Raw genomic sequence first — 144,179 nt, 5'->3', positions numbered from 1 at the left:
TTGCCCATATCCTCCTTTCTAGAATGTGTCCAATTTAACATCCCAGCTTCTCCCGGGTCTGGGTCTCCTAAGGAGTATGACAGGGGCTGTAGACATGGCACTAGGCTCTCTTTCCATCAGATTTTGATTTTCAAATCCCCTCCCTGCCCTGATCTAAAGTTCCCTACTTTTGTTTCTTTCCATCTGTCTGTATCGCATATTCCTAGCGTTCCGCAGGATTCTGGGCAAATCCAATGTGAAAAAGAGCAACGGAGGAACTTTGTTTTAGAAGTGCCCCCTATAGTTCTTCCTCCACCTCCCCTCTGCCCCCATCCTTCGGGTTCGGGTGACTTCAAGCCCTGAGGCAGGAGGCCATGATGATTTTCCAGAACTCTTTGATGCAACCGATGCTTTAGGCTGCTGGGACTTTCCTGCTGCCCATACTGGTACTCGGCCCACGCAAGGCCCGGCCCCTTCATTCACGCCCCACTCCTTCCACCCCGCCCTCCATGCGCACATGCGCACACAGGCAGGAGCAACAAGCCGCGGGCTGAGGGCAGCCCTAGACTGGGAGCAAGGGCTGTAAGGACCTCCGCCAGTCCTGGCAACGCAGCTCTGCCTAAGCCCAAAAGGATGGAGGTCTCAGCAGCCACCCCCGGACTTGAAGGGGCGATTATGCCAGAGATACATGAGGACAGAGCCCTTTGTGAAATCTCAGGGCTCAGGAGTGTTGGCTCCTCAGCCCTGTCGAGAAAAGCACTCGTGCCAAGTGAACTTGTGTTAATAAAAGCAGCTACCATATATTATTACTTGAACAAATGAACATAATTCCACCGGATCACATTTCCTGGGCCTGACGGGCTTCAAGCCCCAGTGTGACACTGTCTTAAATTCCATGCAGGTCTGACCAGACTCACGTGGAACCGAACTGCACAACGTTCAACTTTCGCTGCGGACAAGGGTGTCCGCAGAGGGGTTCCACAAAGGGCTCTTTCCTCATGTATCTCTGGCAGAATCGCCCCTTCAAGTCCAGGTGTGGCTGCTGAGACCTCCATCCTTTTGTGCTTAGGCAGAGCTGCGTCGCCAGGACTGGCGGAAGTCCTTACAGCGCTGGCTCCCAGCCTAGGGCTGCCCTCGGCCGGCGGCTTGTTGCTTCTGCCTGTGTGCGCATGTGCGCATGGAGGACGGGGTGGAAGGAGGTGGGCAGTGAGGAAAGAAAGAAAACTACTGGTCCTAAGACCCTTTCCTCCTGGGCCCCTGTTTCTTTTTCTGTCCTTAGCTGAAAAGTGAGAAATAACATCTCATGGTTCCACAGAGGCCTGTATATTCTAACCCCCTTGCCTAACACACACTGCATTGCCATTTTAGAAGTGCTTGCGAAGGTGTTCCCGAGGTACACCATTCTCCTCATTCCTGTATAGTCCTTGTAGGAGGCCAGGCACAGGCGGAGCCGTTTGTGAGATTTGTCTGCAGGGCTCTCGGACCCCACCCCCAGCAGTTCTTCGCCAAGTGGGCGATCCTGGAGGGAACCTGTTCTCAGCCAGAAGAGCGGGCAGCTAACAAGCCAGGAGAGCTTAGTCCTGCCCTCCCCTAGTGCAATGCCTATACCCAAGGCCATGAGGGATGAAACAGGTTTTTGCACGTTGTCACACTACTACTGATTAAAAGGATGTAGGCACAGTTATAATTAGTAAAACTAAAATCACTTACAAATATAACTGAACTCTGGCAGCTTTCTGTCACTACGTGTTTTTCTCAGCCAAAGGATTCTAATAGAATGCTGTCAGGTGAAGTTTTAAAAAGTTTTATTTTAAAAAGGGTTGAGAAGATTGGAAGTTGCGAATTTCTGCCTCCATCTACACCTGCAAGAGCAGAGGACCAGACCCAGAGAAGATCAGTGACTTTGGCTCAAGTAAGACTGTAGCTGTAGGGTAGGAACTGTATATGGGCCTTTATACCCAATGCACTTCTGGGCGGGCCTTGTGCACACCTGCTGCAGAGCTCCAAGGCAGGTTTGCATATGGCTGGCACTGTGAGACCCTGGAGACCCAGTGACCCCATCTGTGAAGTGAGGACACAGATCAAATGCACCTCTGAGGCTACTGGGGGCCTAATGCTTGGAAATCACTCCACAGGGTGTCCAACAGTCGGTGTTCAATGAAAGTGGCTGTTTTTGTACTGTCTAGGGAGGGCAGGGCACCTTGCCACGAAGCATCTCACCCTTGGCATCCATATAACCTTGGCAACTTCTTAAAAGTACAGATTTCCAGAGACCTCCCTCAGACATGCCGAGTCAGCAGGGCTGGGGAGGGGCTGGTTTATTTGCTCTGGTTTTTAAAGTTTCTCTGGTGTTCTGAGGCACAGGCAGACTTGGGGACCACCAGGCCACATGGCCTCCCAGAGAAGCCTCTGCCTGAGGCTCACACTGGCCTGGAGAGCTGCAGGGCCTGGGAGATGGAACCTGGCATCAGACTTGGAACTCCTGGACCCCCTGTGATGGCTCTGCAGAGGTGGGGAGATGACAGGAGACAGCCTGGCACCCCCCTAGGTTCTGGTGGGGCAGGCACCCTGTCTGCTGAGGGAGTCATCCCCGAAAGCCCTCTCCTGCCAGCCTGTGTAATTTCCGCAATCCCACTGGCTGGAGAGCCAGGAACTGGGGTTGCTGGCTAGGTGGGACTCTATGCAAACAACCCCTTCACAGGTGAAATCTCCTTCAAGGAAACACAAATTACAGAAATGCTTATCGTTGCCACCTTTATTAATAAGCTATTTAGTATTTCTTTCTCCTTACCCGGAAAGAAATTCAACTCTGAGGCAGGGAAAGGACAAAGATACCGGAAAATTTATCCACTTCCACTTGGAATCTGTGACTCTGGTAGGAGAAGCTGGGAGAAGGGGGAGGCTGGGAATTTGAGCTTTCCCAGTCAGGGACAGCGCTGCAAGGGGTGAGGCATTCCCAGCAGCAAAGGAAGAGGTGCCATCTCTAGAGTGGGCTGACCCCCAGAGCAGGAGAGCCCCCTCCCTCCAGGGCAGGACTTCACACAAGGTCGGGTCAGGTGTGGAGCTGTAGGTTCACGAAATGCTCAGAGCCCAGGACCAAGGGACCTCTTCTGAAGAGAAACCCTGGCCCTCATCACACTCCACCCTCCACCCACCCTGGCACCCAGAGCGCTTGGCCCAAGGACACCTTCTCCGAGGTGGGTGATTCTCTTCCTGGGAGCACAGGACCAGGAGGGCCAAATACCCAGCATGGGGCTGGTGGGGGTGTCTGGCACAGCGCGCCCAGGCTTGGGCAACTGATGCTCAGTGTGGCTGGGCACCAGATTACACGAACCGCCTCTCCCCCTCCCCCTGAGGGGCCGTTATCACAGGCTAAAAAAACAATTGCCAACTGATCCTGGAGCCAGGAAGACTCCTGCTGGGTGAGGATTTCATTCACACTATTTCCCTTTAAGCCCCTAGAACTGCCCTGTCTCCCTGTGGCTCAGCTGCTAGTGCTGCTAACTCGGGTTCTCATGGGGGAGGGCACCAAGCTGTCAGGGGACAGGGGGCGACCCGGGTCAGGGAACAGGAGCCAAGCAGACCCTCCTAGGGCAAGTCTGATCTCTAGAAAACGATGCAGAGCCTCACGGCAGGGTGCTTCACTCTGCTGCGACAATATAAACAGCCACCTGGTATTGAGCACCTACTGTTTGTCCAGCACCCTGCAGAGTTATTTCCAAGCATTATGCCACCAGCAGCCCCAGAGGTGCATTTGATCTGTGTCCTCACTTCACAGATGGGGACACTGGGTCTCCAGGGCCTCACAATGCTGTGTGGAGTCCTGCCTCGGGGCTCTGCAGCAGGTGCACACAAGGCCAGCCCAGAAGTGCACTGGGTATTTGGACTGGGGCCTGCACCACCTACCCTCCAGCTACTGTCTTACTGTGGAGACCCACTCATTTTAATCTGTGCCTGGCATAGTGTTAGCGCTGGAGACCACCGCAGCGGCCCCTGTTCGGGTATTCACGGGGCTTCTCTGCCGGCTGGCCTCCCCAGTCCCGGCACCAACCCCAGACCTGGATGTTCACTCCCCATCCCCAGCGCGCCTCCAAGGAAGGATGAGCAGTGTTCCACACCCTCCCCAGGAATAGCCCCAGTATTCCTTGATGACTGCTCAGAAGCTGTCCTTTTTAGCCTTCTTAGTTCTGTCAAAAGAGCTCAGTTTCTTCAACTTCATAGAAGTCTTTCCCAGCCCACATTTTGGAATAAGTCAAATTGTGGACCGAGAGAACTAGGATCGAAGGGGCCAAGGGAGCAGAGATCCTGGCAGTGGAAGCGGGGTAGGTGCCCCCCAGTGCAGGCATGCACCCCTCCCCGGGACTGGGAAGTCAGGGGGCTGCCACCGGCCCAGGGGGTGTAACCGAGGAGGCCTCCCCAGCTGATAGGACCAGGGATCAGAGGATTTAGAACCTAACGTAAAATTCCAACACGCTGATGAGGTGAGGAAAAGGGCATCCATTCCCCCTACTGCCCGGGCCCCTCAGAGGGCGGCACGAGGGGAACAGCCACACCCACGGGCGGAGACAGGTGAGCTGTCCGGGGAGTAAGGCCAACCCTAAGCCTGGACCATAGCTTTATGCCAGAGTGCAGGTTCCCTCAGACCCAGTAGCAATCTGAGCTATGGTGCTTGTTGAATTACAAAGGCTCTGGCAGGTAGTATCAGGAAAAATATGGTCCAGTGTACGGGCCAATGAACTGCAAAAGGGCATGAAGGGCAAGCCTGCAGGCCCATCAGCTGTGCCAGCCCCTTCCTCAGACACTTTCTGTTCTCATTCCACATATACATTCGCCTCTCTTGAGATGCAGTATTATTTCCTTCAATTGTGTAAGCTGCAGGCCTCAGACAACCTGGAGCTTCCCCCGCCCTGGGGAACTCACCGTGGTGTATAATCTTCCTTTACTGTTCATGGCAACGAAGAGGGCACTTTTCACTCCAAAGAGACTCACCACACCTCGCTCCACTGTGGAGATCTCCAGCAGGCCTGACAAAGAAAAGGGAGGTCACGTTAGCTAAGGCTTGTGCAAATAAATCAGAGTGGGACGTCAACCTGAGGGGACCCTGCAAAGGCATCTGAGCCTGTCTCCTGCTCCTCTGACCCTTCTATCCTGGACCCCACTTCAGCAGATGCGGCTGCTAGACTGGGCACGTCATGCACTGTATCATCAAAAATCCAGTTCTGCAAGGGAGCTTTCTGACCTCAGAGTTAGCGATTGCAGCAGCCACTTAGGTATCTATTGTAAAAAAAATTTCAGTGATTTAATCACATGAGGTCCTTGCCTTGAGTAGAAAAATGAATTATGAGTAATTAAAAAATGTATATATATATATATATATATACACACACTCTACATGTTTTGACAAGTCTCTGCTCATCTAATCTTGCAAACATTGCAGCCGCACAGTGGCTGATGGCTTGCCTGCATCCTGCAGCCCTCATGCCCTCTTGGATGGCAGAGCCTATTTATGCAGCAACCCACCAGCTTGTAGGACAGGGGCCTGGAGACAGAGGGGGCAGGTTGGAATAAAAAGAAGAATGTGCTTCAGCTGGAGATTTTGCAAAGCACTTGCTTCTCCTTCTCTAAAAGGGAAGCTAAATAAAAATAAGTTTGTATCTAATTTGGTACAAGGACCCTCACTTGTTCTCCCCACCCTTGCCTGTGAATTCCCAGGCTAATGGGTCCCACTGGTCTTATATGGCCACAGATGGGCCTGTAATGCTGAAGCAGTTGGTGCCACAAGAGCTCTGCGGTGGCATGGCCAAGGACACCAGGATGCTTGGATCTCGGTGTATTGGGTCTGCACCCAGGCAGGGTCAAAGTGAGCATGGGGGAGGGGGCTTTGCTATGGGCATCCAAGGGGAGCACACCATGTCTTCCCCTTCACAATTTCTGGACCCTATGCACCAGAGCAAGTCCCCTTCATGTTTCAGCCCAAGTGCCCAGCTTCCCAGCTGGCTGCAGCTGCCACTCACTGTAGGGGTTCTCCTCGTGGGTCCCGCTGATCCGGCCGTCGGGAGGCACCTGGAGGTGAAAGCCAATGCCCACGTTGCAGTAGAGCCTCCGCTGCCGCTTGATTCCCACCAGATAGCCACTCTCCCAGCTCACCCCGGCCATCTCTCCAGCGAGCCCAGTGCGTGCCCTGGACAGCAGGGTGCCCCAGCCCCTCGAGTCCAGCAGTGTGCTGTTGGCGCGGCCGCCTGCAGGCGAGGGCACCACCATGCCCAGTAGGACGCCTAGGAAGATGAGGGCCCGCAGTGTGCCCTGAAGACATCCTGCCCCCCGGGACATAGTGATGAACAGCCTCTGTCCCAGGGCCATCCACCTTGCCTCTCAGGCACGTGGTCAGAATTAATGGCCCTAAAAATACCGCCCTTCTTGTTTTCCTCCCCTCGGCATGGCGGCAGGGGCTTATTTTTGGAAGGCAGATGAAGGCTGCTGACATGAAACCAAAGCCTGCTTCGGGTACTCCGGTTGGGAGCAGAGAGACCCAGGCTGAACCGAGGCCGGTAGGGACCATGGCTTGGGGACACCGTCTAGCTGGCCCACTTGCTCAGTCCCGAGTTGATTATATTTAATTTGACCTATCTTTATAGTTCAGTGGCCTGGCCCTCCCATCCAGCCATCATCACCCTGACGTCAGCCGACCCAGCTCACTTATCCCAGCTCACTTATCCCAGGCTGTAACATTAACCTGCTCCTGGGCCTGGCTGCCTCCCCAGACCCCTCATCACCCTCCCCATGCCCCAGGGATTCTGGGAGCCACTGTCATTTCAACTATGAGGCAGGAATGAAGTGAGCGAGGAGCATCTCGAAGGGTGGGAGGGGTTGGCTGGGGGCCCAGGGGAAGAGGGAGGTAAGAGGCCACCCTGGACCCAAATTGGGCAGAAGTTCTTGGCCTGGCAATGCTGGCTTCCTTATTTAGAGGGCAAAGGGTGAAGAGGGAGAGGGGAGGGCTTGGCAGTGCGTGATGACCATGCCTATGAGTTACCCTAGAGACCTTTTCATGGAAAGAGCTCCTGGCTGAAGGCAAGAGAGGCTTGGGGGCACTGAAAGGCCAGACACTTGTGGCAGGAGGGGGCTCAGATCCAGGCAGCTGTTTTGTCCAAGGGGCTTTAGAATTTTGGAAGGAGGAGAGCTAGTGTCCCAGCCATGGCATTCACCTAGCCCGTGGGGTGGGAGTCATTTGGCCCTTGACGTAGCCTACTGGCCATTTTCCTTCCCACGCTCATCCTTGGCAACTGACAGATATTATTCCCATTTTACAGATGAGGAAGCAGAGGTGTGGAGAGCTTAGGTGATTTGCCTGTGTTACCATAGCTAACAAGTGGCAAAGCCAAAGCTTAAGAGTCAGCCAGAGTCCAGAGCCCGTGCTGGTAACCTCTGCATGCCTGCCTGCGGTAGATGTTAGATTTTCAGCCTGGCCTGCACTGATTTCCAGCTCGTATGCCAAGAGTACATCATAGAATTGTTTCAACAGCACAAATGATTCACCCATGAGCGCAGGCTGGGGGCAAAGCTCCTAGGAGTCCCTCTGCTTAGTGGCTCTCCTGAGACACCACTCCCTTTTCTCTGATTCCAAGCCGCCACCTCTGATCTGGGTCCCAGCCTCCAGTCTGTGGCTCCTACATGCCCATCTGCTTTGTCCACTGGGATTGGGGCTCTGGTTAGAATTATGTCAAGCCATGCATTTCAAGCCCTAGGTGCATTTTCTCAGATCCCTTGAAGCCCAGATGTCTGCCATCAGCCTCCTCCGGTAGGATGAGTGGGGAGTCTCACCTCCCCATGGGCCCCAGCTTCCTCATCTTCCTTGAGCTCTCTGCCACCTCCATTGCCTCATGCCCAGCTTTAGTGTCCCCAGCACCACCATCTCCCACAACAAGGAAAACCCACCAGCCTGTGGGTATAGATGGAGTCTTCTGGAAATCTGTTCAAAGAAATAAGGAAATAAACATCTGTCTGCAGACTAGGGGAGTTATAAGTTATCCAAACATAAAACTGCCAAAAATAAAAAACACCCACTTTGGATTTCCAGCTTGATTTCATATATGTAAGCTTTCATGTATGTGAGAAGAGCAGAGACACTTTCTTAATGATGGTTCAGTTTGGAATCGTATATTACTTATGCCTGCTGAACTGACTGAGGGAAGAGGCATGTTGGATAGTAAGAAGTTAGTCTGAAATTAACACTTGCCTTGGATAATTGGAGAAGTGCTCACCAGAGAGGTCAGGAGCTCCGTGCAATTCTCTTGGGGACCCACCCACTTTGGAACCACTTTAGAGGAAAGATTAAACTCTAAGAAGGTCTATGCTATATATAAATAAAAACAGTCAGTCTCTTTAGATTGACCTTATCCCAGATTCTTCTCTGTGCAGAGATTGTTCTTGGTGTATGGGCTTTGGAATGGGGGGAGGGCAGGCATCTGGATTTGATCCCAACTCTGTTACTTATTAGCTGTGTGACCTTGTGAAAAATTTTGAACCTCTCTGAGCCTCAAGTTTCCATCTGCACAATGAGATTGTGACTTCCCAGGGTTGTTATAAGGATCGGCAGTAACACATGCAGAGCCCTGTGCAGAGCAGAGTCTAGCCCTACCACAGTCCCTTCTCTGAAACATGTTGGAAATCTCTTCTCCAATTAAAGGAGGGCAAACCCAAAGGAAGAGGACCCTTTCTCATCTCAAGGGGCGCGAGAGACGCTGGGCTTCCAGTTCTTAGCTGCCGGGCACCAGAGCATATGTAGTGATGGCTGTTAACATATGCAGAAGCAGGCAGCCCAGATTCCTAAAATATTCTGAAAACCAGTAATAGCCTTGGTATCGTCCCCTGTTAAATATAAAACTTAAGTAATTCGTTCTATTAAAAAGCCTAGGTCTTATTTTTATCGGGTGATGCGATGAGGCCCTGTTCTAAATGCGCCTCCGGGGCCTGTCTCTATAGCAACCCCACTGTGTTCATATATCCATATATTTTGCCTGAAGGCTAATTAAGTTGACAACTGCTAGGGCTTCTTGGTTTACCAGATTTGCACTTGACCCTTCTCTTGGGACTTAGGGACCCTATGGATGTGAAGTGATAAAGAAAAGAGTAACAGGTGGAAGAGGCCTCTTTGTGGACCCTTCTTTCAAATAGTTGCTCAGCAGCCTTTGGGCTTGTCAATCACTCTCTGTGAATGAGCTTAGAGTTAGCAGAGGTGAGTGGGCAAAATGTTAATGTCCAGCTCCTTTCATGCCAGGGTCCTTGTTTCTGAGACGAGCACCCTGCAGTATATATACATTGGCCAAATTTGGCATGTCACCTGCACAGGGGAGCCGCCTCTGTAGGTTGCCTTCTCTGACTCCTGTTTATTGCGTAATAAAGTGCAAGCAGCACAGGAGTGACCATTAGCAGAAACACATAAAGCTCATGCAGATAGTGAAAAGCAGTACTTAGACTTTTTCACACTTGCTTTTGAGAAAGTAACATTTGCCATTTTCTATAAGTAATTTGGAAAATGTAGAAAGGCATAAGATAGGAAATAAAATAACTGAGTTTAGCATCTTTATAGCTTTTGTCTCAGCCTTTCTTTGAGCCTTCTTGGCAGGGGTCTGGCCACCTCTCCCACCTCGTTGTTCACACAGGCACCTGCTCACCAGGCTGCCTGTGCCTGGGGTTTTGGGGTGGAGGCGGCCCAGGACACATGATGGTTGTGAGGTGGGCTTGTGCAGAGGGAAGAGACTAGGAAGAACCCCCACCCCAAACTGAGTAAACGGGCATGTAAGGCTCCTGAAACTTGCTACAAGTTGGGGGATTCAAGAGGAGAAGTTCCAACCCGAATAATAATCTCCAGGCTCTGCAGGGAGGAGTCAGATACTATCCTGTGAGCTAGTCTGTGGGGGAATCCATACTTGTACTTTCTTAGTGGAGCTCAACTTTCCCCAGGCCTCACCATGTAAGTGGGACCTCATCCTCATCAGCAGTCAACAGTCCACGTTCCCTATTTCTTGCCTCTACCAGCTCATGTGGAACTTCACGCCACTACAAACTGCCCCTGAGTTATTTCTGGAGTTCCAGAGCATGTCTCACTTGTGTTGGTGGACATGTGGCCACTCAGCCTGGGCCCAGTGCAGGGCATCCATGTGGACGAACCTGCCCACCAACCTCCCACGTCCTGCTGGGCAGCTGATGGGTGTGGCATTGCCCACATAGCTCAGGACCCGAAGCTCTCAAGGAGCGGAAGCTGCATTGTTCCTTTTCAAAGCAAGATGAGCATCTCGGGCCCTTCCCTCACAGTTACACCCATTAAAGGAACATCTGACCAGCGCTGCTTGTGCCCTGGTGATCTGCTCACTCGGATTTCATTTCCAGACTCCCAGTTTGCAGAGGGCTCAATCTTTGTTATGGGTCAAGCTCATCAGGTCGGGTTCCTTTTCCTTCAGGATGGACTCTTTCTCAGGAGGCTCCTCAACCCCCAGGCGAACAGACTTCTGGGGCTCCAGGCCCCTAGCTGTCTAGATGTGTCTGAATCCTGACCTAAGTTCACACTGGAGTCCGTGCTCCCCTCCCTGAAGTCCCTGGAGACTGGGGACTTCTCCAGGCCACTCAGATTGTGGCCTGCTTGTCCAAGGATTTGCAGAGTCAGCTGGGAGGGGGCACGTCCCCATCTCCACCCCAGAACCAATCCTTTTGGGCTAAAGTGCTACATACCCCTCCTTTGCTCCGAACCCTCATCTCAGTGTGTCTCTCCCTGAGCCTTCCTAGCTGGCTCTCTGTCTTTCTTTGTGTCACTTACTCCTTCCCCCCTGCTTTCTCCCCTCCCCCCATTACTATTCCCCAGCTGCATGTACAAGCCTAGAGGGCTAGCCAACTGCCAAGGAGAAAACACCTCAGCCTTGGCAATTACCACTGCCGCGCATCTCAGGGGAATCTGCAAAGAGGCAGAGGAGTCAGATAACTTTCTGGACACTCAGAGCATAAGGGAGTTTGGCTCTGCTCAGAGATTTGTGGTTTCTCAGATTTGCCTTCCATGATCATCATCTAATAATACCTACTGCGTGCTGAGGAGGGCATGCGCACTGCCAGCCACCACGCAGAGTTATGTAAAAGACCCAGCCCTTAGTGGCAGGCTCCCCAGTGTGGCACCGCAGGCCCTTGCCGTCCTGACCTCTGCCTGCTCTCCAGCCGCATCCCTTGCCCCTCATTTTCTGGGAATTTTCGCTATAGCAACCCCATGGCCTGTTATTCTCAGCATACTTTCTGCTGCTTCTGCCCCCAGTCTTTGCTCTGTCCTCTCTTTGTCTGGTGCATTGCTTCCCATCTTTAAAGACTCAGCTTAAATGTCACCTCTGGAAGAAATCTCTGACGACCTTCCACGTGTCTCTCTGTTGAACTTGGTGCCTCCGGCTCTCCTGCCCGCCCCCGTTGTTGTCTCATTAATGTTTTGCATGTATCTCTATCACTTCACTGTCTGATAGTGAAATCTTTCAGGAAACAATGGTGTCTTATTCATCTCTGTGTATTCAGAACATAGCACAGTGTTTACCACATAGCAAGGTTTATGAAGTGTCTGAATAAATGTTGAGTTAAAGGCTTTGAATCTATGGGTGTCACTAGACAAGTCAAGGTCAGACAAGGGCTCAGCCCTCTGAAGAGGGGAGATCAGAATTTTGGTGGGAGTGGGGCATATTATTTTGAAAAATGAAAAGCCCACTTTTGATGTTATGATTTGCATTTTGTCATTAAAAAGTTAAGCACTGGAGACTTCTGCTTCCCCAAGGATGGAGAAACTTGTACTGAACTTGTATTCCCTTACTAGACAGCAAGAAAACTGTACAGTGAAATGAAAAAGTTTTCAGACATTGGGTAATGGGCAGCACCAGACCATGATCCCTGAAAGGAAGGGAACACGTGGGATGGGCCCTGGGGTCACATTTCCCTCCTGTATGGAGGTACTTTCTAGACTGCAGGGCAGGGGAGGAGAACCCTAGTGGAGCCCAGAGGTCACAGTGAGTTGAGGATACAAAGATCAGAGTTCAGGGAGGCTGAGGCAGCTGTAACTTGCAGGGCAGAGTACCAAAGAGGGAGTATGTGGAAAAGGAGCTCCAGAAATCTGTATACATTTTCCCTTAGGTTTGTTGCTGAATGAAACCACACAAACGTCAGATGAAACTCCATGAGAATAGGAAAAGCACTATACTAGGCAGTTGTAAGTGGAACAATTTCCAGAGCTCCCACAGATCAGCCAGAGTGGAGAGAGCTAGATTTTCTCATAGAGGCCCCAGGAGAGTCACACCTCAGTCGTAGGGTCAATGGGCCCTAGAGTAAGGCTCTGGAGCTTCTACCATTTCTGGCCAAAATGCAATAACAAGTACTGGATTTACCTTCCTGCTTAAAAAAGCAAAAAAACAAAAAACAAAAAAAAACTAGAAAGTAGATCCAGTTTTCCAAACATCACACATCAGGCAACAAAGTGCAGTGATCCCTGAGAAACAGAAAATGAATAAGGTGAATCCTAATCCTACAATTGCCCCAGCTTACTGTCTTAACAGAGCTTTCAGTCATGGCTGAGGGACAAGAAACCTAGGAACCTGGAAAAGACCTTGCATTCATGGGAAGAAGCTGACTGAGGGAGACAAAGGCAAGGAGAGCTTTCTGGGCAGACGGCCAGAGAAGAGAGAGAACTCAAGAGGTGTAAAGAGGGGCACCCCCCTCAAGTGGCCGGCAGAGCACCGATCAGCACATGTGTAAGCTACCTAAGGCTGGGGCAAAAGCTACCCAAAAGGATTAGAGAGAATAGTGCCTGGAAGTCACATGGGATCAGGGACAGTGACCGTCTCCACCAGAGAGAGGGAAACATATTATAACAACTCATCAGACGTGGATTTCAGTATTCACAAGGGTTTTACCTTACTACTGGGGAATAATTATTCTCACATGAAATGCTGCTCTGTTCCCACCTAACAAACATTAAAAGGAAAACCCCAAAGGATCAATCTGTTTTCAAGTAATTTAAATTCATTCTTGGAAAAATCTCAAGAATCTTTGTAAAAATACAAAATCATCCAGACCCCAGCAAGGAAAAATTCAAATGTCTGGCAAATAATAAATTACCAGTCATAAAAAGAAGCAGAATAACATGAGTCATAATAAGGAGGAAAAGTTAAAAGATAGGAACCAACATGGAACAGACACAAATGTTGGCATTATCACACAAGGACGTTAAAACAGTAATTATAATTGTTTTTCATATGTTCAGAAAGAGGAAAGATCAAACACATTTAGAGACACAGATAATGTAAAAATGATCCACTAAACTTCTAGACATGAACACCACAATGCCTGAGATGAAAAATATACTGGGATGGAATTAATGACAGATTAGATATTACAGAAAAAAGACCAGTAAAATCAAAGGCATAACAATTCAAACTATGTGAAAAAATAATTTAAAAATGAACAGAACATCATTCCAAAAACTTAATATATGTGTAACTGGAGTCTCTAATGGGCAGGAAGGGACAGAAAAACATATTTGAGGAAATAATGGCTGAAAAGTTTCCAAATTTGAGGAAAACCATATTTGCACAGATCCAAGAATCTCAGTAAACCCCAAGCACAAAAAACATAAAGAAAACTATCAGGCAATCAAAATCAATTACTGAAAAACAGTGACAAATAGAAAATCTTAAAAGCAGCCAAAGAAAAAAGACATATGTACAGAGAAACAAAGGCAAGGATGACAGCATATTTTCTGTAGGAAATATTGTAAATGAGAAGACAGTGAACCAACATCTTCAAAATATGGAAAGAAAACACAATCAATCTAGAATTCTACAGTCATCAAAATACGTTTTTTTTTTTAAAAAAGCCAAAATAAACATCATTTTCAGCCAATAAAAGCTGGAAGAATTTATCTCTAGCAGATCCACACTACAAGAAATGTTAAAGGAAGTCCTTTGAGGAGAATAAAAATAATGCTATATGGAATTATAGATGTATATAAAGGAATGATGAGAGTCAGAAATGGTACATATGTTTGTAGATATACAAGACTTTTAAACTTACTTAAATATCATTAAGATATAATCAATGGGCTAAACACAAATAAAAACAATGTAATGAAGAGTTTATAATATATGTAGAAGTAAAATGTATCAAATAGTGATTCAAGATGGCGGCATGAGAGGTGAGATGGAGAATTCCTCCCAAAACCACAAATAGTATGAAAATATAGTTAATTAATACAACTAACCCTAAAACAGCAACAAGAAAGAAGGCTGAACCAGACTGCATACAGACCTCATGAACAGAGCAGACCTCACGAAACAGGGTAACAGGGAAAGCGTTGATCAATGGGACCCAAACCCTTCCCCCACCCCAGCTCACCAGTGGGAGGAAGAGAAACAGAGGGGGGAGGGGGGTGGAAACTTGGAACTGCTGAACACCTATCCCTGGAGGTCTGCTTTGTGAGAAGAAACCTATATTGCATGGTGCTCTGGACGTTGGGGAGCTGGGACAGGCAGAGTGCTTGAGAGACTGAGATTCCAGCTGTTTGTGGAGGAGGGGATCCACATCCAACTGCTCTGTGTCAGAGGAAAGGCAAACAGTCTGAGAGGCTTCCTAGCACCGACAGGGCTGCTGAAGGGGTGGGGTTTGTACGGGGCTTGCTGCACAGGAGAAGGGAGAGTTGGACAAGGTTGTCTGGGTGTGCTTGGCCCAACTGGTTGGGAACTTTGAGGAGCTCCAGGTGCTCCATCCACCTGGCTGCCTACTCAGCTCTGAGGCCCCACACTGTAATACACAGCCTGCTGTGCCTTCCTTCTAGCCTGCCAGCACTGGTTCACAACCGGCAGTCACTGCGCTAGTGTCAGGCCAACTACAGGGAGGCCCCGCCTACAACAGCTAGAGATGCAAAGCACTGAGGCTGACACCTGTGTGCTCGGCCCACTGGCTCTGACACTGGAGACAGGTCCTGCAGATGGGAATCAGGAAATAGATCCTTCCTCCCCCCAGGCACCAGCTCCACTTCCCTATGACACCCAACCTCACTCTAGGGGTTGAGCAGCTCCAGAGACTGGAGCTTCTGGGCACTAGTGCGCACCACACAGAAATATGAAATGTCAAAAGAACATGGTTCAGACAAAAATCTCACAAACCCCAGAAAAAGGGCCAAATGAAGCAGAACTCACCAATCTTCCTGAAAGAGAGTTCAAAATAAAAATTATAAACATGCTTATGGAGGTACAGAACTCAGGAATGAATTTAAGTTGGAGATTCAATAAATAAGAAATTCCACATCTGAAATGAAACATACAATGGAGGGATTTAAAGGCAGATTAGATGTAGTAGAAGAGATGGTAAATGGAATAGAAACTAGAGAAGAGGAATACAAAGAGGCTGAGGCACAGAGAGAAAAAGAATCTCTAAGAATGAAAGAATATTGAGAGAACTGTGTGATCAATCCAAATGGAACAATATTCGCATTATAGGGGTACCAGAAGAAGAAGAGAGTGAAAAAGGGATAGAAAGTGTTATTGAGGAGGTAATTGCTGAAAACTTCCCCAATCTGGGGAAGGAGATAGTCTCTCAAGCCATGGAGGTGCACAGATCTCTCAACACAAGGAACCCAAGGAAGACAACAACAAGACATATAATAATTAAAATGGCAAAGATCAAAGATAAAGACAGACTTTAAAAGCAGCTAGAGAGAGAAAAAATATCACATACAAAGGAAAACGCATCAGGCTATCATCAAATTTCTCAACAGAAAACTTACAGGCCAGAAGGGAGTGGCATGATATATTTAACATAATGAAGCAGAAGGCCTTGAACCAAGAATACTCTACCTGGCAAGGTTATTATTTAAATTTGAAGGAGGGATTAAACAATTTTTAGATAAGCAAAAGCTGAGGGAATTTACCTCCCACAAACCACTCTACAGTGCATTTTGGAGGAACTCCTATAGATGGAAGTATTCCTAAGGCTAAATAGATGTCACCCAAGGGATAGACAAAGAGTGCAGAATATGACTCATAACAAACAAAGAATGGAGGAAGAATAAAAAGGAGAGAAAAAAAAGAACCTTTAGGTTGTGTTTGTAATAGCATATGAAGTGAGTTAAATTAGACTGTTAGATAGTAGGGAATTACCCTGAACCTTTGGTAACAACAAATATAAAGCCTGCAATGGCAATAAGTACATACCTATCGATAATCACCCTAAATGTAAATAGTCTAAATGCACCAATCAAAAGACATAGAGTCATTGAATGGACAAAAAAATAAGACCCATCTATATGCTGCCTATAAGAGACTCACTTCAAACCCAAAGACACATACAGACTGAAAGTAAAAGGATGGAAAAAGATATTTCATGCAACTAATAGTGATAAAAAAGCAGGAGTTGCAGTACTTGTATTGGACAAAATAGACTTCAAAACAAAGAAAGTCACAAGAGACAAATAAAGACATTACATAATGATAAAAGGGTCAGTCCAACAAGAGGATATAACTATTATAAATATCTATGCACCCAACACAGGATCACCTACAAATGTGAAACAAATACTAAAAGAATTAAAGGGGGAAATAGAATGCAATGCATTCATTTTTAGGAGACTTCAACACACCACTCACTCCAAAGGACAGATCAACCACACAGAAAATAAGTAAAGAGACAGAGGCACTGAAAAAACATATTAGAACAGATGGACCTAACGGACATATACAGAACACTCCATCCAAAAGCAAGAAGATACACATTCTTCTCAAGTGCACATGGAACATTTTCAAGAGTAGATCATATACTAGGCCACAAAAAGAACCTCGGTAAATTAAAAAAGATTGAAATTATACAACTAGCTTCTCAGATCACAGAGGTATGAAACTAGAAATAAATTACACAAAGAAAATGAAAAAGCCCACAAACACATGGAGTCTTAATAACATGCTCCTAAATAATGAGTGGATCAATGACCAAATAAAAACAGAGAACCAGCAATATATGGAGACAAATGACAACAATAATTCAACACCACAAAAATATGTAGGATGCAGAGAAGGCTGTGCTAAGAGGTAAATAAATTTAATACAGGCCTACCTCAGGAAAGAAGCACAATCCCAAATGAACAGTCTAAACTCACAATTAATGAAACTGTAAAAGGAAGAACAAATAAGGCCCAAAGTCAGTAGAAGGAGGGACATAATCAAGATTAAAGCAGAAATAAATAAAATTGAGAAGAATAAAACAATAGAAAGGATCAATGAAAGCAGGAGCTGGTTCTTCAAGAAAATAAACAAAATAGGTAAACCCCTAGCCAGACTTATCAAGAAAATAAGAGAGTCTACTCACATAAACAGAATCAGAAATGAGAAAGGAAAAATCACTACAGACACCACAGAAATACAAAGAATTATGAGAGAATACTATGAAAAATTATATGTTAACAAACTGGATAACCTAGAAGAAAGGGACAACTTTCTAGAAATATACAACCTTCCAAGGCTGACCTAGAAGAAAAAGAAAATCTGAATAGACCAATTACCAGCAAAGAAATTGAATTGGTAATCAAAAAACTACCTAAGAACAAAACTCCTGGACCAGACAGTTTCACTGCTGAATTTTATCAAACATTTAGTGAAGACCTAATACCCATCCTTCTTAAAGTTTTCCAAAAAGTAGGAGAGGAGGGAAAACACCCAAACTCATTCTATGAGGCCAACATCAGTGTAATACCAAAACCAGGTAAAGACACCACAAAAAAAGAAAATTACAGACCAATATCCCTGATGAAAATAGATGCAAAAATACTCAACAAAATATTAGCAAACCAAATTCAAAAATACATCAAAAAGATCACCCACCATGATCAAGTGGGATTCATCCCAGGGATGCAAGGATAGTACAATAGTCGAAAATCCATCAACATCATCCACCACATAAACAAAAAGAAGGACAAAAACCACATGATCATCTCCATAGATGCTGAAAAAGCATTTGACAAAATTCAACTTCCATTCATGATAAAAACTCTTAACAAAATGGTTATGGAGGGCAAGTACTTCAACATAATAAAGGCCATATATGACAAAACCACAGCCAACATTATATGTAACAGCGAGAAGCTGAAAGCTTTCCTTTAAGATCGGGAACAAGACAAGGATGCCTACCTACTCTCCCCACTTTTATTCAACATAAATCTGGAGGTCTTAGCCACAGAAATCAGACAATACAAAGAAATAAAAGGCATCCAGATTGGCAAGGAAGAAGTCAAACTGTCCCTGTTTGCAGATGATATGATACTGTACATAAAAAAACCCTAAAGAATCCACTCCAAAACTACTAGATCTAATATCTGAATTCAGCAAAGAGCAGGATACAAAATTAATACACAGAAATCTGTTGCATTCCTATACACTAACAATTAACTAACAGAAAGAGAAATCAGGAAAACAATTCCATTCGCAATTCCATCAAAAAGAATAAAATACTTAGGAATAAACCTAACCAAGGAAGTGAAAGACCTATATCCTGAAAACTGCAAGACACTCTTAAGAAAAATTAAAGAGGACACTAATAAATGGAAACTCATCCCATGCTCTTGGCTAGGAAGAATTAATACTGTCAAAATGACCATCCTGCCTAAAGCAATCTATAGATTCAATGCAATCCCTATCAAAATAACAACAGCATTCTTCAATTACCTAGAGCAAATAGTTCTAAAATTCATATGGAATGACAAAAGACCCCGAATAGCCAAAGCAATCCTGAGAAGGAAGAATAAAGCAGGGGGAATTATGCTCCCTGACTTAAAGCTCTGCTACAAAGCCACCATAATCAAGACAATTTGGTACTGACACAAGAACAGACCCATAGACCAGTGGGACAGAATAGAGAGCCCACATATAAACCCAAGCATATATGGTCAATTAATATATGCTAAAGGAGCCATGGATATACAATAGGGAAATGACAGCCTCTTCAACACCTGATGTTGGCAAAACTGAACAGCTACATGTAAGAGAATAAAACTGGATTATTGTCTAACCCCATATACAAAAGTAAACTCAAAATGGATCAAAGACTTGAATGTAAGTCATGAAACCATAAAATCCTTGGAGAAAAATATAGGCAAAAATCTCTTGGGTATAAACATGAGCAACTTCTTCATGAACCTATCTCGCCGGGCAAGGGAAACAAAAGCAAAAATGAACAAGTGGGACTATATCAAACTAAAAAGCTTCTGCACAGCAAAGGACACCATCAATAGAACAAAAAGACCTCATATAGTATGGGAGAATATATTCATAAATGACATATCTGATAAGGGGTTGACATCCAAATTATATAAAGAGCTCCTGCACCTCAACAAATGAAAAGCAAATAAGCCAATTAAAAAATGGGCAGAGGAGCTGAACAGACACTTCTCCAAAGAAGAAATTCAGATGGCCAACAGACACATGAAAAGATGCTCCACATCACTAATCACCAGAGAAATGCAAATTAAAACCACAATGAGATATCGCCTCACACCAGTAAGGATGTCCAACATCCAAAAGGCAAACAACAACAAATGTTGGTGAGGTTGTAGAGAAAGAGGAACCCTCCTACACTGCTGGTGGGAATGTAAATTAGTTCAACCATTGTGGAAAGCAGTATGGAGGTTCTTCAAAAAGCTCAAAATAGACATACCATTTGACCCAGGAATTCCACTTCTAGGAATTTACCCTAAGAATGCAGCAGCCCAGTTTGAAAAAGACATATGCACCCCTATGTTTATTGCAGCACTGTTTACAATAGCCAAGAAATGGAAGCAACCTACGTGTCCATCAGTAGATGAATGGATAAAGAAGATGTGGTACATATACACAATGGAATATTATTCAACCATAAGAAGAAAACAAATCCTACCATTTGCAACAACATGGATGGAACTAGAGGGTATTATGCTCAGTGGAATAAGCCAGGCAGAGAAAGACAAGTATCAAATGATTTCACTCATCTGTGGAGTATAAGAACAAAGAAAAACTGATGGAACAAAACAGCAGCAGACTCGTAGAACCCAAGAATGGACTAACAGTTACCAAAGGGAAAGGGACTGGGGAGGATGGGTGGGAAGGGAGGGATAAGGGGGAAAAGGGGGCATTACAATTAGCACACATAATGTAGCGGGGGGAGGTGAACAGGAAAGGCAGTATTTACAGAGAAGACAAGTAATGATTCTTTAGCATCTTACTACACTGATGGACAGTGACTGTAATGGAGTATGTAGGGGGGACCTGATAATAGGGGGAGTCTAGTAACAATAATGTTGTTCAAGTAATTGTACATTAACAATATCAAAAAAAGTATCAAACAATAGAAAAACCCTGGAAGAGAACAATATAAGGTTCTTATGCTATACATGAAATAGCATAGCATCATTTAAAGGTAGAGTGTGTTAAGTCAAGAATGTACCCTGTAAGCCCTAAAGCAATGACCAAATAAAAACAAAGAATTACAGCTAATAAGCTAACAAATGAGTTAAACTGAAATCCTAAAAAATACTTAGTTAACCCAAAGGAAAGCAGAAAAATAAATAACTGGGCTAAGCAAACAAATAACAACAAGCTATATTAAAGTCTAACTGTATCAATAACCATATTAAATGCAAACAGTCTTAGTATGTCAATTAGTAGGTAGAGATTGTCATGTTGGGAAAAAAAAGCCTGACTCAGTCCATGTTGCTTAGAAAGAAACCACTGTAAATACAGCCACAAATATATTGAAAAGAATCAAAATGAAGATGGAATGTCTATATTAATATCAGTTAAAATAGATTGCATATCAAAGAATATCATAAAATAAAATCATTTCATAATGGAAAAGGCAATTATGCACTTGCTATTAGAATTTCAGAAAATGTGAAGCAAAATTGATACAACTACAAAAAGAAATGGACAAATTCATAACTACAGTCAGAGATTTCAATGCCCTCTTTCAACAATTCATAGATCAAGAACACTGAAAATAAGTAAGGATAGACAAGACACAAAAAAACACTATCAACCAGCTTGACCTACTTGACATTTATAAGACTCTCCATCCAAAAATAGCAGAATGCTCACTATTTTCATAATACATTTACCAAGATATATTATATTATGGGCCAGAAAACAAATGCTGATAGGATTCAAGTTATATAAGGTATGTTCTCTCAGAACAATAGAATTAGAAGTGAATAACAGAAAATATCTGGAAAATCACCAAATGTTCGAAAACTAAATAATACACTTCTAAATAATCCATGGGTAAAAAAGGAAACCTAAAGGGGAGTTAAAAATGTTTAGAACTGAATTAAAATGATAATACAAGTTGCCAGAATTTGTGGAATGGAATGCCACTAGCAGTATTTAGAGGAAAATTTATAGCACTGCCTGCCTGTATTAGAAAAGAACAATCTCAAATTCATGTCCTCAGCTTTGATTTTAAGAAACTAGAAAAAGAAGAGTAAATCAAACCCATAATAAGCAGAAGAAAGGAAATAATAAATATCAGAGGGATCAATAACATAGAAAATGGGGAAAAATTACTGAAACCAGAAGTGGATTTTTCTTAAGAAGATCAGTAAAATTAATGACCTCTAGTCAGACTGATCAGGAAAAAATAGAGAAGATGTCAATGCCCAATATCAGGAATGAGAGAGGTGATATCACTACAGATTCTATAGATATTAAAAAGATAATGAAGGAATATTATGAACAACTGTATCACAATAAATTTGGCAATTTCATTGAAATGAAGCTTCATAGTTCTTCAAAGATACAAACTACAAAGCCCACTCAAGTAGAGATAGATAACCTGAATAATCTTATATCTACTTAAAAAATTTTAGTGAAACACGCCCAAAAAGAAAACTTCAGGCTGAAAAGACTTCACTGGTAAATTCATCAAGCATTTAAGAAAGCACTCATTCTGCACAAACTCATGCAGAAAATTGTTGAAGGGGAAAACTTCCCAACTCACTTGGTGAGGCCAGCATTACTGCTTATCAAAACCGGAGAGAGATACTACAACAGAAAAGAAAGCAGTATAAACCAAATCCCTCATGAATGTAGAAGCAAACATCCTTAAGGAAATGTTAGCAAATCAATAATAATAATAATATATATATATAAACAATAATTCATCATGACACTGTGGGGTTTATCCCAAGAATACAATTTCAACTTAACATTCAAAATCAGTCAGTGTAGGGGGATCATGGGAAGATGGTGGCATGAGTAGTTCAGTGGAAATCTCCTCCCCAAAACATATATATTTATGAAAATACAATAAATACAACTATTCCTAAAAGAGACACCAGTGGATGCAGTACAACAGCCAGGATACATCTACATCTGCGAGAACTCAACATCACATGAAGGGGGTAAGATACAAGCCACGGCCAGGTGGGACCCGAACACTCCCCAACCCCAGAACCCGGCGGGAAGAAAGGAGTCAAAACGGGGAGGGAGTGAAAGCCCAGGATGGCTAAACAACCAGCTCTAGAAATCTGCACCCAAAGCAAAGACACAAGGTGCATAGGGTGCTGGATATTAGAGAAATGGAAAAGCAAAACCTGTGGGCAGGTCCCCGCAACTGGCGCCCCGAGACAAAAGAAAAGCAAGTGCTTTCTGCAAGTCTTAAAGAGACAGGGACCCCACAGCTGGATGAAGTCGTCCTGGCACACTTAGCCAGCAGCTGGGAATCCCAGGGAACTTTAGGAGTCCTAAACCCCGGGGTGGCAGTGCAGCTCTGAAGCCCCTCACAGCACTAAGCAGCCTGCCAGTCGTTCCTCCAACTGGCCCGGACCCTGACACACTGACCCAGTAGTGGGAGAGTGGCAGGATGTGCCGGGGGCAGCGGCACCGGAGGGGACCGGGAGCAGATCATGTGCGCCGGCGGTGCCAGAGGGAACTGGGAGCTGCTCGTGCGAGCCCACAGCAGCAGCAACTGAACAGCCCAGGTGCGGCCTGCGCGCGCCGGCGGCAGTAGTGCCAGAGGAACCTGTGAGAAGTCTGCGTCAGAGAGGCCCGTGCACACCTGCAGAGGTGCCAGAGGGAGCAGCCATGCTCCCAGCAGCTGACCGGAATGCCAGCCCAACACACAGCTGCCTGGGCCAGACCTAAAGGCTGCTGCTGGCACACAGCTGCCTAGCAGGGGCACTGCTATCACGGAGGAGCGCACCTGGCATGCCTGTCACTCCCCGCAGGGCTCCACACTGCTCTGATGGAGACCCCGCCCACAGCACCTTAGGGGATTAACCCTGTGGCTGCTCCAGGAGTGCAGGTAACCGTCACAGGCAGCGGAGAAGGGCAAGGCATCCAGCAAGCAGGAAAGGACTTTCTTCTCCCAGTTGACACACCCACAACCTGCCTACAGGCATGGCTTTCACTATGAAAAGGCAAAAAAATTTAGTCCAGTCCAAGATAATTCAGACAACACCTGAGAGAGGATCTGCAGAGACAGATCTAACCAATCTCTCTGAATAAGAATTCAAAATAAAAATCATAAACATGCTGACAGAGCTGCAGAGAAATATACAAGTGCGAAGGGATGATGTCTGAAGGGAGATTACAGAAGTGAAACAATCTCTGGAAGGATTTATAAGCAGAATGGATAAGTGCAAGAGGCCATTGATGGAATAGAAACCAGAGAACAGAACGCAGAGAAGCTGACGCAGAGAGAGACAAAAGGATCTCCAGGAATGAAACAATATTAAGAGAACTGTGTGACCAATCCAAAAGGAACAATATCTGCATTATAGGGGCACCAGAAGAGGAAGAGAGAGAAAAAGGTATAGAAAGTGTCTTTGAAGAAATAATTGCTGAGAACTTCCCCAAACTGGGGGAGGAAATAATTGCTCAAACAAGGGAAGCACACAGAACTCCCAACAGGAGAGACCCAAAGAGGACAACATCAAGACACATAATAATTAAAATGGCAAAGATCAAGGACAAGGACAGAGTATTAAACGCAGCCAGAGAGAGAAAAAAGGTCACCTACAAAGGAAAACCCATCAGGCTATCATCAGACTTCTCAACAGAAATCTTACAGGCCAGAAGAGAATGGCATGATATATTTAATGCAATGAAACAGAAGGGCCTTGAACCAAGGATACTGTATCCAGCACGATTATCATTTAAATATGAAGGAGAGATTAAACAATTCCCAGACAAGCAAAAGTTGAGGGAATTTGCCTCCCACACACCACCTCTACAGGGTATCATAGAGGGACTGCTCTAGATGGGAACACTCCTAAAAAGAGCACAGAACAAAACACCCAACATATGAAGAATGGAGGAGGAGGAATAAGAAAGGAGAGAAATAATCATCAGACTGTGTTTATAATAGCTCAATAAGCGAGTTAAGTAAGACAGTAAGGTAGTAAAGAAGCCAACCTTGAACCTTTGGTAACCACGAATCTAAAGCCTGTAATGGCAATAAATACATATCTTTCAATAATCACCCTAAATGTAAATGGACTGAATGCACCAATCAAAAGACACAGAGTAATAGAATGGATAAAAAAGCAAGACCCATCTATATGCTGCTTACAAGAGACTCACCTCAAACCCAAAGACATGCACAGATTAAAAGTCAAGGGATGGAAAAAGATATTTCATGCAAACAACAGGGAGAGAAAAGCAGGTGTTGCAATACTAGTATCAGACAAAATAGACTTCAAAATAAAGAAAGTAAAAATAGATAAAGGACATTACATAATGATAAAGGGCTCCATTCAACAAGAGGATATAACCATTATAAACATATTTGCACCCAATACAGGAGCACCAATATATGTGAAACAAATACTAACAGAATTAAAGGAGGAAATAGAATGCAGTGCATTCATTTTGGGAGACTTTAACACACAGCTCACTCCAAAGGACAGATACACCAGATAGAAAATAAGGAAGGACACAGAGGCACTGAACAACACACTAGAACAGATGGATCTAATAGACATCTATAGAACTCTACATCCAAAAGCAACAGGATACACATTTCTTCTCAAGTGCACATGGAACATTCTCCAGAATAGAACACATACTAGGCCACAAAAAGAGCCTCAGTAAATTCTAAAACATTGAAATCCTACCAACCAACTTTTTAGACCACAAAGGTATAAAACTAGAAATAAATTGTGCAAAGAAAGCAAAAAGGCTCACAAACACATAGAGGCTTAACAACATGCTCCTAAATAGTCAATGGATCAACGACCAAATTAAAGTGGAGATCTGGCAATATATGGAAACAAATGACAACAACAGCATAAAGCCCCAACTTCTATGGGACGCAGCGAAAGCAGTCTTAAGAGGAAAGTATATAGCAATCCAGGCATATTTAAAGAATCCCAAATGAATAGTTTAATGTCACAATTATTGAAATTGGAAAAAGAAGAACAAATGAGGCCTAAGGTCAGCAGATGGAGGGACATAATAAAGATCAGAGAAGAAATAAATAAAATTGAGAAGAATAAAACAATAGAAAAAAATCAATGAAACCAAGAGCTGATTCTTCAAGAAAATAAACAAAATAGATAAGCTTCTAGCCTGACTTATTAAGAGAAAAAGAGAGTCAACACATATCAACAGTATCAGAAACGAGAAAGGAAAAATCACAACGGACCCCACAGAAATACAAAGAATTATTAGTGAATACTATGAAAACCTATATGCTAACAAGCTGGAAAACCTAGGAGAAATGGACAACTTCCTAGAAAAATACAACCTTCCAAGACTGACCCAGAAAGAAACAGAAAATCTAAACAGACCAATTACCAGCAATGAAATTGAATCAGTAATCAAAAAACTACCCAGGAACAAAACCCCCGGGCCAGATGGATTTACCTCAGAATTTTATCAGACATACAGAGAAGACATAATACCCATTCCACTTTAAGTTTTCCAAAAAATAGAAGAGGAGGGAATACTCCCAAACTCATTCTATGAAGCCAACTTCACCCTAATACCAAAACCAGGCAAAGACCCCACCAAAAAAGAAAACTACAAACCAATATCCCTGATGAAAATAGATGCAAAAATACTCAACAAAATATTAGCAAACCGAATTCAAAAATACATAAAAAAGATTATCCATCATGACCAAGGGGGATTCATCCCAGGGATGCAAAGATGGTACAACATTCGAAAATCCATCAACAGCATCCACCACATCAACAGAAAGAAAGACAAAAACCACATGATCATCTCCATAGGTGCTGAAAAAGCATTCGACAAAATTCAACATCCATTCATGATAAAAACTCTCAACAAAATGGGCATAGAGGACAAGTACCTCGACATAATAAAGGCCATATATGATAAACCCACAGCTAACATCATACTGAACAGCGAGAGGCTGAAAGCTTTTCCTCTGAGATCGGGAACAAGACAGGGATGCCCACTCTCCCCACTGTTATTCAATGTAGTACTGGAGGTCCTATCCATGGCAATTAGACAAAACAAAGAAATACAAGGAATCCAGACTGGGAAAGAAGAAGTCAAACTGTCACTATTTGCAGATGACATGATATTGTACATAAAAAACCCTAAAGACTCCACTGCAAAACTACTAGAACTAATATCAGAATTCAGCAAAGTTGCAGGATACAAAATCAACACACAGAAATCTGTGGCTTTCCTATACACTAACAAAGAAGCAATAGAAAGAGAAATCAGGAAAACAATTCCATTCACAATAGCATCAAAAAGAATAAAATACCTAGGAATGAACCTAACCAAAGAAGTGAAAGACCTATACCCTGAAAACTACAAGACACTCTTAAGAGAAATTAAAGAGGACACTAACAAATGGAAACTCGTCCCATACTCCTGGCTAGGAACAATTAATATTGTCAAAATGGCCATCCTACCCAAAGCAATATACAGATTCGATGCAATCCCTATCAAATTACCAACAGCATTCTTCAATGAACTGGAACAAATAGTTCAAAAATTCATATGGAAACACCAAAGACCCTGAATAGCCAAAGCATTCCTGGGAAGGAAAAATAAAGTGGGGGATCTCACTCCCCAACTTCAAGCTCTACTACAAAGCCACAGTAATCAAGACGGTTTGGTACTGGCAGAAGAACAGAGCCACAGCCCAGTGGAACAGAATAGAGACTCCAAACATTAACCCAAAAATATATGGCCAATTAATATACGATAAAGGAGCCATGGACATACAATGGGGAAATGACAGTCTCTTTAACAGATGATACTGGCAGAACTGGACAGCTACATGTAAGAGAATGAAACTGGATCACTGTCTAACTCCATACACAAAAGTAAATTTGAAATGGATCAAAGACCTGAATGTAAGTCATGAAACCATAAAACTCTTAAATAAAAACATACGCAAAAATCTCATGGACATAAACATGAGTTGCTTCTTCATGAACATATCTCCCCGGGCAAGGGAAACAAAAGCAAAAATGAACAAGTGGGACTATATCAAGCCGAAAAGCTTCTTTACAGCAAAGGACACCATGATAGAACAAAAAGGTATCCTACAATATGGAAGAATATATTCATAAATGACAGATCCAATAAAGGATTGACATCCAAAATATATAATGAGCTCACACACCCCAACAAACAAAAAGCAAATAATCCAATTGAAAAATGGGCAGAGGAGCTGAATAGACAGTTCTCTAAAGAAGAAATTCAGATGGCCAACAGACACATGAAAAGATGCTCCACATCGGTTGTCATCAGAGAAATGCAAAGTAAAACCACAATGAGATATCACGTTGCACCAGTAAGCATCGCCATCATCAAAAAGAGAAACAACAACAAATGTTGGCGAGGTTGTGGAGAAAGGGGAACTCTCCTACACTGCTGGTGGGAATGTAAATTAGTTCAACCATTGTGGAAAGCAGTATGGAGGTTCCTCAAAAAGCTCAAAATAGAAATACCATTTGATCTAGGAATTGCACTTCTAGGAATTTACCCTAAGAATGCAGCACTCCAGTTTGAAAAAGACAGATGCACCCCTGTGCTTATCGCTGCACTATTTACAGTAGCCAAGATATAGAAGCAACCTAAATGTCCATCAGGAGATGAATGGATAAAGAAGATGTGGTACATATACACAATGGAATATTACTCAGCCATAAGAAGAAAACAAATCCTACCATTTGCAACAACATGGATGGAGCTAGAGGGTATTATGCTCAGTGAAATAAGCCAGGCAGAGAAGGAAAAGTAGCAAATGATTTCACTCATATGTGGAGTATAAGAACAAAGGAAAAGTGAAGGAACAAAACAGCAGCAGACTCACAGAACCCAGGAATGGACTAACAGTTACCAAAGGGAAAGTGACTGGGGAGGATGGGTGGGAAGGGAGGGATAAGGGCAGGGAAAAAGAAAGGGGCATTACGATTAGCTTGTATAGTGTGGGGGTGGGGCATAGGGAGGGATGTGCAACACAGAGAAGACAGGTAGTAATTTTACAGCACTGCAGATGGACAGTGACTGTGAAGGGTTATGTGGGGGGGAGGACTTGGTGAAGGGAGGATCCTAGTAAACATAATGTTCTTCATGTAATTGTAGATTAATGATACCAAAAAAAATCATTTTTTTGTGTAATCATTTAACAAACCAAAAAATATTATGTCTATCTCAGTAAAAGCAGAAAAATATTTATCAAAATCAAATCCATTCCTGATAAAAACTCAGAAAATCAAGGATAAAGTGGAACTTCCCCAGCTTGATAAGGGGCATGTATGAAAACCTATGCCAATCTTATATTTAATGGTGAAAGACTGAATACTTCCCCCTAGTATCAGGAACGAGGCAAGTGTGTTTCCTCTCTCACTCTATTCAATATTGTAATGGAGGGTCTAACCAATGTAATTAAGCAAGAAAAAGTAAAAGGCAACCAGACTAGAAATGAAGAAGCAAAGCCATCTTTATTTATAGATGACATGATATTGTAGATAGAAAATCCTAAGAAGTCAATAAAAAAGCTACTGAAACTAATGAATTCAATAGGGCCATAGGCTACAATAACAATATACCAAAATCAATTATATTTCTACATAGTAACCCTACGAGCTTGAAAATGTAATTAAGAAAATAGTTGCATTCCCAATAGCACCGAAAAGGATATAGTACCAAGGAATAAATTTAACTAAAGCTGTTCAAGACTCATACACTGAAAATTACAAAACATTGCTGAAATAAATGAAACATCTAAATAAATAGATAGATACTCTGAGTTCATTGATTGCAAGACAGCATTATTAAATGGCAATTATTCCCAAATTGATAGAGTCAATGTAATCTCTACAAAAAAATTCTGCTGTTATTTTTTCCCCAGAAATGGGCAAAATGAACCCAAATGGCCAAAAAAATTTTTGAGAAATAATGAAATTGGAGGACTTCTTGATTTTAAAACTTAGGATCTTGATCACAAGATTATTTTTCTAATAAGTTTTTAATAAATATTTTGCATAAGGATAGAAATACAAATCTGTATTAAGAATTGAGTGTCCAGAAATAAATTGGTACATTTTTGATTAGTTGATCTTAGACAAAGCAAACAAGGAAATTCAATATGGGGGGAGTGGATCATCTCAACAGATGGTTCGAAGATGGGTGTCCATATATAAGAGCATGGATTTAGACTTTTACCTAATGCCATACACAAAAATTAACTTTAAAAATTGATATATTGAACTTCATAAAAATTAAATGTGCTTCATTTTATTTTCATTAAGAAAGTAAAAGGAGCTACAGATTGGGAACAAATATTTGTCATCTCTAAGTGTGGTAGGTAGAATAATATTCCCACCCATGAAAATGTCCATGTTCTAATCCCCAAGAACCTGGATATGTTACCTTACATGTCAAAAGGGACTTTGCATGTGTGATTAAATTACAGACCTTACTATTATTGTTTATCTTAATGATAAACAACCTGGTTGAATGAAAGATTTGGGGAGACAAGGAGATTATCCTAGATTATCCAGGTAGGCTCAGTATAATTACAAGGGTCCTCAAACATGGAAGAGAAAGGCAGAGGACAGAGGGTGATATAACTATGGAAGGAAGACACAGAGAAATGCAGCACCTCTGGCTGTAAGGATGCAGAGAATTGGCCATAAGCCAAGGACTCTGGCAGCCTTTAGAAGCTAGGAAGGCAAGGAAATAGATTCTCTGGTAGGCCCTCCAGAAAAGAATGCAGACCTGCTGACATCTTAGTCAGAATTATAAGAAATGTAAAAAGCTGTGGCCAAGTTATTTGGGGGACCATCCCTGATCACTGAGAGTACCAGGAACTTTGGAATCATTGGTGAAATCTTTTATTAGGTACTGTCTCAGCACTCTAACCTGTCCACTGAGGTTTTAGTCCAGTGAGACCCATGTTGGACTTGTAACCTACAGAAATATAAGATAGTAAGTTTGTGTTGTTAAACTACTTAATGTGTAGTAATTCGTTATTGCAGTTACTTTGATCTACCCTTTATATCACATATAAGAACTACCTTAAAATAAATCTAAATGTAAAACCCAACACTATAAAACTTCCACAAGAAAACATAGAAGAATATATTTGTGACCTCTGTTAGGAAATAATTCCTTAGGTATAATACCAAAAGCTGGATCCATAAAAGAAGAGAATTTTATATTGGACTTCATCTAAATTTTTAAAAACTTCTTTTCAAAAACGATGTTAATAAAATGAAAAGCCAAGCACCTTGCATGGGAGAAAATACTTGCAATATGTACATCTGAGAAAGAACTGATAGTCAGAATATATAAAGAATACAAAGTTCAGTAATAAGAGAAACAACCTGACTGAGTGAAAATTTGTACAGACCCTTCATAAAAGAAATACACAAATGGTCAATCAGCTTTGTACCATTATTTGTCAGGGAAGGGCAAATTAAAACTACAGTGAGGTACCACTTTGTATCTGCTATAATGGCTAAAATTTGAAAAGTGTAATAATGTTACACTTTTTATAATGATAATGATAGTGAGGTTGTGAAGCAACTTGGAACTCTCAAACACTGCTGGTGGGAATGTGAAATGGTACAACCACATGGTAGTTCTTATAAAGTTAAACATATACTTACTACTCAACTCAGTGATTTCACTCATAGGCGTGTACTTATGAGGAATGAAAATATATTCCATACAAAAACTGTAAACTTGTACATGGAAATTCATAGCAGGTTTATACATAATTACCCAAACTGGAAGCAACTCAAATGTATATCAACAAGGGTATGATGAACAAACTGTGGTATAGCCACACACAGTGGAAAACTGCTGAAAAATAAATAGGAAGGGACCATTGTTATATGCAGTAACCTGGATGAAAGTAAAAAAACAGTTTGCTAATTTACACAAAAGAGTTCATACTTCACGATTCCACACTTTGAATGAAATGCCAGAATAGACAAAAATAATCTATAATGAGAAAAGGCAGATTTGTGGTGCCTAAGCCAGGAGTGATGGGGCTGAACAGCAAAGGGGCATAAAGGACATTTTTGGGGTGATGGAAATGTTCTGTATCTTGACTGTGATGGTGAAGGTTGCACATTTTCCAAAACTTATTGAATAGTACACTTATAATGACTATATTTTATTCTATGTGAGTTATAGTTTAAGAAAATTGATTAAAATATGACTGAAATTTCAAACAATAAAAGAAAGGTAATAAAATACTGATTCTAAATGAATAGGAGCACTGAATCAAGTTATTTGAGAAATTAAGGGATACACAGTCTCTCAGGTTGCATCAGCTCAGATATCCTATGACTTCATGAAATAGATTGAAAGCTCAACAAAACAGGCTTAGGCTTGACACCATCAGGAAGAAATTCCCAGCAGTAAATATAGAAAAATAGTTGATTTTGGAGTTAGAAGAGAAATTGGTAGTCATCTTATACAATTTTTCATCTTATAGGAATCCCCATTATAGAATCTTTTAAAAGTTTATCACAGAGCCTCTGCTTATAGATAACACCCTGCAAGGTAAGTCCATTGTTGGACTATCCTAGTTGTTAAAAAACTAAAAACAAAAAACTCTTCTAGTCTTGAACTGAAATCTCTCTCCTGGTGACCCTTATTTTTGGGTCTTATTTATCCAATTTGGTGTTTTACTATTACAAGCAAAAGTCATTTAGGGAAATGTGCCTCTCCTGAAACTCATTCAAGGGCAGGAGAAATACCCACCTACTTGCCTCAGGTTAGAGTGCTGAGACAGTCCCTAATAAAAGATTTCACCAATGATTCCAAAGTTCCTGCTACAATTAGTGCTGAGGGATGGTCCCCCAAATAGCTTGGCCCCAGCTTTTTTTACATTTCTTATAATTCCACACTTGGACCAAAAGTCTCTGAAATATTTCCAGTGCCCGAGCTATCTGACTACAGTGAGGGGAAACCTTGCATATAGCTGTGTACCTTGGCTTTGATAGAAGGGACGCGAACATCAGATGGGAGCTGTACTTACACTACCACCAAGATTCTGGTTCTAGGGAAGTGACAAGCACGCTTCTCATACTCGGCACCTCAGAGCATCACGCGCACAGAGAGCAGGATTCTGTGGCAAGCAGTGAGAGCTGGCCAGGCAGCACTCTCCTTCCTTCCTGCTGCCACATGCCTCTGTGTGAGCATGTGACGTGGGCTGTGGCAACCAGCTTGTGACCATGAAGGAAAAGCCAAGAAAAGTGCAGAAAGGTTGAACAAGAGCTGATATCACAGAGCCACTGAATTAACCAACTCTGAAACACCTTACCTCTAGCGTCTTTCATAAGTGAAATAAATCCTATTGTTTAAGCAACTTGAAGTCGGATGTTTTGTTTTGTTCTCCTTCTTGACAGATGCATTCTAACACAGACAATCCCAAGCCATCCTACTATTTTGATGTTATACTGAGACCAGAGATGTGGGTTTGAGCTCTCTTTGCTACTAGGTAGTAAATGGCCAGCCTCTAAGATGGGCCCCTCTGACCCTTGTCCCCTGGTATTTACACCCTTGGCTAGCCTCCCCTGCTTGGATCAGGGCTGGCCACTGTGGCTGATGGAGAGTGGTAGGTGTCATGAAAAGACTGTATCTTCTGTCTTGGCCTCTTGGTTTGCTCCCTCTGGAGGAAGCCATGCAGTGAGGCCACTCAAGGCCCTGTGGGGGGCCCACGTGTAGAAGAACCGAGGCCTCTCACCAAAAGCCAGCACCAACTTGTCCTGCACGTGAGTAAAGAGGCCCTCCGGTCCTAGGGAAGCCTTCAGAGGGCTGCAGGTCTGGCTGACCTGACTTCACCTTCTGAGAAACCATGAGCCGGAACACCTGGCCAAGCATCTCTCACTTTCTGACCCACAGAATGGTAGGTGTCAGGAAAAGGCTGTGTCTTCTGTCTTGGCCCCAGAAACTGTGAGAGATGAGAAACTGTATTTTAATTTTCAGTCACTAAACTTTGGGATATTTGTTGCACAGAAAGAGGTAACTAATGCAGGGAGAAAATCCTTCTATGTCAGGACCCGGATTCTCCTCCTTGGGAGCTGGTCACAAGTGCTTTCCTTGCAGATGCTGAAAGCCCTGCATGATGATTTCCGAAATTCCACCCACAAATGAGTCAAACTGAGATCTTTTTCTTCCTCTGTACTCAGTCCATAGGTCTGGATGCTCCAGATTATCCCTGTTCTAAAAACCACTATTACCCATTTTTTGCCTCTTCTATTCCTTCTTTTTCTTCTCCATCTTCCTGTCTTTCAGTTTTTATTCTAAAAGGATTGAGATTTTTCAAAAACAGGTCCTCATAGTATTAAATTGCTCAGGGCAGGAATCAGCAAACTACACTCTCCTCCGGCCAAATCCAACCATCTGCCTGTTTTTGTGAATGAAGTTTTATTGGAACATAACCAAACCCACTTGTTTACACATTGTCTGTGTCTACTTTTGCACTACTGAGCTGAGTAGCTGTGACAGAAACCACTTGGTTCACAAAGCCTAAAATATGTGCTATTTGGTCCTTTACAGAAAAAGTTTGCAACCCCAGACTTAGGGTTTCTAATGTTTGATATTGTGTACCACTCTCTCCAGGGCTTCTGTTTGGCAAAACTCCAGGAGAGAAGCAGTCACAACACACCTGCATGAGGCAGCATCCACCATTACAACCTAGGGAGTCTGTTAACCTCTGGTTCTCATCTCCTGACCTGTCAATCATCATCAGGACGTCACTGCCCAATCCACTTCAGGGTTTTGCTTTGTTGATAGATTTTCCCTCCCTTCCTCCTTCCTTCTCTCCAGTAAGGATGGGTGAAAAGGCAAACACATTTTAATTCATTACATATGAACTGAAAAACCATGCAAGGAGATGTGAAAATTTTGTTCTGGAAGCAGACGTGCGCGCGCACACACACACACACACACACACACACACACACATACACACACACGGTGCACCAAAGGCAAGTTTGGCATGGAGATGTCATACCCTGACTCATAATCACAGAGGACTTCTCAGCTCTGGTCCTTCAAAGAGGAAGAGGAACAAGGGTAATTCCAGCTATTACAGGCTCCTGGGCACCAAATGAAACACTCTGCTGTAAATTGTATATAATCAGTGAGGAAGACTTTTATTTCTCCGTGGTTAGGAATGGACTTTTCCTTCCTCTTGTCTCGGAGGAAAGGAACGGGTTTAGGTCAGTCTGGGGGAGTTTCATTTGGCCAGGACGACCAGAACTCACTCTCGGTCCTCACAGGGCCCCGAGCCTATACACAGGACCTATGTAAATAGATTCTTAGTCTCTTTTCTTATACCAAGATCTCCCTTCTCCTTCCTATGCAGTTCTGTCCTTAGGACCAAGCACATCAACAAGGTGGTAGACATTTTCAGATGCTTGGAAGTGACGGATTCAGGAGATAAGTTCCTTATCATTCTATGACATTTTTACAACTTAGTCCACATAGTCTCTGCTCCCTGGGAGTTCATGATTTTGTAGGGCAGACCATTTATTTATAGGGAAATACTAAGTTAGCGGAGGGAGGGATCATCAGACACTGCACACAGTTTTTCTTTGCCAGGCTGGGCTGGACACATTCCCTCTAGGGTGTTTAAGAGACAAAACTTCCAGGGTGGTTGGTGATGTCCTCACAGCAGTGATAACTGGTAGTTGTAGACTGGAATGCCCTTCCACTCCCACTTCTATATCGGGCTGTCCTTCAACACATTTCCTCTCAGCCCCCCACAGATGGGGTGCCAAGAAAGCAGAGAGAGTGGTGGACCCGCTCCCAGGGAGGACACTGTCTTTTGGAATGGAGACAAGACTTGCATACACAAACCACTTACTAACCAGACAGAAGAAAATAACTTCTGGACTAAGGAACAGAGAGCAGGGAGCTCCCAAGTGGAGGAACACGGTCTGGAAGTCAAAGATCCCAGTTCTAAAAATTTAAGACTGCACTCTGTGGAGTGGGCTGCGTGGACAGGAGGCAGCAGGGAGAGGCAGGGGGCCTTCCATGCCAAAGACTGGGAGCCATTCGGCCCTTCCTGACCTGGTCCTCACCACCACCCTCCCTTCATCTTCTCTGTATGCTTTCTTTTTTCCCACTTAGCATCATCTGATGGCTATTTTCTATATTTTATTCTGACTTTATCATCTGTCTATATTTGTTGATCTTTCTCACTGATTGTATCAGTTATTTTGCTACCATTTTCTGCTTCCATGTTTTCATTATGTACTCTATTTCTCAGTCTCTTTATTTCATCTCTTTCCCTCCTATTAAATAATCTATTTCTCTATCCCTACTTATCGTCGCCTGTCTCTTTATTTTACTGTTCTTTCTCCTTGTCTGAATGGTTATTTACCTTAAGTTGTTCATCCTTAATATTCTTTTGTTCCCCCTCATTCCCTTTACCCTTTATTCCAACCTTATTTATACCCAATAGTTCTCTTCCTTTCAGAGCAACACTTCTCCCTCCCCTCAAATCTTTGTTTCCATCTCATTAATGAAAAATAACAAGCAAACACCCACACAGCATTTCTTGTGGGCCAGGCAGTATTAATAAGTGCTCTGTTCATTCATTTAATCCTCACAGCAGCACTGTGAGATCATTGATTCTCTTACCCCCATTTTCAGGAAACGTAGGTGCAGATAGGATAAGTAAATGCTCCAGTTCTACAGCTAATGAACAGTGGGGCCAAACCTCAGTCTCAGATGGCCGCTGTCTAGAACTGGTGCGATGTAGTAACCATCATGTTTACTGCCTCTCAAGAAGGCCCATAGTACTTTGGCTTCTCTAAATGAGACTCTGGGCCTACCAAGCTCATGGTTCATGCAGTCTCCTTCATTATTGGTGCTTCCCATCCTCCAGGACAGGGCAAAATCCCAAGAGTTGTATGCTGAATTCTTAGGACAGAGGTTCTTCCAGTCTTCAGTCCACGTAGAGTTGTGATGCTCACTGTACCTTGCTTGGATGCAGGAGTCCTTTTAGGGGATTAGAGCCTTGAGCTCTGGGATCCGGAGTCAAGCTTCAAGACGTAGCATGCTGCTACTCCCTCCAAGGCCCTACTATTCTCAAACCAGACACTCCTGGCTCTCCAAAGTTTGAGGAAATCTCCCTCTCTGCTCTGCTCTTTCTTCCTCTCTTGGCTTCAGCTCCTACTGTCCACAAAGGGTTTATTTTCTTTCCTCCACCAACACTGTTCCAACATCAAGTTCATAATTCCTAACACAGAAGTCAGGGAAGAAGTTCACAGCCAACTTGCTTTTAGCCCAGTTCCCCAAACTGCATAGGCCAGAGAACACATATGTCTGCCACCTTCTTGGATAGAAGGAGGGAAAATACAAGAAGATATAATAATACTGACTATTATTTCAATAAATTATCCTGTCATAAATCCTACTGTCATGGATGGAGTGAAAAGGCCATTGACAGGAGGTGGCACAATGCCCTGTGCAGGGCCAGGTCTCCCAGTCTCTGAGCCTCTGAACCTCCCTTGGGTCCAGTTTCTTCCTGTGCAGTCATTCCTGCTTTTGTAGTGTGGGTAATCTGTTTGAAATGCAATTTTATCTAGTGAGTTCTCTGTTCAGAAATATTCAGATGGTGATGGTTACATAACTTGGTCAATATACTAAAAACCACTGTAGTTTACACTTTAAAAGGGTAAATTTTATGGTATGTGAATTGTAACTCAATTTAAAATGAGAAGAAGGGTATTATCCTCTTCTTCTTGGAGTTACATGCCCAGTCTTCAAGATCTTCCAATGTGACCCTTCATTCTCTCTCCAGCCTGATCTCCCACTACTCACCTCTCTTTCCCACTCTCCACACTAAGTTTCCCCCAAAACCTACAGTCATCCCATTTCATCTACCTGAAATCCCTTTCTTTGCATAAGTCTCTATCTCATGCTCTCCTCAAGACCAGCTCAAGTTCCACCTTCCTGACAGAACTTTCTCTGACAACCTTAGCCTTTTTCATTTCATTGACTCTAAATCCCTTTTGCATTACATTTTCTTACTTTGGCATAAATTTTAGTTGACTAACAGTTCTTTGAATGAACTTCTCATTTTTGTGGCCCAGCATCCCACACAGTGCCTGGCATCAAGTAGGCACTTTAAAAAGTGAATGAATGAATAAATAAGTGGGTTTTAATAATCTCTAAATGGTTAATATGTGCCTGTCTGGTTTTTTCAGCTAGTTTGAAAGGTCCTGCAGGAAGAGCATAGGTCTTTACCTGAGGTTTAGTACTAGTTCAGAACAGGACACACAGGTGACCTTTCAGCTACTTAATTAACTAATGGCTTGGCAGAGAAAGTTGCCCTCTTCCCACTTTATTGGTGATGGGCTGGAAAGGGAGGACACTGAACAGGCAGGGAGAGTCCCCAGGATGCCTGGTTGAGTGGTGGTTGCTCCACCCTTAACCACAATGGTTCATTGTCCTCCGCCTTTGGCATCTACAACAGCCTTTGGAAAGATATGTAGCAATTTCCCCCTCGGGGCTTATTTTTAAGATCAGTGGCTGAGCATGCTTGCCAGAAGTGGGGCCAGATAGCTCTAAGATGCCTGGTGGATGGCATGGGTGCTGCCTGAGAGGAGATAGAGTGTCTGGTCCTTAATTTGGGACTTCTACTGCCCTGAAAGGAGAAGCCAGGCCAAAGGAAAGGGATGGCTTGCCCAAAACAGATCACAGCTTACATGAGGGTACAATCATATAGTCAGGCACTGTTATCCCAGTTCTAAAAATTTAAGACTGCACTAGGCTAGCCAGAGGTGTACTGGACTTCCATTCACTCAATGGGAACAAAATAAAAGTTTTGCTGAGTGATTATAAATACCAAGTATTCTGCTAGGCATTAGTTATTAAGGTGTGGACATGACATAGTTCTGCCCTCCACAAGCTTATAGACAAGTGAGAGCAGACAAATAAATTGGTAAATATATTAGTGTGGTAAGTGCAATGGTGGAGGTTGAGGGATAGTGTGTCCAAGGAAAGAGTCTTTGAAGAAGCTAAGACCTGGTAATGAACCAAAGATAGCCAGACCAGGGAGAGGGGCATTCCAAACAGATAGCACATTGTGCAGTAGTCAAGAGATGGAAGAAAATGCCATGTTCCCAGACTTGTAGGTAGTTCAGTTGTCTAAGGCAGGAGTCACCAGCTAATGCCTCATGGTCCAAATCCAGCCAGCTACTTGTTTTTGAAATCAAAGTTTTATTTACAGACAGCTTCACCTACTTGTGTACAAATTGTCTATGGCTGCCTTTGCATTACAGCTATAGAGTAGAGTAGATGCAACAGAGAACATATGTCTCTCAAAGCCTATAATATTGGTTATGCTTGTCTAGAGAATATAGTTCAGGGGTAAGTATTGGAGAATGGCAAGAAATGAGGCTAGAGAGGTGACCAAGAAGCAAACTATAAAGGGCTTTGTAACCATGTTACAGAGCTCACTATTTTAAAGGCAACAAGGGAGCATCTGATGTATTTTAAGCAGGAATACAAAATAACAATATTTGAATTTTCAATAATTGGAGTGGGAGGAAGAAAGGGAAGAGGCAAGACTGGAGTTAGGAACACTACTTGGGGGGATGGTATATAGATAAGAAGTGATGCCCTGGATATGAAAGTACCAATGGATGGACAGAAATGGAGATATGTGAAAGAAATAGCAGGATGTGATGATTGTTTAGATACAGAAATGTGTGAGAAGGATTGGCCATGAGGCAGTTTCCATTTGGAATTTTTCCAAAATGAGGAAGGAAGCAGTTGTGACCTAATAGCCCTTTGCTACAATTTGATTTCTTATTTATTTGAATTCATGAGACAGATTCCTTGTCTCAGGATTTTTCTTGGCTTGCTTGCTTGTGTTCATAGTCTATTTAGATTCAGTATTACCACTGCAATGGAATATAGAAACCTTATTACCATACAGGCCCTCTTATCCCCCTTCATGTGGTAGTTTTTATGCATTCCATCTGAAAACCTCATTAGACAATGCTTAAGTTTTGCTTTCCACTGTCAAATATACTTTAAAGAGATCAAGAAGAGAATATTATATTTATTCAGACATTTACCATTTCTATTGTTCTTTTTTCATTCTTAGTATTCCAAGATTCCTCCTGAAAGTACTTTTCCTAATTTCTGAAGAAATTCCTTTATGAATACTTTTACAGCAGATCTGCTGGTAATAAATTCTCTTAGTCTTCCTTTATCAAAGAATGTCTTTATTTCCTTTCATTCATGAACATGTTTTCACTACATATAGAATTCTGGGTTGAGAGTATTTTCTTTTAGCACTTTAAAAATGTTGTTCCACTTCCTTCTGGCTTCCACCATTTCTGACAAGAAATCTGCTGTCATTCAAATTGGTATTCCCTTACAGATAATGCATTGGTTCTCTCTGATTGCTTTCAAAATGTCTTTGTCTTTAGTTTTCAGCAATTTTATTATGATGATTTATTAAATAAATTAATTTAATTTAATTTATCCTGTTTGGGATTTGCTGAACTTCTTGCATACTTAAGTTGATGTCACTCTCTAAATTAGGGAAGTTTCTGGCCAATAATTCTTCAAATATTGTCTCAGCACTACATTCTTTATCCTCTTGAGACCTCAATGACATGAATGTCAGACCTTTTTGTATTATTCTCCTGAGGATCAGCCCAATTCTTTTTCAATCTGGAGTATTTCCATTGATCTTTCTTCAAGTTCACTTACTCTTCTCTTGTCATCTCCCTTCAGCTTCTAAGCCTATCCAGTGACTTTTTTTTATTTTGAAAATTGCATTTGTTTAGCTCTAAAATTTCCATGTGGTTCTTCTTTTTATCTATTTCTTTGCCAATAATTTAATCTTTTTATTCATTTCAAGAGTTTATACTTATTTCATGAATCATTTTTATGATAGCTGTTTTAAAGTTTTTGTTATGTAACCCCAACATCTCTTAGGCTCTTAAAAAGATAAACAAAGTGGACAAATCTAGTTAGACTTGCCAAGAAAAAAAGAGAGATGACTCAAATAAAATTAGAAATCAAAGACGAGACCACACAAAAATACATAGGATCTTGAGAGACTAGTATATGGCAAAATTACATGCCAAATATCAGATATATAAGAAGTGGATAAATTTCTAGAGACACAGCCTATCAAGACTGAATCATGAAGAAATAGAAATCTAAACAGATCAATTATTAGTAAGAAGATTGAATTAATAATAAAAAATGTAACAAAGTCAGGACCAGATGGCTTTACTGGTGAATTCTACCAAACATTTAAAGAAGAAATAATGCCAATCCATCTCAGATTATTCGAAAAAATACATAGGAGGGAACACTTCCAAACTCATTTTATGAGGTCTGCATTGTCCTGATACCAAACCAGACAAGGACAATACAAGAAAAGAAAATTACAGGCCAACATCCTTGATGAATACAATGCAAAAATCCTTAAAGTATTATCAAACAGACTTACTTCAACTATATATTAAAAAGGTCATATACCATGATCACATGGGATTTACTTCAGGAATGAAATAATAATTCAACATCCACAGATCAACCAATGTGACACACTACCTTAAACAAAAAGGAGAATAAAAATCATGATAATCTCTGTAGATGCAGAAAATGTTGACAAAATTCAACATCCATTCATGATAAAAACTTACAACAAAGTGGGTATACAGGGAATGTCTCTCAACATAATAAAGGCTATACATGACAAGCCCACAGCTAACATCATACTCAATGGTGAAAAGATGAAAACTTTTCCTCTAATATCAAGAGGAAGACAAGGATGGCTACTCTTGACACTTTAATTCAATGTAGTACCAGAAGTCCTAGCCAGAGCAACTAGGCAAGAAAAAAAGTCATCCAAATCAGGAAGGAAGAAGTAAAATTATCTCTATTTGCAGATGACATGGTATTACATGTAGAAAACCCTGGAGACTCCACCAGAAAACTGTTAGAACTCATAAACAAATTCAGTAAAGTTTTGATATAAAATCAATAAACAAAAATCAGTGATTCTTGTGATTCTATCTAACAACAAATTATCAGAAAGAGAAATTAATATAATCCCAATTACAATTGCATGAAAAAGAATTTTAAAAACCTAGGAATAAATTTAACTAAGGAGGGGACAGATCTGTGCACTGAAAATTATAACACACTGATGAAAGAAACTGAAGACACAAATAAATGGAATGATATTCCATGCTCATGGACTGGAAGAATAAATATTATTAAAATGTCCATACTACCCAAAGCAATCTACAGATTCAATGCAACCCCTATCAAAATTTCAATGGCATTTTTCATGAAAATAGAAATAATAATACTAAAATCTGCATGGAATCACAGAAGTCTTTGAATGGCAAAAGCAATTGTGCAAAAGAGCAGAGTTGTTAGCATCATGCTTCCTGGTTTCAAACTATATTACAAAGACATAGTAATCAAAACAATATGTTATTGTCACAAATACAGACACATAGATCAATGGAACAGAATAGAGAGCTCAGTAATAAACCCATGCATATATGATATATTAATTAATGATAAAGGAACCAAGAATATACAATGGGGAAATGATAACCTCTTGAGTAATTGGTGTTGGGAAAACTGGACAGCCACAGACAAAATATACTGGACCACTATATTATACATGCACACAAAAAGAAATGGCTCAAATGGATTAAGACTTGAATGTGAGACCAAAAGCCATAAAACTCCTAGAAGAAAACATATGGGATAAGTTCCTTGACTTTAGTCTTGGTGATGTGTTTTTGGATTTGACACTAAAAGGCAGGCAACAAGAGCAAATATTAAAACATGGGACTACACCAAATTAAAAGGTGTCTGCTCAGCAAAGGAAACCATCAAAAAAATGAAAAAGCGATCTTTGGAATGGGAGTAAATATTTGCAAACCATGTATCTTATAAGGGGTTAATATCCAAAATATATAAAGACCACTACAACTTAAGAGAAAAAAGCAAACAAACCAATTAAAAAGAAGAGGACTGAATAGACCTTTTCCTAAAAGAGACAAATGGCGAATAGATAAATGAAAAGGTGCTCAACATCACTAATCATCAGGAAAATGCAAATCAAAACCACAGTGAGATACCACTTCAGACATCTGAATGGCTATTATTAATAAAAGACAAGAAATAACAAGTGTTTGTGAGGAAATCAAGAAAAGGGAACCCTTCTGCACTGTTGGTGGGAATGTAAATTGGTGCAGCCATTATGGAAAACAATAGGGAGGTTCTTCAAAAAATTAAAACACAACTACCACATGATCCAGCAATCCTACTTCTGGGTATATATGCAAAGGAAATGGAAACAAGAGATAGAAGAGGTATTTTTACTGTCATATTTATTGCAGCATTATTCACAGTAGTCAAGATATGGAAACAACCTAGGTGTCCATCAGCAGATGAATGGATTAAAAAGTGTGGTGTGTATACATATATATGCATACACAATGAAATATTATTCAACCATGAAAAAGAAGGAAGTCCTTCTCTTTGCAACAACATGGATAGACCTAGAGGGTATAATCCTAAGTGAAATAAGCTAGGTAGAGAAAGACAAATAGGGCATGGTAACAGTTATATGTGGGAGAGGTTGGCAAAAGAATACAAACTTTCATTTATAAGATGAATAAGGTCTATGGGTCTAATGTAAAACATAGTAACTACAGTTGATAACATAGTATTATATCATTGAAATTTGCTGAGAGTAGAACTTAGATGCTCTCACCAAAAGAAAAGACAATTGGTCTTGTAGACATGTGTAATAAATGTATCTTAAGTGATTAAAGTTATAGAATATAAAACATGAAAAAAGAACAAGACATTATGGAGATAGAGCAAGCAGATTTAAAAGGAATTTCTAAAAATGAAAATAATGTAGAATTTCTACAATAGAATTTCTAGATAAAATTATTATGGTCCTTGCTATTGAAGTTAAATGGAATATGAATAAGTAGCAAATTAGATACAAGAGAAATAGTGATTAGAAGACAGATAAAAGGCACTGATTTATAATGTAGCATAGATGGAAATATGAAATAAAAATTTATAGATTAAGAAATTATGATGAGGGAAATGATATAATCTTACTTCAAGTAAGGTGGATGTTCCAACAGAAGGACACTAGCAGACTACCTAGAGGAGACAGTCTGCCATGTGGGCTCCATGGCTAAACTCTCCAGTTATTTCAGAAAAATCCATAAATAACTTAGTATTTTTATTGATAACCTGGTTAACTCTCTTCTGGCCTTTTTCTGTTTCACATGAATAAACTACATGTTCTCACATTTGAGAGATTTTCCCTTCTTTCAAGGTTAAGTCCCCTACTTTCTGAAGTAAATTCATGAGAAGATCTTTTAAAGAGTGCTGTTAGTTGAAAACCCCCTTAACTTAAATGTGTATGTGTAGATGGATGGCTTGAATAATAGTTTAGTTGGGTATAAAATTTTAAGTTGACAGTCATTTTCTCTTACACATTGATAATTTTCTGGCATCTGTTATTGCTATTGAGAAGTTTTCCATCTTTGAAATTGTCATACTAATCTCTCTTTACTTGATTTTTAAAACCTTTATGAGACTTTCAAGATTTTTATCTTTGTTTTTAGTGTTTTGAAGTTTTACTGTGAAGATACTAGATTAGTAGATGTGGATTTAAGTTTGCTTTTCTGCTGAGATTTCAGAGCGATATTATACTACATTAAAATGTAAAACCTCTGTTAAATAAAACAGTAAAAAAGTGAATAGAAAACTATAAACTGGAAAAAGAGATGTGCAAGAATCAGTTTTAAGATTGAATGTTCAGAATACAGAAAGAATATCTAAAATCAATATGAAAAAAAGCCAACAGAAAAAAGGGACAAAGTATTCAAACAGGCAATTTTATGAAAAGAGAAATAAAAATGACCAAGAAACATATGCTGTGCTACTCAGTATCACCAGTAGCCATAGAAATGCAAAAAAATCAAAACCAAAAACAAACAAAAATACCAAAACCTGAGCATGAGAAACTATTTCAAACTTATCAGAATAGAAAAAAATCATATTTCTGAAAATTCTTACCTAGTTTATATGAGGACATGGAGGAAAAAGGAGTGTTCATATACTGCCAGTAGAAAGGGAATTTGGTTCAACCACATTGGAGTAAAATTTGGCACTGTCAAATTTGAAGGTGTCAGTATACTATAATCCAGCATTTGTACTCTACATACTGATATATGTGTAAGAATTTGGTTACTATAGTACAGTACAAAGTGACACATGTGAAAGTAACCTCTTTGTCCATTAATAGGAGAATAAATCAATCCATAAATAAATAAATATAAGCACATAATTCAGAGTGTTCAAAATAATACACAGCAGCTAAAATGAATGAACTAGCTCTATCTGCATCAACATAGTTAAATCTCAAAAGCATGATACTGGATTTAAAAAAAGTAAAATTGTTAAATGATATGTAGAAGATAAAACTTCAATATCATTCTTTTGGCATATCAATATGACACAGTTAATGACTATACTGTATAGATATGGCTATACTATATAGACATACATGGGAACTATAAATAAACATGAGCATCGAGTACAAAATTAATACTGTGGTTATTGCTGAGGAAAGAGTGATATATTGATAGAAAAAACGTTCCCAATTCTTCTCCTCATCCCATGTCCATGCTCTTTCCAATGTGACTTTTGTAGCACTTCTCATCAAAATGTGGGGTCTATTGCCTCACTCCTTGAATATGCGATGGCTTTGTCACTTGCTTTAACCAAGCGAATGTGGTGGCAGTGATTGTGCATAAATTCTGAGTCTAGGCCTCAAGAGGCATTGCATGATTCCACTCTTTTCCAGCTCTGCTACCATGTGTGAACAATTCTGGGCTAGCCTTCTGGAGGATGAGACCCAGTGAAGGAAAGTCTAGTTTTCCCAACTATTCCAGCCTATACCCAGCCAATCCCCCAAACATGTGAGAGAGCCTACCCAGGATCATCACAGTGTCTTACTTGACCTACGAAAGTAGGTCTGAAGACTGAAGACTCACAAATGAGCCCAGGTAAGACCAGGACTGCAGAGGTGACCCTTAGAGTCATGAGTAATAAATGCTTAATGTTTCAACCACTTAGTTTTGGAGTGATTTGACACTCAGAAATAGCTGATATGAGGGGGTGTAGAAATGGAGAGAGGCAAAAGGGACAAGGGTTCAACTGTACTTTTGATGTCTAGGTGTTAAAAAGAGAGAGACCTGAAGCAAATACAGCAAAATGCTAAGATTTAACAAAGACAGGTACTTAATATATGAGTATTTGTTTAGTTCTAACTTTTCTGTATGTTGAAAATAAAATTTCACAAAAGAACATTTAGATAGAAGAGTATGCAAATGTGCTACACCAGACAAGAGAGCCAAGATGAGTTTTATCACTTCCCCCTCCCCCCACACACAGACAAAGAGGGCTATATAGACTAGTAATGTCTTGAGTTCTAACCCTCTTCTTTCATTCTCTGGACACCTTCCCTGTACCTTCCTAGTGTTTAACCCCTTTGCCAGCATTTCATCCTCTGGCCTCAGTTTATCATCTGTAAGACGGGAAACATCTGATCAGCTCACTGATGGCGGAGTCACGAGATGAACCAGAGAAGCATTTTAGGGGTAGATTCTATACAGGGGCTATGGGGCTAGGAGACTTTAAATGTCAGAACTCCTTCATGCCATTGTTATGTACAAAATCCAGATTCACCTGGTGAAAATGTGAGTCCTTCCTGCTCCACTGAAATACAGGGTTAGTCATGTACCCTGTGACTTCCTGACACTCTATAACCTTCCTGTCCTTTGTATCTGAAGTTGCCCCTGCTGGCACAGCTGGCATTGTCTGTCTGCTCAGAGGACCTGTGCTTGACCTACTGAGAGTGACAAGGTTCTCAGAGGATACCTACTCAGTGCCCAAGAAAGGCAGACTAAGTGGGCTGCTCTCAAGGGCTCAACATCCCTCTTGGCCAAATGCATTGCTCATGTTTCTATTTTAACTTCTCCAGCACTCAATGTACACTTTATTTTGCACTGACTGTATTCCCTCACTATATGCTGCCTGGTACGGAGAGTCACGGTGTGTTCTCTTCCCAGCTCAATTAAGCTGTAAGCCCCTTGAGGACACGGTATTAGGATTCCTACTACCTAATGAAAAGAAGGAAGGAAAGGAGAAAGGTCAAACAGGAAGGAAGGTGAGACAGAAAGGAAGGAGGGAAGGAAGGATTATAGCAAATATTACTAGAATGACTATGTGCCAGGCAGTGTGCACTTTCTTATTTAATCCAACCACTCAATGAGGTGGATACTATTATTAATTTTTCCTAGCTTACAGATGAGAAACATGCTTAGGAGGGTTAGCTCATATGCCAAACGTGACAAGCCATAGCAACTAAATCAGGGAGGCAGCACTTGAACTGAGTTTAACACTAGGGACTGTGCTCCCCATTTCTGATGCTATACTGTTGCTCTGAGAGCTTTGAGCGCAGATTTTCTGGTAACAACTAGGAATTCATTATAAGGAAAGAAAAAGAGCATAGAAAGCGGGAAAATGAAAAAGGGAGAGCCTCCAGCACCTTCCCCTCCTGCAGATGTCATAGCTAGCCTGCGGCAGCAGATTCTGTTTAATTGCTAAACATCTCCAGAAAGGATCTGTTTGCTTCTTTGATATGTTTCAAGTTCCATTCTCCATGTGCCAAAGACATCCACAGATAGCTCTGTATACTCTCTCACCTGTGAGAGCAGAGAGACACACTGCTATGAACACTGAATTAGCAAATAGTGAACCACTGCTCCCAGGGCAACTACAGGGCTAGGTTCCTACAAGTCTCTCCTCACGTTTTTGTCAACAAACACGTAATCTTTTTTTTTTAAATGTGTGTTTCTGTTGAAAGATACCTTATTTAATATAAATCATTAATTCATTAACACTCATGACAGCTCTAAAATTCATGCCTGGACAAAGATTAACATACGTATTTTCTCCACTAGGCAAATCACAACGTTCTTGTGCTTAGGAACACCGGACAGCAGTTCAGTGGCACACTTGGTGGCCATTTAAACAAAGTCAACACAAAACACAGAAATAGGAAAAATGTGACTCTAAACAGACCGCGAGAACACTAGTTGACACTGTAAGAGCGGAAACCAGAAGGCAGATGTCACCTTGCTCTTCCCAGCTGGGAATGTGTATTTTGGTGACTCCAATTTTTATTGCTGAATGATGCCCAAGGGCGTCCATTTCATTCTCTGGCCGGTTACAGCAGTCACACAACTTGGATTTAATAAAAACTAGTGCTTTTGTAAATGCCTTCATTAACTTTCATTTACAAATGAATTTTACCAAGTAGGTGAATTCACAAGTATAAAATCCATGGTTTATGAGGACTGGTTATGTATGTTGTGAAATTCAGCCAAGTCTTAGGTTTGGATCCATCAGGAAAAGAGCACGGGAGACGTGGAGTGGGCGGTAACGACTGCCGCTGTTCCCGCGGGTAATCTCGCCAGGCGATCCATCCCTTCCTCTGCTTTCGTTGGGATCTTGGTCATTACGGCGGAGACTGTCAGGATTGCAAATCACAGGAAAGCTTGCCAAGTCTTCTCATTTAATCAAACAGTTCAAGTCCCATTGCCTTTGTATAGTCTTCTAGAGGCCGACACTTGCTCAGGATTGTGATTTCGTGTATGGAAGAAACTCAGTAACATTTGCCCTTCATTGAATGAGATTCTCAGATCAATCTGCCACTTAGGATGCCCTTGTTCCCACCCTCCCTTTGCAAAGTACTCTCATGTAAATATTTCTGTCTAAAGGTGTGGGTCCCAGCTTGGAGTTCTTGGAATTAGTGGTTCTGTAAGATGTCACTGCGCTGTTCAAACAACTTTCCCCAAAATATATTTCACTAGAATGAGACCTTACAGGTTAAATAAAATGGCAGGATTTTACTTTTACTTTCATAAATTTACCCAGAATTATACATGATTATTCTATGTGTTCTATGCAATAAAACTACAAAACTATGTATGGGAATTATGCAGTGATACTTCTATGTGCTAATACTATTGCTTGTTAATACTATTGCTCAGCTCCTCAGACATGACTTCAACAAAAAAAGATTTCAGATTACTGCTCAAATGATCACAATTGTTTGCAAGCATGTTTCACAGCATTTCAGAGCAGTATGGGGAAGGTAATGGAAAGGTTCTTGGATGGTTAAAAGATGGAAACCCACTGATAAATGGTTCTGAATACATGGTACTTTTAAAAGAAAGCGTTAAGTATTTTTTGGTATCTTGTAGTTGTGATTCTTACACTGCCATAACTTTCTGAGCAAAGCAGTCCAGTTTTATCTAAAGGTGAAACGAAATAATGGAAAAGCAACCATTTTTACCAAAACCTGAAAAATAGCCCTGAGGCTTCTGTTCTTTCAACACAGCTCTGCTGTTCTCCTTAGGGCTTCTAGAGCAGGAAAGTTCCTGTGAATTCATCTCTTTCTTGTGGAACTTATTGTTTTGAGAAGTAGCCAGGACCCAATTGAGGTGACAGACATGGTAGTGTGTGTACTATGCCAGTAAGACACCTGCCAACCGCTGGGCAAGCAATGTGTTTCTGTTCAAATTCTTTTTCGTGCATTTCTTCCATTCTGGTCAGTGTCATCCTGAGAACAGCTGGTGCCACACTTCATGATCAGTGGCATGGGAATAGCCCTGCTTAGTTCTGTGCTTTTAAAACAGAGAGGGAAGGGAGGGAAGCAGTCCAGGATGGAGACCTCAGGCTCAGTGTGCCTGCCTGACTTCCAGAACAGGTTTTTAAGGCCTTGAGGAGGAAGACTTGACTTTTACACAAACAGTACTTCACACTCACTGGAATCTTCCCCACCCATGTCCGTGCTAAGGCACGTGGGGCCAGCTTCTCACAGCTTCCTGGTCATTGGTCAGTGCCTCCCTGCACTTTTCTGCTCCTATGTGTACCTTATGCTTCTAGTCTCAGCCTGCTAAGGCACCTTCTTCACATGGCTCATGAGGGGCCTCAAACCATGTCCCTCTAGAACACTCAGAAGGTCCTCACCTCATCCATCTGGTCCAAATACAACACTCCAGACTTCCTCACCCCTGCTTCATTGAACACCCCACCACTGCATCACATACAATCAGTACTTTAAATTTCGTTTTTGTTATTAGCTTTTATGTATTTGGTGTTTTCCTATCAGTGGTATGTAACATTACAAACATGTTTCCTGTCTTACCACTTCTGTATACCTCCTAACACAGTACCATGTGAAGAATGGATACTTAATAAACTTATCTGACTTTATAGGCGAATAGTACCTTTACATTGTCCTGGAGTGAAAGCCACTTTACAGACCACTTGGTAAGACATCCTTGAGGTGATGGTGGTGGGCAGGAGAGTCCAACAGGCTTCCGTGATGGAGCCCTTCCTCCTCTGCCTGACCCCGGCCGCACCCTTGTGCTGTCCGCTGTATTTAGCTGAGTTCCACATATTGTGTTGGCAGGTTCTCCATTCCTGTTTTTGAATGCCTTATTGATCCCTCTACACTGCCTCCCACTCCCCTTTCACATTATGAACTAAAAGTCTGATGGTGCTTTACATGTTTTCTACCTCCATCTACCCTGCTTTGCATGAGAATCCGTCTCAATAACAATGATGCTTTGAAGGCCATTTCTCACTTTAGAGGCAGAATACCTACCTTCTTTTTGGTGGGATCACCAGGTTCCCTGGAAAATGATTTGAAAAAGTGTTAGTGTGTAGTGGACAGTCTGGAGTGGGTGCTCTCCTTAGTGTTGTTACCAGGATAATACTTAAGTAGTTTCCTTGAGTAAAAATCATGACACATTCTGTTATCAGAAAGCATTTTTTATGTCAACAGAGTTTCTCTAAGTTAGTAAATATAGGCATACTAATACAGCGCTTTTTATTTCCTGGAATCAAGATATACCATCTCAGCATGTCAGAGGTCCACCATTTCACCCACGGCCAATTATACAACATACAACTTCAGTTTCATGAAACTGTAGCTTTTGTAAATGCCTTTGTTCAACATAGTCACTACTCTAGCCAGTGTTACAGATGGGATAAAGAGGTGACATGCCGCATCTAAGAAAGTTCTGCAACAGAAGACAATGGAAAAGGAGATGAAACAGAACAGAGACAGAAATGGCGACATAGTTTATCAATGAAGAAATGCCAGAAGAAGAAAGAAGCTGAGAATACAGGAAGCAGGATGGAGGATTAACCTCACTGGGTGATTGTCCCAGTGTTGATGAGCAATCAAATACTGCCAGATGCTGGTCTAGACTAACCTTCCACTGGGCTTGCAAATAGGCACACGATCTTCCCAGCTCATGAAATGCAGTTAAGGACACGGGCAAAGCCAAATAGGGAAGATGAGACAGAGGCAAATAATCCAATCTTTTTCTAACTCTTAGCTTATAAAACCTTAGAAAAAATACATTAAAAGCAAGCTTCTGAAACAGGAGAATTTAAAAGATTAAGCACATTTGTCTCACATATTTGTATCTCTACAAAAAGATTTTCTCAAGAAATTCATACTTGCCATGTAAATTTCAGTGTTTTAAATTTTCACTTGGCAAATTAGGTAGAGGGAGATTTTGTGTGTGCGCTGATGATATATGATTGAAGCCTCCTGGAAAAGTCGAGTGTCTCCACGTGAACCACCTCTTATATCAAGTGTCTATGTATGACATATAGGAAGTTTTAACTAATATTATAAAAGTAACAGAAGTAACAACTAATATTCACAGATAGGACCTAACAGTAAAAAAACACAGTTCCATAAAGAAGCTTTATGAATAAAGGTACAAGGGGCTGATCACTAGTCTGTGTAGTACACAACCTTTGGGAAAGCCTGACAGATGTCTATCAGGATCTGGTCTGTGGCCTGGGTTGCAAGTTCTCTTTCTGGGCCTCTTTTGCCTGACAGAAATCCTGGCACACAAGTCCCTGGGGAAGCCGGCAATACCCCTTCTGCCAGTGTTGTCCATCCGGGAAGGGTTTAGTGCTTGGACGTCAGAGTAAGTGTTGATGATACCCGGAAGATCTGGGGAAGCATGTTACTGAGTTGATAAAACATTTCTTCAGAAATACTCTGTAAGAAGTAAAAAAAAAAGTGCAATTTGTTAACTTTTTAACTAAAAATCATCACTGATTTTTAAAATTTTGAAGTAATTTAAAATACGAACTAGTTCTAGATATGGAGTGTAATGTGTGAAAACTATCTTTTATAATAAGTATATATAAATATATTTAAAAATGAATAATTATATATACCATAGATAAATATACATAATTAATAACTTTCATACTGAGTTAATTGCATGGCTATGGGCAATCTTTTTTGACTCTATCCTCTGAGACCCTATATTCTTTCTGTCAAATAATAAATTTGATTACCAGGAAAACCCCTAGGTAACCCTACCATAATTAAGTAATAAAAGTACCACTAATTTTGCTAAGTTCTCTATAAAATACAGAATCATTCTCTGCCAATGCCCTTCTTTATGAACTCTTAAAAAAAAAAAAGTAACATAAATGTGGAAAAAAACCCAAAGGACACATGAGTCAAGTTTGGTTTTGGGGTTAAGCAAATAAAAGATCTCTTAAGTGGTGGACATCTTTGACAATAAATTGAATACCTTAATAGCATCCAAACACTTTTCTCCTTAAAAAATAGGAAGCTATTAGCATCTGTTATTTTGTACTGAGTTTATTCAGCATGCCTAGCTGTATCTGTAAGGATATCATAAGAGATTAATTGGAGTGAGATGTATTCAGGCAACATACCTGTGGAACCAGAAATTGCACTGTCCTAGAAATTCCCCCATCCCACGAAGCCATTTCCATCATGAAACCTAAAACAGAACACACTTTGCTGAATTATGAGTTTTGTTTTTAGACCTACCTGTCCCTTACTAAGATAAACTGAATTTTCATTGTGGGGCCTCATGTCTTGACTTTTGAGGTAGCCACTTGCCTGCAGGAGGGCAGCTAAGCCTAAAGGGCAGATGGGCTTCCGCAACCCTTAATCCTCCATGCCAAAGAGGTTTAACATGAGTTTGTCAACACATTCTTACTTAGAATTCCTCAAGCCTATTTAGTCTCTATACAATGCAGCTAAAGCAGGTTATTAAAGGTTAATTAAACATGTGGCTCTATTATTTTTCTTTTTAAGAAAATAAAAAGCAGAAAAAAGTTATCAGGGCACAAAATATAAGTAACATTAAAATATTCTTGTATTTAAAGTGTGCTGGAGATTTTGTTCTGTTTTGTTTTTTTGACTGGAAAAAATAAGTAAAGCCCATCATAAAATATTTGCTTGTTAAACTGAGGCACCAGATGACAGAGGTAACTTCCCCATTCTGCCGGGTTGCTCTACTTTCAATATTTGGGAGCGAGGAAATACAGGTTGTGTTGTTACATGTAAGATTATGTTCACCTTTGACACACTTAAATACAAGTTCTGCTCTCCTTAAGCACCACGGTATAGTCATTTCCTAAAAACAGAAGCAAACAAAGTCATGCATTTTTAAAAGAACTTTGTAGAAAAATTTACATTCAGATCTTAATCCATCTATAATGTTGACCATCCACTATGCAAACTGATTCAGGCAACTACTTGATAACTTCAGCTGGGTTTCATCTGGTTTTTAGATATATAACTTCTAGCTGTTTGACTATACTTGTGGAAATGCAAACTAACTGAATTGGCCTAGTAAATATAATTTTAAAAATAAACATACCTTTAAAACTTTCAAAGATAATTAATTCTAAAGACAAATGTGATATATAAACTCTATCTACTACACCCAATGTTAGCATGAATAACTCTATTAAACTATGTATTATTTGAATAAGTAATACATTAAAATGTTTTTACTGTATAACATGTTGTTACAAAAGTAACAGAAATAAACACCCCATCCCAGCCATCCAACAAACTACATGCATTCATTTTTCTATGTAGCTTTCTAATAATTTGTCACATATTAACATGAATGCCAGTGTTAGACAATGATCAACCCATTGATAATTTTCAACAGTTATGGTCAGTAACTATATTAGTTTAAATTCTACTTATCTTCACTATCATCAGAATTACTTCCCCACGTTACAAGTTTTCATAATAACAAAATGTTTATTATTTCATTATAGTAATTATCAATCTTTTTTGGTTTTGGGATCTTTTATACTCATAAAAATCACTGAGGAGGACTCCAATGACCTTATGTTTATTGGGTTATATCTCTTGATATTTATTGCATTAGAAATTAAAACAGAAAAACTTGAAAATATTAATTCCATTTAAAAACAATGATGGTAAATGCATTACATGTTTACATATTTTTTTATGTAAACTATATTTTCCAAAAAAGAAAAATTTTTAGTTAGAGAGTGGTGATGTTTTACATATCTGCAAATCTCAATTCCTGGTTTAACAGAAAAGATCTGGATTCTCCTATCTGCTTCTGCATTTAATCTGTGTGTTATATCATGCAGTATATAGCCTTTGAAAAAACTCACTGATGCTCATGAGAAATAAGAATGGAAAAGGCAAATAATGCCACTGATCATGAAAATATTTTAAATCTTCTGGACCCCCTTAGAAGGGGCTAGGATCCTGGGAGGAATCTTCAGAACACAATTTAAAAACTGTTCTATTCAGTTACTGTATCATAATTTATTGAAACAGCCCCTTATAGTTCGATTTCCACTTGTTTCTGATAACATTGCAGTGGACATATTTATGTACATGTATGTATGTGTATGTGTGCATATACATTACTGTTTTTTAATAATTTCTTGTGATATTTATATAGCTTAATGAAATGAAATTAGGTTCTTCCCCAAAAGGTTATATTAATTTACACTAGCCATTAGCAATGTATGCATCATCAATGGCACTGTATGTTCACCAGTAATTGGACATTTAAATATTAATATATTATTTAAAATTTTTATTAGTTTAGTAGATCCAAAATGGTATCCCTCTGATGGCTTTTTAAAAATAGAGTATTTTTTGAAACAACTTTAGGTTTACAGAAAAGTTGTGGAAATGGTACAGTGCCCAAATTCTCCCTCTGTCACTCAATTTCCCCTAATACTAACATCTTACATTAACTACACAGTACTAAAATGAAGTGTCTATGCACCTGTCAAAAATAAAGACAATGGACTGTATCAAACAGCAGGGAAAATTCTTAGCAATTTCAATGCACTTTGGGTTTTCAGTGATACATATATATTTCAAGCAATAGCAGACAAAAACTGAATTATTTTCTACACTGTAAAATCACAACTGTAGAAGCACAGGAATTTTGATGACACTAAGGTGAAATAACCAAAACACACGGCACACGTCCAGAAGGCCCCTTTTTAACAACTGATAGGAGCTTTTAATGAAAGAAGCTGTAACTTAGTTTTGAAAATGTTTCCCACCAAAGAAGGGCTTTCTCCCCTAGCATTAAGGAGCTGGACCAATTAGAAACTGTAGAAAGGCGGCAGCTGTAGAATTTGATCTTTCAAGTACCCCATATACCTGTTGAACTTAATCACAATACAACCAAATTGCCACGACCTCACTAATTTCTATTTGCTGTCAGTTAAAAATTAAACCCCTGAATAAATTTTTGTTCTCTCTCCTGGGTGCATTATGTTTTCTAACTGCAGTGCAATAAACAAATTAAATGCATTTAATAACAGGCCCCCCCCACCGCTACTGACACATTGATCAAAATCCAGTTTATGCAGATTTCCTTAGTTTTTAACCTAATAACATTTACTGTTCCAGGATCATATCGAGGATACACTATATTGAGTCATTACGTCCCCTTAGACTTGTGACTTTCTCAGACTTTCCTTTTTTTGATGACTGAGAGTTTCAGGGAGCCCTGGTCAATGCCTTCTATTGGAGCTTGTCTGATGTTCCTCTCATTAGCCTGGAGCCTATGGGTTTTGGGGAGGAAGACTGCAGAGGTCAAGTGCCATTCTCATCACCTCTTATCAAGGGTATGTATTATCAGTGTGACTTGCACCTTAATATTGACCGGGATCAGCTGGCTGAGGCAGTTTTTCTGGCTTCTCCACTGTGAAGTTATCCACCAGCCTTTCCACACTGTACTCTGTTAAGAAGTCACTCACGAGGAGCAGCACACACTTAGGAGGTGGAGACTTGCTCTCCTAGAGGATGAAGTATCTACATAAATTATTTAGCATTCGTCTGCATTGTTTCTTCTGCCCTATTTATTCAATACTGTTTACATCAGCATAGACTCATGGATTTTTGCTTTACATGCTGGGTTACAATTCAGTGATTATTTCCTCAGTCTCATTCTAACTGACCTTAACGGCATACTTCCCATTGGTGACTTCCCTTGTCTCACGAACCTGCCCGCCTGCCTAGGGGGTGGTGCGTCACCGGAGTCTGTTCGCTCCACACCTGACTCTGAGCGCATTGTGGCCTCGTGCCTGGAACTGCTGGACTCCGGTTTCCTTGGCTCCAATATCGGCCCTTCACACCATATTTGGCTAATTTATCGTAAGTCCATTTCTGATGATACACTCCTGTTTAATAACTTACCACTGCTTCCTATTGTCTCATGAATAATCTAAGACTTTCTTTTACTAGTTAGGGATATTTACATTAGGGCCAAAACTACCTCAGCTTCCATGACTTTAAGTTAAAAAAACGAAGGTTTCACTTAAGTGTATCTGCCCACCTTTGCCTGCCCAGATCTGCAGTGCCTGTCCCCCACCTCCTGTTCTTCCTCAAGCCGTGTCTTCTGCCCATCAACACCCTCTCCACTATTTCCATCTATCGAAACCCCATCTTCATTCTTCAGTGTCCAGTTTAATTGCCATCTCCTTCACACAGCAGTCTCTGCTTCCCCATCTACAAATGATGTCTCTATGCTCTCAGCTCCCAAAGTACTTCTTTTATCTCAGTGATCACACTGTACTCTCTTCTTTATTTTTGAGTGGCATTTAAGGGGTAAAGGAATAGGCAGGGAGGTGGGATTATAGGTTTTTTTCCTTCATTGTGTGTTCTCTGAGGGCAAGAACCACTTTTTATTCACCTTTATTACTTTTACAATGACTTCTACAATACTGAGCATACAGATGCTCAAAAATATAAGTTGAGTGATAATTTTTAATCCATGGAAATTTAAAAGAAAATGATTTTCTCCTTTGCCAAAAATGGGCTTAGACAGTAAACCACTTTTTTTGTCCAAGACATTTTAAGATTGGTAATTAATTAAAAGGAGTCTAGTTGCTAAGAGAGTTAAGAAGTAAAGAACTCTCTTTCTAACGCTCTGGAAGCTTATAAAAATGACCAGAATTTTCTGATGTTTAACTTTAAATTATATTTATAACACTTCTCAGCTTCAAAGTTCACAGAAAGGAAGGGCATTTCCTTTTAACTGGGAAGAGCCACAGTGCCTTATGTGAGGTACAGACACGCATGGTGTGAAAAATTTTTGTCTTTCGGTTTGTTTCTCCCTAGTTAAAAACATTATGTACAGAGGGAGCATGGTGACTAACAAAAATCAACAGCTAAGAGGAAATGCTGATAGCTCAGAAAGCTACGATAATAATGTTTTACGTTTACATGAAACTTTACAATCTACATAATTTGATCACAAAAACCACATTTATAAATTCAAAAAGGACACTGAGAAAGCTACAGTGACTCACTCAAAGCCTTGTGGCTGTCTGAGACTTGCATTTTCATTCTCTGAACAGTACCTTTTGATTAGCAAAGGTTTAAAATGTTAATCAAGTACAATTAAGTTTTTTCTTTTATGACTTATGTCTTTTGTGTCCTAACAAATCTTTGCTTAACCTGATATCATCAAGATTTTCTTTTGTTTTCCTCTAGAAGTTTTATCATATTAGCCTTTTTGGTTTAGGTCTATGATCTATTTTAATTTTTATGTATGTGAGGTAAAAGTCAAGGTTATTTTTGCTATAGGAATATCCAGTTCTTACACCACCACTGGTTCAAAACACTACCTTCCTCCCATTGACTTGCCCTGGCATCTTTGCTGGAAATCAAAATGACCACATATGCATGGACTTATTTCTGGATTCTCTATTCTGTTCATTTGAGTCATAGTCTATTATTTGCCAGTAACACATTGTATTGGGTACCGTGGCTTTACAGTTAAGTCTTAAGATCAGTTGGTGTAAGTCACTCAACTTTGTTCTTGGTCAAAATTGTTTTGGCTGTTTCAGGTCCTGTGCATTTCATATAAATTTTAAAGTGAGCTCTTCAGCATCTTCAGAATTGCCTTGTAAGGATTTTGATTGGGATTTAAACCCATAGGTTGCCATGAGAACTGATAAGGGCGAGTCTTCCAACCCATGAACATAGTGTATCTATCCATTTATTTCGGTCTTTTAAAATTTCTTTTGTCAACTAAAAACTCAGTTTTGTAGTTGTCACATAATTTTTCATAGCATTTTTTACTTGAAGGCATTTTAGGCTTGTTTTCAAGTTCTTTAAACACAGTAACCAACTATACTACAGATGGTGTCTCATAAGCCCACACTGCCTCATGTCTTTGTGCGTCTGTTTTTATCTTTTGGTTGTTCCTGCTGGTTCACTTTCGTGGAGCGTTTCATTTCCTCAAAGGACTACTTACACTTCACTCATGTTACACATTTTATTGAAGGATTGACTACATGTAGGGGTAAATGCTAAAGTGTAACTGAATATTTGTATCACCTTAAAATATTGACTCTGAAACATGACATTCTTCAAAATACTATGGAAATAATCAGCATCAAGGAATTATTACTATTTATACTGCTATAATAGAGCACTCATTTTTATGTATAAAAAAGCATTATCTGACAGTAGCTTGTCTTATAACCTATAATTTATTGACATCTATGATTAGCCTTTGAATTATCTCAGGCTGGTAAGGTCAAGCCTCACAGCTACTCACATGAGGACAACCAATGTGAATTGTAAGCACAGAGGCACTGAATAGCTAGCCTCAAACACCAGCATACAGAATATATATTGCCCCAGTGTATTAAAATCAGGATAATAATAATAATGAAAGACTGAAGCATAGGTTACAGTAGGGATGGCTCTAACGGTTTGGCCAAAAGTAGATGGGAAAAGTTGATAAAGTCCTTTCAGTGCCCCACTTCATCACCTTTTACCCACTAATACCATGTGTTCTTGCGTTTTGTACATGTGCGGTTAATAGCATGGTCTACAGAAAATGTCTATGAGACAAATTAAGAACTTCATGCTCCTCAGAATGACATGAATTCATGACAAAGTGTCACTGGTGCTATGTAGAGAACACACCAGAACACCGATTCATGCCAGGATCCCAGGAAAACTTTAACATGATAGACAACTTAATTTTCAGATGACATAAACCCTTATATTCTATTTACTTTATTTACTTCTTGCTGCTTAGCAGCATATGAATCTGAAAGGAAATGCTAGACAGTTGCACACACGTGTGCACAAACACATCCAAGCTGTTTCTAATCTCCCATTTGCCTACATGGGGACTCTGTCCCAGGCATCCCTGTCATTTTTTTCTCTGATTAAAACCAGCTCCTAAAAAGAATGGCTTTGCGTTACTGGAAAAGGTAAACTATAGCTTAGAAACTGATAAAGTCAGGAGAAGACATAACATATGGGATGTGGCCTGCAGTCTCACAAGGAGCTCTCTTCTGGAAAGAAATCTCAGTATATGTTATACAGTGAATGGGGTCAGTATATGTTATACAGTGAATAGTAAATACAGCATAATGGGTCAGGCCACAGTACAGAAAGGCACTGGCTGTTGAGTTCTAAGTAATGGCAAAGCGAGTGTATCTTACTGTCACGCCAGTGAGAACACGCTGTGAAAGAAATCCACTGAAGAAACTGAATGGATCACATGAAACACTTCAGACTTTGCACATGAAGCAGAAAACTGGGCCCTATGGCTATACTTTAGATGGTCAGAGGGCACAGCACAGAGAGTAACTTCTAAACCTGTGAAACTGAGATGAAAATGTCCGGCTGAGTCTAACTGCAGACCACACCCTCTATCTAAAGTAAATGCCATACTTTAACCATGCAACTTGAATTTTTGATTAGGGTAAGCTTGCACTGCAGAGGTGATTAAGATTTAGTTGGTATATACTTTTAGGTCTTCACTGTATGTCTTAAAAGTTACATATCAGACTTATTTTCTTAGTTTATATACCCATGTGGGAAACTGACTATTCTTTACTTTCAGGTATGTGCCTCTGAAGTACCTGAATTCTTGTATTATTCAGTTTCACAGCTATTATCAGAAGGTGAGGAATAGCCTGGCTTTCTTTTTTTTCACATTCAAAAACAAGGGGTTAGGTGCAACCACTTTGGGGAAATAATCCAGCTGTATCTACCAAAGCTAAACATATGCATGCATACATATCAAACACCTAACACTTCCATCCCTAACTAGACACCCAACAGAAGTGTCAAGATACATGTGCTAATATGTTCACAGCAACATTAGTCATTACCAAAACCTGAAAACTACCCAAATGTCCTTAAATAGTATAATGGTTAAATGTGGCCTAGTCACAATGGAGTAATACCTAACAATGAGAATGCACGACCAATATATAACCACAGCAATAATGTGGATAAATTTCACAAATATAATATTGAGTGAAAGAAGCCAGATATAGGAGCATATTCTATATGATTCCACTTACATAAACTACAAAAACAAACAACTAACTAATTTATGATTTTCAGAGTGATAATCGTGGCTACCCTTGTGGAGGAGGTAAGGTTTAAGTGACTGGAAGGGATTGTGAGGGTGGTGGCTTTCTGGGGCGTTGGCAATGCTATGATTTGTTCTGTCTACTGGTTACATGGGTGCTCAGGTTCCAAAAATTTGAGCTACATACTTATGATATGTATGCTTTTCTACATGTGTATTATATTCTAAAAAAATTTAAAAATAAAATTTAACATCCTCATCAGCCACAACAATTACAATAACTAAACCCCCTTAGACCCAAATTATTCATCAAGTTAATAGTAAAAATAAAAGGAAGTCAAGAACTGATTCTTGACTTGCAGGTTTATTCTACATCCATCAGGTTAGATGACCCCAATATGACAGTATCTTCAGATCATAAAGACTATAGAGATAAAACTGGTAATATCAGTCTTTCTTCAGCTCTTTTTATCTACCATAGGATACAGGCTGTTTCAGACATTATCATCATTACACCTTGAACATACTAAAATGTGGTAACTGAGTGTCTAGCAATTCTGTTTGTAACCGGAAGAAAACAACACCTGAAAATGCTTGGGATCTCTGCATCAGAGTTAAACAAATATTACCTCTATATCCTGTGTAGAGTTGTCTGAGTTTGGAGAATAAACTTCTTGACCTGAATGGATGTTTAAATACAACAAATGGGAGGATCACCACTCAATATACTTTCGTGAATTGAAATGAACACTTAGAAAAAAACTTAATGTCCTGCAGCTGGCTGTCCCAATTTAAAACATGTAACTTTTGTAACATTGTGGGAGAGGGAATGCTAGTAGTATCAGATGTCTAGAAATAAATCCAAACTTAGTGACTTTCGGAAACACTGTTTTTGAGGTTGTTTCCCACCTACATATAACCATTTTTATAAACTGGTTAACCAGGAGTCCAGCTGCAGGAATGTTTGGATGTTTCCTTGTGGCTGGAATTCATCAAAAACTTTTCTTCATTACTCCCCAAAGACTCTTTTATAGAGGGACTAGTTAGTGATAAGTTAACAATGGGTAACATTCCTGATGGAACTAAAACTTTATAAAGCTATGGTGAAGAAAGAAAAACATGTTTGCCAATCTCTTCTGATACCATAATAGGTATGACTGAGGGCACTGCAGTGAATGAAATGAGATTATCAGGGAGTCTGACGCAGCTTTCAGAAGATGGAGCCAGAATTCTTCTACAAAACAATGAATGTGTCTGGTGGAAATAAAATAGGTAACTGGGAAATCATTTAAAATAAACTTGTCTTATGTAAAACTAATTTTCTGTGTATATATTGTACTTAAAATGAGACCTCATCATATAATGAGTCTAAGTGAGACTCAGGCACACTAAAGAGTAAAGTGTGACAATTTTTACACTGCAACGAATACAGATGGTCCCCATCTTAGGATGGTTCAACTTTCTGGACTTTATGAAGGTACAAAAGTACTACTCATTTAGTATGAACCGCACCCTGAATTCCGAATTCTGATCTTTTCTGAGCTAGCAATCGGCCATATGGTGCTCGCTAGTGATGCTGGGTGGGGCAGTGAGCCTCCCCTCTCAGTCAGCCACACGATGATGAGGGTAAACAGCCTCATGGACAACAGTTCTTACCCACTCACCCACTCTGTTGTTCACCTTCCAAACAGTATTGAATACATCACATGAGATATTCAGACTTTATTATACCATAGGCATTGTGTTAGGTGATTTTGCCCAACTGTAGGGTAATGTAAGTGTCCTGAGCATGTTTAAGGTAGGCTAGGCTAAGCTATGGTGTTGGGTAGGATAGGTATATACCACTAAATTCATTTTTGACTCACAATATTTCCACTTAACAATGAGTTTTTCAGGACGTAATCCCATTGTTAAGTCAAAGAAGATCTGTTTAGCATTTACACACATCTTTTATTTTGTTAAATAACTTTTGGTAATCAGTGATCAAAATTCCTTCCTGACACTCACAGTCTGCACTTAACCAGTTAGCCATTTTGCATTCTAAAAAATGCCACCTCAAAGTAAGCAGACACTAAATTGCTGATACAGATTCCCCATCACCAGGTTGACCACTGGCTCTCCCAGAAGAATTTATCTGTACCCCTTTGTTTTGAGATTGTTTTGCTCCCAATAAAAAGAATGTTTATACCACACTTTAACTGTAGAAGCTAATACCTGTATTATCCAAGGAGAAGACTTGAGAAAATGTTAAAAAGAGGCTGGTTTCTATCTGTAATCTAGCATCCCTTTCCATTGCCTATTCATACATACTCAGAGAATACAAACAAATTTTAATGTTAGCCTAAGCCAAATATAAATGTGGAGGTAAATCTTACACTACTTAAGACAAAAATGTAGGAAGATGAGGAGGAAGGAGGGGAGGGTGAGAAGGGAAACATGCCTTATCCCAAACTAAAGATAATCATGATTTCTAATTCACCAACTATAAATTCTCTGAACATAAATGGTTAAGGATTATTCACTGTTTTCTGTTACATATCACTCAATTCTGTAAACCAGATAAAAGATGCAAAGGTCCATTAGTTAAAAATAAAGTGCTTTTAAAGTGTAAAGTGGATTGTAATTATTATACAGTATTGAAGGTTAACATTTTCATACAATTTTGGTACTTTTCTATCTGCTTACCTCTGACATATCATGCACCAGCAAGAGAGGAAGGCTTATTGTTGTGATGTCATGGGTACAGCAAACCTTGAGTATATTTCGGAGCCCCATAATGGCAGGATCACGAGCAGTGATGTTTCCTGACTTCACATTGTCATCCACACAAAGATGGAAAGCAACATGTATTTCTGAGAGATTAGAATGCCGTGTGATGTAAAATTCTCCTGTGAACAACAAACGCAATCCTGAATTCCAAATGCATAAATCACTCATCAATGGACTTTAGTGAATGTAAATGGCAGTCAATGTGTTGAACTAGTAGTGGTATACCAGGAACGTATGCCGGGCTCAAGAAGCAAATGTGATTATTGTGCCTCAATGCTTGGAAAGAAGGTAATGAAAAAGAGACAACAGTCAATTTTGCATTAGGTTTGTAAACTGGTATGAAGTGACTACCAAATAGTAAGTAAATCGAATGAGGACTCATCATCTCTATTTTGTTTCCCTAATGTTTAAAAAAATTTTGTTGTATACTGAGGTACACACAATAAAATGCACAAATCTTAGTGTAGACAGTGATGAATTTTGATATGTGTATACACTTATGTATCCACTGCCCAGATCTACTTTGATGTAAATGCTCAAAATGTCCTACTTTTCATTCAAACTTAACAAATAAGGCTATTTGATTACCTGTCATTCTCACACCCTAAATCTGCCTTCATCTCAATTTCTGTGTTCAGACTCCTTCCAGTTCATCATCCAGGACAGAAACATAGAAATTGCCCTTAGTTTCTTTCTCTCAATGCTTCTTCCCAGGCTACAATCTGATTCACCACCAACTATTTTCAGTAATAGCTCCAATATCTCCACTTTGAGCATTCTACTTTTACTGCATCCCCTTATTTCATGCTATTGTCATCTCTCATCTAGGTTTTTGTAACAGCCTCTTCATTATTCTCTCTGTTCCCATTCTTGCCCACCTACAAGCTATTCCCACATTTGCAGCCAAAATGATTTGAATATAAATCAGATTATATCACTCCCCTACTTAAATTGTTCAACAGGCTTATGTTACATTCAGAAAAAAAATCCAAACTCTTTACTATGGTCCTGCAAGGCCTATTATACCTGGACAGTGCCCATCTGTCTGATATCCTCTTGTCTCACCCTCTCTCCTTCTTCTGCTAAGTTCTTCAAACATGCAGAGCCTGTTTCCAATTCAGGGCTACTTCATGGAAGGTTTTCCCCAATATTCTCATCTAGCTGACTTCTTGTCATTAATCATGTCTCACATCAAAGGTCACCTCCTCAGACTGCCCCATCTGACATAAGACTCCCTCACCCCTCACTTAATTCTCATGCTCATTTTTCTGCTTTCTTTTCAGCACTGAAATTCTTATATTTATGAGATTATTATAAAGTGTTTATATTTCATGACTATAGGCATTTTGTCTATCTTGCTTAAAGTTCTCTTTAGCACATAGAATAGTACCTGGTAGAGAGAACGTACTCAGTCAATATTTGCTGAATGAGTGGATGAACAAATGTTTTAGACTGAGTGCAGCAGCATCAGTCTAATTTATCAGATCTTAAAATCCATGCTTGCTATAATCACTCCATTTTCTATGTAGGCACACTAGCTATCAGCTGGTACATTCTGCAGTTTCTGTTGATATAATTAAATACAATATAAAATACGTAAAGAATATATTTTTACAAATACACCTGCCTCGCTGGAAATTCTGCTCTGTCCTTCTAACTACTCAGCACTAACACCTGCCCTCACAAATTCTGCTCTTCCTTTCTTCAAAGTCATTATCTTAGGATTTTACTTATATTTACTTATAAATATACAGTATATTTAAAAGTACTTAATATCCTTTAGCACAATGTTCAATCATTTCTAGTAACCAGTGTACATAGGTTGCACCCATGGATGTCACTGACAAGCCCCAGGCGAAGGTCTTTTTTTTAACTTAAAAGAATTAGATAAGCAGAAAAAAAAAAACACTAAAGGACAGTTACAGATATTAAAATAAACTCGACAAAGAAAAAGTAAGAAGGAAATTGGTGAGGAATAGTAGTTACAACTTCCCTAGAAGGCAATAAAAGACACAGGCTGTTTATCAGAAACCTGGTAGACTAAATGAGACAGTATCTTCTGGGCCCAGTGAAGTGTAGTACATTCCATACTCCTACTGATAATTTAGATGATGGCAGCCCCAGCATTATATATGGGCAATGGTCCAGCAGGGAGACAGATGACTTAGTGAACAAGTCAGGTGATCCTAATCCCTAAGCTGGCACTGCTTTGTTTGACCTTAGATGACTTGTCTCCTGGCCTCATTTTACCCATTAGTAAAATGGGGGTCATGTATCTGGCTGTAGCAATCAAAGTAATGTGATAAAATAGTAAAAGGACTAGATTGGGTGTTAAGAAAATCTGGTCTCTATAATTTATTGGCTGAGTGATCCTGCACAAAAAAATCAACTTTTAGGTCCTCTGTACTTCATTTCATGTACATGTTGGGAAAAATAATGCCACCTTACAAAGTTCTGTGAGAATTAGATGACAGAGCCTGTAAATACTTAAATAACGACAAGAAATTTAAATAAAACTATTTTTCTTTGCAACTAAAGAATTTTTAAAAATTTGTGATTTGGATCTTTTTTCATCTCCTGTAAAGTTCCTGGCTGTGTAGGTGCCCGTTAAGTGGAAATTCATATGCTAACTGAATAGTTTAATACTCCTTTTCAAATGCAGACACATGATACTGTCTTATTTGGTGTTAGTAATGCAACACTAACCTATAGGATTTTTCAAAAAAGGAGTGAGGAAGGAAATAAATATAGCAATAAAAGGTTCAGCTTAAAAAAATAATCAGACATTGCTACCTCTAGAATAGATAATAAGATTGGCACATTTTAAGAAAGCCACAAAATATGGATGATTGTATTATGGATCTATGAAGAGAAATGTAATAAATCCTGTCTCAAAGGAGGTATTTTTAGATGGAGAGGAGGACAGCTTCCTGTTCCACAAAGTGGAGGAAGCAGCATGTGGTGATGCAATCCTGCCTCTAACATTATCCACGAAGGTGGGCTCTCCGAAGGTGGCAGGAAGTTCGAAGCTGATGACCACAGGCTAACTGGCTGGGCCTGGCAAGATGAGCACCAGACACGGGCATGCGGGGCGCCTGGATACATGGAAAGTGACCTACATGTAGTAAATCTGGGGAAGGAAATGTGAGGCAACAACCTAGGTTATTTAAGGAACTGCATAATTTACCATTTAGTTTAAAAAACTTTACCTTTACCAACAAATAAGACTTCCTTGTTATGCTCTTGTCATACAAACACTCCTAAGGAACATCAGAATGATTAACTCTGGAAGTGAACCAAAGGGACTGAATTTCCAGTTGGTAAACAGTATATCCAAGAGTAAAAAAGAAAATTAAAGAAATGGAAAACAGGAAGATGTATGGGGAAATGAAAATAAGAGAGATACTCAATTAGATGATCCATGTTCTTTCTACAAGTTCATTTATATCTCTATACACTACTGTTTATATTTCAGAGTGAAAAATATTTCTTGGTTCATTTGAAAAACTAAGAAACAACATATAAAGGAGGAAATTTGAAACAGCAAATAGCGATAACAGTTATGCAACTGCTTGAGCAATTTTAATGTTTGGATCTTGAAAAAAGTCAGTACTAGTATGAGCATGATTTAAATGGCAGAACATGTGTGAAAGTGTATTAGGTTGTTTCAAAGTGAGACACTGACACACTTCTTATAATGTGCACTGTAAGAACTTGTTTCCAATTTGTTTTCAATGTATGTGATTCTAAGAAAATTGCCATTTAAAATAATACTTACCAGGTAAAATATTTAAATAGTTTCTATCAGCATTTTTAGTCTTGTCATCACTTCCTCCGTTTTGGTTTCCGAAATCTATTGATAAGATAATGCAACATGAAAGAATACAACAACATATGATAACACATTGCTACTACTGCCACTCCTCCCCAACAATCACAACAGCAAAAATGTACTAAGACTCTCTAGGTGCCTTGTATGCTGATATATATTTTACATGGATGGTCTCATTTAATTCTTATAAAACCCCTATAACCACAACCTGAGGAGGTAAGTATCATTACTATTTTCATTTTATACATGAGGAAATAGAGGCTTACCTGGGTTAGTGAACCTAACTAAGGATGTACAGTAAGTGGTAGAACGAGGTCTTGAACCCACACACTCAGATCCCGAATCCTATGGCCTTAACCACACAACACTTGCCAATACCCTATTTTTCATCTGGGAGGTCCAGGGCATTAAGTTAACTACATATAAAATAACTTCAGATACTGGTAGTGTGACCATCTTTATTTTTAGAACCTGAGTCACTGTTGTTGATATAACTTGTTCAGGACTACAAGCAAATAGTTAGCAGCACAAGGAATCACTTGATATTCAGTCCATTCCTGAAATGTATTACTTCTTAATATGACACTATATACAATTCATTTCAAACAGATATGTGAGGCCTGGTATCAAATGCAACATTTTTTTTTCAGATATTCAAATGTTTTTCTTTTTTTCTTTTTAGAAGGATACCTATTCAGAAGGATGAATATTGGTAAAGTAAGATACATCACAATTTTCCATATATTATTATAGTTACATTATTTTTCACACATATATACATTTTTAATGGAAGATACAACTTAATTTTATAATAATTCTGTCATAAATGCAGAATAAGTATTAGCACTCAAAGCAGCTATCTTTAAGAGGCTGCATATTTACTCCAACTACATACAAAACTATTTTGGAATGGTCTTTAGCATCAAAAAATCACTTGAAAACAGCCAGAACTTCAAATGAGTTAGCTGAGAATACTAACAGAATATCATGGTTTCAAAAATGTTCTGAATAAAAGTAACTTGATATTTTTACTGAATGACTACTTTGAATAAATGATTCCTAAACATTGTACTTTGTAAACACATATTTTATAGACAGGAAGAGACAGACACACAGAGAAGGTTCTGCATTGCTAGAATCTATATTCAATAATACTCTGTTTCTGATACAGAGCCATGTAACTGATAGGCTTTGAATAAATGTCTGATCATGGCACAGACAACAAAAAACAATAAATAATGACTCTAATTTTGTTCACATGGAATATGAACAAACAGAATCCCTATTAAGTAAACAAGAGAGAGCAGTTCATAGTCCATTCCCCTTTCCATTTTTTAATGATAATACTTTGTAATAGTAAGAAGATGGCTGTTTTTCATTTCCAAAAAATGTATATAGTGTGCCCCCAAATCTAAGTTGCTTTTGGCTTGCTATCATGGACTGCAGAAATATAATAACAGTATAATAAACACAGGAAGGAAAACAATGAAATGTTACAGAATAAGCAGGTACTTGTGTATCAGGATGTAAACGCGTAGAACAAATGCACGCACAGAAAAGGAAAAGAGGGAGGAACTATTTTCACAAAACTCTCCTGTAACAACATGTGGGCTCCTTTATGAAAGTTGTCTTTTAGAAACCTGCTTGTTTCACTGACTCACTTAAACCACAAAATAGTTGCTTGAACAAGAACAAAATAATAGCATGATGTACACACACTGCCTTAACCGTGTGTGGTTTAAAAACTTCCTGTCATTTGCTGCACACTTTCTATCTCTCATAAATATACTTAGAATCCTCCTCCTTTTCCCACACCTGTCATGATCTCAATCTTCATGCATTTAGTCACTACTAAGAATAATATTAAAATGTCTCTGATCATATCATTGGTAGTTTGAGATGGAGAAAGAAGATGGTAGAAGAATTGACAGGATATGCTAGAATTTCCTGAAAGGTCCTTTGTTAGGATATAGTTTCATACTAATTTCCTAACAGTTACCAGGTCTCTACCATGTATAACCCGAATTGCCACAGCAAAGCCACGTTACCTGTGGTGGGAATACAAACTGGTAGAGCCGCTGTGGAGAGCAGTTGTTAATGCTATTAAAATTATAAATGTATGTGCTCTTTAACCCCAGGAATTTCTTCAAGGAATGCAATCTATAGATATGCTTACACATGCGCAGTGATACATGTGCAAGGTTACTCATTCAGTATTACCTACAATAACAAAAACGTGGGAACAGATTAAATGCCTATCAATAGGGAACTGACTAATAATGGGATATCCTGCAGTGTTCTATGCAGCAGTAAAAAGGTATGACACTGCCCCTTATGCACTGATATAAAATGATGTCCAAGATAAATTATTCAGTGAAAAAAGTGGGCAGAAATCATTCAGAAAAGTAGGCAGAGAAAGCTGCCATCTTTGTAAAACAGGAAAATAAATAAATACACCCCTACACATGCTCACTTTTGTGTATAAATGGGAGGTACGAGTGAGATAGCACTGGCTGCCTCTGGAGTGGGAAACTGGATGGCTGGTGGGCAAAGTGAGGAAGGCTGCCCTCTATGCTCCTTTGCACAGTTTGAATTGTGAATCCTGAGATGGTTTCACCTATTTAAAAAATGATTAAAAAAATAAATAACACAGTCTTAAAAAATCTATTGAATAAATATGGGAATTATAGTGAATGCTAATTAAGTAAAGTTTAGATAGCTATATTCTAACATCAGGAGAAAAGGGAGAATCCCATGACTTACAAGGGAGGGAGGAAAGACAGCAAGCAAAGAGCTAATAATATCTCTTTGTTTACTACAAAATACAAAACACAGGAACCAAAAATACTATAATTGTTTCTTTTAAATACTGCAGTTATAAAACAAATGAACAAACAAGACATCCAAAGTATCAGAAGCTGACTTAAAGGTTTAACCAGCTACAGTTAAAAGACTTGCCATATTTTATTTCCTAGGCAACATACCAAGTTTTTGTAAGAAATGAGGAATAAAATGCCTAGGATTAAACTTAACCAAGGAGGTGAAAGACCTATCCCCTGAAAACTACAAGACACTCAGAGAAATTAAAGACACCAATAAATGGAAATACATACCATGTTTATGGGTAGGAAGAATTAATATTGTGAAAATGGTCATCCCACCTAAAGCAATTTACAGATTCAATCCCTTTCAAAATACCAACAACATTCTTCAATGAACTAGAACAAATAGTTCTAAAATTCATATGGCACCACAGAGGACCCTGAATAGCCAAAGCAATCCTGAGACGAAAGAATAAAGCTAGGGGGATTACACTCCCTAACATCAAACTCTACTGCAAAGCTACAGTGATCAAAACGATTTGGTACTGGCGTAAGAACAGACCCACAGATCAATGGAACAGAATAGAGAGCCCAAATATAAATCTATACATATATATGGCCAATAAATATATGAGAAAGGAGCCATGGATACAATGGAGAAATGACAGCCACTTCAACAACTGGTATTGGCAAAACTGGACAGCTACATGTAAGAGAATGAAACTGGATTATTGTCTAACTCCATAGACAAAAGTAAACTTGAAATGGATCAAAGACCTGAATATAAGTCATGAAACCATAAAACTCATAGGAAAAACAGGCAAAAATCTCTTGAATATAAACATGAGCAACTTTTTCCTGAATGCATCTCCTTGGGCAAGGGAAACAAAAGTAAAAATGAACAAATGGGACAACATCAAAATAAAAAGCTTCTGTACAGAAAAGGATACCATCAGTAGAACAAAAAAGCATCCTACAGTATGGGAGAATATATTTGTAAATTACATATCGAACAAGGGGTTAACATCCAAAATATATAAGGACTCATACACCTCAACACCCAAAAAGCAAATAACCTGATTAACAAATGGGCAGAGGATATGAACAGACAATTCTCCAAAGAAGAAATTCAAATGGCCACCAGGCATATGAAAAGATGCTTCACATTGCTAATTATCAAGGAAATGCAAATTAAAACCATAATGAGATTATCACCTCACACCAGTTAGGATGGCCAGCATCGAAAAGACTGGGAACAAATGCTGGCGAGGATGTGGAGAAAGGGGAACCCTCTTACACTGCTGGTGGGAATGTAAATTAGTTCAATAATTGTGGAAAGCAGTGTGGAGGTTCCTCAAAAAACTAAAAATAGAAATACCATTTGACCCAGGAATTTCATTCCTAGGAATTCACCCAAAGAAAACAAGTTCTCAGATTCAAATAGCCATATGCACCCCTATGCATATCGCAGCACTATTTACAATAGCCAAGGTATGGAAGCAACCTAAGTGTCCATCAGTAGATGAATGGATAAAGAAGATGTGGTACATATACACAATGGAATGTTATTCAGCTATAAGAGGAAAACAAATCCTACCATCTGCAACAACATTCATTTTTCAATTAAGAAAGCAGAATTACTCTGTAATTTGAGAGGTTTTTCTTTTACCCATGTCTTCCCTTAAGTCTCTCTCTGCATAAATAAAAATCTTTTGAGGAAAAATGACATGAACTTTTCCATAGCTTTAAAATAATTTTCTAGTCAATTTCCTAAATAGTTAGAAAAGATGTTTATGTTGTGTGTAAATACAGAGAAAAAGCAGGACAGTTTTGGACATGGTAGTTTTTAAACAACAATCCAAACAATTTTTGTGACTGATTTCATGCTGAGTGGATCAAAAATGGAACTTATAAAACATGCATTTTGTGCAATATTTACTCCATGATTTCAATGTGCTTTGTAGTAATAATTATGCCCATTTTAGGGACAGAGAATTGGATCAAATATCACCAACTTTCCAGCGAGTGCCTAGTTTAACTAAAGAATTGAAATTTAAATGCAGTTTTTGCCAAGGATCTGGAACAATATCATGCAAAAGAAGGAAATTAAGAACAGGATTCAAGCTTCTAAATATCCTGAGTTTTGTTCTTACATTTTTCTTCTACCTTTCCACCAATACAACTTTCTATATTTAATGATGCTATTAGAATGCTAAGAGACAGAACATACTGAAAGTGACATTTTAAAAAATGTGAGTTTTACTGACCATGTGATTCTTTCAACTTACTCCTGCGTTGGGTTCTTGCATAAAGTACCACCTGCTGGACGACTTCCAGTTGCTCTTCAATTCGTGGAAAGTGGAAATCAGTGCATTCTTGGCAAACTGTGGCAAAATCTAAGGGACCCAAAACATTTACAAACTTATAAAAGAGAACTATCAAATATTTAGTATTTGCTTACAGACATTAGATCTAGTAGAAATAGAATATAAAACCCGTATGATTTCTTGTATTTTTCCTTTCAATAATTATATCTTATTAAATTAGGGCACAATTTTCTTTTAATCAGAAAATCTCTCAATCACTCAAAATAGTAGGTATTAACAGACAAGGAAATTTAAAAATAATAAATATATGATACAACATAATATAATTCTAAGCCTTCTTGATAAAACAGATACTTTGATCATAATCTGGTCCCATCAAAAACTATGGAAAAAATACAAGAAGCTTCTTACATTTATGGTAGGAAATCATTCAAGCTTCTTTTAAAAACAGCTATATGTTTCAATATACTTTATATCATTAGAATTTTTTAAATAATCACAAAAAGTGAGTTATACTAAGAGGGAAGACAGAATTTTACCTGGCACATTTAAAAATAGGTTATTCAAAAAAAAAAAAGGACAAATGGATGAACTAAAATTCACTGAGACATGATCTACTTCTACACTGAAAAATACATTTATATCTTTATTATTCTTCTTGTTATACCTTGAAATAAGGATTCTGTAGAAGTATTATTTATAATATAATAGAATTTTAAATATCCTGAAGCACTCTATCCATGCTAAAGTATGAAACAAATCTAAAATAGCGGTGGTTGGGTGCGTATGTTGTTTAGTCTACTTGAATCTTGAGTAAATAAACATTTTTTTCAGTTTTTCCATAATTCCTTTCTTGGTAAGAATAAAGGAGAAATCTAATGAAATAAATATGTATAAACATTCACTTACCTCTTTTAATACCACTATATGAATTGATTCGATTATCAACTAATAAAACCAGGCCACAGAGAGATGTGGAATAAAGTGATAGTGCCGTCTGGAGTCGGTGGAGTTTCACACCACTTCGATGATTTCTTTTGTGCTTACAGAAGTCCAGCATATCTGCTCTCAGCAGTCTCAAATTATGCATGGTCTTCAACTGGGCCCCTGGGGGGTAGGCAACAGTCCCAGAAAGATGCTTAAACAGCTGCAAAGATCCAGGATAAAGGATGCAAATCTTTATGGCAAGAATCCAGATAAATCTGTGCTATAAATAATTAAAAATGGGTCTTACAATTTCCCACTTTAATAACTAATGATTTTTAATCATTCAATTTGCAAAAAATACTATCTATGCTGAAACGGAAAACTTATAGCCAACAAACTATAGGCTTCTTTGAGGCAGGAACATAATCTGTAATTAAAAATAACATGGGTATATTCTATTAATATACTATGGATTTTCCTCTTACAGCATAAAAAAGTTTCACAAGTTACAATAAATTATGATTGTAAAAAAATAATAACTTACCTAGGTGGATGGTAAAGCTTTCTTCTAACTTTCTCTGTTCCTCATAAATTCTTCCATTTGCTTCTACAGATTCTCTGAACTGACTTGGTTGAACTTTAATTTCCTCACTGAAATTAATAAAATTATCAGTATGTTTTTGTATGTTTGTCAAGAACTCTTAAAGAAAATAAAATCTCATAATGAAATGAAACAAAACTAAAGCCGAAATTACAGCACACGATTTATCCCTAAATTTATCCTTAACTCATAGTGACAAATGAGATCATAAGCACCAAGAAGTTCCATGATTCCCATGTGTTCTTTTACTTCCTCTCAGCAAGTAATGCTTATTATTCTTTTCACTCATTACAATCTCAACTCATATATTATCGTTTAATATTTCTTAGTGGCCTAAGAGAATGGTTAAATAACGTGACTAACACTACTATAAAATGATGTATTTTTTAAAAATGTAATATATCCTGTGTCAGGGTTGGCTCTAGGCAGAACTAGAAAATAGGTGAAGTGATAGAAATGAAAATTAAAAACTAAAATGTCACATAGTGGGAATAATAAAAAAAAGATGAAGTTCATTTTGATGTATTGACATTTTCTATTTAAAAAAAAATTTTTTTTAACCATTTCCTGTTCTTTTCCCCACTAACATTCTCCTCCTGTTTGAGTACTTCTGTCCTTGCTCTACTCCACTCTTATTTCCTGAAAAGGTTTCCTTGGAAGTACTGGTGACTGTGTAACTGTTCAACTCAAATTTCATGGTAATTGAAGGTGATGTAAGTCTATAATTGTCATCTATTCCCCTAACTACATTTTTGGGGTTAATCCAAACGGTCTCATTAGTCTCACTGACTAATTAGTAAATATGGAAAATTTAACCTAAAAATAAATTTATATTAATAAATTATCCCTCATCTTAGGATGCAGAAAGGCGTAGGAGAATGCTGTTCCCACTCTAGTAAGAAAAAGCCAGCTAATACATGAAATCATAACTATTCTGGAGCCCATCAGAGATGAGAGGTAACAAGGTAGCCAAGCGAACTCAATTCTATAATGTGACATGCCTCTTGAAGGAGACACAAGACACATAATTTTCATTTTTGGGAGAGCACAGCAGAAATTAAGTTCCTGTAATATAGAGGTAAGAAGAAATCAGCTAAAATTTTAACAAATTCTTAAAGGTCAAGTATGGGCTACCATGTAAATTTAGGATAGCTATGAGCCCCAGGAACAAGGGAAGTTTTCAGGAAGTTGCAAACCCTTTTCCACTGGCTTCTACCAGGTGCTTCCAAAAAAACACACTGGGGGCAGGGCAGGAGACACGAGATCCCCTTTCATGGCACAGGTAGAAATGCTGAGAATATCGCAAGCCCAAGGCCCAGACACACAGGGCTTGTAGCTGGGCAAAGACAATAGAGACCTGCCTCCCTCCCCCAACTATGAGCCTAGCACCAAGCACCAAACAACATTCTATCGCTGGGGGGTGTACATGCAGCATGCAGAGGCACCTTGTGCTGCGGCACAGGCCTGAACAACCACTGAAAGCTGAGGATATAACAGAACGACAGAAACCCCACTCTGAACAACAAGTGGCAGCAGCTTACTCTTGTAGAAAATGAAGCCTGTGGTGTACTAAAGGAACAAAAACCAACTCAGCTCAACTGCTGACTAGATTTGTTTGATCCTCACCATTAATGGCCTGTTCATTCCTGGACATAAATATTATTTATCTCAGTCTCTTGTTTTCTAATATGCACAATATTCAGCATTCAGTTTACAAAAGAGAGACACACACACACCCAAAAAGCAAGGAAAACAAACAAACAAACCAAAACCAAAAACCCACTCTCAAGAGAGAAAGCAATCAACAGAAACAGACTCAGAAATGACCTAGATGTTGGGACTTAAAGAAAGGGACTTTCAAATAATTCTGATTACTATGCTAAAAGATCTAGGAGAAAACACCACATAAGGACAGATAAGGAATTTCAGCAACAAGAGAAAGTAAGTGTAAGTACTAGAAATAAAAACATGTTTATCAGATTGATAATCACAAATATAAGTTCCTTCAACAGGTTCATCAGCAAACCACCAGCTCATTTTATGCCACCACTAACCTGATACCAAAATTAAATGATTATAAGAAGACCAGAACAACATACACATATATATATTTATTATACTTAATTTATATATATAATATGAAATAATACATCATAACAAATGTATAAGTTTAACTATGAAACTTCTATTCTAGAAGAAAACAGAAAAAAATCTTTGTGACCTTAGATTAGGCAGAGATCTTAGATAAGACACCAGCCATTTAAAAATTGATAAATCACACTTAATTAAGATGAAAAAGTTTGCTCTTTCAAAGACACTATCAAGAAAATGAAAAGAAGTCACAGGGTGAGAGAAATTATCTGTGAAACACATATCCAATGATGGGACTTATATCCATATAAAGAACCAGTGATAAGACTCAATAATAAGAAAAATATAAAGGAATAATATGGACAGAAAATCAGCAAATGATGAGATGTTCAACTTCATTAGCATTAGGAACATGCAGAGTAAAACCTCAATGAGCTACAACAAAACCTACCAGAAAGGCTAAATGCCAATACCAAGTGTTGCAAGGATGTGGAGCACCTAGAACCTTCACACATTGGTGGCAGGAATGCAAACTGAACACTTTAGAAAAAAGTCTGTCAATTCTTATAAAATTAAACATACACTTACCTTGTGATCCAGCAATCCTACTCTAAGGTATTCACATAACAAATAAAAACATATGTATATGAAGATCTATATGTGAATATTTACACCAGTTTATTTATAATTGCAAATATCTGGAAATACCTCAACTGCCCACCATCAAGTGAATGAATAAATGAAGAACAGAATACCACTAAGCAACAAAAGGGGAAGAACCATTCATAAATGGAACACGAATGAATCTCAACAGTATTATGCTAAGTGAAAGAAGCAAGACACAAACTGCCTCACATAGTTTGATTCTATTTATATGAGATTCTGGAAAAATCAAAACTACAGGCACAAAAATCAGATTAGGTTGCCAGGAGCTAAGCAGGGGAAAAGGGGACCAATGATAAAGGTGTAAAAGGGAAATGCAGGAGAGGGAGCCAAGATGGCGGCGTGAGTAGAGCAGTGGAAATCTCCTCCCAAAAACACATAGAGCTATGAAAATATAACAAAGAAAAATCTTCCTAAAATAGAGACCACAGGACACAGGACAACATCCAGACCACATCCACACCTGCAAGAACCCAGCGCCTTGTGAAGGGGGTAAGATACAAGCCCCAGCCCGGCGGGACCCGAGCGCCCCTCCCCCCGGCTCCCGGCGGGTGGAGAGAAACCGGAGCAGTTTTTTTTTTGGCGAGCGCTTTTTGGAAGCCTTAGAGGGACGGGCCCCCGTTGCTGGGGAGGCAGGGTGGCGGGACCGGTGAGGAGGTGCCTGGGAACGGCGCCGGAGGACAAAGAATATCCCGCGTTTCTCCCTGCGAGACCTGGGGGCGGGTGCCTGAGACCGGTGCCTGAGGACGGAGGAGGTCGCGCGTTTTTCCCCTTTTTTTTTTTTTTCTCTTTTTGGCAAGCGCTTTTTGGAAGCCTTGAAGGGACGGGGACCCCAGTGCTAGGGAGGCACGGTGGCGGGACTGGTGAGCGGGTGGCTGGGACCGGCGCCTGAGGACAAAGAATATCCCCCGTTTTTCCCTGCGGGACCGGTGGGCGGGTGCCTGAGACCGGCACTTGAGGACAGAGGAAATCGCGCGTTTTTCCCCCTTTTTTTTTCTTTTTTCTGCGAGTGCTTTTTGGAAGCCTAAAAGGGACAGGGACCCCGGTGCTAGGGAGGCAGGGCGGCGGGACTGGTGAGCGGGTGCCTGGGACCGGCACCTGAGGACAAAGAATATCCCGCATTTTTCCCTGTGGGACCGGTGGGTGGGTGCCTGAGACCAGCACCTGAGGACGGAAGAAATCGCGCGTTTTTCCCCCTTTTTTTTCTCTCTTTTTGCCAAGTGCTTTTTGGAAGCCTTGAAGGGACAGGGACCCCGGTGCTAGGGAGGCAGGGCGGCGGGACTGGTGAGCGGGTGCGTGGGACCAGTGCCTGAGGACCAAGAATATTGAGCGTTCCTTCCCTGCGGGACCGGTGGGTGGGTGCTTTTTGGAAGCCTTGAAAGGACAGGGACCCTGGTGCTAGGGAGACAGGGCAGCAGGACCAGTGCGCGGGTGCCTGGGACCGGCACCTGAGGAAAAAAAAAAAAACCGCGTGTTTTTTCTTTTTTTTTTCCTTTCTGTTCCCTCTCCCATTGTTGCTGTTGTTGTTTTGGTTTGGAGAGTGCTTTTTGGAAATCTTAAAGGGGCAGGACAGGTCACTTAGACCAGAAGCAGGGAATCTGGGGATCTCTGGGCACTCTAACCCCCTGGGCAGCAGGGAGCACAGAGGCCCCTTACGGAGATAAATAGTCTCCTGGCTGCTCCCCCTCCAACGGGGCTCCACCATTTTGGAGGAACAGCCCCAGCCAGGCCAAGCCCACAGCAACAGTGGAGATAAACCCCAAAGCAACTGGGCAGGAAGCAGAAGCCCTGTCTGCGCACAGCTGCCCAGCACAAGCCACTAGAGGTCGCTATTCTCCCAGGAAAAGGCTACAAACCAACAAGAAGGGAAGCTCTTCCAGCGGTCACTTGTACCAGCTCTGCAGACTATCTCTATCACCATGAAAAGGCAAAACTACAGGCAGACAAAGATCACAGAGACAACACCTGAGAAGGAGACAGACCTAACTAGTCCTCCTGAAAAAGAATTCAAAATAAAAATCATGAACATGCTGACAGAGATGCAGAAAAAAATGCAAGAGCAATGGGATGAGATGCAGAGAAAAATGCAAGAGCAGTGGGATGAGATGCAGAGAAAAATGCAAGAGCAGTGGGATGAAGTCCGGAAGGAGATCACAGATGTCAGGAAAGAGATCACAGAAGTGAAACAATCCCTGGAAGGATTTATAAGCAGAATGGATAAGATGCAAGAGGCCATTGAAGGAATAGAAGCCAGAGAACAGGAACGTATAGAAGCTGACATAGAGAGAGATAAAAGGATCTCCAGGAATGAAACAACACTAAGAGAAATATGTGACCAATACAAAAGGAAAAACATTCGTATTATAGGGATACCAGAAGAGGAAGAAAGAGGAAAAGGGATAGAAAGTGTCTTTGAAGAAATAATTGCTGAAAACTTCCCCAAACTGGGGGAGGAAATAATCGAACAGACCATGGAATTATACAGAACCCCCAACAGAAAGGATCCAAGGAGGACAACACCAAGACACATAATAATTAAAATGGCAAGGATCAAGGACAAGGAAAGAGTTTTAAAGGCAGCTAGAGAGAAAAAGGTCACCTATAAAGGAAAACCAATCAGGCTAACATCAGACTTCTCAACAGAAACCCTACAGGCCAGAAGAGAATGGCATGATATACTTAATGCAATGAAACAGAAGGGCCTTGAACCAAGGATACTGTATCCAGCACGACTATCATTTAAATATGATGGTGGGATCAAACAATTCCCAGACAAGCAAAAGCTGAGGGAATTTGCTTCCCACAAACCACCTCTACAGGGCATCCTACAGGGACTGCTCTAGATGGGAGCACCCCTAAAAAGAGCACAGAACAAAACACACAACATATGAAGAATGGAGGAGGAGGAATAAGAAGGGAGAGAAGAAAAGACTCTCCAGACAGTGTATATAACAGCTCAATAAGCGAGCTAAGTTAGGCTGTAAGATACTAAAGAAGCTAACCTTGAACCTTTGGTAACCACGAATCTAAAGCCTGCAATGGCAATAAGTACATATCTTTCAATAGTCACCCTAAATGTAAATGGACTTAATGCACCAATCAAAAGACATAGAGTAATAGAATGGATAAAAAAGCAAGACCCATCTATATGCTGCTTACAAGAAACTCACCTTAAACCCAAAGATAAGCATAGACTAAAAGTCAAGGGATGGAAAAACATATTTCAGGCAAACAACAGTGAGAAGAAAGCAGGGGTTGCAGTACTAATATCAGACAAAATAGACTTCAAAACAAAGAAAGTAACAAGAGATAAAGAAGGCCACTACATAATGATAAAGGGCTTAGTCCAACAAGAGGATATAACCATTCTAAATATATATGCACCCAATACAGGAGCACCAGCATATGTGAAGCAAATACTAACAGAACTAAAGAGGGAAATAGACTGCAATGCATTCATTGTAGGAGACTTCAACACACCACTCACCCCAAAGGATAGATCCACCGGGCAGAAAATAGGTAAAGACACACAGGCACTGAACAACACACTAGAACAGATGGACCTAATAGACATCTATAGAACTTTACATCCAAAAGCAACAGGATATACATTCTTCTCAAGTGCACATGGAACATTCTCCAGAATAGACCACATACTAGCTCACAAAAAGAGCCTCAGTAAATTCCAAAATATTGAAATTCTACCAACCAATTTTTCAGACCACAAAGGTATGAAAGTAGAAATAAATTCTACAAAGAAAACAAAAAGGCTCACAAACACATGGAGGCTTAACAACATGCTACTAAATAATCAATGGATCAATGAACAAATCAAAATAGAGATCAAGGAATATATAGAAACAAATGACAACAACAACACTAAGCCCCAACTTCTGTGGGATGCAGCGAAAGCAGTCTTAAGAGGAAAGTATATAGCAATCCAGGCACACTTGAAGAAGGAAGAACAATCCCAAATGAATAGTCTAACATCACAATTATTAAAACTGGAAAAAGAAGAACAAATGAGGCCTAAAGTCAGCAGAAGGAGGGACATAATAAAGATCAGAGAAGAAATAAACAAAATTGAGAAGAATAAAACAATAGCAAAAATCAACGAAACCAAGAGCTGGTTCTTTGAGAAAATAAACAAAATAGATAAGCCTCTAGCCCAACTTATTAAGAGAAAAAGAGAGTCAACACAAATCAACATAATCAGAAATGAGAATGGAAAAATCACGACAGACTCCACAGAAATACAAAGAATTATTAAAGACTACTATGAAAACCTATATGCCAACAAGCTGGAAAACCTAGAAGAAATGGACAACTTCCTAGAAAAATACAACCTCCCAAGACTGACCAAGGAAGAAACACAAAAGTTAAACAAACCAATTACAAGCAAAGAAATTGAAACAGTAATCAAAAAACTACCCAAGAACAAAACCCCGGGGCCGGACGGATTTACCTCGGAATTTTATCAGACACACAGAGAAGACATAATACCCATTCTCCTTAAAGTGTTCCACAAAATAGAAGAAGAGGGAATACTCCCAAACTCATTCTATGAAGCCAACATCACCCTAATACCAAAACCAGGAAAAGACCCCACCAAAAAAGAAAATTACAGACCAATATCCCTGATGAACGTAGATGCAAAAATACTCAATAAAATATTAGCAAACAGAATTCAACAGTATATCAAAAGGATCATACACCATGACCAAGTGGGGTTCATCCCAGGGATGCAAGGATGGTACAACATTCGAAAATCCATCAACATCATCCACCACATCAACAAAAAGAAAGACAAAAACCACATGATCATCTCCATAGATGCTGAAAAAGCATTTGACAAAATTCAACATCCATTCATGATAAAAACTCTCAGCAAAATGGGAATAGAGGGCAAGTACCTCAACATAATAAAGGCCATATATGATAAACCCACAGCCAGCATTATACTGAACAGCGAGAAGCTGAAAGCATTTCCACTGAGATCGGGAACCAGACAGGGATGCCCACTCTCCCCACTGTTATTTAACATAGTACTGGAGGTCCTAGCCACGGCAATCAGACAAAACAAAGAAATACAAGGAATCCAGATAGGTAAAGAAGAAGTTAAACTATCACTATTTGCAGATGATATGATACTGTACATAAAAAACCCTAAAGACTCCACTCCAAAACTACTAGAACTGATATCGGAATACAGCAAAGTTGCAGGATACAAAATCAACACACAGAAATCTGTAGCTTTCCTATACACTAACAACGAATCAATAGAAAGAGAAATCAGGAAAACAATTCCATTCACCATTGCATCAAAAAGAATAAAATACCTAGGAATAAACCTAACCAAAGAAGTGAAAGACTTATACTCTGAAAACTACAAGTCACTCTTAAGACAAATTAAAGGGGACACTAATAAATGGAAACTCATCCCATGCTCATGGCTAGGAAGAATTAATATCGTCAAAATGGCCATCCTGCCGAAAGCAATATACAAATTTGATGCAATCCCTCTCAAATTACCAGCAACATTCTTCAATGAATTGGAACAAATAATTCAAAAATTCATATGGAAACACCAAAGACCCCGAATAGCCAAAGCAATCCTGAAAAAGAAGAATAAAGTAGGGGGGATCTCACTCCCCAACTTCAAGCTCTACTACAAAGCCATAGTAATCAAGACAATTTGGTACTGGCACAAGAACAGAGCCACAGACCAGTGGAACAGATTAGAGACCCCAGAAATTAACCCAAACATATATGGTCAATTAATATTTGATAAAGGAGCCATGGACATACAATGGCAAAATGACAGTCTCTTCAACAGATGGTGCTGGCAAAACTGGACAGCTACATGTAGGAGAATGAAACTGGACCATTGTCTAACCCCATATACAAAGGTAAACTCAAAATGGATCAAAGACCTGAATGTAAGTCACGAAACCATTAAACTCTTGGAAAAAAACATAGGCAAAAACCTCTTAGACATAAACATGAGTGATCTCTTCTTGAACATATCTCCCCGGGCAAGGAAAACAACAGCAAAAATGAGCAAGTGGGACTACATTAAGCTGAAAAGCTTCTGTACAGCGAAAGACACCATCAATAGAACAAAAAGGAACCCTACAGTATGGGAGAATATATTTGAAAATGACAGATCTGATAAAGGCTTGACGTCCAGAATATATAAAGAGCTCACACGCCTCAACAAACAAAAAACAAATAACCCAATTAAAAAATGGGCAGAGGAACTGAACAGACAGTTCTCCAAAAAAGAAATACAGATGGCCAAGAGACACATGAAAAGATGCTCCACATCGCTAATTATCAGAGAAATGCAAATTAAAACTACAATGAGGTATCACCTCACACCAGTAAGGATAGCTGCCATCCAAAAGACAAACAACAACAAATGTTGGCGAGGCTGTGGAGAAAGGGGAACCCTCCTACACTGCTGGTGGGAATGTAAATTAGTTCAACCATTGTGGAAAGCAGTATGGAGGTGCATCAAAATGCTCAAAACAGACCTACCATTTGACCCAGGAATTCCACTCCTAGGAATTTACCCTAAGAACGCAGCAATCAAGTTTGAGAAAGACAGATGCACTCCTATGTTTATCGCAGCACTATTTACAATAGCCAAGAATTGGAAGCAACCTAAATGTCCATCTGTAGATGAATGGATAAAGAAGATGTGGTACATATACACAATGGAATACTACTCAGCCATAAGAAGTGGAAAAATCCAACCATTTGCAGCAACATGGATGGAGCTGGAGAGTATTATGCTCAGTGAAATAAGCCAAGCAGAGAAAGAGAAATACCAAATGATTTCACTCATATGAGGAGTATAGGAACAAAGGAAAAACTGAAGGAACAAAACAGCAGCAGAATTACAGAACCCAAAAATGGACTAAGAGGTACCAAAGGGAAAGGAACTGGGGAGGATGGGTGGGCAGGGAGGGATAAGGGGGGGGAAGAAGAAGGGGGGTATTAAGATTAGCATGCATGGGGGGGAGGGAGAAAGGGGAGGGTGGGCTGCACAACACAGAGAGGACAAGTAGTGACTCTACAACATTTTGCTAAGCTGATGGACAGTAACCGTAATGTGGTTGTTAGGGGGGACCTGATATAGGGGAGAGCATAGTAAACATAGTATTCTTCAGGTAAGTGTAGATTAAAAATTTAAAAAAAAAAAAAAGAAAGAAAGAAAGAAAAGGGGGATTACTCCTTAACAGGATAAAACTATTGGTAAATCAAAGATCAACGCATGCTTTAAATATCCTTAATGTTGATCACTTAAAGGGTGTCAGATGATCAGCTATGGAGGTACTCTTTTCTGATAATATTCCTTTCTCTTAAGTAAAAAAAAAAAAAAAAAGCAGTTACTGTGTGCTGACCTCCAATGAGTTCTGCACAGTGGTATAGAGGGCATGTCAAAGTGTGGGCAAAGGGTCTGTTTGTTTCTACGCAGAAGATCAAGGCCTAGCTTGGATACCCAGAAAATGAACTAAGATACGATATGAGGAGGAGCTTCCGGCATCAGCACTCTCTGGAGGACTCGTGCCCAGGGATGATCATCAAAAAAGCCTCCACAGGGATCCGGACGATGCTGCGGTTGTGGCTGCATCCAGCCCACCGTCTCCTGGACTTGCCATAAGAAGGAGGAGGGAGATGTCTAGGCTGGCATGTGCATACAGTGAGACAACGAATTTGACTGGATCTGTACTGTTGGAACTCAACCAGGAGTTGGGAGGGGTGCAAGTTGTAGCACCCCAAAATCTCATGACTATAGACTATCTATGGTTAAAAGAACATATGGGATGTGAACAGATCCCAGAAATGGGCTGCTTTAATTTGTCTGATGGTTCAAGTACAGTTGGAAAATATCCATCATATCATAGATAAATTTTCACAAATGCCTAGGGTGCCTAAATGGTTTTCTTGGCTTCACTGGAGATGGCTGGTAATTATAGATTTGCTTTGTTTATGTCACCATATTCCTATTATGTTAATATGTGTGTGCAAATTAGTTAGTAGTTTAAAACCTATACATACTTAAGGTACAATACAAGAAGATATGTCAAAGAAATAATCAATCCTCCCAAGTTTCCTTCATATGCTACATCTATAGCTTTTCTTCTTCCTTCCTAATTACAAACTTTAAATAGAATTCGTGCCTCATATCGAATTTACCGAGTATCATAATTCCTCCAGGTGGTAAAGATACCTCGAGACAAGTGCTGGGCATAGAAGCCACAGGGCATAAATCTGCAAAGAAGTAAAAAGCTAACCTTTGCAAACAATATGGCTTCTCTCTCACTTACCAACTTTACATTTCCCTGTATGGCCCCGGAAGATGACTGGTTAGCCAGAGACGGGTAAGATTCCTCAAGGGAGGAACAACCTAAGACAGGCACAGTCGCAGGGGGGCCATCAGGTGAGAATTTGGGGATCAACAGAGGTGAGGCTCAGAACCTCACCCCCCCTGCTTTGAGAGAAATCTTCTGCATCCGTGGATGTCTTGCTGCCCTTGTCTAGCCTGGATTAATACTTAGTCCATAGGCACACACCTGATCATCTGATCATCTACATTTGCCTTCTTACAGCACTAAACTATGTTTTCTACCTTTATCTTGCATCTACCTACCACTTCAGCATTTTATTAAAAATAAAAATAATAATAATAATAGGAGAAATGTGGGATGAACATATAAATCAAGTACAAAAATCAAATGAATATTCATATTTGACCTGATGGTTTATAGGTCATATTGCATGATCAAAACCGAAAGTTTCTGTGATGACTGCCCTTGTACTGTTAACCATGTAAGAATTTATTCACTCTGTAAGAATTCGTTCACCATGTAAGAACTTGTTCGTTATGCTTCAGAAGATTGGAGACTGACGAGAATTAGGCTTGAGATGGATTAATGATTGTACATTGAGCATTGACCCCCCTATACTGAATTTTATTGTTGTTAACAACCATTTGATCAATAAATATGAGAGATGCCCTCTCAAAAAAAAAAAAAAAAAAAAAAAAAAAAAAAAAAAGGGAAATGCAGTATTTTGATTGCAGTGACGGTTCGTATCAATTTTGTCAAATCTCATCAAAATGTAAGCCTAAAATGTGAATTTTACATGATGCAATTTATACTTCAATAGATCTGACTTTAAAAAAAAGCAAAAATAAATGAATAAAAATAAAATGCCACTATTATCAATCTCAAACAGGAGTCCTACATGTCGTGGTGTTGAAAACAGGTTTCTGCTGCCCATGGAAATGCCTATCAAAAAGGAAAGCAAACTAGCAGAGTCACAGTAAAAACATTATTTGCTAGGAATAGTTGGTTTTTAAAAGAAGAAGAGCTAGAGGCTAGTATTTTCACAATGGAATTAATACTGTAGATTTAATTTGTGAAATTACAGCAGCAAAGTGAGAGAGAATTTTTGTAACAAGGGGCTTTTTCAGCTTCCTGAATCAATGACTTTCCACCTTTGACTACACTATGCACTATACATTTTGCAATTTGGCTCAATATATGCATTCGTTTGTAGGAAGCTTCATGCATGACTGTTGAGATACTTTCTATTGTACTCCACTCTGTTCTGTTACTGTTATTTTAAAAAGTCTCATTGAAAAGTAAAGGATCTAAAATGACCCCTAGCAGAGTGCAACCACCAGTTTAAGAATCACTGTACATTGTAACTTACAAATATTACTAATCCATTTTCCCTCTTTTGCATTATGTTCATCATTATTTTTATTTGAAATGAGAAGTATAGTCAAATATGTTAGTGTCAAGGATGTTGTCCCATTTCGCATCATAAAAAATTGTTAAACTATTTCTAAGGTATTGTCTTGGGAAAAATAAGGGAAATGAAAGATGGTTATATTTAAGAAAGAGGGGATATAGCTATCAGGTAAACAGTTTAACAATAATCCATCCATCTGTCCATTTGTCCACCCATCCGCAAATATTTATCAAGTATGCCTTACATGCCAGTGTGAGAGCTGGACACTTGGCAAGGATTCGAGTATACAATGGTAGGAAAAACAGACATGGTTTTTGTCAAGGCAAGACCAGTGGGGAAGACTGACACTATATAACTTAAATGCTATTTCTAAATGTTGATCACATATACCAGGCAAATGCTAGAAATAAGGACATTACTACATTGGACTAAATATTTTTCCAATTTTTCTAAATATTAGGGTTTGAAAGAAGAAAGAAATTTTCAAATATACAAGTATGTCACCAGGAAATAAAACAGGCACTGTCAAGCTCTAGGGCAATGAACAAAATGTATGTGGTACCATACAATTTTCATCAAACACAATGAATTGTACCATACAATTCATACAAATATGAATTATGGAAAACCCTCTATACGCCAACATTGCACATATCACTCTATGGGGCAATGTTCCATTTATAGATCACTCTCTGGAATATAAGCTCCACACACATGGGCAGCTATCTTTTTTTGTTTTCCTGCTTAGAGACAAGTCGACATATAAATTCATTCAATGAATGTTTATTGTACTAAATGGAAATCAATTTAAACAAACAAGAGAGTGTACTTGAGGTATCTGGGCCTATACACTTAACAGATTTATAGGGCTAAGTTTTAGGGGGAAATCACTATTTTAAACCAACCAATTTGCCCCCCTTCCAAATAATCCACATAAAGTCTGTTAACACAAAAGGTGTTAGAAGTATAAAATTACTTAGAATTTTCATTGTAACTTAAAAATATCTATGCCTAAAAAAAGGTCAATTTTACAATAAATGCCAACTGTAACTAACAATGAACTTTCATCTAATGAGAACAATGCATGACTATTACCTGAGGGAGCTGTTGTTCGGGTTTTTTAGGTCTTGATGAAGTTTTATTACCCACTCCTGATACTCTTGCTTTTGGATGGCAGTTGATTGTTTTAATTCATTTGACCATTTATTTTCTAAATCCTAAAGAGACAGTACAGCAACTGGTTATTTATTCATTTATTTATTATGAAGGTATCATTGATATACACTCTTACGAAGGTTTCACAAGAAAAACAATATGGTTATTACATTCACCCTTATTATTGAGTCCCCCCCTGCCTCCATACCCCATTGCAGTCACTGTCCATCAGTGTGCAACTGGTTTTTTTTAAATAAATAAGTAAAAGAAAATACAGCTGCATATCTGAAAGTCATTGTACTTCACGTACTTGTTGGGATTCAAAATGCTGAGCAGCCAGTGAATTCACATCTTGATCTGTCAGTGATTTTCCCAGTTCCTGCATCACTTTTTCCATTTCAATACCTTGTCTAAAACACAAATAAGCAGATCATTATATTCATCACATTTTTAGAGTAAATATTCCAGATTCACTGAATAATCTCTGCAAGGTGAAAATTTTTATTTTGTAGGAATATGTCCAAGAATGGTAACTATAATACTTGGGCAGCACCTTGAAGACTCAGAAATAGAGATGTGGAAATGATGATGATAATGTCATATAATATTGATGTCATTTGTACAGCTAAATTTTAAACTAAATTTAATGCATAAATGAAAGGATTCAAAATCTAAAATCAAAAGGTGATCTTTCAATTTTCATGGCTAATGTTTAAAAGTCCAGATTCCTTTTCGTAAATTTAAAGAACAAACTCTGCAATTCTAGCTCAAAGTATATTTTCTATTTATTTGTATATGAGTTAAAGTGATTTCAACTGTTGAAAGTTAGTTTAACCAGAAACTGTCTGTTAGGTTCTAAGAATCAAACTGGTAGTAAGTCATAAAGTTACCTTTACAGAGGATATTAGATACATTGTGAAGATATGTTTCAGAATTACCTTCTTTATTTATCCAAATAAATAATGTGCATAAGTTGAAAATTACTTTCTCTACAGGAAAAACTAAGCAGTGGGTTAGAAGTTCAGATAATGGTTATTTCTGGGAGAAATGGTAGTGACTAGAAATGCATGAGGGAGCCTTCTGCAGTGCTGGAAACATTTCATTTCTTGATCTGGGTAATGAATACAGAAGTGTGCTTTTGTTGCAAAAATTTTGTTGAACTATACAGCTACGGTTTGTTGCCTTTTCTGTATATTTTCATAAATAAGTTCATTAAAAATTTGAATCAAGAAATTCTATATTAATGCAAATATATTAAAAAGGTGTTATAAAACATACTTCAAACTTAGAAGGAATGAAACACAGACATGAACTAAGTGGATTTTGTTATCATTCTAGTTAATTAAAGTAAACTGTTCTTAAAAAAGAACTTACACTTATTTATAGTAACTGATTAAGATACTTATGTATAAATGATAAATGAAACTCATTCTTACGTTATAAATTTCTACATATACTTACTGGTATTAAATATTCAGTGCCATTTAGTCCTCACTTAATTCTAATGCAAGTGAGCCCACTAATTCACCTCACCCTTACTAGAGGTCAGGTGAAGATTATGTTTGCAAGTAAGCTTTTTATTTAAAACAAATAACTGCTAAACATACATAAATACAAGCTTTGATACAAACATATTAATATTTTACATTACACATATTCCCTCTAGTGGATAAAAAGTATCATTGCCATTTTTAAGTTTTAAGTTTATCTTGAATCTGAGAAGCAAATTTACAGTGAGAGAGAAAAAAAAAGACAAGTAAATAAGAATTTAACAAACAAAATTTCATGAACAATTATTTTACCCTAAATGTGTCAGAAATACAGTAGTTAATGACACAGTTAATAATATAATATGTACTTTCTAAGATTAAGATAAAAGGAAATTTTATTAGATTTCAGAAGAAATACTATACATTGGCTCAGTATGTCAGGTTTATTTAACAATTCTGACAATCTTTATATCTTGAAGACACATAGGAAAAAAGATTTTAACTACTGATGCTGTGCTGAGCTGTCTTTTAAAGATGGAATTAAAATGAAAGGAGAAATAAGAAAATGTGTCACTTTTGCTCATGAATTGGATAAGTGAATTAAACATCCAAATTTGGGTCAAATTCCACTGATAACTGTGATTTCCAGCTTACCTTAAGTTATACTGTTCACTTTTGCAATATTACTAACCTTATGAGGAATATAAGCTTGTTTTTCCTTTTCAAGCTAATAGTTTGAACATGTGAAAAATAGACCACAGAATGATTTTTTAAATGAATGTACTTAAATATTGTTTATATGTTTAAGAAAAAGAAAAAGCAAAGCCCCATCAAGAAGTTTGGCCAATGAACATTTCAAGAAAATAACAGAAATCAAAACAGCCCCCTACTAAAAAACTATTCTACAACAGAAAAAAAAAGGTACAAAGTACTAGTAAATGCAGATAAAATTAATACGTTAATTCAGCTTCCCAAAAGGTGAAGGGTCATGTGGAATGGGAAGCTTTTTCAATTTGGAAAAAAGAACAGTTACAGAATACTGGTAGCCAGTTACGGAGTTTTCTGGGAGGTGCAATGAGTAGGCAAAAAAGTAGAACACAATGTAGAGAAGCTCACCAGCAAATCAAAGTACTAGTGATGGTTACTGATATGAACTAAAGGTAAGCTGGCAATTTTTCAGTATACCTAAATGAGTACAATGAGTTTAATCCCTGAAGACCTGAGATTCAAGAACAGATTCAGAATAAGGTCGAGGTTATATTAATTGAAGTCCTAGTATGAAAAATCAAACAAATGAAGTTCAGCAGAAGGTAATTAATTAGTAGTAGGTAATTATACTTCCATGTATTTTAAAAAACATAATCTTCATTTCATTAAAAACAGATTCACAATTTTATTGGCTGCATAATAAAGAACTACAAAAAAAAAATCAAATTTTTGTCTCCTCTAGGGATACAGCTTCAGCTATTTCAGTGGCGGCAAGTACCCCTCCAGCCCGTCCAGAAAGGAACAGACCATCTCAACATGGCTCATCAGCAAAGCCAAACCCATAGTGACAAATGTTTCAAAACAGCATGTTCTTTTGACAAAGAGACAGTTCTACTAATTACTTAGATATGAGAATAAGTATCTCAAAGGAGATATTTAGAAGAGGAGAACTGTTTTGAAAATAGACAAATATATGCAATATACTAAAATGCCGATCAGGTACACAGGAAAAATGATTAAATCCATTTGTTCACGACTTTTGTGTTTAAATTTCCTTAACTATGATAACCGTCAAAATAACAGATGATTCTTCTTTTGCTAGTCCCAGGTTTTCTAATGGGAGGCTAATGACAGCCAGGAGCAAACCAGTACATCATTTCAAATTTACTTCTTCAGGACTGATTATTAAATTTATTACATCAGTAATTAGTATATTTATTACATCAGTAACAGTAAAAAAAAATTATCCTAATGCCATGTATACCTACAGACTTAAGTAACTGTTTTTAAGGTAATAAATGTTATTAGATTCTGCTAGATTAAAATGGATTATCTAGAAGAAGTGTGTTCTAAATTATTACTGCAATTTATAGAATTATTAGGAAGCAGTCTGGGAAGTCATGCTTTATGATAAATAATGCTAACATCTTTTTACTTACTCTGAAGAAAAAAAAAGAATCATAAAAGCATTATTTGTATATTGTATTAAGTAATCAATATAGAATGAATTCAAATCTCATTAAAACTTTTTGGAATAACACTGGTTACTGTTTTTCCCAATGTAAAGAAGCTTACAAAATAAATGGAAAGCGAACCATGGACTTAGTAACAGCAGGGCTTTAAACAGGTCTGAAGAGGGAGGCAGCATGGTATAGTGGTTAAGAGCTTTGGAGTCAGACTTCCTGGTTTCAGATTCCAGCTTGTCCTTAGACAAGTTACTTAAGTAATTTAAGCCTCAGTTTGCTCAACTGTAAAATGGGGGTTAATAACAGTATGGTGTGGTGAGGGTCCAAGGAGATAAGGCATATGTTATGGACTGCATGTGTGCCCCCCTCAGATTTGTATATTGAAACCCTAACCTACAATGTGCTGATATTTGGAGGTGGGGCTTTGGGAGGTAATTAGGTTTAGATGAGGCCCTGAGGCTGGAGCCCTTCTGATGGAATCAGTGCCTAGAGGAAGAGACGCTAGAGCTCCTTTTTCTGGAAGAGACACAACAGGAGCACACCGAGGACAGCGCATGTGAGCATGCATCGGAAGGGCATTGTCTGCAAGCCCAGGAACAGGTCTTCACCAGACACCAAATCTGCCAGTGCCCTGATCAGCCTCCAGAACAGGGAGAAATAAATTTCTATTGTTTAAACCACTCAGTCTGTGGTATTTTGTTATATGATCCTCAACTCAGAAAGCATCCGAAGCACTTTGCACTGAGTCTGAAACAAAACAAACCTTTAACAGAGACAAGCTATTCCTCTCAGAATTAAGCCACCACAATTTATTTAGGTCATTTACTTGAGAATTTTTATAAACCTATGAGGACTTCCCAGTTGAAATTACAGATTTAAACACAAGAAAATTAATTTATAACATCAAAGAATTTTTTGTTTTATTCTTCAATTTGATAGAAAAATTATAAGTTTTTCTACAGGCCATCATAATTGACAATGTGACATTTAACTATGATAATGCAAGAAATTTGAAATACCTCTCTCTCAGTTTTTTCAGCTCCACATCTCTTTCACCAATCAATTCTGAGATACTAACAAAGTAATTATGTTCCAAATTTAGGAGAGTTTCAGAGGCGGGAGAATGGATCAGGTCATGGTACACATCTGCAAAATCTTCATCCCAGCTGGGTTCTTCAGGCCTCGCATGCTCTAAGGTGGTCTACAAGACAGTACACAGACATCACTGAATCATGGCACAGTACTTTCATTTAATACACTACGAGACAAGTATGTATATACTATAATTCCATTTTTGTATGTAAGGACAGAAAGACCTCTTTTTATACATGTACTTACAGGTTATACATGACTATATGAGCATACAAAAAAACATGGGAAGACAGAAAGCAAGTTAACATGAGTTACCTGGAGGTAGGAATGAGGAGAGGCACTAATGTGAAGGAAGGGCTAGGAGGTGCTCACAACAGGAAAAACAACAACTAAGAATGCTATGATCCCAATTCTGAAAAATAACACACACTCAGAAAGGGATGATCAACAAAATGCTAATGGAGGCTATTTCTGGACAGTGGGATTTCTGATGGCCTTTACTTTTTTTATATTTTAATGTATTATATAATAATTTGCATGTTATTAACTATATAAATAAGAAAAAAGTTTTTGTTCTTAAAGAACATCTTGCTAAAAAGGTTTGTATTTAGAAAATGATATTACCTATGTGGTCTCTTGTGTAGTGATGCAATGACCTTGAAAACCCAATGCATGCATAGAATTTTATATCAAAATAAACATCCAATTCTTCAACTTTTTCTAGGGTTATGTTTTCTTCCTATAATGTAAGCATGCTTTTAAGAATATAAAAAAAGTAGCTATTGAAATGATAAAGGGACAGAGTAAACACTGTTAACCAACAAAAACAGAAACATGGAGAGAAGCAAAACAGGGATACCCTTAGCACACACATAAATCCATCTGGGGGGTACAGGATGTGGGATGCGCCAACACTTCAGACAGACACAGCACTTCACAGGTGAGGAAATGGATATGATGAGAAGCCCATTGTCAAAAATCATACAATTTAATGGTAAAAGTGGAAATAATACAAAAATATCAATGTTTTTTTCCCATTACTGGTACTGTAGACAGACACCTGAAAAAAAAGAACAATCTGAATCCTTCCTTTTTCTTACCAATGAACATACAGGCACACTTTGTTTTACTGCATTTCATTTTTCTGTGCTTTGGAGATACTGCAAATTGAAGGCCTGTGGCAATCCTCTACTGAGAAAGTCTACTGGTGCTGTTTTTTCAACAGCACCTGCTCACTTTGTACCTCTGGGTTACATTTTGGTTTATTTATTGAAATAGTTCCAGCTTTTCACTATTTTATACTTGTTATGATGATCTGTGATCAGTGATCTCTGATGTTACTACTGAAATGGTTTTGGGGTGTTATGCACCAATGCCCACACAAGACAGCAAACAATCAATACGTGTGTGTTCTGACTGTTACACTGAGCAGCTTTCCCTGTCTCTCTCCCTCTCCTTGGGCCTCCCTATTCCCTGAGATACACAATATTGAAATTAGGCCAGTTAATAGCCCCACAATGGTTTCTCAGTGTTGAAGTAAATAGTCACACACCTCTCACTTTAAATCAGAAGCTAGAAATGGTCAGGCTTAGTGAGGAAGATGTGTCAAATGCTAAGACAGGATGGAAACAAGGCCTCTTGGGCCAGTTAGCCAGGCTATGAATGCAAAGGGAAACTTCCTGAAGGAAATGAAAAGTGCTACTTCCCCTCAAAAAAGTGAACACACAATGATGAGGATACACAAATGGTAAGAAAGAAAAACAGCCTTACTGCTGCTATGGAGGTTTTAATAATCTGGAGAGAAGATCAAACCAGTCATGGTAAAAAGCCAAAGCCTAATCCAGAGCAAGACCCTAACTCTCTACAATTCTGTGAAGACAGAGAGAGGTGAGGAAACTGTAGAAGAAATTTTGAAGCTAGCATAAGTTAGCTCATGATGTTTTAAGGAAAGAAGCCATCTCCATAACACCACAGTACAAGATGAAGTAATGAAATAGAAGCTGCAGCATGTTATTCAGACAATCTCAGATAATTAATGAAGGTGGCTACACTAAGCCAGAGATTTTGAATAGAGAGGAAACAGCCTTCTATTGGAAGAAGATGCCACTTAGGACTTTCACAGCTAGAGAGAAGAGGTCAGTGTCTGGCTTCAAAGCTTCAAAGTACACAGTGACTCCTTTACTGGAGGCTAGTGCAGCTGGTGACTTAAGTTGAAGCCAGTGCTCACTGACCATTCTGAAAATCCCAGAGCCCTCAAGAATTACACTAAATCTAATTTGCCTGTGCTCTAGAAATGGAACAAAGCTTGGATGACAGCACATCTATTACAACATGGTTTACTAAATACTTTAAGCCCACTGATGAGACTCACTGCTCAGAAAAAAAGATTCCTTTCAAATATTACTGCATTGACTAGGTATCCAGTCACCCAGGAGATCTGATGGAGATGCACAAAATTAATGTTTTCATTCTGCAGCCCATGGATCAAGGAATCATTTCAACTATCAAGTATTATTATTTAAGAAATAAATTTTGTGGGGTTATAGCTGCCATAATAGTGATTCCTCTGATGGATCTGGGTAAAGTCAATTAAAAATTTTCTGGAAACGATTCACACCATTCTAGATGCTATTAAGAAAGTGTGATCATGGGAGAGGTCAAAATACCAACGTGAGTTTGGAAGAAGCTGATTTCAACCCTCATGGACTTTGAGGGGTTTAAGACTTCACTAGAGCAAGTGACTGCAGATGTGGTGGAAACAGAAAGAGAACTAGAATTTGAAGTGGAGCCTGGAGATGGGACTGAATTGCTGAATCTCATGATAAAACTTTAATTTATGAGGAGCTGCTTCTTGTGGATGAGCAAAGAAAATGGTTTGTTGAGATGGAATCTACGCCTGGTGAAGATGCTTTGAAGGCTGTTGAATAGACAACAGAAGATTTAGAATATTCCATACACGTAATTGAGAAAGCAGTGGCAGGGTTTGAGAAGACTGACTCCTATTTAAAAAAAATGTTCTACTGCAGGTACCATGCTAGCAAACAGCATCAAATGCTGCAGAGAAATCATTCGTGAAAGGAGAGGCCACTGATGCAGCAAACTTCACTGAAACTGCCGCAGCTGACTAACCCTCAGCACCTTGAGCAGTCAGCAGCCATCAAACATTAAGGCAAGACTTTCAGTGAGTTTCAGATCACAACTCACTGAAAGCTAAGATGATGACTAGCATTTTTTTAGCAATAAAATATACTTTAATTCAGGTATGTACATTGTTTATTTAGACATAATGCTATTGCACATGTAACAGACTACAGTACAGTGTAAACATAACTTATGTGCAGAAGGAAACCAAAAAATTCCTTTGTCTCACTTTACTATTTGCTTTATTGTGGGGGCCTGGAACTGAACCCACAGTATCTCCGAGGTCTGCCTGTATTAGAAACTGTAATCCAAGATATAACTCAGGGTAATAATTTACTTCAAAATAAAACAAATGGCTCAATCACAGAAACAGGTACCCTGAATCCAGCCAATGAACAGGCAAACTTTTCCCTGTCTTTTTTTCACTTACTCTTCAATCAATTGCTAGATCAGGAGGGAAGAGTTTAAGACAACTAGCTGAATCTCGAAGGTGTATTTCTCTACTCTATGCCTCTGAAAACCTGAAACCACATTTTGATAACTGTTCTATGTCTTTAGATCTGGCACTGCTCTAGGAATTATAACTAGTCTGTGTGACTTAAGCTTGGTTCAAAATTTACTTCAGGCTCAGGATAAAATTGTGTAGGAAGGAGCCAGTGTGACATCAGGATCTGCTTGGTCTTACAGAACACCAAACATTCAGCAACCTCACTAATCAGATTCACTAACTACAATAGTTTACAGCATCAATTTAAAATGCAGCCTAGGGACATAGTGGATCTCTGGCAACAGTGACTGCATTGAGGTCTGGGTTGGGACTTGATAATATGAGTAAGTGTAGTAACCACATTGTTTTTTCATGTGAAACCTTCATAAGAGTGTATATCAATCATACCTTAATAAAAAGTAAAAAAAAAATCAACGGAATTGAAAACAAGAAATCAACAGAGATTGTCAACAAAAACAAAAGCTGGTTCTATGAAAATATCAATAAAATCAGTATATCTATCTGGCTAACTAGGAAAAAAGGACACAAATTAATATTAGAAATGAAACAGGTGCATCACTACATATCCCATGAACATGAAAAGGATAATCAAGGAATGTTATGAATAACTCTATGCCCAGAAATTAGATAACTTAATGAAAGGATCAATTCCTTGAAAGACCCAATGTTCTAAAATTCACAAAGGAAAAAATAAACAATCTGAATAAGTCTGTATCTCTGAGAGAAATTGATAAAGGACTCATCCAAAATATACTTAGAACCCTTAAAACTCAACAGTAAGAAATGAACCAATTAATTAAAATGGGCAACAGACCCGAATGGACATTTCATTAAAGAAGATACACAGATAGCAAATTAAAGAAGATAAATAAAAGCTTATTAAAAAACACTCAACACCTTATGTCATTATTGAATTGTAAATTAAAACAAGAATGAGACACCACTACACACATATTAGTACGGTCCAAATACCAAACTCTGATAACACTAAATGCTAGAGAAGATGTGGAGCAACAGGAACTCTTATTCTATGTTGGTCAAAATGAAAAATGGTGGAGCTACTATAGGAGACAGTTTGGCAGTTTCTTATAAAACTAAACATAATCTTACTATATGATCAAGCAATCACATTCTTTGGTATTTACCCAAAGGAGTTGAGAACTTATGTCCATGCAAAAACCTGCACACAATGTTTATAGCAGCTTTATTCATGATTGTCAAAAGTTGGAAGCAACCAAGATGTCCCTCAGTAAGTGAATGGGTAAATAATCTGTGGTACATACAGACAATGGAATATTATTCAGCACTAAAAAGAAATGAGCCATCAAGCCATGTAAAAACATGGAGGAAACTTAAATGCATATCACTAAGTGAAAGAAAGCACTTTGAAAAGTCTACACACTATATGATTCCAACTATATGACATTCTAGAAAAGGGAAAGGTATGGAGACAAAATATCTGTGCTTGCCAGTGGTTGTTGGGACGGGGGCTGTGGATGAACAGGGGGAGCACAGAGTATTTCTAGGGCAGTGCAACTACTCTGAAGGATACTATAATGACAGATACCTGTCATTATGCATTTGTCCAAATCCACAGAATGTATAACAGAGAGTGAACTCTAATGCAAATTATGGACATTGTGTGATAACAGTAAAGGTTAATCAGTTGTTAAAAATAAATAAATAAATAAATAAATAAATAAATAAATAAATAAATGCAGCCTAGGGCAAACCTTATGAATAGGTAGCAGCTACCTATGGGAGAAGCATTAAATAGAGCCTTTCCTTGACCTAACACACATTGTCTCAGGAGAGATGACACTAGAAAGGGGACTGCGATAGCTGAGAGGGGTGGGGCATAAAGTAAGGTCCTGCAGAGAGGAAACTGTTCACTGTCCAGGCCATTATTTTTCCATCTCCACCTTCTGGCATAAAGCTCCACTTCTCTGAGGCTCAAACCAGTATGCATCCCTTACCTGTGGTGTCCATCTGTTTTGCCAATGGGTTTCAGCCCTGGGCAAGTTCACTATGGATTCACTGAGACCAAGGAATGACAATGGAACTTTCTTGGGGTAAAATGGCTTATACCCAACTTTATTCCCACAGTGGCAGGTCAACCACTAGAATCCTGTCCACTCAGAGCGAGTCTGCGTGCAGCAAGCCAGTCTCTTGCCTCTGGGCCCCTCTGCCCCACAGCATCTCAGTCTGTCCTTGGCACTGCCACAACTCCAGTCTCTGCCCTCCTGCAGCCTTGCAGCCGTGCAGCAGCTCATAGCACTGGCTGGAGCTCTTTACATAGAGTCAATAACAATGTATTGCCCACATGTGTGTAGCAAGCAAGCAAGCCAACCAGGGCTAGGGGAGAATCCTGACCATAGGAACCTTCACTTTCTCCACACCATCCTTCTGTAACAACCCATCTGTCACTCACCCTCATTCATACAAAGCTTTGACACGGAGTTCACAGACTTCCTCTCTGCCTTACAACCTGTCACAACCTGAGTCACTTGGCCATCCGTGTGGATAACCCGGCCAATGCCCTGGCTTCTCACTTCCCTGGAATCTGTATCTTTATGAAGTCCTCCACTGAGCCCGGTCACCAAATCTACATCATCACCAGGAGCAGCTCAACCTCAAAAATTAAAACACTCAGTTTCTGACTAAAACTTCCAATGAAGATTTCTCATTCAATTACCAGGCAATTGGGTTTTTCAACCCCATTAAGACCTCTGCTCCAGAGACCCTTCTACTTTCTCATCTTCCATCAGTCATTGGCTCCCACCTGACTTCACTTTCTTTTCTATGTAGCCTGCATTCCATGGCCCATCACTCAATCACCGGCTAAACAAAACTCTCAACCCCCTGACTGGTGTTCTTTCTCTTGGCCCTTAACAAAACTCTAATCTTACTCCTCTTCTCTTCATAGCCCTGCAGTCAGGCTGTAGAGAGCTGCAGCAGAAAAACCACACACCTCTCAAGTTCATGGTGGCGGACTGGTGCCACTCAAACCTTTCCTTCAGTGATGCCTGGTAATCTTACCTTTCTCTTGACAATGTTTTCCTCAAACACCCAACTATCTCATTAGGCCCCTGCTTACCTAAACAAATGGCTTGTCTTCATTATTTTACAAATAAAGTAGATGAGAGAGAATATCAACCTCTGGCTACCAAAGTAATAAAATTTTCTAAATTTATGTCACCCTTTCTTCTTCCTGTCTTCCATAACATCAGTCCCTAGTCCCAGTAAAGATGAATTCTCTACTTTGAGTTCTGGATTCTATCCCTCTGGTCTTCATCTCCACTGTCTTAAAAAACAAACAAACACCACTCTCTGATCCTGTGTTCCCACGTGCCATAAAGCCTGAGTTCTTTCTACTCAGTTTCTCTAGTCCCACACTCACTCCCAGGCATTCCCTGAGACTCTCAAATCGAGACTCTGCCTCCACCAATCCTTCAGAACCTCCTTATACCACACAAGTATGTCCATTAAAGCACAGCTCCATGGATCTACCTTAGTTCTAGAATGCTGGCCTTGCTAGAAAGCTGAACTCTACATAACAAGAGGGGCTATGTATCTACTAATGTTGCATAGGGTAAGCACAAAGTACTTGTTCAATCAATACTTGTTGATTTTAATTCACTGTAAATCTGTGCACTTGTGATTAAGTGAATAAACATAAAGCGTTGTTACATTCATGTATTATTATTACTATTATGTCATTACTCTGGAAGATTATCAAATTCCTATTTTTAGAACAGTTAAGTACAAAATAAGTATAACCATAAGATTGGTAAATATGGTAATCATTATTTATAATAAGACAAACAAGCATTGCTACTGACCTGACATTTGGGAAATTTTCTCTTTAGTTACACAAAATCAGGGATAGGAAACATTCTGCTCCCAGATTTTAATGCTAGAGGAAGGGTTGCATTCTTCAAGAAATCTTACTGAACCACTCCTCTTTCTCTGCAGGGTACCGCAGTATTTACCCCAATCCTACTACTGACTGCAGTTTTATAATAGTCTGTGGATTTCTCAGTCTCTTCCTACTAGATTGTTAAGCTCCCTGAGGGCAAAGACTTATCCTCAACTGTATACCCAACCAATTTTATAGGCTCAAAAAATATTGGATGAATAAACAACACAGGATTATTCTTTTTTTTTTGAGAGGGCGTCTCTCATATTTATTGATCAAATGGTTGTTAACAATGAAATTCTGTATAGGGGACTCAATGCACAGTCATTAATCAACCCCAAGCCTAATTCTCAACAGTCTCCAATCTTCTGAAGCACAACGAACAAGTTCTTACATAGTGAATAAGTTCTTACATGGTGAACAGTGCAAGGGCAGTCATATCACAAAAACTTTCGGTTTTGATCACGCATTATGAACTATAAACAATTAAATCAGATACGGTTATTCATTTGATTTTTATACTTGATTTTGTGAATCCCACATTTCTCCCTTATTATTATAATTATTTTTTAAATAAAATGCTGAAGTGGTAGGTAGATGCAAGATAAAGGTAGAAAACATAATTCAGTGCTATAAGAGGGCAAATGTAGATGATCAGGTCTGTGCCTATAGACTAAGTATTAATCTAAGCTAGACAAGGGCAACAAAACATCCACGGATGCAGAAGATTTCTTTCAAAACAGGGGGGGTGAGGTTCTAAGCCTCCCCTCTGTTGATCCCCAATTTCTCTCCTGATGGCCCCCCTGCAACTGTGCCTGTCTTAGGTTGTTCCTCCCTTGAGGAATCTTACCCATCTCTGCCTAACCAGTCATCTTCCGGGGCCATACAGGGAAACGTAAAGTTAGTAAGTGAGAGAGAAGCAATATTGTTTGAAAAGGTTAGCTTTTTACTTCTTTGCAGATTTATGCCCTGTGGCTTCTATGCCCAGCATTTGTCTTGAGATATCTTTACCACTTGGAAGAATTATGATACTCGGTAATTTTCGATATGAGGCACGAATTCTACTGAAGGGTTGTAATTAGGAAGGAAGAAGAAAAACTATAGAAGTAGCAGACGGAAGAAAACATGGGGAGATTGATTGTTTCTTTGACATATCTTCTTGTAGAGTAACATAAGCATGTATAGGTTTTAAACTACTAATTAAATTGTGCACACACATTAACATAATAGGAATACAGCTACATAACAAAAGCAGACCTACAATTACCAGCCATATCCAGTGAAACTAAGAAAACCAGTTAGGTACCCTAGGCATGTGTGAAAACTTATTAATGATATGATGGATATTGTCTAACTGAATTTGAATAGTTTGAGAAAAATCAGACAAATTAAAACAACACATTCCTGGGAACTGTTCACATCGCATATGTTCTTTTAACAGTAGATAGTCTATAGTCGCATGATTTTGGAGCACTGCAACTTGCACTTCTCCTAATTCTTAGTTGAGTTCTGACAGTATAGATCCAGTCAAATTTGTTGTTTTACTGTATGCACAGGCCAGCTTAGATATCTCCTTCTTCATTCCCATGGCAAGTCCAGGAACCACTGGGATGACTGTGGCTACAACTGCAGCAGTGCCAGGATCTTTGTTGAAGTTTTTTCATGATCAACTTGTGGAATGACTCTTCCAGAGGATGTTGATGTTGGAAGTTTTCCTTCATATCGTATCTTAATTCATTTTCTGTGTAGCCAAATTAGGCTTTGATCCTCTGTATAAACACAAACAAACCCTTTGCCCACATTTTGATATGACCTTTATACCATTGTGAAGAACCTACTGGATATCACCACACACGAAGTGCTTTTTTTTTTTTTTAAGAGAAGAATATTATCAGATAAATGTACTTCCATAGCTAATCATCTGACACCCTTTAAAAGATCAAAATTAAGGATATGTAAAGCATGCATTACTCGTTGATTTGTAGTTAGTTTTATCTTATCAGGGAGTAATCCCCCTTTTCTTTCTCTCTTTTTTTTTGTTATCATTAATCTACAATTACATGAAGAATATTATGTTTACTAGGCTCTCCCCTATACCAAGTCCCCCCCACAAACCCCATTACAGTCACTGTCCATCAGCATAGCAAAATGTTGTAGAATCACTACTTGACTTCTCTGTGTTGCACGGCCCTCCCCTTTCTCCCACCCTCCACATTATGCATGCTAATCATAATACCCCCTTTCTTCTTCCCCCACCTTATCCCTCCCTACCCACCCATCCTCCCCAGTCCCTTTCCCTTTGGTAACTGTTAGTCCATTCTTGGGTTCTGTGATTCTGCTGCTGTTTTGTTCCTTCAGTTTTTCCTTTGTTCTTATACTCCACAGATGAGTGAAATCATTTGGTACTTCTCTTTCTCTGCTTGGCTTATTTCACTGAGCATAATACCCTCTAGCTCCATCCATGTTGTTGCAAATGGTAGGATTTGTTTTCTTCTTATGGCTGAATAATATTCCATTTTGTGTATGTACCAGTACCACATCTTCTTTATCCATTCATCAACTGGACACTTAGGTTGCTTCTAATTCTTGGCTATTATAAATAGTGCTGCGAAAACATCTGTCTTTTTCAAACTGGAGTGCTGCATTCTTAGGGTAAATTCCTAGAAGTGGAATTCCTGGGTCAAATGGTAGGTCTATTCTGAGCATTTTGAGGAATCTCCATACTGCTTTCCACAATGGCTGAACTAATTTATATTCCCAGCAGCAGTGTAGGAGGGTTCCCCTTTCTCCACAACCTCGCCAACATTTGTTGTTGTCTTTTGGATGGTAGCCATAGTTACTGCTGTGAGGTGATATCTCATTGTGGTTTTAATTTGCATTTCTCTGATAATTAGCGATGTGGAACATCTTTTCATGTGTCTGTTGGTCATCTGAATTTCTTCTTTAGAGAACTGTCTGTTCAGTTCCTCTGCCCATTTTTTAATTGGATTATTTGTTTTTTGTTTGTTGAGGTGTGTGAGCTCTTTATATATTCTGGACGTCAAGCCTTTATTGGATCTGTCATTTTCAAATACATTCTCCCATACTATAGGGTTCCTTTTTGTTCTATTGATGGTGTCTTTCGCTGTACAGAAGCTTTTCAGCTTAATGTAGTCCCACTTGCTCATTTTTGCTGTTGTTTTCCTTGCCCGGGGAGATATGTTCAAGAAGAGGTCACTCATGTTTATGTCTAAGAGATTTTTGCCTATGTTTTTTTCTAAGAGTTTTATGGTTTCATGACTTACATTCAGGTCTTTGATCCATTTCGAATTTACTTTTGTGTATGGGGTTAGAGAGTGATCCAGTTTCATTCTCTTATATGTAGCTGTCCAATTTTGCCAGCACCATCTGTTGAAGGGCCTGTCATTTCCCCATTGTATGTCCATGGCCCCTTTATCGAATATTAATTGACCATATATGTTTGGGTTAATGTCTGGAGTCTCTATTCTGTTCCACTGGTCTGTGGCTCTGTTCTTGTGCCAGTACCAAATTGTCTGGATTACTATGGCTTTGTAGTAGAGCTTGAAGTTGGGGAGTGAGATCCCCCCCACTTTATTCTTCTTTCTCAGGATTGCTTTGGCTATTCAGGGTCTTTGGTGTTTCCATATGAATTTTTGAATTATTTGTTCCAGTTCATCGAAGAATGTTGCTGGTAATTTGATAGGGATTACATCAAATCTGTATATTGCTTTGGGCAGGATGGCCATTTTGACGATATTAATTCTTCCTAGCCAAGAGCATGGGATGAGTTTCCATTTGTTAGTGTCTGCTTTAATTTCTCTTAAGAGTGTCATGTAGTTTTCAGGGTATCGGTCTTTCACTTCTTTGGTTAGGTTTATTCCTAGGTATTTTATTCTTTTTGATGCAATTGTGAATGGAGTTGTTTTCCTGATTTCTCTTTCTATTGGTTCATTGTTAGTGTATAGGAAAGCCACAGATTTCTGTGTGTTAATTTTGTATCCTGCAACTTTGCTGCATTTCAATTTCAGTTCTAGTAGTTTTGGAGGGGAGTCTTTAGGGTTTTTTATGTACAATATCATGTCATCTGCAAATAGTGACAGTTTAACTTCTTCTTTATCAATCTGGATTCCTTGTATTTCTTTGTTTTGTCTAATTGCCGTGGCTAGGACTTCCAGTACTATGTTAAATAACAGTGGGGAGAGTGGGCATCCCTGTCTTGTTCCCAATCTCAGAGGAAAAGCTTTCAGCTTCTCACTGTTCAGTATGATGTTGGCTGTGGGTTTATCATATATGGCCTTTATTATGTTGAGGTACTTGCCCTCTATACCCATTTTGCTGAGAGTTTTTATCATGAATGGATGTTGGATTTTATCAAATGCTTTTTCAACATGGAGATGATCATGTGGTTTTTGTCTTTCTTTTTGTTGATGTGGTGGATGATGTTGAAGGGATTATTCTTTTACCACATCTTACAGCCTTATTTTTTTTATCAGCAGAAAGATTAAGCTTCTTTAAATTGTAATGATCAGACTTATCTTTTTTAATTGCAAAATTAGGTTTTTGACATTTAAAATAATATGTGTAAATAGTGTCATCTTTTAAATAAACTAGAGAACCTTATTGGACATGGAGCAATCTGCTCTTAATAACAAATGTGACTCCATAAAATTGATATTTTCAAATTCTCATAGACAGAGTTGCTTAAAGTGGGATGTAATTCACTCATTAAAGCTTGTAATTATTGGACTTAGTTGTCTGTTTCTGTAGTTCTGTATCTGACTCTCTATCTAAAATGAAATTTCGTTTTGTGTCTTGCTCATTATTTTATGCCCAACACCAAGTACAGTACCTGAGATATAGTAGATCCTCAACATACTGTATCTCATCAACTCTAAGATGCATATCTTTTCACATTACAACTCTCAAAAATCAGGATACATCTTATACTTGAAGGTATCCTGGCATCCTATCAGAGTTTAATTGGTGGTGGTGTTCTTTCTTAGTAGTAAATTAAATAATGGTGTGTGTTACGAATGATGGCATCTTAGACTTTATGAAATGAAGTGCACTATTTAAATGGAAAAATTATGACATGAAATTATTTAACAACAGTGACAATAAGTGAGAGGACAAAAGTAAAACAAACTTTAAAATGAACTACCACTGTTAGTTTCGGGTTGCCAAATACATACAGGTCACCCAATTAAATGAGAATTTTTTACTCTGAAGTATATTCCCATGTAAATGTGGGATATACTCATACTAAAAAATTACACATTCCATGTAATATGTAGGATATAGTTATACTAAAACCACTATTCACCGTTTTTCTGAAATTCTAAGTTGACTGGGTGTGGTGAGAGTGAAGGTTCCTATAGCCAGGATTCTCCCAGGCCCTGGTCGGCTTGCTCAATACACACGTGGGCAGTATGTTGTTACTGTCTCTAATAAAGAGCTCCACCCAGTGCTCTGGGCCGCTGCAGGGCTGCAGGGCTGCAGGGCTGCAAGGCTGCAGGAGAGCAGAGCCTGGAGTGGTGGCAGTGCCGAGAACAGAGACTGAGACCGCTACAGGGACAGAGAGGCCCAGAGGCAGCGACTGGCTTGCTGCATGCAGACTCACTCTAAGTGGATGGGATTCTAGTGACTGACCTGCCACTGTGGGAAAAAAGTTGGGTATAAATGCTTTCACCCCCAAGAACATCCCACTGTCATTTTTTCGGTCTCTTTGAATCCATAGTGAACTTACACAGGGCTGAAACCCATTGTCAAGACACTGGATATCCCGATATCCTGTATTTTTAATTGCTAAATCCTGCAACCCAATGCTGGTCAGAAATATGAAAACAGCCTGTTGTTTTACAAAGACATTGCATAAAGTTGTGTCATCTGTGCTTAACCAGATAAAAAAACACAAGCATCAATATATATTGTATAGTATGGGATGAATTTTTGTACATAGAGAAAAAAGGATTCTATAACTGTTTCTGTATTAGCAATTTAAAAATCCTGTTTAAAGTCCAGAATATCCTTAAAATTTACAATCTGATTTTCTCACCTCGACATAAGCTTTGGCCCATGAACTTGCCAGCTGATGTAAATCTACTTCACCTGATTTCACAGCTTCCAGAGATGCTTCAGCAACTCTATCATAATCTCTGAGGGATTCTTCTTCTATAAACTGACTCAGAGCTTCTTTTAAGTCTGTTACAGGGATAAGAAATGCCATCATCAGAAAAATCCAGACATAAATAGGCAACATTTGACTGGGCTAAGCAGTCCAATGTGAAATTTTATTTTATTAAGTTTATACCCTTGATGGAGTATCTATATATAGTAAGTACCTAAATATTTCATAAAAATCAACTAAGGGAATTATTTAACTGATTTCATAATTATTTTTCTTTACTATTATAGGTTATTGCATGGAAAACGGTCAAAATTCTTCACTCTTATGTATAACTTTGATACTAATTTTAAAATGTTAATTTCTTAAGTGTAGGTAAAAAAGTACATTAAAAAATACATACAGGTTTGGGCGGTCTAAATGTCATTGTATTTAAATGAAAGTTATATATCTACATATCTAGATCTATATATAGTTACAGTCTTTTAATTTGAAAGAGGAACTGAAGATTAGTATATTAAAACTGATTTACTTCAGATCTGTAATTCCAATGTTAGAAACACTACTTAGAAACTGATATAATGGAAAGAGCATTAGAATAAAGTCAGGATGCCTTCTGGTCTTGGCTCTGTTTCTATGTTTGTAACTCTAGGCCAGTGTTCTCAATCTTTACCACCCATCAGAGTATCCCTAGGGTGCTGCATGGCACCCCCAGGGTTTCTGGTTAAGCAGAATGAGGTGGGGCCTCTAAATCTGCAATTTTAACAAGTTTCCAGGTGATGCTACAGCTTCTGATCAGAGAACAGTTGTTGAGAACCACTGCCTTGGGTAAATAATTTAATCTTTTAAATAACAGTCTCATTTGTATGAGATTGTGCTAGAAAGTGCCTAAGTTCCCTTGTAACTCTAACTTTGTATGATCCAATATATTCTCAATTTAAAATTTATTTCCTCATTTGCGATATAGAACATAGACCTTATAAATGGTTTAATACAGATGACCTAATAGAATCAATTTTGGTAAGAAGAATGGTAAGAAGAAATTATTCACAGATTAGTATTCCTTCTCTTTCATGACATCTCAGGAATTGAGGATCAGATTAAAAAGGCAATGCATTTTGGAATATACTTCTATAATATTGTAATTAATGGTCACTGAAATGCTTTATGAATCCATCCAATAAAACTAAGACATTAATAGTTCTAATCCAAACCTTGTAACAAATTTTTTCACTATATAATTTTTTACATTAAACTGCCTTACAAACAATTTAAGGGTTACAGGAAAAAACCCTCAATAAAACAAAGGTCTGGGAAACCTTATTATTCCTGGAAGTGGTTAAACACATATTTTATGGCTGTTTCAATGCTTCTAGGTTTATGCTTTCTAGCATGAAACTTCTAATGACAGAGACAACAGGAAAATAAAGTACTACAAAATTAGTCTTTACCTTTTTCTATAAAGCATGGTAAACTGTGTAGCAGCATCAGACGTCCATGTAAATGACTGGCATTCTCTTGAACAGGAAATTTGAGGGGCACCCTCAGTTCTAAGCATTGACCTCCCACTTTGAATTTATATACAAATTCCCTCTCTCTGTTGCAGTATCTTTCTCTGTTTTTCTTCATCTTCTTGGGCAGGATTTCTACAGAACCACTGAAAAAAAGCAGCATCTTATAAGTCCATTAAGAAAATGCTTCATTATTGCTGTACCACTTCTAAGAAAACATTCCAACACTCAGAGATTTCATTTGTGTGACTCTGAGCTATCTAGTTTTTCTTAAATTTGTCCTTGCATTTTCATCTTCATGATTGTGGGGAAAATGGAAGTTCCTATTGCGAGGAACCTCACCCTAAACTACTTGATAATGCAATTGGCCTACTGCTAGGCTATTGCTTCCAAACCTGCAAGCAATAAGCTAGTATTGACTGAGTCACTATATAAAGAGCTCTGCCCTGTGCTCTGGGTGGAGGCAGAGATGGAGGAGGATTACAGAACTGCAGACTGTTAGATTCAGATGTGATTCTAGTGCTTGACCTACCGCCAGGAAAATAAAGCTGGGTATAAACTCTTTTTCCCCCAAGAACTTTCCATTGTCATTTCATGGTCTCACTGAATCCACAGTCAACCTGCCCGGAGCTAAATCCCTCAGGCAAGACAATGATGAAAATGAAGTGCTTGCGTTTTTTTATTTTATTTTATCAAATGTACAACACAGTGTTTCAACAGTTCCCATCCCCACCTACTCCCCTCCCCCTTGGTAACCACTGGTCACTTCTCAGTGTCTGTGAGTCTGTTGCTGTTTTGCTTTTTTTATATTCCACAAACAAATGAAATCACATGGTACTTTTCTTTCTCTGCCCGGCTTATTTCACTGATATGTTTCTTTCTTTAATGAAAAATTCCTTTTTAAACTTCATTTAAGAAATAAAACTATGCTCTTTAAGTACTTTGCATTCCTAGGCAGGGTTCTCAAGAATGGGGAAGGAACATGGAGAGAGGAGCAGAAAGGATTCTTAGAAGGAGATGCATGGGCGGGCATATAAGGAATTGTGAAACAGCTGGTGAATACAAAGTCAAAGAAACAGATGAGGGACCAAGAAGTGATCTTAGCAATTTCAGATGTAAATGAATCTGACTGGGGGTGGAGGGAATGGAGACAGTGTGAAAAAGAGTTCCACGTGGGAAGAAGATATATGGAAAATAGAACAGAATCCTCCACAAGGCAAATGGACACTAGTCAAAAAGAGTAAGACTCAACATCACATCTATGAGCCTCCTTACCAGACGCCCAGTCTCTAGATTTCCCCCCATCAACTCAGTTCTCATACTGTTCTCTACACTAAAGTCATAATAATCTTTCCAAAGGGCAAATCTGATCATGTTGCTCATCTGCTTAAAATCCTTTATACATTCCATTGCTCTCAGAATAAAATTCACTTTTTAACCCCAATTACAACGCCTCTGCCTGTAGCTCCAGACTTTCTTTCTCAGCACCTGCACTCCTGCTTCGCAACACACAAATCCACAAACTTTATTTTCCAGCCTTACGGAACTCCTTTCAATACCAAATCTTATTTCAACTTCCAACATTTTAAAATGTTTTTCCTTTGCCTAGAGCACTGTTACTGCTCTTCCTTCCTTGGGTAACATCTACTCATTCTGCAGGTCTCAGCTTAGGCCCCAAGAAGCCTTTTAACTCACAGGCGTGTCGTAAGGATTAATCAAATAATAAATACGAAGCATCTGACAAACATGATGATAAACAAATTAGAATAGTAATAATAAAAGAAGCTCTCTAACAGATCAGTAAAAAATACACAGGTTGCTCAGTGAATACACGTGGGGAAGACAGGCAGTAAAGAAACGCAGAAGAGAACTGAAAGTCACGGAAACAAGGCCTTATGATCTAATCTCGCTTAGCTTCGATATTTTCTATCAACAAAAACTATTAGTTTCAATCATTTCGACGTTTAGATATATTACGTTTCAACTGTTCTTTAATTTCCTCTCTCCACTTTTTATAGCAAGGGTGAAATCAAGGAAGGTTTCCCATGGAAAAGTGGGATGGGAGGTGGAGAGATGGACCGAACTCAAAAGACCAAGGAGCCTCTGAGGTTCAAATTAGTCGGGGAAAGGGAGGGCCAACAGTGGGGCCGCGGAGCTCCAGCCAAGCGAGGTGGACAGCTCCTCCATTCGAGGGGTTCGGTCTCAACGGGCCTCCTCGCGCTTTCTAGGCTCACCTCCCCTCTTTCCGAAGTCCTTCACGGTCCGCACACACCAAGCTGCGCAGGAGCCGGGGAAACAACGAAAGTCAGCTGACTTACCGCTCTGTTTATACAGCCAGCAAATCCGCTTCGGCAGATTCGTCCACACCTTTTCCCCTTTCTTAGTCCCCTGTAGAAAATTCCTCTATACATAAGTGCCCTCTCGTACCATAATATCTCTGTCTGATCATTTATAAAGCGTAGAAAGCCATACTTTCATTGATATTGTGTATTTCGGAGACGGAGCGAGAGCCACTGTCATGACGAAAATGCAGTAGCGAAGCACAAACTCGTTCCGGGCAGACCGGATGCGGAAGGGCAATGCCTTGTGAAGGGCGGGAACAAATGCGCTCCTCTCAGAGCGCATGCGCTGCCTCAAGATGGCTGGTCGTCATTGGAGGACCGGTGGCAGGGGGCGGAGAGCTCCGGTGTCCGACTTTAGGCGGGAATTGAAACTGCCACTGTTACCAACGAGAACTCAAGACTCGCAAATCTCAAGCCTTGAAGGGGACCATGGTGCGTCCTGTGAGGTGAGTAGTTCGTGACATCCGGCGTGAACGGGAAGAGCAGAAAGACGCTGTAGGCAACCTCACCTGCACACGATTGAGGGGAAAAGGCCGAGTAGGACGGAAGGCGGTGGTGGTGCGGTGGGATGGACAGTTACTGGACAGCTCTCCAGGCTCCACGAGAGCCACCGCTCCCCAGAGCATCCTAGCTTTGTGCTTCCCCCTGGCTCCCTTCGTAGCTACCGCCCTGTCTCCCATCCCATTCAAAATAAACCTTGGTATGTTTGCATTGGAACAGCGCTTTGCATTTCACCGAGCTCCGACTTGGGTATTGCTTCACTTGTTCATCCCTATAGTTCTTTGATATAGCACTTTAAGTATCCCTGTTTTATGGATGTAAACTCCTAGGCATAAAAGCCAATTTACCTGAGTTCACACAGCTGGCGAATGGCAGGAAGATTCCAAACCTATGACACCTAGCTTCAGATCCTCTGCGCTCTCCATTATCCTTTTTGAAACTGTTCCTCCGTTTAACCACAGGTGAGTGCTGTGGAGGCCCAGGGTCAGCCATTTATTTAGTAAAGTTATGGACAATATTTACCTCTGTATTGTAGTAGCTGTCAGGGGGTTACATTCTGTCATTGGTGAGGTTGGGGGCCCCAAAATAAACATGGCAAAGTGATAGGGAGTGAGGAGGAGGAAGGCCTTTAGGTAGTTAGGGTGTGCACCATTAGGGGATCATATGTGAGATGAGATGAGAATGACAAGAAGGAATTAGCCAGTGAAAATCTGAGGGAATCAACGTAGAGGGAACAAGAGCCTAGGCCCTGAGCTTGATCATGACTGAGGGACAGAAGGAAGGCCAGTAAAGCCTTAGCACCAGCAGTCAGTCGGGTGCATTGTAGAGGATTAAGTCAGAAATAGGGAGGGGCCAGAGCAGGTAGGGCCTTGTAGGTTTTAGAAAGGAGTTTGGATTTTGTTCTAAGTGCAGTGGGAAGTCATTGGAGAGTTTCAAACAGGGAAGGGAAATCTCATTTTGTTTTTATAAAGTTCATTGGCTGCTGGTGGAGAATGATTGAGAGAGAGGGTGACCATAATGGGAGCAGGAAATAGGAGGCTATTACTGGGCAGTGGTTTCAGGTAGAGTGTTATCAGTGCACATAGAATGGGACAGATGAGGTTGGGATGTATTTTGGAGGTAGCACTGACAACTTGCTGACGAAGTGGGTGTGGAGGTAAGGGAAAAAAAGACCCCAGATGACTTTGTATTATTTTTACTTGAGCTATTGAGAGGATATAACCTTTGTGTGGAGGCAGGAAATACTAGGAAAAGGAACAGGTTCAGGAGGTGTGAAGGATCAAGAGTTCTGATTGGAGCATATAAATTTGGAATGGGTTTTAAACGACCAAGTAGTGAAGACACAATCCCTCTGTCCGGAACAGCAGTTGTCAAAGTAGGGTCTGCAGACCCCTAGGAGTCCCTGAGACCCTCTTGGGAGGTCCATGAAGTCAACATTATTACCATAATAATATTAACTTGCTTTTTTCATTGTTTTCTCATCTGCACTGCAGTGGCAGTAGAACTGCTGGCACCTGAGCATAAATCCAGGCAGTGCCACCAAACTCCTTGTATTCTGTACACACTCAGAGGAGAAAAATTAAATGGCAGTGTCAGGTGCTTGATGAAGCAGTAAGGATTATTTTCATTATAGCTCAACCACTGACCATGCTTCTTTTATTTGAGAGTCTTCATTTTATTGTTATCATTCAATCTCAGAATTTCCAAAGGGTTTCCATATTTATGCAGCTCTCAAATTCTTTGACTCCATAGAGTAGGAGAGTAACAAGAGTATATTTCATTGAACTATTCTGTAGGAGGGAATAAGAAATGTCCATAAAGCACTTCTCCAATTGTTGTCTAGGAGAAACACTAGTGAGGTTGTTTGAATCATGGGCTGAACTAGCCTCGTTTTCATAGAACACCATTTTTACTTACAAGAACAACTGACAATCTAGGTTATTCACACTTGGGTATTTGGCAGAAGATGGAAATGAAAACTAAAATGTCATTTCATTTAGGGCCTAGAGGAGGGAGAGGGAAATGATTTTACTTCCTTCACTTATCACTTCTAGTACCTCTAAAGTAGTATAAAGATGTAGTTCAGGTGGCAGGTACAAAGTCATTCACCATTTTAAAGTGTCCACTGCATAAGGAACATTTTTCTTAGGAGATTTAAAAAAAACAGAAAATGGCTTTTAGTGTCAAGAAGTTTATAGTAAAGAAGACTAAGGCACATATAAAACCAAAGAATATATATGACAGGAACTTATAAATACCTAATAGCAATTAAACAGTATATAAACTGTGTTATATTGATTATTCTTGGTTTGTTGGTTAATTTTTTTTTTTTTTTTTTTTTTTTGCATTTCTAGGTGAAGTTTTTTTTCTGTATGGGCTACATAGTTCCTAGCACTGATAGCAAATTCAGCAGACTTAATCCAATTCAGATTTGGCATGTGGTGTCACTGGAAAGGAAAACAAATATAAGAGGGCACTTTAGAACTTTGGCACTTGTTAAAGAGTTTATATAATTTTCTGCATTTCCAAGCTCATAAGAACTTCACATTTATGGTATAAAACTAATTCAAGATGAAATATGCAGTCCCTGAGATGTTTTCCCAAATCTGTCTCCCTACCCTCCTACTTCCAACATATTAAACATTATCAAAATCTCAATCAGTTTTTCTAGATAGAGATTTCATCGTATATAATATGGTATGTGGGTTCTCTGATCAATGTCAGTAAAAGATTTGGAAAACTGGATGTGAGTATCCCATCCTTGAAATACATGTTTGAGTTGGTTTCAGGAACACACTAATCTAATATCTTTGATTGGCTGTTACTATCTCACACAACCTTATCAAGACTACCCTGACTTATGGTTAGTACCGTCTCAAGTCCTTTATGGAAAAACACCATGGAAAGTATAAGTGAGTGCACGTTGATCTGAAGAAATTATTAGCAGGTATTAATTGCAGATTAGCTGCAGGTTAAATGATCAGGGAAGTGTCTGTGAAATACTGGGAGTCTTCTTTTAAAAAAAGAACCCCCGAAGACTTCATATGTGCAGTTGTGAAAACTTAACCTGACCTTAGAGATTTATTTTAGGTTTTTTTTTTTTGCTTCCCATTATATCTATTTTCAGGTAGACCAAAACTGATTGATTCCTAAATTGAAGTGCCCATCAGGATGAAGTCAAGATCAATTCTGAATATATCCTGTTGGCTTTGGGACACTAGAGGGTGTGGGATTCTCCAAGAACATCTCTATGACACATGACAGTTTTCGGAGTCAAAAGCTCAGTGATCAGTCTCACCAAGGTTCCTGAAAACTTGCTAAACCAAAGCTATTCACACATCTGCAGAACATTCAGATTCACATAGAAAACATACCTAACATTTGGAAATAGAGAAAGGCAGAGTAGTTTCTCACTATTCATATGTTTCCAGCCCATGTAAGATCTCTAACTTGGTTTAAAGAATGATCCTTTTCTCTGCTCCCTGTGGCTTAAGAGAGTAGCAGGGAGCCACATAACAAGGCGCAGGAGCTCTCACACCCTCCCGGAGCCCACCAGTCTATTTCTGTACCTGTCTGTTGCTCTTTGGATGTCCCTGCCTCTATCTCTGTCTTTTTTGGATGGATTTTTTTCCCCATCTTTCTTTTCCTTCTCTGACCACAATGTAAAACTAATGTGGCATATTGTTTTATTCCTGCTCTTGGGGGGTTAATTTTTTTATTTTTAAATAATTTTAGATTAACCAAGTTTCAAGGAAAGTACAGAGGGATCCTTTATACACTTCACCTGGTTTCCCCTAATGTTAATGTCTTATATTTCCATGGTACTTCTGTCAAAACTAAGAAACCAACATCAGTACATTACTGTCAACTCAACTCCAGACTTTATTTGGATTTCTCTAGTTTTTTTCACATGCAGGATCCTATCCAAAGCACTGCATTGCTTTTAGTCGCTGTGTCTCCTTACGCTTCCCTGGGCTGGAGTCTCTCCATCTTTCTTTTCCTTTTCAAGACTTTCATAGTTTTGAGGAGTACTGGTCAGGTATTTTGTAGAATGTCTCTCAATTTGGCTGCCACGATCTGAATGTTTGTGCTGAATCCATATGTTGAAATCCTGATCCCCAGTGTGATGGTATTAGGAAGTGAGGTCATGAGGACCCCGCATCCACCATGTGAGGAGCCTTCAAGAAATCTGCAACCTGAAAGAGGGTGCTCACCTAGCCACCCATACTGGCACCCTGATCTTGGACCTCTAACCCCTAGAAATGAGGGGAATAAATGTCTGTTGTATATAAGCTATCCAGTCTGTGGAATCTCATTGTAGCAGCCTGAACGGACTAAGGCATTAGGTTTTCCTCTGTTTTCCTGTGATGACCGTGGTCATGGCCTTGGGGAAAAATGCCCTGGAGGCAGAGAGCCCGTCTCATCACACTGTAATGGGCATATGCTGTCTGCATCACTTCCCATTGACAATGTGCTTTTTTATTATTATTATTTTTTATTAAGGTATCCTTGATGTACACTCTTATGAAGGGTTCACAAGAAGAACAGTGTGGTTATTACCTTCACCCTTATTATCGAGTCACCCCCCATACCCCATTGCAGTCACTGTCCATCAGTGTAGTATGGTTAATTTTTTAAATTAATTATTTTTCTTATCAAGTATGTCAAATACAGTTATAACTATGTCTGCTAATGCTGATTCCCTGCTATAAAATCCATATTGTGTTTGAAGTTTATGTATTCTTAAGACTATCCAAACATGTTTTTATTTATTCAAGACTATCAGTGGTCTTAAGGAATGAGGTGAGAAATTGACATTTGTGTAAATTAGAAAAAATTCTGTTTTGGTCATAGGCATAAGAAGCCAGTCAATTACTCACAGTTTGAGAACTCTGACAGCGATGGTAAGTAGGGATTCTTATTTTTTGCTTTAAAGACTTAGAAATTTATTTCCTCAGAATTTGTAGGATGTATATATATCTCTCTCAGATATTCAACATAGTACCCATTGCATATGAGGTAGGTCTGGAAAAATAATTTTCGAAGCATTTGAGACAATTATCCCAGTAATTACACTGATAAGAATTGTGTAGGTAGGTGATAAATGAACAGGGATAGGTGAAATAGCTCTTTGGGTCTAAGCTACCCTAGGTCCACATTTCTCAAATGTGGGGTTTGTATCCTCCTGTCCTTCTGAGAGGGAACACATTGTATTTTTGAAACATAGGTGTGTTACAGTATATAAATTGCTTGTTGTGTGTGTATACATAGCTACATTTAGTAACTGTGAAATCCCCATTAATTGTAAGACAAAAGAAGGCCTTGAAGAAAGCTTAGGCTTAAGCTATACCCTGTTAGGTTATATATTTATTTCCCGGCCATTAACTTCAGTCAAAGAGTTTGAGAAACCTCAGGTTGTTAGATTACATTATACTTTAAAGTAGGTTTTGTATTTCTTAGACTGCTGTATCTTTCTGCGAGTCAAGCATTTAGTAATTCTAAGGGTTGAAGGAATCTGTTTTTTGCATTGGGCACAGCCTTAAGTGTGTCTAAAACAGGGAAAATAGCATAAAATATAACTTCCAGCATTTTGCTACTATCATCAGTTTGTCACCAAATATTTATAAAATGCTGGTTGTGTTCTAGATACTATGTGTGCAGGGCAAGTCACAATTTATTGTATTACTACATGGAGAAGCATAAAGGAGAGAACATATATTAGTAAATGCTAAAGTACATGAATAAGACTGCATGTGCCCTGAAGGTATGCATACATGTGTCATGGATAAGTTTATAAGTTATAGCAATAGTTATATGTTGAGTATCAACAGAAGAACTATATCATTTTTGTAGTGAATTAGTTTTTAATAGATTGGTATTTTAATAAGTAAAAAACATCCAAGCTGCTAAAATGCTTTTTGGATTAAGACAAAATTGAAAAGCATGAATAAAAATAAAGGCAAACAATATACCAACAATAGTTTTTAAATTGTGGAAATTAAACAATTTGCCTACCCTTTAAACTTAAACACACACTGCAATGAATTTCAAAAGATTATATTTATTCTTACTTAGGAAAAGCTATTTCTTATATTCTTTTATTTTTAATTGACACATAAATAGATGACTTTGTTTCTGCAACTGCACCTTCAACTAAGAAATCCAAAACAACACCAAAGGAGGTAAAACTAGAAAACCCGAAAGCAAAACTGAAGAATCTCCAGAATGAAGAGATCCCACTACAAGAGAAAACCCCTAAAAAAAGGTGAGAGGTAAGACATACAGGAAATACGTGACATTAAATGTGTTAATTTAGAAGATAGATAGATCCCAACTCTTCGTTTAAATGAGAACACAAGCAGAGTCATGGTATTATTTAGTGCTTGTAGGAGAACAGGGATGTACCATTAATCCCCTTAAGATTTTCTGACTTAAAAAAGAAATTTCACAAACATGTAAGGAAATGTCTGTTTACATGGGAACACCATCATAATTACAGAGTTTAGAAGTTACAGCTTACTTTCTCAGGACCCTGTACCTGCCTCTGAAGTCCATCAATCTTCACAAGTATTTTGTTAAAAATAATATTTATAAGCACACTTTTAATGATTTAAAAGGACATTTTATAAGGACATTTAAAAATTTAGAATGATGTATTTGTTTGCATATAAAAGACATATACTCTTTATATTGTTGAGACTTGTCCAGCAGTGAGAACGTCCTATTATTTCCAAAGTAGCCCTGGACTAACATTAGGTTGGTGTCAAGAGAGAAGAGACTGTGAGGGAAGGAAGTCCTGAGAGGCCCCAAACCTGAAGTATGGGGAGGAGATGGGCAGAAAAGGAACATTCACAAGTAGAGCATGGGGCATGGGATCGGTCACTGCTATAGGCGGGAGGAAAGTTAATTAACACAGAGAAACTTAACCATGTCATTCTCTTTACTTTTTTTACTTTTTTTTTGGTTTTTGATTTTGAGCTTCTTATACTACATTTTAACTGTAGTGGGAAAACAGCCCAGAAATGGGAGAAGATATTTGCAAACTATATAATTGATGAGGGACTTGTATTCAGAACAAGTTTAATTGAGATTGATATTTTTAAACACTCATTATTATTTGTGTGTCTATTTTAGGATGGCTTTAGATGACAAACTCTACCGGAGAGACTTAGAAGTTGCACTGGCTTTATCAGTGAAGGAAGTTCCAACAGTCACCACTGATGTGGAGGAGTCTCAAGATAAAAGTAACTTTGTTTTCTGTATATTTATCTTTATAACCTTACTACTTTTGTAATCATTTCTTTGGAGGAGCCTTAACAAAGGAAAGAATAGAATTTTAATACTTTGGACTATAAATGGAGCAATATGCAGAGGGTACAACTGAATACAAGTGTTTATTCTGCTATCTGAATCTCGTGCATACATACATACGTCTTTGCTTAACACCCAAAGTAAACTTGAGGACAATGACTATGAGCTTGGATGTTCAAAGTACATCTTTGTATACATTGAACATTTAATTTCTTGATTAAGTGACTCAATCTGTACAATCCTAGCAATCTACTTCCTTTCTCTCAAAATTTACATATGTTAAAAATGACCTAATAATGATAATTTTTATTACTTATGGAGTTGAGGATACTAAGTTGGTTAGCAAGTTCAGTAGACTTAGAAGATTTATGACTTTTGGATTTCTCTATTTTGGTCCTTTGATTTTTCTGGTGACTCTGCAGCAGACGGCAATGATGATATTCTGGAGAGGCAGAAATCATTGTTCCTGGAAAAGACATCCAAAACCGCTAAAATCCTTTTTGGATTAAATTATTTTGATTTGACTTTTACGTTGGAGAATATTTTTAGCCCATCACCTTATTTAAGGTTATAGATGTTTAAGTCAGTATTATCTCCTATTTGAAGATGAATGCAGCAGTATTGATGGGGGAGCCTTTCAGTAATCAGGAACCAAAGACATGTAAAAGAGAGGACTGTCATATCCAAAACTGAGAACATGACATTCATCTCTTTCCTGTAAGAGACTGTAGAATGTGCAGTAGGATTCTTGGATGTGCCACTTCTCATGGAATAATGTACGTGATATTTGTAGCACTGGGATTTAATGGTACCAATTATTATGACTTGAAGTCCCCTTAAATACTTTTGATCATTTTAAGGTTATTATAATGATTGAAGATTATGTTGTAATGATTATGTTAGTAAAAGCGTGGAATTCTCTACACAGAAATGGTAGTTACTGTTTATTGACCATTTCCTATCTGCTGGGCTGCAATAAGCAGTTTCCACATGCAACAGACATTTGATCCCCCACAGTAACCCCACTTAATTACCACACTGTTTTTGTCTCCACTTTACACATGAGGAAATTAAGTCTTAAAGAGGATAAGCAGTTTTCCCATGGTCCTATAGCCGGTGTAAGTGGTAATGGCTGGATTTGAGCTTAAGTCTGATGACGTCTGTTGGCTTTCAGGCCCAAACTCCTGACCATATGCTAGCCTGTCCAGGTAAAATGTCACTGTGCTTGTTTGAGTTTGGATCATTTATCTGCATCTGGATGCTATTACATTTTAGCACTAATTTTCTATTTCTAGACATTGATTAAGTGCATTTGCGTCTTTTTACACCTTCCTTATCTTTAGGCATTGAAAAATGTTGCAATAGTGAAACAGAAACCATGAATAAATCTCCCCATATCTCCAATTGCAGTGTAGCCAGTGATTATTTAGGTAAGTTTTTAATACTAATATTTATTTATCAATAGTGCTATTTTCCTTTATTTAAATTCCTGAACCTGTAGCTAGAATCAGGGTCTTTAAATTTGCCAAGGTTCTCTTCACTTCTTGTTTGTTTGAGCCCTGTTTTACTGCAGACCCAGTTTCATCCCTGGTAGACGGTTATGACCACCCATGGCCTCCAGCAGCATTTGACCGCTGAAGAAAGGGGCTGCTCTTTCCAGCCCCAGTTTGAAATTTTTTGGGGAAAGACACTCTGTGTTTGGGTCTTGGACTTATCCTTAAACTGGACCCTTTGGAGACTCTTTGTGTTATGATTGGCCCAGATTGGATTACGTGGTCTATTACTAGAAGCAGGGGAGGAATGAAGCTGGGCAGATAAAAACAGATGTAATATACGTCTATTTTGCAGTTCTTTAAATATTACTGGGCACAAAAAGTTTTTCATTGATTTTCATGCCTCTTCTGAAGATCTGGATAAGATTACTGAGGAAGATGACTTGCCTGGTGCTCAGGGAAAAAGAAAAGCAGCATCTAAAGCTGCAGTTCAGCAGAGGAAGATTCTTTTGGAAGACAGTGATGGTAAGAGCAATGACTCAGAGCCAGGCTTTGCAACTGGTAAGTTACAGCCTACTCACAATTAGTCCTATGGACATTAAGTAAAAGTTCTTGGAGACCATTAGCATATGGAAAGCACTGTGTTAAATATTTGGTGTATGCAAACTGAGAAACAGGGCAGTTAAATTGAGCTGTAGCATTTGGGGAATAAGCCTTATCTGGAGCTGACCTTTAAGCCATGCCTTGAAAGGCAAGTAGCATGTAGGCAAACAGCAAGGGTAAAATAGCATTTCTGACTAATAGAACCATGTAAAACTGGAGTGGACAAGTGCCTGTACAAGACTTCAGTGAGGTCTGCAGAGAAGAATGTTGTAGAAGAGGCCAAAGAGGCAGGCTGGCACTAAATCATGGAGGGTCTCAGACTCATTCTAAGAAGTATAGTTTTTCTCTGTAAGTAGTAGCAATTCATGAAATATTTTGGGATAGAGGTGATATGAAACTTGTGACAGTTGTATTCAGATTCATTCAGAAGTTAGGGCAAATGGAAAGCATAATGACTTTGCAGACCTCAGGACATAAATTAAAAATTAAAATGAATGAATCCATAAGTTTATGCCAAATCAGATACTATATTTTGATAGATGTTAATGTACTATCAACAAACAGTAACAGATTTGTTCATCAACATTTATTCCACAAATATTTGAGTACCTATTATGTGTATCATACTGTAGACACTAAAGATACAGCAGTGAACAAAACAGAGTTTAAATTGGAGTGAGGAGAAACAGACAATAATCAAATACATAATGTGTCAAGTGCCATCATAGGAACCTATATGAAAAAGAGGAAGGCAGGGTAGAGCCCAGAAATCTGGCTTTTTAACCAAAACTTGCCCTTCTACATGACCCAGGTGATTCCAGGGCAAGTGGTCTATGGATCTTACTTTGAGAAATACTGATATAAGTGGGGCACCAAAGAGTAGGAGCCAATGGAAGAAAATACCCTCAAGAAGCATAGTGGGGCGTGGACCAGACGCTTCCCAACTTAAGGTTACTTAATACAAAAATTCCAATATAATCAAAATAACCCTTTGGCAGTTTCTTTTCCATTATATCATTTCATTATCATTATTTGATGTTATCTGTCAGAAAAATCAGTAAACAGTTCCTAAGTTATAAATTACAAGCCTACTTACTTACCATGCTAACAAAATTATCTTTAATAAAGAATTAAAACTTCTGCTGTGTATGTGGAAATGAAATCACTTGCTGTGTTTGTTTGATTTATAGAACTCCTGGGTTTCTATGTAGATTTACAGAGATACAGACATTTAAAAAGAATAATGTGTTATTTGCATTCCAGTTTCAGATCATCTCAAACCATTTATAAAATAAATTTTTATAGAGATCATGACTTGGATAATGACTTTAAAATTGCCTCTCTCTCTTAAAAGTAAATAGTAAAGGACTTGAGTAGACATTTTTCCAAAGCTGATACACAAATGGCCAAAGAGCATATGAAAACATGCTCAATTGCACTAATCATTAGGGAAATACAAATTAAAACCATATTACCTCACACCCATTAGGATGTGAAATAAATAAATAAATAAATAACAAGTGTTGGTGAGGATGTGGTGAAATTAGAAACCTTGCGCACTCTGTGTGGGATTTCTGCTGTGGAAGACAGTATATTAGTTTTTCTAAAAACTATAAATAGAAGTGCCATGTGATCCAGGAATTTTACTTTGGTATATGTCCAAAAAAATTGAAAGCAGGGTCTCAGATATTTACACATTTAGGTTCATAACAGCATTATTAATAATAGCCAAGAGATGAAAGTAACCCAAATATCCATTGAAGGATGAATGGATAAACAAAAAGTGATATATGTATATATATGTAAAACACACAATGGAGTATTACTCAGCCCTAAAAGAGAAGAAAATCCTGTCACAATCCACAACTTGGATGAACCTTGAGGAACCTTATGTCAAGGGAAATAGGTCAGTCACAAAAGACAAATACTGTGTTGATTCTACTCATATGCAGTATCTAGAGTAGTCAGTTCATAGAAACAGAGCAGAATGGTGCTTAGCAGAAACGGGTAAATCATTTAATGGATACCTTTTCTGTTTTGCAAGATGGAGAAGTTCTGGAGATCTGTTGCACAGCCGTGTGAATATACTTACTGCTACTGAACTGTATGCTTAAAGATGGTTAAGATAATCCATTTTATGCTGTGTTTTTTATCTCAATTAAAACATTTTTTAATAAGGAAATAATTTTTTTAAATAAATAACTGCATTTCAAGTTGTTTTTCTTACTCAATTCTGGGTAAGCAAATATTTTTGAGATGAAATATGAGCCATAGTTCTGAGATAATGATAGGTTTTAATATCAAGCTCTGTACAGTTAAATAATGATTTAGGGTATAGAAAACATGAAAAATAAGAAGGAAAACATTGAAATATGAGTGCTTTTGAGGTTAGGCTGGCCATGAGGACTGCAAAGAATATTTCTAACTGAAAATTATTCTCACTGCCTTAGGTATATTCAAGATCTAGAGTTGTTTGGGGGAAATGTGGTTATCAATGGTGACTTCATTTGTGAGTTCTGCTAGTGAGGGTTATTCTATAGGACAATAATCGCAACAGGAAGCTGTTGTGGTAAAAATGATTTGATGATTTGTCAATAAATGGAATATCTGAATCCTTGGATGTTAGACTGGTTAGGACATTGGGAGGAAACGATGCTGATGGTGTACGTAGTAGTGAGTGGATACTTAAGAGTTCTTAGGTTCTGAGATGTGTCCCTGATCTTGTGTCCTTCTGCACTAAGTGACTGCTTCTTCTCTAGCTCTTTGAGAGCTGGTTTGTTTTTCTTTTCCCTGTTACATTATTATGGTTTCCACCACAGTACAAGTATGGCTGTTCTCCCTGTCAGATGCCATGTGGGTCCGGCCCAGGGAAGCAATCCTTCAGCCCTTACAGGGAGCTAGCTCATTAGCTTAGGGGTGATAACTGCCATACAAGCTGTGCTGGGGATATACAAGCTAAGCTTTAGGCAAAATTTTTTCCTTGCCTAACTTTCTGACTCCCTGCCTATCCTGCACCTCAAGAATACAAAAGCCTTACTCTGTCGCAACCTCCCTGAGCTCTTCTAGCCAAGACTTAGATTCAAAGACAGACATACTTCTCCTTATGCTTTGTGTACTTTAAGGAGCAATGCAATCTATTTGTTTTCATTCACCCTAAACCAAGGGTGCCTAACAGCTGTCCAGTGCCCCCAGAGGTGACTGTGTGTTATGCTTGAACGTGTGTTACACTTGAACGTGCAGCGGGTAGCATTTTGGACAGCCTGAAGTTGTTTTGGAGCAGCATCTTAGGTGAGTGGTCAGAGTTATCCCCCTGCATTAGCTCACCCTCAATGAGAAGAGAAAGGATCTTTGTGGTGTTCAGTAGGGAAAGAGAGTGAAAGTTGGGGAAAGCATAAGGCTGATTATTTTTAAGGACATTTTAAGATTATCAGAATCCATGACCGTCCAGATTTTCCGATGTGGTATGTTAATGACTCAGGAGTCTGGGAGCTCCACCTTCCCACCTTCAAATTAAACTCTTCTTAGTTGACTGTTGAAGATCAGTAGGACCCCATTGTTAGCTAAATTTGTTAAATTGAGTTATAACCAGCTCCTATCATTTATCCTCTCAAGCCAAGAAAAGAACACATGCCCAGAACTGTTGGATACATAAGTTTTGCCCTCCTAGGTTCTATGTTCTGAAATTTTGGAGAAACTTCTCCACTACCTGCTCTCCCTGAACCTGGATCCTGCTAGGACTCCAGAAATAATTACTTGATTTTGCAAGGTACTATTTATAACAGCCTCCATGTGATCTACTGGCCTTCTATGGCTAATTCTATACAACACAGTAGCCATTACATGAATATGTGGGTTGATTACTCTTACCTGTTTTTTAAGTTCTATTTGTGTGGAAAGAGTGACAGAAAAAGGCAGTTGCAATTTGAAGATCATAATGACATCATCACTTAGGCAAAGATCATCAGTGGAAGACTGAGGAGGCTGTCCACAGGGGAGAATTCAAGAGGAGTGGGACAGCCACGCCTGTGTGCTCTCTGAGATGATGCAGAGTACAGAGTGTCACCTGTGAAGTATATTTCTGACAAAAATAGTGACAATGTGAGCTTGATTCTAATTGAGCCTTGAGAAAATTCTAGCTCACAAAAAGTACCAGGTAAGTTAAATGACAGCGTGAGGAAGAAAACAGACAAATCCAGAATGTGGGACATTCTATAGGACACCTAAGCCAGTTCAACAAATCAAAGGCATGGAGGTAAAGGGAGGGATGCTGCTCTATAGTAGAAGTGATTAATGTGGACTGGATAGATGATACCAAGAAACTATTACTAATATTGTTAGATATAATGACACTTGTGTTAAAAGAAGTCTACGTTTTGCAATGGGGTATGGGTGGAGACTTGATAATATGGGGGTAAATGTAGTAACCACATTGTTTTTTCATGTGAAATCTTCATAAGAGTGTATATCAATAATTACCTTAATAAGAAATTTTTTAAAAGTCTGCGTTTTTTAGAGATGTGTTCTGAAGTGTGTAGGAGGGTAATGACATGATACCTTGGATTTATTGGAATAATCCCCAAGGAGAAAGGGAAAAGAAGAAAAAAAGATGAAGTAAATGTAGCAGAATGCATTTGGAGGATTGTTGAATCTGGGTGGTAGTTTATTATTTATTGTTGTAGGTGCTTGAAAATTTTTATATTTTATAAAATGTTTTATATAGATAAGTACATATTATATATTGTGGGCATAACAGTGGTTATATCTGAGTGTTAAGATAAGGGAGATTTTCCTTAATTTTTTGTATGGTCTACATTTTCTGTGATAAGCTTGTACTACTTTTATAATGTAAGAAACATGAACTTTTTAATGAATATAGCGCTAATCCTTATATATACTTGGCTATCAGTGTTTATTTATGCAACATGGTTTTCTGATTCTACACCACCCCATACTCCAAAATAGAAGGATCATTGTTTAACTATTAAGTATTCACCATGCTTTTCTCTAGAGCACCTGTAGCTACCTAACATATTACATCACTGGCTTATATCATGCCATGCAATACAGAAAAGAGTTTGTGGGAAATTAGGGGTGTGCCCCGAATGAAACCACATGTAGGATTATCAGTTAAGATCGTTGTGGTATGGTTAGTCTCTTCTCAATTCCAAATGGGTTTCTGTTATGGAATATTGAAGTTTATGTGATTAAGGGAAGATATACTATTACTATTAGCATTAAGGTCATTGTTTCGAAAGAGTAGCTAATGTTATGCCCTGCCTCTCTTTTCAAAAGTTACTGAGTTCAACTGGTAAGATCAGAAGTAAAGATTAACAGAAAGGAAATTGTAATGATAACGGTAATAGCAAACAGTTTCTGGTTTACTTACCATATGCTAGATGTTACTCTAAATGCTTTACCTATCTAACTCAGTCTATACAACGACCCTGTGATGTAGGCTTTATGATTATTCCCATTTTGTACATAGGAGACTGAGGCACAGTGAAGTTAGTGACCTGTCTGAGGTCATACAACATATAAGTGGAAGGGCTCAAATTCAAACCCAGACAGCTGTGCTTCTGGTCACTGCAGTGTTTTGCCCTGGAAATGGCACCACACAAAGGTGCACACAAATCTGGTGCGGCAGCTGTAAAGTGGAGACAGTAGATGTCTCATATTTTAGAGCAAAGATAAACTATGTAATCTTTTTTAGGTGAAGATTCTGAGGATGATTCTGATTTTAGTGAGAGTGAAGATGATGAAGAATTCACTATGAGAAAAAGTAAAGTTAAAGAAACTAAAAAAAAAGAAGTGAAAGTAAAACCCCCAGTTGAAAAGAAAGAGAAGAAACCTCAATGCAAGCAGAATGCTTTGGGTAAGCTTCATCCAAACACTTGATTTTATAAAGGAAGTGCATTTGATTTATTTAATGTGCTTTCCCATCTTTGCCTTTGTTCTCTACATTTTGCCAGTGTTCATTTCTAGTTAAAATACACAGAAGAAAGCAGGGTCGGGTGGGGAAGGGAGAGAAGCAGACGAGCCCCGAGACCCACGGCCTGTCTCACTCTTGCCATGTGTCACCTCCCATAGCACTGACGGTTGCCCTCTGGGACAGCTGCTACCATCCACATTTCCCAGTGAGAAAGCTGAGGCTCAGAGAGTTAAATAGTGTGTTGGAACGCTTACAGTTAGTAAGGGAGGGGCTGGACTTTGCAGCCAGGCTTGTCCATCCCTAGCCTAAGCTCTATACACTGGATGGCGTTTTCTCCAGGCAGCTGAACAGGAAGTTTGCACGATTCTTATTTCTTGCTTTCACACTTGGCTTAGTCTTTGATTCGAGAACCTTTGCCACGTGTTTAGGGCCTTTTTGTTTTTTCAAAATAAATTCTATTAAAAATCTTTTTTGCAGAACAACTTTTGGAATTTGTGACAGCTTAAACATGAAGTATGTATCTGTGTAACAAAAGTTAGGATATTTTTGAGTTCATACATATTGTAAAATGTAACTGCCATTAACTTTATGTGTTTTACTTACTGATATATATTTTTATGTCTTAGTTGTTTAATATATATGCTGTTGAAACTAAAATTTCCACTATTCAGACTCCATTTCTTAATGGTGGTAGTTGCTCTTGCCTTAGAAAGCATGGTGCTAAGTGCTTTCTAAGCAATAAGAAATACTGACCAAGTCATATTCCTCTCTCCACTGGATCCTGAATAAATGAGGTTTTAAGTAGTGTTTTTTAATTGATGGATTCATCTGGTTTCCAGAAATTATATTTTAAATGTAGGGAAGATAAAACTGTGTTAGTTTTCAATTTACCTGTACAAATTACCACAAACTTAGTGTCTTAAAACAACACAAATTTATTATCTTACAGTTCTGCAGGTTACAGATTCAAAGTGGTTCCCAAAACTGGGCTAAAATCAAGCTTCCAGCAAGGCTGTGTTCCTTGTGAGGGCTCAAGGGAGAATCCATTTTCCTGCCTTCTCCGGATTCTCGAGCCATCAGTGTTCTTGATGGGTGGCTCACATCTGTTTTCAAGCCGGCAGTGGCAGAGACTCTCTTGCATCATATCACTCCGACTCTCTCTCCTGATTCTCACTTTCACTGTTAAGGACCCTTGTGAGCTCATTGAGTCCCTCTGGATAATTCAGGATAATCTCCCCATCTCAAGATCCTTAACGTCATGACATCTAGTCCCTTTGCTGTGTGAGGTAATGTGCACATGTCTGGGACTTAGGAGACATCTTTGAGGGGCCATTATTCTGCCTACCACAAACTGATAGAAAAAGGTCATTAACAATATGATTAGATTTTATATTTTCTGTAGTTTTTTTATGCTTCCTCACCTTTAGTATTTTTGATTAAAAATAAAATTTCAGTTTCCAAGTTGGAATTTACCATCTAAAATCTTCCCTTCTATATACATTGAAGTAAGTTACTTTAAAGGAAGTTTAATATATGGTAGTAGAAGTAAAATTTAACTGCTAAATAATGGGAATAAGAATAAGGAAAGATGGATTATTTTTCTAATCCCACTAGTAATGTACTGAGTAACCTTTGAGAGTCTTTCATCTGGTTCATGTTACAGTTTTTCCCTTGACAGAGAAATGACTAGAGCTGTGCTTTCCAATATAGGGGCCACTAGCCACATGAAGCTATATTACATTTAAGTTACTTAAAATTAAATTAAATTTAAAAGTCACTTCCTCGGTTTTGCTGGCCACATTTCAACTGCTCAGGAATAATATGTGGCCATGGTTACATATTGGACAGCACAAAATATGGAATATTTCCATCATTACAGAAAAGCTTCTGTTGGACTGTGCCGATCTAGGGAATGTATGTTAACATTAAGAAGAGTATATAGTGAAAATGTTCATATTCATGTATACTTAGTTAAACGCCTAAGGTATCTCAAAGCAAGTATGATTTGAGCCTGTATTTATATTCTGCCTCTCCTTTTCCCTTTGTTCCCATACCTTAAAAAAAAAACAAACCCTAAACCTACTCCCATTCTTGTATTCATGTTCCAGGCAAATAGCACCATCAAGCACTGTGCCCATGACAGAAACTTTCACGTTGTGATTATTTCTTCATCTCCATCACTGCCTCCACCATCTAAGGACTAAAAGATATCCAATCTGCTGTTTTTCCCTCCATTCTCCCCTTCAGTTCAGGCCGTTACCACCCCTCCCCTGGATTACCACAAGAGCTTTGTGGTAGACTACCACAGACCTGCCAAAGACTGCCGTCAGAAAGACGTTTCCAGAATCCAAGTGCTCTGTTTGTTAGTAGCCAGACAGGAGAGCTCGTCTCCAATGATCTGCATCCTGTCTGGCCTATTCCAGCCACACTGAACCAGTAGTTGTTCCAGAAACTTGCTGCATTCTCTGGCTTTTCATGCTCTACTCCCTCTGTCATCATTGTTTTCCAGCCTTGATTTGGCTCAAATTATCCTCACCCACCTCCCTGTGACCTCTAAGCCTATGCAGATATGTAGTCAGATTGAAGGTTCACTCCTGCTTGTGTGTACCTGTCAGACTTCTTACTATACTGCACTGTAAACATCTCTGCTTTCTACCAGAGTCTAGTGACTGGACCATAAATTGCTTGGGAGTAGGATCCATGAGTTACACTCTTTATAACCTTAGTGCCTAGTACATTGTCTCACTGACACATACTGATGAGACACTTGTATACTGGTCACAAATATGGACCTCAGAGTCAGACCTGGTCCCTAATCCTGGCTCAGACACTAGCTATCAGACTCTAAGCATATTGTTTAACCTCTCTGTTTCTTCGTCTAACAGTGGGAATAGTAATATCTGTATCAGAGTTGCTATAAGAGTTACAGGTAATCTATATGATATGCTTCCTGCACTGCTTTGCAAATAAATGCTCATAAAAGATGGCATTTTAGGCAATGTTTATTGATTTATAATGAGTTTTTCATATTTATGATACTGCCTTAAGTTGTATAAGTTTAAGTAACTTTACAATTTTCACACATACATGCTAGACTTAATCTTCCTCTGTGACAAATTTTTTTATGTGTATTTTTCAAATAAGTGACTTCAGTAGACTCTACTCTCACTGCCATCAAATCAGAATCTCAGCCTTCACCGAAAAAGATTTCTCTTTCTTCAGAGATCACCAGGAAACCATTACAAATACATAGTCCTTCAGCTCAAAGCAAGAGGCCTAAGTGGGTCCCACCAGGTATGGTATATTTATTGACCAAGGGAAGGAGCTTAAAAAATTACCACTGGTAGATTTTTTTTACCCCACTTGCAAATGTTATATATGTTATGTATTCCTTAAAACCAAGGTTTTTATTTGCTTCATTTATTCATCATTTATCATTGCCTTATAATGAGCATCCAGATTGTTTATGACTTTTTCAGTGTTATAAATAAGGTTGCAATAAACAACCTTATTTAGAAATCTAGTCACATCCTTGATTATTTTTTTAGGATAAATTCCTAGTAGTAGAATTATAGTGTCAAATAGCATTAACATTTAAGATTCCTGATACATATTTCTGGCAGAAAATGTTTTTGCTGTAGACCCGCTGGCCTCCACAGTCTAACTGAGGCCTCGGGCCTGTACGTGGGAGCTTCACCATCTAACAGACGCCCTAGCGACCTCAACAACAGGCTTTCCAGCTTGGCTTCTCTTTGTTTTCTTTTGTTTCACAGCCAAGTCTCACTGTCCTTCAAGAATTCTTTGGCCCTCACACTTTTTGACATGAATAAACCCTACCCCAGGCCCTGTTCGTTTCACAAAAATCCTGAATCTTGGTGTCTTCCTAACTAGTGTCCCCTTCCCTCATCCAGTCACTTTCACCTTCTACTCCAGTGAAACTGATTCATTTTTTTTGTTCCTTAGACAGTCGGTGTATTCTTCTATCAAAGCCTCTATTTGTCTGGTTTCCCTAGCTGATAGGCTTTCTTCCTGTGTTGCCTCTCATTCCAAGTGTGCTCAGGTTCACTTTTCAGTGACACTTCTTAATTGGTCCACGGTGGCCACTCTCCTAGTGTAACTGGGTGTAAATAGATTTAACCCTTACTTTCTCTTAGTCTTTATTTCATCATCTGAAATATTATATAAGTATATATATATAACTAAAACTTTATGTCTTTTCTGGTTTAAAAATTCTAAGATTTTAATGAAGACTTCAAAGTTTTTTGGAGAAGGAAAGGAGGAAGATTAGTTCCTGAATAATGATGCCATATCATTGAAAGGGTAATCCTTAGTGTATTTCTTCATCTGATAGTGATTCCCCATTGAAAGAAATTTAAAAGGTATAATGGCTATAGAAATGTAAAGGTAGCAGAATCAAAAAGATAAAAAGGAAATAATGGAGAGACAGACAAAGAGTTAATAACATAAAGCACAAAATGCTTGTAGATTCAGTGTGTGAAAGGGTAGGGCAGGTGATGTAAGTGAGTGAACTGGGGAATTTGCCCGTGTAATAAACTTCAGTGAACTTGGGGACTGTTGGGCTTGAGAGCTCATGCTCCTTTGGAAGGAAGCAGCTGTTGCTCAGTTCCCTCCAGCTGTTCACATGCAGGATTACAGGCCTGGTAATTCCACATGTGATTTTTTCAAGAGAAGCCAGAAATCTAGATTTTAATGTGAAATCTCCTTGCTTTTAAAAGTTGAGTTTTTAACACCATATGGACCAAACAATATATCTGAGGGCTGGTTTTGACCCTGAGGTTGCCAGTTAGTTACTTGTATTACACAAATACTAGAAGACCACCAAGACCCCAGTGGAAAATGAGCCAAGGACATAAACATACCAGTGCCCCCAAGAAATACAATGAGAAGTAAATGTGCAAGAATTTCACTCTCACTGGTAAATGAGAAAATATAAATTAAAATAATAAAATACTATTTTATACCTCTCTAACTAGAAAATAATAAAGCAGTATAATCCAATACACTCTGGGTTGTGTAGAAGGTATAATTATTTATGATAAATTTTAATCCCTTAAGGTCATCTTGACAAGAGACATAAAAATAAACCTATCCTTCAGCTTAAGAGCTAATCTTGGGAATTTATTCCTTAAAAAGGATTTAAAAGAAGAGAAAGTAATAGTGGTCAGACTTTTTACAATTATTTATGAAAAATGATGAGAAAGTAGAACCAACCCAGAAGCCTGTTGGAGGAATGTGACCAATACGTGGCCCATATATACAATTAACAGCAACAAATCAGACAGCTAGAAACGTGGAAATGTTTATGTCTTTACTTTTAAAAAAGTACACAGAGTTGTACTTCTTACGACTACAATCATGATCAACTATGTACGTCGATGTGGATACATTTAATACCCAATTGCTTTATTAGAGTGGTAGCATAAATGAAAGTAGGAAAAATAAATAAAAACAGTATTTATCATGTTTAAAGTTATTTAGTATTTGAAAAAAAGTAGATTCTTTCAAGGAGTACTTGTAAAAACTGGGATTGAAAAATGCATTAGATTCTGCTTTAGAAACTAGTTGCATGCATTTCTTTATGCCTTTATAGCCAGTGATACTTGCTTCCAATTTACCTATTTTGGCTTTGCCATTTAAAGTTCTGTTGTCATTACCTTGCCTTTTGGGGGTGTTTGAAAATAGGCAAAACTATTTTTTCTGGTCTTGAGTATTTTCTCTTTTTTTTGTCTTGTTTGCAGCACGATAGAACCTGTATCATAGAAAAATGCTTAACTACTTTTTTGCTTCTTCTGTTTTAGGAATTGATCTTTGTTAAGAGATTTCTAACATTATCAGCATCGTGTGATATGCTTTCTTTCAGCAGCATCTGGAGGCAGCAGCCCGCTGGTAGGGGCTGTGAAATCTCCGAGTCAGAGTCTCCGCCTTGGCTTGTCCAGATTAGCACGAGTTAAACCTTTGCATCCGAATACCACTAGTAGCTGAGTGTAAAGAAATGTTGGATTAAGAGAGTTTTACATCTGTGTCTGTTTGATTTGTGTTTATATTTGAGGAGGGTATTGTAATATGAAGGATTCCTTTAATGACATATAAATTCTCTACTCATTTTGTGCTTATGGTCTTACTGGAAAGCTATTTAGGAAGTCTGTTTATAAGATTTACCTTATAATGTTACTTCCTTGTAAAGAACATATTCTATTTTCCATATTTTTAGTAAATCTTCATCATTATGTGGTTATTCACCTGACATGGAGGAAGCTCACATTATATCTTGTTCTTTCTACCAATATGATGTTCCTTTGTAACTTTGTCTAGTTTATAGCACCTTAACTTTAACTGTTCAGAGTTTGGCAAAAGCAAGCATTCCCACTTTTTCCAAGAGACATTTCTGAAATCATATGAGTTACATAAGCTACACTGTCAATTTTATTACAAAGATGGTTAATATTTTAGCTAAATATTTTTATAGTAAGATTTCAGAATTATTTAACACATTAAAATGGTTGCTATAATATAGCATATGTCTGTCTCCTACTTAGAAGTAGATGGCTATTATATAGCAAATAGAATTTCAGAACATTTTATGAAGCACTCTTACTCAAAACCTTTAACAGAAGTGAAAAGGCTTTGGTATTTTCTTTCCTTGGTACCATTGCATCCATCTGTCTCTGGTTGTGTACATTTCATGGACAAACTAATGCTTTGCAAAAAAATGTTAGCCTTTTTGAATAAGAATCAAGCAGGGGGGGCTTTTCCTTAGTCATAGCTTTATGTTAAGCCAGTGCTTTAGAGGGTGGCTGTCAAGTACTTAGTCATCCCTGTTATGATATTAGATAATATAGCTATTCAGGAAGCTTAGGTCTGAATTTGTTGTGAATAAAAATAGTAAGAGGTATTTTATATTTATGGTAAGAATTTCAACCATCTCCTGAGCACTTTTCAATAAAAACTCTTCAAATTATGTTAAACATTAAAAAATATGTAATACTTGGCTCAGTTCTTGGTGTATGCAGACATCTATGTTAATGTGAAAGGAGGTGATTAGGAATTACAATTAAAGTGAGCATTTGACTATTGCTATTGTATGTTTTTTTTCTTAGTATGTATTTTTATACTGTTCTATATCACCTCACCTACCTTGCTCAACTCTCTTTTTTTTCTTAGCATCATTAATCTACAATTACATGAGGAACATTATGTTTACTAGACTCCCCCCATCACCAAGTTCCCCACACACACCCCATCATAGTCACTGTCCATCAGCGCAGTAAGATGCTGTAGAATCACTACTTGTCTTCTCTGTGTTGTATAGCTCTCGCCAGACCCCCTCCCCCCCACGTTATACATGCTAATCATAATGCCCCCTTTCATTCCCCCCGGCCCTTATCCCTCCCTTCCCACCCATCCTTCCCAGTCCCTTTCCCTTTGGTAACCATTAGTCCATTCTTACATTCTGTGAGTCTGCTGCTGTTTTGCTCCTTCAGATTTTTCTTTGTTCTTATACTCTACAGATGAGTGAAATCATTTGATACTTGTCTTTCTCTGCCTGGCTTATTTCACTGAGCATAATACCCTCTAGCTCCATCCATGTTGTTGCAAATGGTAGGATTTGTTTTCTTCTTATGGCTGAATAATATTCCATTGTGTATATGTACCACATCTTCTTTATCCATTCATCTACTGATGGACACGTAGGTTGCTTCCATTTCTTGGCTATTATAAACAGTGCTGCGATAAACATAGGGGTGCATATGTCTTTTTCAAACTGGGCTGCTGCCTTCTTAGGGTAAATTCCTAGAAGTGGAATTCCTGGGTGAAATTGTATTTCTATTTTGAGCTTTTTAAGGAACCTCCATACTGCTTTCCACAGTGGTTGAACTAATTTACATTCCCACCAGCAGTGTAGGAGGGTTCCCCTTTCTCCACAACCTCGCCAACATTTGTTGTTGTTTGCCTTTTGGATGTTGGCCATCCTCGCTGGTGTGAGGTGATACCTCATTGTGGTTTTAATTTGCATTTCTCTGATGATTAGTGACGTGGAGCATCTTTTCATGTGTCTGTTGGCCATCTGAATTTCTTCTTTGGAGAAGTGTCTGTTCAGCTCCTCTGCCCATTTTTTAATTGGCTTATTTGCTTTTTGTTTGTTGAGGTGTGTGAGCTCTTTATATACTTTGGATGTCAACCCTTTATCAGATCTGTCGTTTCTGAATATATTCTTCCATACTGTAGGATGCCTTTTTGTTCTGTTGGTGGTGTCCTTTGCTGTACAGAAGCTTTTCAGCTTGATAGAGTCCCACTTGTTCATTTTTGCTTTTGTTTCCCTTGCCTGGGGAGATATGTTCCTGAAGAAGTTGCTCATGTTTATCTCCAATCAACTCTCTTTTAAAAAACATAATTTTCAGTTACTTAGTATTGAGATACTCTCCGAGGTACAGTTCTACAAAAACATTTATTGAGAGTACCCTGTATTAAGTAATGATATCATTGATTAATCATCTGGCACCACTTTAATGAACCTGTTTTTTCTTTTATTCAAATGAATAGTTTCTGTTGGAATTACCTTAAAGTATGAGAAACTGGCCTTGCAGAAAGCACTGATGACCTCCTGATGCCAAATCCAGTGCCCGTTTTTCTCACCTGATCTTACAGACCCTATTCATCATACTCTGCTCAGTACATTTTATTTCCTGAGCTCATACGACACTCTGCTTTTGTAGTTTTCTCCCTACCCCCCTGTCTACTGTTCAGATTTTGCAGTTTTCTAATCTTTTGTGTCACCTGCACCCACTCCTCCCACCTTATAGTGTCATATTCAGTGTGATTCCATTCTTTTCCCCTGACTTTTTTTTAAAAGCTTAGATGACTTCAGGCTCCAGTGGTCGCCTATGTGATGCTGATTGCCAAGTCAGGATCCTTAGCCTAGATCTTGCCCTGCAGAAGACCTGTTGCCTGACCCATTGATCATCTGATGCAAATCATCTCCAAATCAGTAACCAGCCTCCCTCCCCCAATGTCTTCCCTCCATCCTGTTCGTAAATGGCACCACTGTCCACTCAGATGACTGCAGCCCTCGGACCCTTCACATTTTCTCCATTCCTGAATTACATTTTCTAATCTCAAAACTGTTCTCTCCTCCTACTTACTGCCTCTTACTCTGAAAAATCACTTTCTATTTCCAACAGGCATGCTTGTCTTGATTATTGGCCTCTGGCCTACCCTCCATACCATTATTGCCAGGTGCCGTTTCTAAAATAACATGAGTGTGATTATCCCGCTGCTTAAAACTCACACACTTACACACCTTTGTCTGTTCAGTTCACAAGATAATTTTGAATCGGGCTGGCCCGGCCCCACCTTCAACCTCACCTCATGCTGCGCATGTGCACTTTTGACCCCTGCTACTCCAAGCAGAGCTAGCACCCGTGGTACAGTTCTCCCTTCGCCCAGGGCCTTTAAACTGGTACTTTTTTGCCTTTACTTTGCTAATTCCTACCTGTCCTTGAAGACTGGAATAACTGGGCCTTCTCCAAGAGCTGTATTGGAATGTTAGTGTCCTCACGGACCGTGTTCCTCCAGGCCTCTTTACTGTTGGTTCAACTACAGCTTTCCTTAGTTTTTAGGCTGTTAACAACCTGGTGCCAAGGTAAGCACTCAAAAAGTGTGTCTAGGGAACACATTATATCCAGAAGATTTGCTATGAGCTGGTAACCAGCTTTTCTGAAGAGGGAGAGGGCTAGGGATAGTTTCAGGAATCTGGTCTGTTGATCATCTCCCATCTCTATCCTGGAGCTGTCCAATTTTTGTCCCAAACATGAAAGAACTGGGGGCAAGAGAAGGGGGGTGAGAGGGAAAGGGATGTGTTCTTTAGGCCGATGTGAAAGCTGGTTTGGGACTGGACCAGAGCCTGAGTCACAGGAAGCGCGGCAGTCGTTTCCATCGCGACGGGAGCAGAGCGTGGTGGCCCGCCGCCCCGCGGTGCCTGTCCAGCCGGGGGCGCCTGCACCGCCCGATGCAGCCCCTCCCACCTCCTCGCCCCACCCGGACAAAGTAAGGAGAGGGAGGCGGCCAGCTCGCGCCCCGCGCCCTCCGAGGGAGAAGCCTCTGGGGCAGCGAGGGGAAGAGGTCAGGGGAGCGGGAGGATGAAGGGTGTAGCCAGTGCAAAAAGGAAGATTTGGGGTCGGAGGAGAGAAAAGGGCAGCTGTGAGAGGAAAAGGAAAGTGACATTTTGGTTTTTGCTCTAAACAATGAACAGCTGCATCCTCACGACCCAACGCAGGATCCTTTTCTGTTAATAGAACGTTGCATCGCTGACCGGCTGGGGGCGGGATGGGGAGAGAAGGGTTTTAGAGAGCTCGTAAGACCTACCCTGAAACTGCCTTCAGACTGGACCCCAACAACTTGGGGCACAGAACACTCTTCCCCCTTTATCTTCACTGCAAGTCTGGTCCTCTTGGAAAGCAAAACCGGGTCCAAGACCCCACCGGGCTGCGGGTGATGATCTGGCTGAGCAGCTGTCTGGAGCGGGCCCGTTTGCCTGTGCGCTCAGCCAGAGCCCCGCCCTCGACCTAAAAGCACTGGAGGTGTGTGGCTTTTACATGAAGAGCAATACTCTCTCAGGTGGTAATTGCCACTCTGGGGTACTTCTCAGTGTTAGCAATTTTTTTCCATAAAAGGGGGATGAGCAATGCAAAATTTGGGATTAAAAAAAATTTCTGTACTTACTTCTGGTTATTTGCTGTGTTTGAAATGTCCATCAGCCGATTTAGGGCTTAAGTAACTTGTGACCCCTCTGACGTGTTTTAAATGACTGAAGCAATCTTAATTCAAGCATTCAGTGTTCAGGCTTAAAGGGAGACTTGGAAACCAAGTATGAGTTGATATAAATGGAAAGTTCAAAGTATGAAACAACAAATATGTGTCCCTTGTTGCCACTCTTGCTTGAAGGATTTAATCACCTCTATTAGGTAGATCCCTAAAATCAACGAGTTTTGTAACGAATTCTCCAACATGGGCTGCGGCTAATTGGTTCTGTGACATCAGTCCATTTCCCTTCTCAGTTTCCATCTTTATCAAGAGAGTAAAGATAAGCGGGAAGGCAGACTCCTGCAGGGTGCTAACTCCTCTTCCCTGACTGCCCCCTCCAAGCAGTACTGTTGTCAACAATTTGGCCAGAATGCATGCTTCTCAAACCTGTGGACCATCCCATGCTAGGGTGGTTTTAGCTGATCCCAAACCCAGCATGAATGTGCTGTGACATCTGAAAGAGCAAATGCTGCTCTAGGCTGCATCCATAGACATCAAGCGACCAAATGGGGATGTAGAGGACTCACTGCCTGACTTAGCATTGACTAGACCATAATCTAGACTCTAGGAAAGAGCAGCCACTTCAAGAAAGATCATTAAAAAACCAAACTAGAATATAGGGACAAAAACAATACAGGTTCTTCTCTGTCATGCTGGATACTCTGTCTTATGAGGAGGGGTTTGAAATCAAACCATGAAATGCTTGGAGATGTGTAGGTGCTGGGGAGGCAAATGCTATTGTTTTGAATATTCAAGAAGTCCTAAGTAGAAGAGAGGGTAGATGTATTCTTTGTTGCCTTGCAGAAGATAACAAGTACCAGTGGAAGATAGGCTGCTCAATATCATTTCTTCAAACTGACATTTACTGAGCGCCAACCACACGTAAATTAACATCTGGGCGTGAAAGGGGTTGCCTGGAGAAGCAGTGAGCCCTGTCACAGAACAGAACACTCCAGCAGAGCTGAGCAATGGTCAGGCAGGGCTGCTCTGAAGACAATTTCTGCCTGGGGTGGGAAAATGGGTGAGATGGCCTCTGAAACCTCCTCCAGCTCCTAAGAGCCTTGAGTCCATGGACTATGACAACTTTCAACAGAGAAATACAAAGGGAGTCCCTGCAAACCCTACCCTGCCACAATTTCTACCCCAGACATAGTCCCCCAGGATATAAAGTTCAAGCCACTGACAACTGCAGTTGAAATACTGAAATCATAACAGGTAAATCTCAAAAGATATATTTCCTTTTTGGGTGTTGAAATTCAGTATGCATAGATAATGCATTATGTGTAAAATACTATGCATGCAGTAACATGGGCACTACTGTTTGTGGGTCTGTCTTGTCCACCTGATTTTGAATTCCTTGAAAGCAAGGATTATGTTTTATTTATTTTGGAATCCCCCATGCTTAGCACAGTATCTGATACAGAGTTGGTGGTATGAAAGCTTTTGATGAATTGATCTGAACTATCTTAGATTGCTCTTCCTTCAGCAAATGTGTACCAAAAGCTTTCAATAGACAAGTCATGTCCTTCTCCCATGAGGAACATAAAAAATAAAAGCACAAGCTCACCATCCCTGCCCCCAACAGACTCACAATCAAGATGAGTTGGAAATACACACACTGAAGATAATTAACCCTAAAGATGTTGACCAAGTGACAGAACAATCTCCACAGACAAAAGTGCTGAAATCCAGATGAGGGAGATTGGTATAGGCTGTAGAGGTAGGGGAACTAAGAATCTTCATGTAAAATAATAGGAGGAATTTTCAAATTTAATTCCATTTCTCAAAGCAATATTCACTCTAGCTCTGAGCTGAGTTTATTCATTCTTTAATCTTTCAGGCAACAGGCATACACAAGATACATATCTTAACTTTCTCTACATAGCTCACCATGTATTTTGAGGATAAACTGAGTATGGGTTAGGTGTAATGGTTTAGGTGAGATCCAGATTGAATGCATCAAGAAAGGCACACAACAGTCTTTGATGAACAGAATTATCCAAAGGAGGGAACTTAAGGAGTAATTTGCAACAGAATTTTTTTTTCCATTCCAATTTATTTTTTTCCATTCCATTTTTTCCATTTGATAGAGTCAGAAACTCAGAACTGTCAGGGATATTAGAGGTCACCTCATCCAACTTTGTCATTTTACACATGGGACTGAGTATAGAGAGAGGGAAGACAAATGGCTTGCTCAAAATCTATCTGGGGGCAGCACAGAGACAGGACTCTAAGAGGCCTCAGCACTTTCTCCGGGCCTTCAGAGTTTCCAAAGCTCGACAGAGGGAAGAGCTCTGATTTATTGGAAAGATGTACATCAATTTTTATTGTCTCCCACGTCCCTGTGAAGGAGATGGAGGAGGCATTTCATATAGAGCCTTGGCAGGAAAAATTGTATTCATACCTCCCCACTGTTTGGATTTTACAAGCCCCCATGTCAAATTGATGGCCATCTCCTAAATTACGCTGGTCCATCTCCTGAATTATCCCCAAGTGCATATGTCCACCCATCCTCACTGTCACTACCTTGATGGAGGCCCTCATCACCTCTTGCCTAGATGCTCCAGGTGGCTTCTGACCTGAACTCCTCCAAATCATGCTCCCTGGTCTTGCTAGAGAGATGGCCCCAAATCACAAACCTGATCTTGTCAGCTCAGGCTTAGAATAGCTGCATAGACCCCATGTGACCCTTTACAACCTAACCATCTCTCTGGTCCTCTACGAGCAATGTCCAGTGACTGTACTTGGAATGTCTGGAAAAGCGCATGCTCTTCCATACTGTTGTTCCTTGTATGGTCTTGTCCGTCTGCCCTTGATTCCAGGCCTTGCCTGTTTATTCTTCAAGGACAGGCTGCTCTGCTCAGGTATGAAGGCTTCCTTGCCCTCCCAACAGTTAGTCATCAGCCAGAAGTGTGCTCCGTTAGCTCTTTGCAAGTGCCTTTATTACTGCACTGATCATGTGCATTGCAATGACCTGTTTCTGTGTGTCTCCCCTCCTTAGTGGGCTGTCCTTGAGGGCAGGGGCCATGTCTGGTTTATCTGAGGAATTGTCTCAGCAAATGCTTGCAGTAAGGAAGGAAGAAAGGGAAGAAGTGAAACTATGATCATTTGTAGAGAAGCAAATATTTTTCTTTGCTTTGCATAGTGTTTTTTAATATTATTGCATGTGTGTGTTAAAATGAACATTGCCACTCTCCCCAGCCCACTCCTCAAAGGTAATTACCTTCAATATGCCTGTATAAATATATGCAGCCATCTTGTTTTTTCTTAAGTATGGAATCATATATATTGTTCTATTTTTACTCAGTATATTACAAGCATACATAAATATTTACCTCATTTTAAAAAATGATTGCATCATGTTCCATAATACTTATGTGCCCTATTTTTTAACATTCCATTATATATAGACAAGTAATTTCTGATTTTTCACCATTATGCCACAATAACAGTTGGTGTGACTTGTTTTCAACCTTCTGTATGATTTCAAAATTGTGATGCTGTCACCATTTCTTGTAATGTCAGCAAGAACCTACCAATGGAGTGATTTGCAGAAGCCATGATAACATTGACTCTTGCCTTGGTCTCTGTCCTGTCCCTATTTTGTGTATTCTGAATTCTGTTGGCTCTTGTAAGGGTTAGGGCTGAAAAAGGGACTCTCAAGGGACACAAAGTGGAGTTTCAGCAGTTGTCTGCTAATGTAACAGGAGTGTGACAGTGACGTGAGAGCCCTCTAAGACTCAACCTTCCAGTTACATAAATCAGGACTTTGACTCGATTCTGCAAACTTATGCCAGTTATTTTTTCATCTTGCAGTGAGTTAATTATTCATAGAGCTGTGCTCTGAATGAGGAAGGTGCAAAAATGGCCAGATGAGATCCAGGGAAAGTGTTTCTGCCAATTGCTTCCTCTTTTTTTTTTTCTGTAGGCATTAAGCTACCAAGTAACCACTAAGACACCTATATTTTAGGGCAAAAGGTGTTTGTGGCATGAGAATGGTTTCCTTTGCAGTTACTTATGGGAAATGGGTCTTTTGCTTGGTGTCCCAAACTGCTAACTACTTCATTAGCTCATCTGATTTCCTTGGCTCCTGTCCTCCCTTCAGAGGGGCAGGACTGATGCCAAAATGTCTCTCCTCCCTCCCTCACCACTGCAGAAGGGAAACAGAAGGAGCAGCAGAGACTCAGCCACGGCTTTTAGATCTGCCACTTTTTCTTCTCCACACCTGCCCTGTGCTCTTCTCATCCCCAGATATGGGGGCAATTAATTATAATTCGCTACTAGTGACAATTTATTTTTTACCCTCCTGCTGCAGAACTAGAATGGATGCTAAAAAGCCAGGGATATGCAGTTTGACATCCTTCCCAAATCTGAAAGTGAGCAAACAAGAAAATCTCACCTCTGGGAAGGTAAGGATCCTTGAATTTTATTTGGGGAGGAGAAGTATCCACATGAAGATTTTGAGACATGGGACTCAGTGGCGATTGCTGTGCCCCAGCACCTTGGATGGCAGGAGGCAGCAAGGGAAGACGTGGGAAGACCAAGCTAATTGGCAGAGCCAGGTCTGGGTAGGCTTGGAGGGAAAATCGGCTGGAGGGCCAAAGTGGTTTCATGAACTACAGAACTGCAAGGCCTTAACTGAACAGCCGACTTGTATTTGAAGAAGCCCTGGATGGTGTCTCTTCCACAGTATCTTTCATTCTGCTCTATATGCTGGAACCATCCTGGAAGTCACCTGGAATGGTTATGAACATGTATGCAAGAACATTTCCAGAAAAGGTGTTTTTTTTATTTAATTTCCTTCTAACACAGACATGGGGTTTTTCTTTTTACTTTGCTTCCAAGACTAGTGAAACACCACAGCATTGATGGTAATATTGTGATGTGGTAGTTTAGTGATCACCATCTGTAAGATCAACTTCTAAATCAGGTATATTTTTTACTCTAACTTCCTTGGTTTGAATTTTGCAACTTATTCAAAAGATCATTGTGGGGAAGTTGGGGCTCCTATGGCCAGGATCCTCACTGAACTTAAGCCACCTGATGATGATGTAACTGGCCTGTTGCTAGGCTACCGCTTCCACACCCATAGGCAATAAGCTATTATTGAACTGTATAGAGAGCTCGGCCCAGTGCTCTGGGCGGAGGCAGAGACGCTAGTGCTCAACCTACTGCCGGGAGAACAAGCCTGGTAATAAACCCTTTCACCCCAACGAACGTTTGCTGTCATCTTCTTTGGTCACATTGAATCCATAGCGAACTTGCCTGGGGCTGAAACCCATCGACAAGACAGTCATATTGTTTGCAGTCGTTGTTCTTTCTGAAAAATTTGCAGCAAGCTTGAACACAGAGCATGCAGGATTAACTCTCTGAAACCTGCCTGCATCACTTATTTGGAGAGCCAGACTTTAGCAGCCTACCCAAGGCCTGGTGAAAATTCTCCTCCCCGTAGATCACATACCACTTCCTTAAAATGATGACTCTTAAGTTACTTCCTCCAAGCTGTGCTCCTGATTTGACCCCAGAATTCTCCCCACAAGGGTTATAACTCATAAAAATGGACCCTAATGCAAACTCCATTGTCTCTTGCCTACCCCTGCCATCACCACTGTGGGGTAAGTTGCAGAATTTCCAGAATCTCCCACCTGACCTTAGTTCATTTACATATCAGTAGGTATTTACCACTGGAGAGCCTCCCATGGGTCAAGGGCTGAAGGGGGAAATGGCCATTCTCTCCCCAACTCTGGTAAGTAATTGGTCTGATGTCTGCTAGTCACCAAGGACCCACCAATGGAGTTCCTCCCAGAAGGGGCAGGTGGGAAGTAGTGAGTGAGCCTTGAGGGCAGAGTGCGAGCAGGATGGCCAGGCTGAGCCTAGCCAGCCAATTCAAGCAAGTTGTGAGCAATAAAAAATGGTTTCTTCCAACCTACCCTTTCCCTTAACTTATTTCGGTTTCATCGGTTTCACAGAGGATTTGCCCCAGGCAGGGAAATGCCCTTCCCTCCCGGGATCTACAACCACATACAGCAAAACACACTTATTTTGCAATTCCTAAGTACAAAAATTTGTTAACATGTAAGACATTTCTTTTGATAAAGCAAAAGTTGATACAGTAAATAGTAAAATCTATAGCAAACAGTAAATAGTAAATCTACAGCAAAACATGGTAGTACAATACAGATAACATTCTGTTCACATTTAAAAATATTATGCAAACTCAACGGTCTTGGTCATGATTTTACTTAGTAAAATTATCATGTTTTGCAACTTGCTTTTTTTTTTAAGCCGCTTGAGCCCACATTTATTGAGTGCTTAGATGACTTTCACATGAACCTTAGAGGCAAGAACTGTTATTTATTATCCCCACTTCACAGCCATGGTGGACAGAATTCAAACTTATATTCTTAGTCACTCAATTCCATGCCTCTTCACCGAGTAATATCAACTATGTTAAATGTTGTCCTATAAGAATACTTATTAAAATATATTATATTTTATATTTAATAATTTTATATTAAATTAGTCTCATATATTGTCTTTTAATCCTTATTTAAAATATGCATATTTTAATCATATTTTAAAACCTCAAAGTATGTTATTTATATTCAATTTAAGGATAGCAAATTCCGCTGCAGTTATTATCAATTATTCCTGCAGTGACAAGAATTATCAAAAATCACAGGAAAATAAAAAAATCACATTGAAGATAAATTCTTTTATGGTGTATTTTATCATACCTGCTAAAAATTGACAATATCATTTAAAAATATTTAAACTTGTGACTATTGTCTTTACATTAGTAATTATTCTTGTGAGCCCTAAGTAAATGTCTTTCCCCATCTGGTCATTTTCCCCAGTGGACTCCTCATCCACAGACTGAATAGGCTGAAGTAAGGAAATGGGAGAAAGCCACTAACTGTCCTCAGCACATGAAATCTGGGGTTTCAGTGGATAGTTATGATATTAATTAGAGGCCAAAAAGAATGGGTTATAATCTCTTCACCTAAAAAAAAAAACCACGGAAATTGAGAGAGCCATGGATCTTACCATATAAACTGACCCAAGCAGATGTTGAAAAAAATATTTTAAATGTTTAAATTGATAATAGTTTATATTTGCTTCATGATATTTAATAGTATGTTATACATATAATGTTTATAGTAATAATCAGATATTTAAATATTTTAAATATGGATCTTGGTAGCATTTCAGCTAAGGGAAATTTTAAAATGTGATTATTAATGATTGATTTACTTTCTTTAAGACAACCAGGTAGTCCTCTATATAGTAATATATGATTCTTTTAAAAATGCCCACGTCTAATTGGCTAAAACATGATAAAACATTAAAGAGCCGTCTGCCATAAAGAGTCCTTTTTCTTTGATGCCTATTCAGGGTCCCTACCCTTTCTACTCAGCTGGCAAGGATCACAGAGCTCTCACAGTGGCCCGCAATGACAGAATCTCTCCCTCCTTCAGGAACATGCTTTCTTGCTATAGTTTCCCTTGACTGCCAGTAGAGGGAACATGGTCTCTTCTGGACCTCAGGTGCCTCAGCGGGCAAGTTGGAATATGTTTGGCTGTTCTGCAGTTCGATTCAAAGAAACCAGTGTTGCGTGGCACTGTCTCTGGCCTGGAGGAGCTAGCAGAGCTCCAGGGTCTCAGGTTTAGGCCGGCGCAGCAGAAGAACTGGGAGGGGCCAGGGCACAGCTGCTGTTTAATTTAGGATGTTTCTGTATTTTCAGGTCTGGAAGAGCAGGTACTTGCTTTTTTATTTCTCTTCTATCCTTTAAGTTGTGCAATGGCTGCATACCACCTCCTTACACAAGCCTTCCCTCACCACCCTTTCTAATTCTATTACACAGTTGTTTTGTTCAGTTGTTTATTGTCTTAAGACACCCTCTGAACTGCACTAATATGGCAGCCACTGGCCACATGAGGCTATGGAGCCCTGAACATGCGGCCAGTCCA

The 144,179-nt window shown here is 39.3% G+C and overlaps 3 protein-coding genes across 14 annotated transcripts in view; 1 reads left to right on the top strand and 2 right to left on the bottom strand.

Annotated features, from left to right (window-relative positions):
* The window catches only part of FGF6 (fibroblast growth factor 6), a 14,062-nt gene extending 7,516 nt beyond the window's left edge, over positions 1–6,546 (bottom strand). The window contains exons 1-2 of the mRNA XM_037009007.2: positions 5,994–6,546; positions 4,900–5,003 (exon numbers count right to left, since the gene is read on the bottom strand). Of these exons, the coding sequence (XP_036864902.2) occupies positions 4,900–5,003; positions 5,994–6,339 (450 nt within the window). The 5' untranslated portion in view covers positions 6,340–6,546. The remainder of the gene's footprint in view (positions 1–4,899; positions 5,004–5,993) is intronic.
* Positions 6,547–50,381: 43,835 nt separating this feature from the next.
* On the bottom strand, positions 50,382–109,548 carry FERRY3 (FERRY endosomal RAB5 effector complex subunit 3). 5 transcript variants are annotated; one of them, XM_073223712.1, is made up of 14 exons: positions 109,528–109,548; positions 107,150–107,355; positions 105,630–105,775; positions 91,934–92,115; positions 87,561–87,660; positions 87,191–87,312; positions 73,517–73,623; positions 72,955–73,152; positions 71,986–72,114; positions 66,843–66,917; positions 62,981–63,183; positions 53,002–53,059; positions 52,350–52,417; positions 50,382–51,654 (listed from the first exon to the last, which is right to left on the bottom strand). In XM_073223712.1, exons 2-14 carry the CDS (start codon positions 107,325–107,327, stop codon positions 51,562–51,564), a joined length of 1,659 nt encoding a protein of 552 aa, XP_073079813.1. In that variant the 5' UTR covers positions 107,328–107,355; positions 109,528–109,548; the 3' UTR covers positions 50,382–51,561. The 5 variants fall into 5 exon arrangements, 4 of the variants coding, with proteins under 4 accessions (XP_073079813.1, XP_017506404.1, XP_073079814.1 ...); XM_017650915.3 differs by having other exon boundaries at positions 109,444–109,537; XR_012125909.1 differs by lacking the exon at positions 50,382–51,654 and adding an exon at positions 60,925–60,974 and having other exon boundaries at positions 109,444–109,537.
* A 301-nt stretch (positions 109,549–109,849) lies between these two features.
* Positions 109,850–132,466, top strand: RAD51AP1 (RAD51 associated protein 1). Of its 8 annotated transcripts, XM_073222815.1 has the most exons (11): positions 109,853–109,997; positions 110,382–110,513; positions 114,907–114,956; positions 116,176–116,317; positions 117,187–117,296; positions 118,707–118,793; positions 119,271–119,417; positions 125,170–125,331; positions 128,533–128,682; positions 129,626–129,708; positions 131,208–131,394. In XM_073222815.1, the coding sequence occupies exons 2-10, from the start codon at positions 110,443–110,445 to the stop codon at positions 129,685–129,687; spliced, it is 981 nt and encodes a 326-aa protein (XP_073078916.1). In that variant the 5' UTR covers positions 109,853–109,997; positions 110,382–110,442; the 3' UTR covers positions 129,688–129,708; positions 131,208–131,394. The 8 variants fall into 8 exon arrangements, with proteins under 8 accessions (XP_073078914.1, XP_073078916.1, XP_073078913.1 ...); XM_073222812.1 differs by lacking the exon at positions 129,626–129,708 and having other exon boundaries at positions 119,271–119,381; positions 131,270–132,466; XM_073222811.1 differs by lacking the exon at positions 129,626–129,708 and having other exon boundaries at positions 131,273–132,466.
* Positions 132,467–144,179: the final 11,713 nt, after the last annotated feature.

This window comes from Manis javanica, chromosome 15 (genome assembly GCF_040802235.1).
Source record: "Manis javanica isolate MJ-LG chromosome 15, MJ_LKY, whole genome shotgun sequence".
In the NCBI taxonomy this organism is placed as follows: domain Eukaryota; kingdom Metazoa; phylum Chordata; class Mammalia; order Pholidota; family Manidae; genus Manis; species Manis javanica.
Note: the sequence above shows the minus strand (reverse complement) of the source record. Positions and strands in the feature narration are given on the sequence as shown.

Bases quoted from the DNA above. Each gene is read 5' to 3' on its own strand.
- FERRY3 (XM_073223712.1), bottom strand. From the start codon at position 107,327: ATGAAGAAAAACAGAGAAAGATACTGCAACAGAGAGAGGGAATTTGTA. The intron at 105,776-107,149 runs GTAAAGACTAAT...TCCCTGTAACAG, and splicing joins ACCATGCTTTATAGAAAAAG to ACTTAAAAGAAGCTCTGAGT. The intron at 72,115-72,954 runs GTAAGTGAATGT...TGGGTCCCTTAG, and splicing joins ATATAGTGGTATTAAAAGAG to ATTTTGCCACAGTTTGCCAA.
- RAD51AP1 (XM_073222810.1), top strand. From the start codon at position 110,443: ATGACACCTAGCTTCAGATCCTCTGCGCTCTCCATTATCCTTTTTGAA. The intron at 117,297-118,706 runs GTAACTTTGTTT...CCTTATCTTTAG, and splicing joins GGAGGAGTCTCAAGATAAAA to GCATTGAAAAATGTTGCAAT. The intron at 119,418-125,169 runs GTAAGTTACAGC...AATCTTTTTTAG, and splicing joins AGAGCCAGGCTTTGCAACTG to GTGAAGATTCTGAGGATGAT.